The sequence below is a fragment of the Urocampus carinirostris genome, chromosome 3 (genome assembly GCF_059441175.1).
Source record: "Urocampus carinirostris isolate Australia breed hairy pipefish chromosome 3, RoL_Ucar_1.0, whole genome shotgun sequence".
NCBI classification, from domain to species: domain Eukaryota; kingdom Metazoa; phylum Chordata; class Actinopteri; order Syngnathiformes; family Syngnathidae; genus Urocampus; species Urocampus carinirostris.
The window spans coordinates 33143767-33265662 of NC_142351.1; the positions used below are offsets into that span (position 1 = coordinate 33143767).

General features: G+C 40.5%; 1 protein-coding gene and 1 pseudogene across 3 annotated transcripts; one reads left to right on the plus strand and one right to left on the minus strand.

The window, feature by feature from the left end:
• Positions 1–34667: 34667 nt before the first annotated feature.
• On the minus strand, positions 34668–111157 carry tafa5l (TAFA chemokine like family member 5, like). Of its 3 annotated transcripts, none has more exons than XM_088331539.1 (5): positions 110566–111155; positions 77437–77586; positions 63014–63141; positions 40833–40887; positions 34668–35836 (listed from the first exon to the last, which is right to left on the minus strand). In XM_088331539.1, the coding sequence occupies exons 1-4, from the start codon at positions 110660–110662 to the stop codon at positions 40864–40866; spliced, it is 399 nt and encodes a 132-aa protein (XP_088187665.1). In that variant the 5' UTR covers positions 110663–111155; the 3' UTR covers positions 34668–35836; positions 40833–40863. The 3 variants fall into 3 exon arrangements, with proteins under 3 accessions (XP_088187665.1, XP_088187664.1, XP_088187666.1); XM_088331538.1 differs by having other exon boundaries at positions 40829–40887; positions 110566–111150; XM_088331540.1 differs by lacking the exon at positions 40833–40887 and having other exon boundaries at positions 110566–111157.
• Positions 111158–121191: 10034 nt separating this feature from the next.
• Positions 121192–121466, plus strand: LOC148369504 (U2 spliceosomal RNA; annotated as a pseudogene).
• Positions 121467–121896: the final 430 nt, after the last annotated feature.

The window sequence follows — 121896 nt, forward strand, 5'->3', positions numbered from 1 at the left end:
CCCTTGCCTGCGAGAGGCAATGATGAGAGGTTTAGCAGACTAGTCTCGCTAAACCGGTGGCTGGCAAGTTTCTGCAATCAGAAGGGATTTAGGTTTGTGGATAACTGGCCTGCTTTCTGGGGCCGACCTGACCTGCTGGCGGCTGCGCATGGATACATGCTTGCGGCTAGCTCTCCAGCTAATCTTCTATTTATTGCCGTTCTCTTGTCTTTTTTGCTTTCACTTTTGGACACATGTGTGGCCAAAAACACTTACAGTAGGGACGAACTTATACGGTTGGGTGGGCGTCTAAATTTCGATTTTTCGGGCACTTTTTATACCGCCCATGATATACCGAGCAAACTTCAAAGAGACCCGGCATCCTTGTGGACAGCTATTCCTCTTAATAAACGACGCCGACGGCCCCGTAAAGAAAGGAAACAGAAGCGTGGTTGCCGTGCAGGTAGATGTGTGAAGCGTGTGAAGTCCAAGCAGCAAGATGGACGCGAGGATGTAACTAATTCCACCATTCATTCCTCGCCGGACAACCGACGCTTTAAACTCAGCGCTCACGAGCGGCCACAACGCCGGGAGCTTTTGAAGATCTCGACAAAGACTACAAAGAGTTCAGCTAAGTCAAATGATTCAGCAAAGCTGAAATTTGGTCTGTTAAATATTAGATCGCTTGCTCCAAAAGCTTTACTTGTTGATAACATTATTCGTGATTATAAACTTAACTGTATGGGTCTTTGTGAAACGTGGTTACGCCTGGATGAGCACTTAGCGCTAAATTATGCCTCTCCCCCAGACTACGAGAGTAGTCATATAGCACGCACGCTGAAAAGAGGTGGTGGTGTTGCGCTAATCTCTGAAAAATCGCTCAAATTTAATACACGTACCTCTAATAATTACAAAACGTTTGAGGCTCTTGTGATGCGGTCCCCTCAATTGTCAATTGATGTAATAACTATCTATCGTGCACCTGGGCCATACACAACTTTCTTAGACGAATTTGCTGAACTTTTGTCTGAACTAGTAACCTATGCAGACAAAATTATAATTATGGGAGACTTTAACATTCATATGAACTCCCCACACAGTTCACTTACTATTGCGTTTAGTTCTCTAATTGATGCATTTGGTTTTACTCAACTGGTTGACTTGCCAACCCATAAAAATGGGAACACGCTAGACTTGATTCTGACTCGAGGAGTTTTAACCTCAAACATTATGGTTCTACCGTGTACTACTGTTATCTCTGATCATTATTTAGTGACATTTGAGGTGCTAACTAAATGTAGACTTAATAAAGCTGAGGGATTTAGCGGACGCAATATAAGCACTGGCACAGTTTCTGAGCTCTTTGAACTCCTTCCTGGAGCAGTTGCGTCCTTTCCTAAATACAATGGCTCGATTGACTCACTCATGAATGAGTTCAATACCACCCTGACTAGTGTGCTGGATTCAATAGCGCCCATAAAACTAAAATCACGTCCTAAAAGACGCACACCTTGGTTTACTGATGAAACTAGAGCCCTTAAAAAAGAATGCAGGAAATGGGAGAGAAAATGGCGCGCTACCAAGCTTGAGGTTTTCCATCAAACCTGGTGTGACAGCTTGTTAAAGTATAAAGCGGCCCTTGCCTTTGCTAAATCGGCCTACCTTTCGAAGGTGATTGCGTCTCAAAAGAACAACCCCAAAGCCCTTTTTGACACTGTAGCATCGCTTACAAGGCAACAGGCTATCGCAGACAGTTCGACACACTCTGCTCAGGACTTAATGGTCTTCTTCACTAAGAAGATTCAATGCATACAGGAAGAAATTGCAAAAGATATTGTTAGTACCACACGTATTAAAGGACTGAAATTTACAGATGCACGACAGGGTGGCTGCCCTGGGAAAATGGCCGGTTTTAGTGAACTGTCACTTGATGATCTCAAACAAGTGGTGAATGCGGCCAAACCGACAACTTGCCAGTTCGACCCTCTCCCAGGTTCACTTATTAAAAGTCTTTTTAGCGTCCTTGGGCCTTCAGTTCTAAATATTATAAATACATCACTCTCCTCAGGTGTAGTTCCAGCAGCTTTTAAGTCCGCCGTTATTAAACCCACACTGAAACGACCCAACCTTGATCCAGAAATATTAAGTAATTACAGACCTGTGTCAAACCTACCTTTCCTCTCTAAAGTACTCGAAAGAGTAGTGGCACAGCAGCTGAATGCTTTCATATCGGAGAATAACCTTTTTGAATCCATGCAATCAGGATTCAGGGCTAACCACTCTACTGAGACAGCTCTGATCAAGGTAACAAATGATCTCCTAATGTCAATGGATTCTGGCGCTTCATCACTTTTGCTGCTGCTGGATCTTAGTGCTGCTTTTGACACAGTGCGCCACAATATCCTACTAGAACGGTTGGAAAAATGGATTGGTCTCTCAGGAGCCGTCCTCTCGTGGTTCAAATCTTACCTCTCAGATAGGACGCATTGTGTTATATATGGTGAAACGACATCTGAGCCCTTTAATGTTACCTGCGGTGTTCCGCAGGGTTCAGTGCTCGGCCCCCTACTTTTCAACATTTACATGCTTCCATTAGGTGATATTATTCGCAAGTACAATATCAGCTTCCACTGCTACGCAGACGACACTCAACTATATCTTCCGTTGGAGGAATCTTCCACACTAAACTGTGGAAATTTGGAGGCCTGTCTCACTGAGATAAAAGAGTGGATGTCACTCAATTTCTTGCGTCTTAACTCTGAAAAGACCGAAATGTTAGTCATTGGTCCTTCTAAATGCCGGGACTTATTCGCAAAAACTGCTGTGAACATTGACAAATGTCACATCACACAGAGTGACTCAGTTAAAAATTTAGGTGTCATATTTGACCCTGATCTATCCTTTGAGATGCATGTAAAGCAAATTACTAGAACTGCCTTCTTCCATCTTCGCAACATTGCTAAAATCCGTTCAATACTGTCTCAGTCTGATGCGGAAACAATAATTCATGCATTTGTTACCTCCCGTCTCGATTACTGCAATGCACTACTCTCCGGTCTCCCGAAGTCCAGAATCAAGTCTCTTCAGCTAGTACAAAATGCCGCAGCGAGGCTTTTAACTAGGACAAAAAAGTACGATCACATAACACCGATTATGGCTAACCTGCATTGGCTCCCAGTTAGCCAAAGATGTGACTTCAAAGTTCTCTTAGTATTGTACAAAATCATACATGGACTTGCTCCCTCTTATCTTTCAGATCTGATCTGCCACTATGTCCCGGTCCGAAGCCTACGATCTGAGAGTGCTGGTCTTCTGATGATCCCGAGAGCAAAGAAGTCTTCGGCTGGTTCGAGAGCGTTCTCCATCCGGGCACCGGTGCTGTGGAATGCTCTTCCCCCTGAGATTCGATCTGCAACCTCAGTGGAAATGTTTAAATCTAAACTTAAAACTCACTTCTACTCCATTGCATACGAATAACCTACTCCTCTTGTCGGTTGAAAATAGTTTGTGTAATATAGTGTAACAATCTGTGAAGCCCTTTGAGACTCTTCGTGATTTAGGGCTATACAAATAAAAATGACTTGACTTGACTTGACTTGACTTGACTGAGGAGAGACGGCCTTCACCCTAACTGGGAAGGTGCTCTCACTCTTTCTAAAAATATAGATTACTGTTTAAGCCTTCCATGACAGGGTACACTAGTGCAGGCCAGGTCACAGGTGATTAGTGAACCTGTTACCATGGGTGTGGAGTCTGTAACGCTAGAGCTAACTAGCGCTATGCTAGATTCATGCAATTCACATAGTTTTTGTAGTTTAGAGCGTTCTACTGACTGCACCATACACCCTGATTTATACTCTTCTATAGCATCTTCTTCTGCGCTTCTTACCTCTGTTTCTCCCTTGTTAGGTGAGGAGGGAGAAGAAATAACATTATTTTCTACCAATAGTCATCCTGCTACTCCACCTGTCAACAATATTCCTGTGGTATGGAATTTGGGCCGCATCTGCCGTCATGCAAGGCACAAGACCCGGGACCGGCAGTCTAATCCTGTGGTGGTTACCACTAAGGTTGCCATTAAGGTTCAAAACTCGCGAAAGGTTTCAGCTCAGTCCACAGTACGGAAGCTTGGCCTTCTTAATATTAGATCACTAGCCTCCAAAGCTTTACTTGTCAATGACCTTATTAATGAACACAATCTTAACCTTATTGGCCTTTGTGAGACCTGGTTAAAACCAAATGAGTTTGTAGTGTTAAATGAGGCTTCTCCCCCTAACTTTGTGAGTTCGCACTTGGCACGACCATGCAAAAAAGGTGGAGGTGTTGCTCTTATATCGGAAGATAGGTTGAAATTTACTTCTAATACCCCTACTAGTTTTAAAACGTTTGAAGCACTTGTTATGAGGTCCTTAATGTCAACACCAATTTATTTAGTTGTTGTGTATCGCCCACCTGGACCATACTCAAATTTTTTGGAAGAATTTTCGGAATTGTTAACAGACTTAGTAACTTATGCGGACAATGTTGTAATTATTGGTGATTTTAATGTTCACATAAACTCCCCATCAAATTCACTTGCAATTGCATTTAAGTCACTGATTGATACATTTGGTTTCAATCAAATAGTTGATGTGCCCACTAATAAAGATGGGAACACTCTAGATCTTGTCCTGACCCGTGGCGTAGTAGCCTTAAATGTTACAGTGTTACCGTATCCTAATGCCATCTCTGATCACTATTTTGTTAAATATGAGTTGCTGTTTAATGTTTACTGTGATAAGGAAAATTTAGGCTTTAGCAGTCGCAATATCCGCCCTAAAACGGTGTTAGCCTTAAAAGAATTATTACCTACGGTAACTGCAGCCTTCCCTTCGTACACTGGGTCTGTTGACTCACTTCCAAACAACTTCAATACTGCTTTGGTAAATGTTCTTGATTCTGTGGCGCCCCTAAAGTATAAATTCCGACCCAAGAAGAATACACCTTGGTTTACTGAAGAAACTAGGTTACTCAAACAAAGTTGCAGAAAAATTGAACGAAAATGGCGCACTACTAAGCTGGAGGTTTTTCGACTGGCCTGGTGTGACAGTTTGCTGAAATATAAAGTAGCTCTTGCCTCAGCTAAAGCTTCGTATTTCTCTAAGATTATTGTTGAACATGAGAATAATCCGAAATTTTTGTTTGACACAGTGGCGAAACTTACCAGACAACAACTTAACCCAAATGGTTGCACTTATTCTGCTAATGACATTATGGAATTTTTTAATAAAAAGATTCAACTAATCAGGAATGAAATTTTAAAAGAACGCTCTGTTTCCTCCTCCTATATCAAAGATGTGGAGGTGCTAGGTATGGACGGTGTCAGCGGTTGTTCAGAAACATTCTCCAGTTTCAATGATTTGTCCCTTGATAATCTAACACAGATGGTCAGTAGGGCCAAACAAACTACGTGCCTGCTTGATCCGTTTCCAGCTTCACTGGTGAAGGATCTGTTTGGGATCTTAGGACCATCAGTTTTAAATATTATTAATATATCGCTATCCTCGGGTATTGTTCCTGTAGCCTTCAAGTCTGCCGTCATTAAACCCACGCTTAAGCGACCTAACCTTGACCCAGAAAGCCTAGGTAATTATAGGCCAGTGTCAAATCTGCCATTTTTTGCGAAAGTACTTGAAAAGGTCGTTGCACAGCAGCTAAATGACTTCATGTCAGAAAATAACCTTTTTGAAACTGTCCAGTCAGCATTTAGGGCAAATCATTCTACTGAGACAGCCCTTGCTAAAGTAACCAATGATCTCCTTTTAACAATAGATTCTGGTGCCTCATCAATGTTACTGCTGCTGGATCTCAGCGCTGCTTTTGATACGGTCGACCACAACATATTATTGGTTCGTCTAGAACGCATTGGTATCTCAGGAACTGTACTCTCGTGGTTTAGGTCCTACCTGTCAGACAGGATGCAATGTGTTAACTATGGCAATCTGACCTCTAAACAATCTAATGTCCCTTGTGGTGTTCCTCAAGGCTCTGTACTTGGCCCCCTTCTTTTTAGTATTTATATGATCCCGCTTGGTGACATTATCCGCAAGTATAATATTAGTTTCCATTGCTATGCAGATGACACTCAACTGTATGTGCCACTGGATAAAACTGGACATTTAAGTTTTAGAAATCTGGAGGCCTGCCTTACTGAGATTCAAAGATGGATGTCAAATAATTTTTTATGCCTTAACCCAGAAAAAACTGAAATGTTGATTATTGGTCCAGCTCACTGTCATCAGTTGTTTTCAAACACTACCCTGAACCTAGACAAATGTAATATCACCCATAGTGACTCGGTCAAAAATCTAGGTGTTATATTTGATCCTAATCTGTCGTTTCAGTTACACGTGAAAAATATTACTAGAATAGCTTTCTACCACCTCCGTAATATTGCGAAGATTCGTTCGATGCTGTCCCAATCAGATGCAGAGATTTTAATTCATGCGTTTATTACTTCTCGGCTTTACTACTGTAATGTATTGCTTTCTGGTCTCCCGATGTCTAGCATTAAAAGTTTGCAGCTGGTTCAGAATGCGGCAGCTAGACTTTTGACTAAGACCAAAAAGTTTGAGCATATTACTCCTGTATTGGCCAACTTGCACTGGCTCCCAGTCCACTTAAGATGTGACTTTAAGGTTCTCTTATTAACATATAAATGTTTGCATGGGCTTGCACCCTCTTATCTCTCCGATTTGATTTCCCCCTATGATCCTGCACGGAGTCTGCGCTCGGAAAATGCCGGTCTACTTGTGACTCCGAGAGCCAAGAAGTCTGCGGGCTCGAGAGCGTTCTCCATCCGGGCCCCGGTGTTATGGAACGCCCTGCCTCTGGAGATAAGATCTGCAACCTCAACGGAAGTTTTTAAATCGAGGCTTAAGACACACTTCTATTCCAAAGCATATGATTGATGCCCACCTCATATTCTGTTTTGTCCTGTCTTTTTCCAACACCTGCCTGGCTGATACGAAGGAGAAGGATGATTTGGGATGGGTCAGCGGACCGGTGTCTGACCTGCAGCATGTCAACCCCTGCATTTACCAGCTGGCAGAGACGGGAGGCAGCGTCGTGGCCGTCATAGACTTTCTGGACTGGTTTGCAGGCTGGGGGCGTCGTTGATGTCATGCACTTTCCGGACATTTTCAACATCTTACCTTATGTTTACTATTATGTGTACAGTAATGCTAATTGTAATTCACCCTGGTCAATCCTGGAAGGGGGATTACCACATGTGAGGTCCTTTCTCAAGGTTTCTCTTTTCTCCTCACACTGAGGTTTTTGAGTTTTCCTTGCCTGGTTTAAGATCAGGTAATTGTGTAATTTTGTAACTGTAATCCTGTGCAGTCCTTTGAGACATTTTTGTGATTAAGGGCTATATAAATAAATTTGACTTGACTTGACTTGACATTATCAAGATCGTCACTTAATCATTTAATGCAAGAGGTATTAAAATATTTATATATATTTAAATCTGTCAATCCGTCTCCTTGTTTTAATGAAGAAAAAAACATATCTCCCAAATGTATTTTCAAGGAAAAGTTTGTTTTTTCACGCTCCTGAGAAAACTAGTTTTGCAGATGTTTTTTTTCACATGATAACATCATTTAATTATTCTGTCACTGTCTTAGCTGACTAGACAACCACAAAAGAACGCACATACCAAATAACCCACCTAGTTACCGAAGTTACGATTCAGCACAAAGTGACAAGACATCACACAAAATTAAAAAAAATACTTTATAAATCCTGATTTGTGTGTTTGCGTGCAGGGTTGGGTAGAGTTACTTTAACTTGATTACTTTCAATTACTTTTGGATTACCCCAATACCAAATATGCTAATAAAAGACAAAATAAACTAAATATGAAAAAAATTACGACTCACAACACGTGGTAAGCTTTCTCTCCTGGCTTTGATCTCTTTGATCTTCGGCAAAACTAACATAAAATGCGACAGAAACAAAATGAAAATAAATCCAAACAGCTTGCCAATATCATTTTTGCCGTTCCATGTATTCTGTTACTCCCCAAGCCTGCACAAATTTAGTAATTTTATTCATATTTAGATTATTTTGTCTTTTATTAGCATATTGAGTATTTGAGTAATCCAAAAGTAATTGAAAGTAATTAAGTTAAAGTAACCCTACCCAACCCTATTTATGTGTTCGTATGTGACTTAAAGGCTTCGAAACAGATGATTTTTGTGAAAATTTACACAGTTGCACTTTAGGCCTCCGCGAGTATCTTTTGCTAGGTTTTGTGTCAAGGCACGCCCAATAAATACCAACAAAATTAATAAAGATTTGCTTTTGAGTGTTCTGCTTAGGTTGAGTTGCTAACATCCTCTGGCGTCCGAATTGGGTATTGCAGCCACCGACCACTCCAAGCAGCCGAATCCAATCTTTTAAGGGCCCGGCAATGCCAGGCCATTTTTGCTTTTGTACACTACATTTCCTACGGTATCAACACTCGGAAGTATCTGACGTCTTTGAAAATGTGGTCTGAAGCAATTACCAATTGATAATAAGCCATACGGGCTTTCCATGGCTCAACATTTGATTCGATCATCCCCTGCAAAAATCATTTTTTTCAATAAACGTGTATTCATAAACAACTATAATTAAACTCAAATTGAACCAAGCAAAAACTCCCGTCAAGAATAGACAGTTTTTTAAATTGCAAGAATGAATTATGATGAATTTGTTCTTTTATATTATCTTCTCGCGTCCTTTTTTTCAACCTGTAACGACCAATTTCCCCGTTTACAGCATAGGATGAAAAAACCATGATTGCTTCGTATCGTTTTTGAACTTGCACCAAGATGAACAAACAATTTAGTGTCATTTATCATTTGGCGACATTGAGAACTGCTCCATTCTGAGTACAAAAACAACATGGAAAATGGATTTGCCAGCCAGCAGACTGATTCCTTTATATCAGTGCTGCCCAACTGCTGGGCCACAGACTGGTACCCTTAGACCATTTGGCACCAGGTGGCACAGAAAGAAAAATAAATTCCATTCTTTTTTGCTTACCGCTACAGTCAGAGTAATTGTAAACCGGGCTTGATTGTAAACCTGGCGTTCAAGGTTTATTCCAATATGGATTTCATTGGGTTGTGTAAGATTATGAAAATAGATTACTGAGAATGTTGTCACTATCACATGGGTTTTCTAGCTATATTAAGTTTCCTATTTAATCATCACATAATTTCTTTGGTAATCACATTATTCATTTCAGTTGTTGTAAATGCACATCATATTTATCCACATATTTAAGTGAAGTACTTACTTGCTGAATATATTCTTTCATATCAGTGACCTTTCACAGCAATGGGTTTATCGTGCTACCTTGAAGACTAATCCTGTACAGAGTTCTTGTTTTTTGCTTTGTAATGGGAGGTTGCATTCTGAGTGCCTGTAATGCTGCATGTACAACCTTTTCACTATAAAAGAGGGGCCAAAACATTCTTGCATGGCTTTTAGTGGGAGAACGGGTCTCCATCAATTGGTCCAGGGTGCACTCTGATTTTATCTTTATTTTAGAACTTTGTAATAAATGTCTTCAACTGCATTGTTTCTCACCAGATTTGCATATTTGCACATTACTGGCCACTTTACTTTAACTATTTTGCACACCCACCATTGGAAATATTCTGGTTTTTGTTTTTTACATTTTTAAATACTTGTTTAAACTGTTCATATTGTTAGTGGTTATTCATTGTCTTACTGCTGTAAAAAAATAAATTTCCCCATTGTAGGACGAATAAAGGATTATCTTATCTTTTCTTATTTTATCTTATTTTTTCAAAGTCCGAATATTTGGCCTTATCCCGGAAAAGAACATGTGGCGAGACATCCGAACGTCCTTCACCTTCATTTGCCGACCGGAAGGTAAATGCAGTTCAATGATCACGTCATAGCGACAAAGTATCGTGTAGTGTAAAGCGGATCCTGTTCTAAATCAAAACAGTTGTGCAATAAAACGGCAAGAATATTTTTAGAATTATAACTTGACCGTGCAGAAGTTATTTGAAAAAAACAACAACCATTTATTAGAGTACTTTTATTTGTTAAACAAATACTTGAGCCTGTTAATTGGGTTTGTTCCTAAGTATTTTATATATAAAGTACGGTAATAAATAAACAAACAAATAAATGAACACATGTAAATCAAGGTTTCTGCTTTGCGGGTTTTGACTATTGCGGGGCAATTTTGGAACGCAAACTGCGAAAAAGGTATTACTATACGTTATTTTACAAAGAGCAGCACTGCAGCTGGGTTCTTAGCGCGTCCGCGCCACAGTTCTGAGGTCAAGGGTTCAAATCCAGCCACCAGCCTTCCTGTGCAGAGCTTGCATGTTCTCCCCGTGCTTGCGAGAGTTTCCTCCGGGCATTCTGGTTCCCTCCCACATTCCAAAAACATGCATGTCAGGTTAACTGGCTGGTCCAAATTGTCCCTAGATGTGAATGAGCGAGTAAGTTCTCGGTCTCTGTGTGCCCTGCCACTGGCTGGCGACCAGTTCAGGTTGTCCTCTGCCCACTGCCCAAAAAAAGATGGGATGGGCTCCCCCGCGACCCTACTGAAGATAAGCTGTGCAGATGATGGATGGATTTTACAAAGATCATAAACAATCTAGTGGGCATGGAAGAATTGGCAATGATAGAAAGATCGATTGCTGCAGTTCGAGGATTAACGGAATCCCTACCTCGAGAAAATTTAAAGAAAGATATCAGTCCACAGAGACCACACAACGCCAGCAGTCCCTTAATTTGGTGGATTTGTATTTGGGATCACTTGCCACACTGCCACACTCAATTATTGCACATTATTACACAGTGGATTTACCATTATAATGTGGTTGTTCTCATTATTTAAGTTTTTTTTTTATTATTAATGTTCTCATTCTTATTACAGTTATTATTATTGTTATTCCTGTTGATATAGAAAAAGTACAAAGATGTTTACTGCTGACATTAGTCAGGCCATTAAAATCTTGTCAGACATTAAACCGGTTTGTGTAACAATAAAGGTGGAGAAGGACTGCTTTCGAGGGATGTCCGTTGTTCCTTGAAGATACAAATTGCAAATAGCCATCATTTATCAAAACTATCCAGAATATTTTGTCTGTTGTCCTCATGCTTTAAGTTTTAAGCAAGCAAATTTCATTGTTTAAAACACTCCAAAATGTTTCTTTTTAACAAAGAGGTAGAAAAGTGTCAGCGAAAGCCTGCATACATACAATAACACTGACTGTAATTCTCACTTTCATTGAACAAAAAGCTATTTGTGCTTATACTTAATGTTTAGCTTAGTCAAAAAGAGATGGGCTCCAAATGTGAGATGAGTGTATTGTACAATGGTTGATAAATGATGGTAGCTTTCTTCGTTAGGTAGTTATGGTTCTTAATTGAGTTGTTAGATCTCTATATCATATGAGGGTGCTTTGATTGCAACCCACAAACTGGGTTGGACACACCAACAAACTGACTGGTGGCCAGTCATGCACCTGCATCTCTGAGCACGAAAAAAACGTTAAATGAAAAAATGTGCTTGGCGATTGTCCAGTCAAAGTTGACTGATTTAGAATGTACAAGTAAAATTCATTCATATGAACTACAAAACTAAAGGTAGATTTAGAAATGTGACCGTCATGCCAAGCACTCATTTGTATTTGTTTATTTATTTTTTTTGCATTACCATTCTGGTTCATGGAAAAAGGAGTAAAAAGTGCAATTAGACAGATGTGACTGTACAATATGCATCACCCCTGGGGAGTTCGCGGCCTACAGTAACTCAACACATAATGTATCATATTAATTAGACGGTGCGATGTTTACTGCCTACAAAAAGGGGATAAGAAAATACACCAGTACACTCATACACAAAATTATTTGCATAAATAATTTTTACCGTTGGCAAACGCAATAGAGCTTAGTCTTTTATTCTTGCTTTTCGAAGACACAGCAAAACCGGCCCATAATCTGACAAATAAGCCTTTGCCAATAGATTCTATGAACCAGAAACAAACACACTCTTGTTAGAGGAATTCCCCAGCTAAGATCCATTGCAAAATAAGTGTTAAGCATGGAAGGATGGATGGATGAATGGATAGATGGATGGGGTGACAGATGGATGGATAGATGGATGGATTGAAGGACGGTCAGGCTGTCGATCATCTGCACACACTTGCGAAAATAAATGTGCATGATACTCATTGGAAACAATTTAGACGAAAATGGCTTCCTGGACGGCATAGCCATTTTGCATTCTGCTTTTTAAGGGGTTCTTCTTGGCATGCAAATCAATTAGTTGGCAAAGCCGCAATTGGGATTCTGCACATAGACGACTGATCAGCTTGCACCGAGATTCACGGTACGAGTCGATCAAAGGTAATTCACTATGAAATATCCAGAGTAACGCTTCAGTGGGCGCGTCTGGCCCCACACCATTCATTTTGTTTAGTTGGCCCAATGTGGCAATCAGAATGAATTAACATGACAATTTTATTTCTGAAAAGGCTTAGACCAGGCTATTTTTACTGATGAATTTCAATAAGGGCTTGACAAAAGGTCTTTTGAAAATGTCCGTCCCTCTCCAATTCCACTTGACCTTCAGGTATCTGTGTCTAGTCTGCGTAGGGATATGGGCATTGTAAATGTGCCCATCAAGCATAATCCTTTTTTATTGGCTTCCAGATCTTCATTAGCCAGGGCTTGAGTAGGTAAGCAAGAAGTCAAGCCGGTGAAAAGGTCTGAATGGATGCCCATTATGGGAATGTATTGTCAAAGCTGCTTCCACAGAACCTGATCATGATTCATCTGCAGTTCGATGTATTGACATGTGTTTATTCCCTTCAGCACCTTCTGTATATTACTGGCAATGTAAAAAATATGTATTCAATTAAATAATCCTAATAATTTAAATACATATTTAATAATAACAAAAGTAATTAGTGGAAGTGGCTTCAGGTATATTTAAATTTTTCCATTTTTGTAAATTCAAATTTTCGCCATAAAGTGACCCCTACGTTATCATAGTCAATGGGTACCAGGACCTCCCTCGAAAAGTGAAAAACAGTGAAGTAACGTCACACCTTCACCAGTCAAGCTTACCTTGATATGATGTCTTTACCGGCTGAGTGTATATTGTATGATTGTGAAAAAATAAAAACTTTAGTTTTAAAAATTAAAAGCAGAGAACACAGAATTGCAGTTGAATTAATGGTCTTTATTGTCAATATACAAAAGTACAACAAAATTGGAGGGCTTCTTCTCTCAGTGCAAGAAAATGTTTTACAGAGTGGCTGAGTAGCTGCTTGCAGGCATTGGGTATCCTCGGATTAATCGAGGTTTCTGTGATTTTTAAAGGACAAATGTAGCGTTTTCCATGAGTTTGAGCTTCAGGCCATCTGTTTCATGGGCAATGGATCTGGCGTTGGTAAGATACAGGCTTGCAGGAGTGGCTTAAGAGAGTTGTCAGTGTACCCATAGCAGTCGTCTGGACATGCATACTCGCTGCCTTCTCTCCTAACAATCTACAGAGCACCCACTGGTGATCATTTCTTTGCGCTCTTCTGACCTTCCTCAGAGTCCGATTACATTTATGCATTTCTTTTCAATATAACGAGCCGCTAGAAGCTAGCTATAGCCGTGCATTTGCAGTGTGTTTTGGGTGGAGACATTGAGTTGTGCACCCACCCGCCCCAACTGACAGAATACACCAGCCTATCACAGAGGCACAGATACAGTCACGCCGACCCAACACACAAAGCCCTCTTTCACGGGCCCCAGTGATAACATTTGCTGTGTGCTATCTGCTGCAGAACATAATGCACGATATGTTTAAATCATTGAAAATAAAGACAATTCAATTCAAAATCCGCAAAACAGTAAGCCAGAAAATAACGCAGGCGTGAAGTAGCGAAGGGTTTCTGTATATAGTTTTGTGAAATCCCTCGCTGTATTGTAGTTTACATTTTGCGGTTTTTCTACTTCGCAGATTTTCATCGTGCATGGTCTCCTGCATTTTGATTGGTCAACCAGTTGCCCTCCCCTTTCTGCCTGTGTATGCTTGTGCGTCAATATCAATGCAGTCTAAGATGTACACTACGTTAAACAGTTTAACAAACCTGCAACACAAACGCTAAAATCTTTTTCAATTTCTCCCCAAAAAACCATCATGTCAACAATATGGTGTGGACCCACAAAAGCACCAAAAGGCAGAGGAAAATTCTTTCTATCGCCAACAAAGTTGGACTACTCGACATACTAAAGGAAGGTAAAATAGTTTTACGCCTCAAATCAGAGGTAAGTAGTAACGCAGTACATTTACTAGTGTAAGTTTTGGGACGATTTGTACTAAATCCCCATAATTTTTACTTTTACTTGAGTAAATTTGTGAAGAAGAAATGGTACTCTTACTCCGCTACATAAGGCAACATTGAAGTTGTTACTTCGTCACTTAATACATCCCCTCCAATTTGCGCCTGTCTGTTTTTTGCATTTATCATGACGGGCTCTATCATGTTTCACCAATCAAACGTAGCATTCTCATCATGTGACCATATTAAACTTTAGCGGGGGGAAAAGTTGTTTACGGATGTAACAGATCGAAAATGACATTTAACAATACATATCCTAAAGACACCATCTATATTTATCTATTTTTCTTAAAAGGCAAGAAGTTACTTTATAAACTTCCCTACTCTTAGAGCTTCACTATCCACTTTTTCTCACGATCCAATCATTAAAACAAAAGAACAGAAGGCCAAAGGCCGAGAGGTCTCCAAGCTTTTCAGAAAGCGGGCTATTTTTGCTAAGCTGAATAGGTGTGAGGGCGGACTATTCAGCTTGGCATTCTTTGAACAGTCTTTACTAATTTTACCCTCCATCAAAGGTTTGCAGTGCTTGACCCCGTAGCACGCCTTTGTCGTGTTTTCATTTGACTAGCAGGGTTTCTTGAAAAGCGCTGCTGAGATTATTATATTCTTTGGAAGCCACAGTCTCTTGGCAATTTATGCAGGCACAGTTGTTTCGGATTTTAGTAAAAAAATACTCCAATTTCCAGTTGTCATGGAAGCGGAGGCCCTCACAGTCAACCTTCGTTTTTATTTACAGTTACCATGTCAAAGTAGGGTGGATCAAATTTATGCTGTACCGCGGCTATCAATACTTCGATCATGGCCATAACTGGCCTCCTGGCTGGATTTTGGATAGCCTGGCCTAAAGCGTTGCAGCTCTTCGACAGAGCCAAATTCTCCTCATGAGTATTCTGCGCAAACAATGTGTTTTCAACAACCCCGCTTGCGTCCAAGTGCCTATACTCATTTCGTGTTTGGTAGCAAAGGAAGTCATTTTAGCCTTAATCACGTGAAAGCATGTCATGTCACACCCGGGGAGGAAAGAACCTTCTTAATTAGCTTCAGGCGGTAAGAAAAACAAAGAAGAACAAGAGCAACAACGAGAGATCAGTTTTATCCTTGCGCTCCTACATCATTGCCAGTTGTGTTACATATTTGGCTCACATCCTGCAAAGCACTATATGTCGATGGCCCAAAAAGAGGGAGCGGCAAAAAGGAAGAAACAAGCGGAGTGAGACACAGAGAAGAGAGGACAAGGAAAACAGAGGACAGGTTGAAGAAGAAAGTAACTACACCATATTAAGGCATTGTTCTCCGTAGGTCAGCATTGCAGGTTGCACAGGTTAGCAAGGGCTGTCCAGTCCAAGGTCTCAAATTGGCTTATTCCACTTTAAGTCGCCCCTCCAGGCGTGACAGATCTTCATTCTCGTCCTTCAGAAGACTCAAACTATCAGCCTTGCACTTCACTCCACATTTACGCAAGCATACAACATGATTTCTTTTTTGTATGCTGGAAACTTCCACAATGGAATAGGATTTTCCCCCTTATACTTTAATTCATGACATTTTAATATCAACTAACCTGACCAATTTAAAGATGAGCTTGGTTCACAGAGTGTACTCTTTGCCAAACCTTCAAAACAGGTACTTGAGAATGCATGAATGCAGTATACAGCATGCACTGACATGGTTGCATTTCTATTAATTATCTGTTGGAACTTGCACAGCAACTATGATAAGTGTTACAAGCACTCCTCATTATTTACCAACATTATGTCAGAGTGCATAATAAAGGAGCAATACTGTCTAATTTAGGCCCATTCACAACGCATTAGAGGGATTGTATTATTTTTAGACTTAGAATTATCTATATTGTCGTTGATAACACATCAGTGAACATTATTTACAACAACATTACACGTGGCACTCCTTGATAAATACTTAATAAACACATTAAAAAGAAAAATAATATAAATAAGAATGTTGAGATGAACTGGGAAAATATTTACAAGTTAGTTATTGGAGACTGGCCTAGACTGTACAAGCATCAGAACAATCGAAAAATGACATTGAGCAGCAACATATTTCCAAAAGAAGTTGAAAAATAAGATATGAATACTCGTTTTTTTGTACTATATATATATATATATATATATATATATATATATATATATATATATATATATATATATATATATATATATATATATATATATATATATATATATATATATGTGTGTGTATATATATATATATATATATATATATATATATATATATATATATATATATATATATATATATATATATATATATATATATATGTGTGTTTTTTCACAGTCTTGTGCGCTTGTTTAGGGCGGTGATGGCAATGGGGAAAGAAACTGTCTCTGAAACTGTTAGTACTTGTCTTTAGGAACCTGAGTGTCTACGAGAAGGCAGCAGCTCAAAGAAGTGGTGGCCGGGGTGAGAGCTCTATAATGTTTTTGGCTATACAGCGGCATCACAGTTCTTCCAACTGGGTAGGAAGAAGCTAATGATTTTCGAGGTTGTGTTGATGACTCCATATAAGGATTTTTTTGTCTGCTACCAAGCTCATAGCATACCATACCATGATGCTAAATGGCAGAAACATAATGATATCTTACCCGCAATGGTGATGGCTTTTCTCATAAGCTAAGACAGTTTTTTGTAGAAAAACATGCCTCTCCTAAGCAAATCTCCCACGGGCATTCTGCGCTGGTTCAGTGGTGCATTTAAAGACCAGACACACAGTTGGAACTTTCAATAATAACAAATTCTGGAGTCTGAATTTTTGTCTGTTTTTCAGTTATGTTCCACATGTTAGACATCTACAGTAAATTCTCCTTTAAAATGATGGTTTTAAGATGAGTTTCATTTAACGAATGCTAATCTTATCATTAAAATGCAAGAAGGGTTTAAAAAGAACAATCTCACGCTTGTTTGTTCCCAGCCGTTATCCCAACACTGGAGGGTGCGCTGTTTCAAGTGCAGCATCTGAGTGCTGAAATTCTCACAGACGAATGATTGGAGCAACATACTACATTGACTTGACTGAGTCTTTAGGGAGGTATTGACATTTTAAAAGCTCCACAAATTTAATTTGGCAGGATGTGATTTCACCGAGTACATATGGTAGCAAGTGTGTATTTATGTTCATGTTTGCACTTCTTGTAAGAAGCACTTAAGAGTGGTACTACCTTTTGTGTCTTCACATTCCTCCAGTAATGGTGAGGCCTTACATGGAAGGTGCCAAGCAACTCATTATAGAAGCAGCTGATGATGACAATGACACAGTCAAGCATCATTGAATAATGTGGGTTGAGGAACTGAAATTAGGACATGCATTTGTCCCTAAAGCACTTTGCTATGCTCGCCTCCTCCTGAAATTATCATCGCCTCAGAATTAATCAATAAATAAAATCCTTTTTTTTGTTCAGAACTAAAAGTGTTGTGCACGCCTTATCAAAACTCGAGCTGGCATAACCACTAAATGTAAATCATTATCAATAAAAGTGATGCAGGTCTGACATTAAGGCTCAATCCGATTACAACCCTGTTCCCAAATCTTGCTCCTTACGCTAGCAATGCTCATTCACTAATAAACAAAGAAAGTCTTATTCCACTGCAAAGCATATATAACAAACCCCCGTTTCACAAAGTCCAGTCTGGAGCACCCCAGATTCTCTGTAGTCACGTTTCCTCAGCATTAGTGACCATCTGAAAGTAATGCACATGTTTCCCGGCATACTTATTTCTTTTGCAACACTAGTTTATTGTTTTAAGTTCCAAAAGTTACTGTTTTAAGGTGAATAACGCATCAAAAAGAAAAGCATATAAATACATAAAAAAATAGAAGGAATTGTTGAGTGGTTAGCGCGTCCGCGGCACAGTTCTGAGGTCATGGGATCAAATCCAACTACCAGCCTTCTTGTGCGGAGGTCGCATGTTCTCCCTGTGCCTGCATGGGTTTCCTTTGGGCGCTCTGGTTTCCTCCCACATGCTAAAAACCATGCATGTCAGCGTAATTGGCCGGTCCAAATTGTCCATAGATGTGATTGAGCGAGTGAGTTGTATGTCTTTCTGTGCCCTGCGACGGGCTGGCAACCAGTTCAGGGTGTCCCTGCCCACTGCCCGAAGATAGCTGGGATGGGCTCCAACACCCCCGCGACCCAACTGAGGATAAGAGGTGCAGATAATGGATGGATGGATGTTACATAGGTTCCCTCACAACAAGCGCAGGCTGAAGATGTGATGTGATAATTAGAAGGCATAATTCTTAATCCTAGAAAAATTGTTCCAATGCCCTTAGCAAAAAACAGTGAAGGGGGGATGAGAAGGAGACATTTGAATATGTTCTATATGGAGCAGTGGTCTCCAAAGTGGTGCCCGCAGGCACCAGGTGCCCCCTAAGAATAGTTGAAGTAACCGCGGACCGGTTCTGAAAATAGCTCACCAGTGCTGGGTCATTGAGATTTTCCAGTAAAATAATTTTTTATTGGTTGACTGGATCCATTTAACCCTATTTTTAATAAGGAAACTCGTAATAACATGATAAATTATTTAAGAAATTCAAATAAGTAAAGTCCATTCCAGTGGCTTCATGGACAAAAAAAAAATCAAAGTAGTGATAATTTTTCAAGCAATTAATTAAGAGAGTTAAATGAGAATCTATTTATCATTTTACTGATTTATTTAACAGGAACTAGATCAAACTAATCAAAAACATTTACATATTTTTAGTTAATTATCTGGCTAAATGTTTGCCTTTGTAGCTAGTTACCTTCCCACCCTTTTAGCTATTAAGCAAGCTATCTAACTAGCTTTTTTGCACTATTTTTTGCATGCTACCTAGCCAAAATTTCACCTTTTTTACAATTTTTTGCCAGTTATCAAGCTTTCTAGCCAGCTATCTCACTTTGTTTTTAGCTTTGTAGCTCGCTGTTTAGATGGCCTTTTACTCTTTTGGCTAACTAGCTAGCTCCCCTTCTAGTCGTTTAGCAAGCCATTTAACTAAGTTGCTATTTTAGAAACTAGGTGCCCTTTGCGCTACTTAGAAACAAAAAATAGCTAAAAGCTTGAAATATGTTGAACACCTTTGTTATAGAGCAATTTCAACTTTTACAACAACACCTGTCTGAAAAACCAACCCTCTAAAAACATGTAAATATTTTTTATATAAAAGATAATTTTGGTTGCGTTTTCCAGATATGCCATATTTATGTTGCAGCGAAACAAATGTTACATTGCGATAATGACTGAACCTTAAAAAATATTTTGCAAAGACAGATCACTTGCAAGACCTAAAGAATTTTTCTTATACTTCTGCAATGTAAAGCCTGCAGAAATCCTACGGTGAATTTTAAGGAGCTCCTATCCATCCATACATTTTCTGCACCGCTTATCCTCACTAGGGTGACGGTGGTGCTGGAGTCCATGTTTTAAATATTTTCATTCATTAAAATCCTTTTTTATTTGTAAACAGCTTCAAATCTAAAATAGGATGTCAGATGATATCTAGAGGTGGGTGGATCGATCCAAATGTAGATACAAACTTTGCCAATCTTGGCTCTACTGCGGCATCACAGTTCTTCCGACTGGGTAGAAAGTAGCCAATGATACAATCTTTTTATAAATCAGATAGTGCTTGTTCTCAGCCAATCAGAAGGTGAGGATGACGACAGCTGGTGGCTGCTGATTTAGGTCATCCATCTTTATATCAGATGTGATCCACACGCTGGTATCTCTACTTACGAATTGATAGCGTTCTGGATAAGCTTTGTAACCTCAAACATTTGTAAGTAGTGTTTTGTCTCAAAACTAGTTTGATGAGGTCTCTGGGGCACTTGTAATGTTAATCAGAGGTATGCGGTACGATTGATAACAGTGTGGTGCGTCCCTTTTCCTCAGCCAAAAACTAATTTGGCGAAGTGTTAGAAGTGAATAAAGGCATGCTGTCACCCTCACGTTCAACTCAACGTGTAGATGTCTGATGAGGACAGTTTTTGGATTTACAGGTATGTTTTCATTTCGTCAAATTCAAGTTTTTGCTGCGGTTGGGTCGGTCCTAACACAGCACCCTAAAAGCCCAATGGCATGATGTGTAGTTCCTCCCTGCCACCTTAATTGGGTGTACTACTATAAAATAAAAACCTGAGCACGCCTTAAACAATCCTGCATTCTCTGTCAGATCTATTAATTTTCCTGGAATCAATACTTCACTCCTCCACCAATCACTCCAAAGTACTGCTTCTGTATGTGCATAGCACAGCCCCTCTCTCTCTCACACAGCGCCCTCTGCAACTCTGAGTTTATGCCTTGCTGTGTGACTGACAGGCACACTTTTATTAACTCTCACCCTGCAAAGAGCATCGAGCTGCAATCATTTTTTACCATGTTGCTGTTCATGGACCAAAACCTGTAAATCCATTGTTACTATGTCAACAAAGTCAATAAGAAAAAAGTGTATTTTACAAATATTGTGAAATGGAAGGTATTTTAGTTCTCTAGTTGACATTGTTATATAGTATTTGCATTTTTGTTACATTGCTGCTTGTTTGGTTTGACTATCTTGGCTTTTTGTTCTAAAAGAGTTGGAACAGAAGCAGTTTGCAATGTAGGTAATCAAAAAATGAAAAATTTGTTGGTCCTAAAAACTTTGCCCTGTGTTTATCGTAATTATAAACCAACTCAAGTGGGAAGGTTCAATTACTCAATCATTATGACATTTCCATCGGATCCGTATTGATAATTACTACAATGTATTAGGCGGATCGTGCGATACCATAATTCCCAGTATCGCCCAACCCCAAAAGAAAGTTATTTCAACAGAACATCTACACACACCGTCAAGACAGCGAGAACGGTGAGAAGGGAAAACTTCTCAAGAAGTAGAACAAACTTTGGCTCTGTCCCCCAAACTCCCCCACAATAATACAAACACATCTCAACCCTTTCCTGGCATGGAAACATTTACAATCATGCGGCCCTGGGACGGCCACCATCATTTGGCTGGAGCCGCTCTTCCGGTCCAGTCCACTAAGGAGTGGGGTCATTCGGGTGACCACCACTTTAGAGAATAATTAAAAAAAATTAAAGTGAATCCGTTGCTTAACCGGAATCTGACTCGCTTGTGTAGGAGGAAGACAAGGAGGATGAGGAAGAGTCAGAAGAGGAGCCGCTGCTGCCTCAGGCGCAACGGCTGAGTGTCAGATTCCATGGTTGCTTTCTCCAGTTAGGATTTAGAAGTCTTCTTCCCCGGGTTCAGCTCTTCGCTGACGTCCATTAGCCTACTCTCTAGCTCAAGCTGCTTCTCCAACACCAGCTCTTTGGCGACTTCCCCGCACTTTTCTTGATGGCATGAGGTTTGCGTGGCTTCTTCCTCAGGCATGTCACAACATAGATAGATAGATAGATGGATAGATAGATAGATACTTTATTCATCCCCGTACGGAAATTCACACTTCCAGCAGTATCTTTGTGTTGAAAATACAACAATAATAAAGTAAAAGGAATATAATACATGAATACCCAATGTAACCTGTAACAGCGCTCCAGCTCCCGTAGCGTGGACGGTTTGAGCGGCTCGGAGTAGATTTCGATCTCCTCGGGATTGGTGTCCTAGTTCCCTGTCCTGGTGGCAAGGGAATGGTATTCAGTCCTTAAGGGGGAAGTTATGTTAGAGTCTGACATATCTCCTACCAACAAAGGGCAAAGTTGTGTCCAATTATTAAACATCTGTGTCCAGTAATCCTGAACCCTTTAAAACAATATTTTTGATCAGCAAAGTTTGTCGTGTCATTGACATTTCATTCCACCAGGTGTGTTTGTTTCTGGTTTCCTTTGATACTTTGCCCTGCTCACTGCAGTGTCCATCAGTTTTGGTCATTGTTTCTTATTTGGATTTTGTTTCCCAGTGCCCCATTAAGGAGCTTATGTTCAACAACATGGCGTAAACACATATACAGTGATCCGTCAGGTATCACTAGAAACCCCCGCCAAAAGTGGAAATCTGGGAAGCAGTGTCGCACCTTTATAAAAGCCCCCACCAAGGGGCATATTTACCTTAAGATGACATCCTTACCGACTGAGAGTAAGGAGTAAGTAACGAAATAATAAATATCGATCTACATATAAAAACACAGAACACAGAATTGCAGTTGAACGAATGTTCTTTATTGTCATTGTACTGAAGTACTACAAAATTGGAGGGCTTCTCCTTTCAGGGTATAAAAGTGATGTCGAAAGCAGCCGACTGACTGCACTCAAGCATCAGGGAATGCCAGTTAAGCCAGATCTCTGCAATTATTAAAATACGGCTGTTTCTGTCTCCGAGCCAGATATACTCATGAAAAGAGCCATATCTGGCTTGCGAGCCATAAGTCCCCGACCCCTGTGCTAGACAATTGCTCCTAGCTGGTCAGTAATCCAGACTGGCTGACAACCAGTTCAGGGTGTCCCTTGACCACTGCCCGAAGATAGCTGGGATGGGCTTCAGCACCCCCGCAACCCAACTGAGGATAAGCGGTGCAGATAATGGATAGATGGATGGATGGTCAGTAATCCAGAGGGAGCGGGACTAGGGAGAAGCTAGGGTGCTTCTGACTTAACTTATTTAAAGGGGGCTTGTGTCCCTTACTCTGCCCCTTCCCCTTATGCATTGTGGAGGATCGGAATATAATTTTTGTCTTCTTAAACGTTCTTTGCTTGAGTAGGGGGCAAAATGGCGGGAAAAGAGGAGTAATGAGATTGAGATTTATTGTATAGGGGATTTCAGAGCTGCAGACAGAGCTTCCCTTCAAGGACTGCAGCATGTGACTGTTTTTGAGATCAAGGCTTAAGGCGATTTGAAGAGACTTTACGATTTCCTGCTAGGCTACTTGAAACATGAACATCGTTGCTTGGCCGCGCCCTGCAGTTTTGTGTACACCTCTGTCTCGAACTAATGTTTTTTTTCCACTAGCTAACTAGAAATATGCTGGGCCCATTTTGCAGATTTTAGAAACCCTTGTTGATTTAAAAATAACATCATACTTTAAAAAGAATTGTTTTGTTTTATGACCTCCCAGAGGCGCAGCCTTGTGGCTTCTGCTGCGTATGAGTGAATCAGGATTTACATATGAATCTGAACGACTTCTATCCTGTGTCTAATGACCTCAATATTTCACTTCACTACATTCAATAATACAGTACGACATAGTTCTGTCGGCTAAATTTGGCTTCCTCTCTTTGAGTCACTAAGTAAGCTGAATGAAGTATGCTGTGCTTTTCCGTGTAAGCGCCCACAGCAAAATGGAGTTTATTAAGAGCCATAAAAAACAACATTAAAATTCACAACCAAGGGAGCGTCGCCTGACCTCTAGAGAATGATAAATTAGCTTCTGTTGCTCTAGCAAAACGAACATTTTACACCTTCATCTTCTTTCTCGAGCTCACTCCCATTTAGTGTTGAAGTATCGCAACGGGACGAATGTATAGTATATGCTGAAACAACATTCATCCATCCATTTTCTGCACCGCTTATCCTTACACCCTGAACTGGTTGCCAGCCAGTCGCAGGGCACACAGAGACAGACAACTCACTTACACCTCTGGGGACAATTTGAACCAGCCAACTACCTGACATGCATGTTTTTGGAATATAGGAGGAATCTGGAGTACCCAGAGGAAACTCACGCAGTCACGGGGATAAGATGCCAACTCCACGCGGGCAGGAAGCTGGAATTGAACACTTGAGCTGCTGAAACAACAAATTCGTAAAAGAAAAAGATTGAAAGTCAAAATTAAAGGATGTGATGTGGACTTCATCAATTCAATATTTCATCATGTATTTTCATTGACTATGACTTCAGGGATCAGCTTGATGACCAATCTTTATGCCATAGTTTAGATTTTTTTGCAGTGCAATTCATATTTTTAAGCAGCCTCAAATCATTAAACATGCTTTATATCTGGGGTGTCCCACCGACGATACGGGGGCCATTTTATAGCGGCCCACAGCACACATTGAAAATAAAATTTGTAGCTGAAGAAAATGTTTTATACACTGTGTATAGACTTTTTAAATATGCAAACTTTATCATAATACAATATTTCTCATGGTTAATCAGATACTTTTTTACAGACAAAAAAGTATTTCTCCACTTCTGCTCTTAGTCAAGGATCTAAATCCAACCATATACTATTAATAGTTCTCAAGTAGGCTTTTTGGGGAGGAAAATGCTCCCATTCCCAGACTCTTCTGATGGAATTTAGGTTCTTGTGTCAATGGGTAAACATTTTCTTATCTTTGATCAACTCACAATATTGTTAAATGCTGGAGTCAACTGTCTGTTTAAAAAATAATAATGTGTTTTGTAAAGTACAAAAAATTAAAAAAAAAAATCCAATTAGACTTTGTATCGATTAATTTTTCTTCATTTTGACACATGTCAAGTCAAGTCATGTTTATTTGTATAGCCCTTAATCACAAGGAGTCTCAAAGGGCTGCACAGACCACAGATTATTGCAAACCACAGACTATTATGACACCATCCCCTGATCTAAAACCTACATGAGGGCAGGGAAAAACTCAAAGATCTCAACATGAGGAAAATGAAGAAACCTTGAGAAGGGACTGCACATGGGGTAATCCCCCATCCAGGATGGCCAGGCTGCAATGAATGTTGTAATAACAATTCATACACAGATATCGTCAACAGGAAATATAGGTCATTCATAAGCTATAGAATAGAAGTGTGTTTTGAGCCTAGATTCAAATAGTTCCACTGAGGTTCCAGATCGAATCACAGGGGGCAGAGCATTCCACAACAGGTTTTATTGCATCAGTCATTGTCTTACCCTGTAAGAAGCTGTTTAAAAAGATCTCTTTTCATATAAAAATCTTATAAGTTGATTCACTCAGCACTTATGAAGCAACATGACTGCAGCCTGTGCTGCTTTGCTTATCTGGACCAGGCTGTAATTGTTGTTTGCAGCTGTTAGTTTGAAGGATGACACAAAAGATTTCATGTGACAGCATACTTGCATTTTCGGCAAATACGCTAGTGTCAGGGCTCGTAAAAAACACCTGCTTGGAATGAAAATCGTTTAAAAAAACACACTAATTATCATTTGAGGGAGAAAGTACGACTTCCGTAACTCAATAGCGCTGGACTACAATGTAATTTGAAGAACGAGTAATCTTAAAGGGATAGGCAGTCTGTAATATTTACTGCAACCTAGTAGTAAAAAAAAAAACAGTGAAAAAAACAACAAAAATGTGTGCGTATGTGTGTGCGTGTGCGCGTACAAGTGTGCGTGTGTGTTTGTGTGCGCTTGTCTCTGTGTATGTGTAAAAAAACGTGTGTGCGTGTATTTGTGCTCTTCAGTAAAACTCACTATAATAATCTCCTAGTTGACTCAAGTAGTCAGGAAACCCGTCGAGGTGAATAGTAGATGTAGCAGTGTGATACCTTACTCCATCCTCGTCAGATCTACATTCTAAAAAACGAAACGTAAAATATTTTTGGTACCATTCGAGTTCCATTTCTTTTATATGCTACTGCTGCTTCTTCTGTTCTTTGCATATTTAAAAAAAACAAGATATAATTTTAATCTACACTAATTTTAAATTGTAAATTTTAAACTTCTCAAACTAAAAATAAGTTCTATAGTATCTTATGAAGTTAGTAAATTGATAAACCAAAAATGAACTATGATGACTAAGCAAAACGTTAAAAAACTATTTAAATGAACAACAGTCTTATTAAAAAGTACAAATAAATAGGGTCATTAGAATGGGATGGAATTTCTATTAGGAAGTCTCACTCTCCTCTTTGCAAGTTTAAAACCCATAGATGTCTCCTTTTATTTTAAGTATCTACTAAAAGTATTACCTTCTCAAAAGCTTCTTTTAATCTGTGTAACAATGACTAGGTGGCCACACAAGCAATGGTAAGAAACGCATTTTACCAGTTTTGTCTTCAAAGTAAAAAGCCAAGTTATGGTCACAAGTCCATCAGTTCCACGTTAAACTGCAGCTTGGTTTTCTTTTACTTACATTAGATTCCATTTGCGTCGTCAATTTAAGAACCAAATTAGAGTAAATAAGGCTCGTGATGAAGGTTGGCTGGCCTCCGTCATGCACATTTCAGTCACGTCTGAAAAGATAAATGTGTTCACATATTGTATCTGGTCAATCTAATATCATAAATTCATATTTTACCTTTTTATGGAGCTTGGTAGGGACCACTGACTTGTTAGATAAAACTAGCTAGTTGGGCAGAGCCTGAACTAGAATTACAATGACTGTAGAAAATATAATATCAATAAAAAAAATGTGTACTCCAAATCAATTATGCAAGTAAAATTATGCTAAAGGCCCTACTGAACAGACTGAAACCACAGGCTGAAAACATCCCAGCCGAAGAACAGGCTGGATTAAGGAAGGGAAGAAGAACCACAGAACAGATTTTTAATCTGTGCACCCTATGTAAGAAGTTTCAACAAGAACAGAGGAACTTCTATCTCGTTTTCGATAAGGCGTCCGACAGATGGCATGTCTAGGTACAACATGAGCCAGGAACTAGTTCAGACCATTGAACAGCTGTATGCCAATGCCAACAGTGCAGTAATGGTACCATTGAAGCGTGGTTTCGAATCACAGTCGGTGTGAAACAAGATTGCATTCTGTCTATAACTTTATTTCCCACCTTCCTGGAGAGGATCACGTCTGAGTGTCTGAAGCAACATTAAGGTACAGTCAGTATTGAGGGACACAAGATCACTAACTTCCGTTTTGCTGATGATATTGCCGGATTGGCAGGAAACGAAAAGAATCTCAGAAATCTGGTCAATCACCTGGGCAAAGTGTCAACCCACTATGGGATGGAAATCAGCACAGAAATAAACAAAAGTAATGACCAACAATCCCCAGAGTATCACCACAAAAATCACCATCAACCACAGAGAGCTAGAATCTTTCACAAAATCTAAATATATTGGAGCTCTCATATCAGAAGAGGGATCAGCATCATAAATCAAGGCCGAAAAAGAACTGGGGGGACAACATTAAGAATTGGACTGGTGCCAACTTTTCCACAACCCAGGAACAGGGCATGGACCGTTAAGAGTGGAGAAGGCTGTCCAGAGTTGCGTCTTCATTAGTGCCCCGCCTACCCATGCGCTCAAGAAATCCGTGAACTCAGAAAAAAAAATAACTCCCTCTGCATAAAATACTTCTCTTTAAACATTTGAGTTCAATTTTGGTTCCTCTGGTGATAGAAACAAGCCTCCCTGAGTAGTTTGCAAGATTCAGTGAAGCTTGAAACACAACAAACTTTTTGCTCCCCCTTTCAGTAACATATTACTGGAATATTCATGATGCAGCATGTCGGTATGAAAAAAGTCTGGCTTTGAGCGGAGCAATAACTGCGCCCCCTCACTGTGGATTATCTCCTGCACAACAGCTGACGGCAATTGTTGTAATGCAGCCATTGTCATGAATTATGTAGCAGACTGCATTATCATCTGCTATATTCTCGTCATTTGTGTTCCAGTTCAATTTCAATGGCAAAAAAGCAGACTTTTGTTTGATGTTTTCATAGCAATTGTATTAGATTGGTTTTTTTCCCAGCAAAATGTTGAAAAGAGGACTATAGACACTCCCCTACTTACGAACATTCGAGTTACGAACAACGGTATATAGAAACATTTTTTTCGGGATGTCGAAAAGTACCCGGACATTGCTGTAAGTTAGATTTTGTATTGTGTGTACCTTTATCCGATGAGAGGACATGCTGTAGTGCTTATTTCCGCTGCATTGCGCTGTGAGAGGTCACCCAGCATCCACCCCGAAGAAGAAATCCGGCTTCTACTTCCAGATTTGTGTTTATACACGCTGCACTGTGTCTCCAGCACACTAAGAACTTCGACGTTATTATTGTTTAATATCTCGTGCATCTATTCGATATGGTTGGTGTGAAGCTTAAAGAACAGGCAAGCCGTTTCATTTCAACTGAAAGTGGAATATGGAAGCTTGATGCATTTGAGAAAATGGTTGGATCGCTTTTTTTCGTCCACTTTTTACCAGGGTGGAGGAAGTCGCCTCAATCTTTCAAAAGTAAGTTCAACTTAACTTTATTTATCTTTATAGTCAAGTCAAGTCATGTTTATTGTGACGCCCTTAATCACAAGGAGTCTCAAAGGGCTTCACAGACCACAGAATGAAAACGCTTAATGTGTAGTTTTGTTTTTCCGTACTATGCTTTATCATTCGGCCTGCTTTGTAATGTTATAGAGCATAGTATTATTTTAACTGTTTATTTTTCAGTTTCAAAACAATACAGGTTACTTATACAAGCCTTAAACCTACTTATATAAACCTTAAACATACTTTCCATACAAAATATAGCACTGGAGCAACTAACGAACAAATTCAACTTACGAACGATCGTCTGGAAGCTATCTCGTTTGTAAGTAGGGCAGCGTATGTACCTCATAAGATGGGACCATTTTAGATTATAGTAAAAATAATAATAAATGCATTGTTACAGTAAAAAAACATACAATCATCCGTCTAACTAGCCATATTCTTTATACAGTTTCATATATTAGTCATTTATTTTGATATGTAGTACCTACCTACATTAAGACTTTCCTTTTTCTACCTTAACACAGAACTGGAGAAATCTGCTTACTGTATGCATAATGCAAACCATCTATTCATTTGATACAATATGTTTCTAACCTGTACCGAGAATTGATTTGTCATGTTCTGTTTTCTTGTTCCCGTCTCGTAACCCTGTGTCTCATTCCTCTCTCAAACAGCAACATCAGTGTCGGTTATCCATTTGTGTGTCTTGTTTAGGTATAAAATGTCTATTTATTTTCCAGTTTTTATTTAAGTTTCATTGAAATTACCCATTTTGATTAATCTTTTTTTTTTGAGTCTAACCGCCGCCTCCTATCCCTACTTTCCATCTGTCACACTACTAATGTTTACTTAGTTCAAAAAGAAGTTCCCAAGTGTGTGAAACAAAAAAATCATTGGTTTGGGATCAACCCAGTAATACCCAGATAGAAAATATGGAGTAAACATTTAGGCAATTAGATTGTGATATATGAGGTGTAGAGCAAATAAGCCCAGCACAAAATTGTTTTGCACCTTGTTTGTTTCGGTAGCTCGCTTTGGAATAGAGGGAACGACGGCGTCCCCTTTTGGACAGTTCCTGAATGTACCAATTCACCATGTACCATAATGAAATCTGATAACATGAAGTTTTGAATGTAATTAAAACATCCAAAGTTATGTATTGATACAAAAAGTGTTCTCACCATACGTAATTATCTCGATTGGAGGGGCATTCTCAAGTACAGAACATTACGCACATTTCTCACTTCTTTAGCTTTCTAAAAATTTTAGCAACTTCAAACACCGTCATCCGATCCAAAGAGGCATGATCTGGTCAAGTGCCCCTGGTCCATATATAAAGAGGAGCTGATCGATAGCTCATCCTCTTTTTCTCCTCCCCGCCTCATCTCAAGTCAACCGCTTGACGCGATTGTGCGGGTCTGCACTGCGGCCTTGAAATCCGCACGTGCGCCATATATTGCAACCATACAGAGCATGAGACCAAATCTCTCCGCATCAACAAATAATAGGACAGTTTCAGATTCAACACTATGTTTGCTTGTTCTTAGGAATGAACATTTTTTTCTGTAAGAGGTAATCTCCCCAAAATGACTAGCATTATAGCTGGATACTTTCTTTTGGTGCTACTAACTTCACGACTTCAGAGGTTGAAAACTCCCATACTCTTAGGCACCTTCCTTTCCCCATTTTTTCCTATTATTAATTCTCTGTGTTAATAATTTTTTTGTGCTATTTCAATCGGCCTGGTTCATTGAGTCAATTTTCTTGGGATTGGTAATTTATATCAGAACTCAAAGCAATAACGTATTTTAAATTTGTATTAGTTTAGGAAATTTTAGCATCCTTCAGCGAAAGAAAAAAGATTTATGGTGGAGCACAAGCAACACAGAGAAGCAAATTGGTTTACTGATTGCAAAAAAATTGTTTCAATCCAATAAACCATTTTCAAAATTAAAGCTACAAAAATCCCAACACAGACTTTTGGAAATTAAAAATGTGTTTGAAAAAAAAACATATTTTTTGCTAAGTTTTATGAGAGCGTTGTGATATTACGACATTGGGTCAATAGTGTAGCATGATTTTACACTTACTACTTGAATTCATCCTCAGAACAGAAACCAGCAAACATTTATACATCAGTTAAAAACAACACTTGCATTGACTCCTTGTAACAGTAGATTAAACGAAAAATATCTCTAAAAGTGTTGCGTAGGCAAAGTTTCGCAGATTGTAGAAGTTAAACACTTGTAGGTGCCCTTTATACACAAATGTCACACCCAGAATCATTTTGAATGTGAACAATAGCACCCAATGATTCTGTTAATTTGAAGAACATCAACAACAACGAAAAATTACTCCCGGTTTTTAGAAAAAAAAAAGGTGTAATTTTATAACTCTGGGTCTTAAAGGGTCTATCAAAAGTAGTTCACGGTCGACATTGAGTTAAGAAAACAAACAACAAAAATTTACAGGCAAAAACAGTACACATTTTAAATATGAAACAGCTAGTTTAGGGCCCGGTCACACAGCCGTTTGCGTCTGTATCGCGGGTAAAATTTAGCGAATTTTTTTTTGCCCGTGGTTGCCCGCGATGGAAAATACACAAAATTGGCCAAGCCGCTATTCATCGGTGGTATGCCCGCAAAACAGACGCCGGCGACTGTTCCGCTTCCTCATCGCGTCATTTCCGCGTGTGGACAACGGGTATAAAAGCTGCCGAGCCGGTGTTATGCCGAGAAATGCATCCTTGCCGAGATTTGCATCCCCTCGCTACTACAACCACTTTTACCTCGTTTTATCTCACTTTTATATCACTTTTAGGGAATTTAATGGCGAACATATAACCAAAACCACTTCGTCTTCCATTTGTTGGGAATGTAATACAACTTAAACCATTCCGTCTTTGTTTTTGTTGTGAACGTAATCGAACGGTAATGCACACCGTATATAAATCACTTTTGTGAACTGTTATGCACTCTACCGTGAAGCTTATTATGCAGAAATAAGCTTTATGGTAGAGTGCATAATAGTTTCAATACGAGCGATTTGAATAGAAAAAGGCAAAATAAACATGTTACCTGCTCAAAAGTGATTTGTATACGGCGTGCATTACCGTTCGATTACTTTCACAACAAATACAAAGACGGAATGGTTTAAGTTGTATTACATTCCCAACAAATGCAAGACGAAGTGGTTTTTGTTAGATGTTCGCCATTAAATTCCCTAAAAGTGATATAAAAGTGAGATAAAACGAGGTAAAAGTGGTTGTAGTAGCGAGGGGATGCAAATCTCGGCAAGGATGCATTTCTCGGCATAACACCGGCTCGGCAGCTTTTATATCCGTTGTCCACACGCGGAAATGACGCGGAAATGACGCGATGCGGAAATGACGCGATGAGGAAGCGGAACAGTCGCCGGCGTCTGTTTTGCGGGCATACCACCGATGAACAGCGGGTCGGCCAATTTTGCGCATTTTCCATCGCGGGCAACCACGAGCAAAAAAAAAATCGCAACATTTTACCCGCGATACAGACGCAAACGGCTGTGTGACCGGGCCCTAATATAACAAAACAAAAATTGATGGATCTAATAGTTATTTCATAGTGGAGTATCGTTTATTCTTTATCAACTATCAATAATTCCTTTCCCTGAATCTGACTGCCGCTAATTTGCATGGATTTGTTAAACTCTTCTTGGAGTAGCATTGACAACAACGGAAATGAAAATAACTCTGTGAAGCGGGTCCATTGCACATTTGCTGCGTTCTGACGAGTTTTTCGTTGATATCCATTGAATAGAAAACACATCATAAAGACAAAGTATATTATGTAAAGTGTACCAAGCATCTTGTCAGCATTTTTAGATGAGGAAAACATTTCATATGAAAATAGAATTGATTCACGTGTGCATCACGCAAGAAATGTTGCTTGACAGCAGAATTCTTACTTTACTTTTGGTTCCTTATGCTCTGCTTCTGCAATATAAATTCATACAATGCATCAAATTAGGACAAATTGAGAAAATAAAAGCTTGCAAAGTTAATTTCAAAGTCAATTAAGTGTGAGAGGGTGTGTAATTGAGCAATAGAGTCTCAAAGAAAAAGAGAAAAATTATGAGCACAATGGACAAAGTTATAAGCACACAACCTCATCTCATCTCATCTCATTATCCGTACCGCTTATCCTCATTAGGGTCGCGGGGGGCTGGAGCCCATCCCAGCCATCTCCGGGCAGTGGGCAGGGGACACCCTGAACTGGTTGCCAGCCAATCGCAGGGCACACACGGACAGACAACTCATTCGCTCATTCACACCTATGGACAATTTGGACCGACCAATTCACCTGAAATGCATGTTTTTGGAACGTGGGAGGAAACCGGAGTGCCCGGAGGAAACCCACGCAAGCACGGGGAGAACATACAAACTCCGCATGGATTTGAACCCACGACAGGTTCCCATGACATGAACTGTGCCGCACAAGCGCTAACCACTGCGCCGCCGTGCTGCAAGCACACAACCATTTATGTAAAAAAAAACGTATTATTTAAAAAATAAAAAAAATATTAAATAATTTCCCCCAGACGAGGGATGTCAAACTCAGTTTGTCTTAGGGGCCAGATCCAGACTTTCTGTTCGAAAGCAGGTCGGAATAGTAAAAGACTCTAATTTTTTATATTTTGAAAAAATATTTTCTTAACTCATCATTCAGGTTACATTAGTGACCTATCTGTACTCTACATATTATATTTATGGATTAAAGGGGTCTTTTATTTCTTTTTTATTCACAGACAATGGGGGAAAAGCATTTTCATGTTTGACATTGAATGTGTTAACTGGTTTATTTCAACAGTTGAGTGAATGGAGTTTTACACCTAAACTAACGCACCATGCTATACAAACTCAGCATTGCCCTTTGGTGGCCGCAGAGAGCATTGAGATGGAAATCATTAAAAAAAAAAAACATCACTGTTGATAGAAATGACCCAGAGACTCACTTCTTATTTTGACAAACTCAGAAAGAATAGGCGGGCGGTTTGTAACCCACGAACTGTATGTTTGACATCCGTGCCCTTGACACTTTGTGGTCATTTTGGGACATGGCTGCCAGGTTTCGAGACATGTATTTATCGGCTAAAATGTTTTACTTGCTGAAGAACATTCCATCTCAATGTTTGAAAAAATAAAACACACTAACAGAAGTTTATATTTTCAATCAGTGACGAGCGGAGCATTTCACACCTAGTCCTGCAGATTCAGTCTAAATTACCAATGTGTCATTGGCAAATGAACCTGCTCAATGAGGTTGCTTTTGGAAATGAAATTTCCAATTTGATTTGTAAGGACTCGGGTGGAGGAGAGGTGATTTGGGCCAAACCTGGCCCAAGCAGAATTCCCGGTTCTCTGGGTCTGATGGTGCTGGCCGATGCTGCTGCCTGGCGCAGTACGCTTGGAAAGCCGGCAATGCGGACTGCGCAAGAGGTGAAGGGTGGGAATGCGAAGGGCCCAACGCTGCAGAGATGCACGACATGTAAAGCATGTCTTTTGTAATGAAACCAAAGTTAAATGAGACTGTATAAACAGAGACAAAGAAGAACAATTACAGGTAGATAATAGAAAAGAGTGAGCTAGAGTGAAGCCCGGCCGGACACAAATGTAATGATTGTCCGACCTGACCCCAATTTTCTGGCTTAATATCCTACCTTTCGGCTGTAAATGGCGGACAAAACCTTTTCTTGCTTGCTAAAGGCTTGCTCGTTTGGAAGTTGTTCGACCGCTCTCATTAATATTGAGCCTTTCTTGAAAAGTCCGTCTTGAAAATAGCGTTGACAATAAATCTGCAATCCAATTCCAATTTTTCTCCTCCTTCAGCCATTCAGGGTTGACAAAAAAGTTTTTAAATCAACACAAGATTATATTTCCTTGTGCATCCCATTCTCTTCAAGTTTAACGGCCGTTAGTGTGATTGCTTTGCTGGATTATCGTCCCATGGACACCTATGCCTCTAAGGGTCTTTTTTTTTTTAGTTGTTTTTAGATTTCTGAGCTTAGCAACAACATGAAAAGACTGATTGGTTAAATGTGAAAGCACACATCTAGAAGCAGCACAACCAGGGAGTAGCAATGGAAGGAAGCTGAGAGACAATTTGAAATTATTTAATAAGTAATGATGGACAAAATATAATGAACATCACATGATTCAGATATTGTTTTAGGACAGCAGGGAAGGCTTTGTAGGCCCGCCGCTGCTTTCAACATTTCCACATTTAGTGATTATAACGCGGCTGGTTTTGAGGTGCAAAGTATTTTTTCATTGCTCGTCAAGTTTATACGAAAAAAACTCGACACCCTCATCAGTCCTTGTTTTAATGAGGGCACGATATTGCCACCCACAACTAAAATATTATCATTTTCTTGCTGACATATTCACGCAGTAAGTTGCGGAACAATAAATATGCAATGTAACTTTGTTATTAAAAAAACAACAAAGAAACATTAAAAAAAGAGTTTTTTTCCTTCGCAAATTCAGGCCTTTCACCAGCATCGTAGAGTTGAATTGTTTTCTTTACAGTGAGGCCATAATCTTTTTCCCTGTCTGATGCGTTCCCATCTGGGCGTGGCACAAATTACAGTACAACACAATATGAATAATGCAATACGATGTGATTACGTTCACAGTGTGTCTCTAGAGGTGCGCAAACACAGGCGCTGAAACATTCATACTAAGCCAGCGCTGTTATCATAAATGCTCCCTAGGATGTGAGCTCCATTGACAAAGTATGTTCCACCACTATGTAAAAAAAAAAAAAAAAAAAAAGAAAACCCCATGTTGTATGATGAGTCTTTCAATAGGAACGGTAGATGTCCATGCTCCAAATTTGTCTTGTCAAAAATGACATCTGTTTGCTTTCACGCTGAGTTTGTGTGTGGTGGCAACGTCCTTGTCGGGGCCAGTCTGATGTTAGAGGTGGACCAAGGTATTGCAGTATTTAGAAAATATCCTTAGAGGGCCAGAAAGTGACAAAACAAGAAGATGAAGGGGCTAATTTGGGTGAATATCTTACTGGGTGTGAGACCTCAGGACGGAATTGGGAATCCATTGAAAACTGTTTTTCTTCTGGGGTTTATATCAATGTTTGGCGACAAATGTAACCCCAAAAAAGAGTCAAGGAGGTGATGGGAATTTGCAGAGACGGGGAAAAAAGCCCCAAGTAGAGATACTTGGGGCATTTGTGAAACTTTTGGTTGCGTAGATGTAATCTTTTGAAGTGATTGGCCACAGCTCGTCTCACATCGTGGATCAGTGAGCCTGTTGAGGAACAAACGATTAGAAAATAGAGGAACACGCTTGACAATCGTCAAACTGGTCATCTCTTGCTTCGTTAACTGGTTATATCCCTTTCATTTCTTTTGAATACAATTTTTATCATACACTTTTTTCTTAGCTCAAAGTAAGCACTGTAAGTGACAAACATTGATAAATGTATGTGGCAATGCATTTATTTATATATTTCAGGATGAGTGGATTACTTCCCACAATGCCTTTCTGTTGTTTCAGTTCAGAATTTCATGCGCTTTATAAAGACTTTGCGGATCAAAAATACAATGATCATGTCAAGTCATATTTATTTGCATAGCCCTTAATCACAGGAAGCCTCGAAGGCCTGTACAATACTGTATTTCACTGGTCCCCAACCTTTTCTATACCACGGAAGGGTTTAATGTCTGAAAATATTCTTGTGGCCCAGACCAATAATAACATGGGGGACTAAAGATAGTGTGATGATGACATAACAACATAAACAACTAGTGCCTTTTCATTTGTATTTGTATCCATTGTAGTTTAGTGGGTAGGATCCAGCCTTATTCCTGCCATGATCCGGGTTTGATTCCCCTTGCATCCAACTTTTGCAATTGTGATTAGCGATATATTTTGACTGATCAATCAATGCACAAATGTGGTATAATCAGGTGCATCTAATAGTGTGGAAAATTTGGTTATTAAATAATGATTTACAGTAGCAAATATAGTGCAAGCTATATATGTTAAATATGCTATATAAAACAGTAGAATAATGAGAGAAAAAGGATTGTTATAAATACAGTAATCCCTCGCTGTATCGCGGTTTACGTTTCGCTGTTTCAAAGCTCCAAGTATTTTCGAGGATTGTGTTCTGCATTCTGATTGGTCAACAATCGCCAAGATCTTTTTCTGTCTGTGACTACCTGTTCGTCAATAACGTTGAGTCTGAGTTGTAAAAGTACTAAAAACAGCTTAACGATACCAGCAAATCTTTTTCAATTTGGACTTTCTATAAAAGCCATGTAAGACAGGAGCACCAAAAGGCAGAGGAAGATATTCTCTATCGCCGACAAATTTGGAAGTCATAACGTACTAAAAGAAGGTAAAAGTATTTTTACACTACATTTATGTTTTCAAATAATGTCCACATGATGACAACACTATATCACCTGGAGTAAAAAAGTGGATTCACAGTAGTGCAATATAGCGGAAAGATTGTTTTTAAAATTATATTTTGACAATACAGATGTCATTTATAAGAATAATATTTATAAAGTACAGTACTTTTGTTTGTTAAACAACACATTGAGCCTATGAATTGGATGTGTTCTTTGTCCTTAAAGCATAATACTGTTTTAAATAAACAAATAGATAAAGGTTTTTACTTCGTGGTCTATCGCGAGCTGCGAAAGATGTGAAATTACTGTAACTGAAAAAAGAGATAGTTCCAATAAACAAATTGTTGAATTCCAAATGTAATCAATTTGATCTTCTCTGAAAGTGGTTATGTAAAGTCTTTTTCTCAGCCAATCTTCCAAACAAGAACTCGTTTGAATAAAAATAGAATTCGACGATGTCTGGATATATCGGTAAATGCTAACAAGAAAGACACAATTGACATCCAGAAATGTGTATATAAATCATTCTGACACCGGAATGTGATTCAGTAAATCCATAAAGTATCAAACAAATTCTCAGGATGAGGAAATACATATTTATGGTGCCCCCAGTCCGCCTTTTCTCAATGTCCTTGGTAATTGTGCGTGATTCATTTTGTTTTCTCAGCGGAAGCAAAAAAATCAATCTTGCAGTAAAGCTCACACATTCAAAAAGCCTATGGATTTGCAAGTATGTTTTTATTTTGTGAAAAAGAAAATCCATATCAACCAGCAAAGTCAGGCAGAGTGAATGACATGAATTGTGTGTAACAGTATAAAGAATGTAAGATGGACAGGGCGTCTTCAAATACTTTCACGTAGTATAAGAAAAACAAAAAAAACTTGATGAAACCAAAACATTTGAACCAAAAAAAAAAAACAGAAATAAATGGAAGGAGACGAAGAGGAAGGCCGCGATTGACGTGGATGGATGGTGTTATGAGTGCACTGCAGGAAAGAGGTCTAAATAAAGGAAAGAGGTCTAAATAAAGCTAGAGCTCTTGTTGGTGATAGGAATGAGTGGAGAGGTGTAGTAAAAGGATAGTGGGATGTTTAGACGTGTTCCAAGGGGTGGGCAGGGAACCTGTTTGATGCGGCAGGGGTAAACCAGTGAAGGCTGTCGGGCCCTGCTGTTGAACAGAAGAATGTGTTGTGTCATCCTGACCTGAGTGACATGGCCGCTTTCTTGTGTCCCGTTTCTTGTGTCCCCACTATGGGTGCCGAGGTGCTTATCTTGTTTGGGTGCTTGGGCATTTGGCTTGGCCATGGCCCTAAAATATTTTTGTGTGTGGTTTTTGCTACTTTTTCCCTTTTTTTATTTTCTTTGTTTTTGTGAATGTGTTTGTCTTGTTGTCGGTCACCCCTCTCGAGGGATATGACCAGGGTAGATAGATAGATAGATAGATAGATAGATAGATAGATAGATAGATAGATAGATAGATAGATAGATAGATAGATAGATAGATAGATAGATAGATAGATAGATAGATAGATAGATAGATAGATAGATAGATAGATGGATAGATAGATAGATAGATAGATAGATAGATAGATAGATAGATAGATAGATAGATAGATAGATAGATAGCATATAATTGGATAGATAGATAGATAGATAGATAGATAGCATATAATTGGATAGCTAGATAGATAGATAGATAGATAGATAGATAGATAGATAGATAGATAGATAGATAGATAGATAGCATATAATTGGATAGAGTTGAATCCTTCCCCTTTGAAATATGTCCTCCTAATTATGAAGAAATACTATATATTTTGAGCGTTCAAGCTAAATTTACAGTAACATACAGTTTTTTCAAATGTATGTAAAAATTGTAAACTGAGCAGCACCATATTTAATTGGATTCTAGTTCCAATCAAACCTTCCCTATATTCTTTGAAAGCTACTTATTGAAAATTGTGTCAAATGTTTTTTTGCTCAATGTAAATTTTCCTAAACAAATGAGGGATGCCTAAGGCAACACATCAAATCATTTATGATTCTTGGTTAACAAAGTCTACTGAACACTGAAATACTACAATAGAAAAATGTATATATTTTTGTAGTCATTAGTTATTAACATTTGGGAGTTTCTTCCTGCATTTTAATTTCCATCACAGGTCACTTATTTTATCACAAACTGAAATACAGAGACACCTCGCTACTTCACGCTTTGGTTATTGCTGGTTCCCTACTTTGCGGATTTTCAGTTGAATTGTCTATGTGGTCATTGATATCAACATATTGTGCATTCTGTTTTGGCTCTGAGCAGACAGCACACAGCTAATGCTATCACGGGGCAGGTTAGGGAGGGTTTTGTGGGTTTGTAGGGGTGGTATTGAGAGTGGGACTTTAATAGGCTAGTGGATGTTGTCAGTCAAACGGCAGGCCGGGCGTACATGTCAATGTGTCCCCCCCCAACAATAAACAATCAGCGGAGTACGGCTGCGGCTAAGCTAGTTTATTAGCAGCTCGTTACATTGAAAATAAATTCATCAATTTAAAAACAAATCTTAAGGAAAGTAGGAAGAGTGCAAAGAAATGGTGATTACCAGCAGGTGCTCCGGGGATTGTTATTGGGTTCGGGAAGTGACTGAGGCGGCGTCAGGAGACAAGGCAAGAGTGAGGCTGCCGGTCTGGCCCTTTTCTACGGCTAGGCTAACAACTCTCTAAAGCCATCCTTGCCGAGCCTCTATCTCAAAACGCCAGATCCATTACCCATGAAACGGATGACCTAGAGCTACAATTCATAGGGAAACCGTTAGATTTGAGACAGTTATATTTTAATCATCGCGGATACCTGGCTTAATTCGAAAGTACACAAAATCGCCGTGCTGTTAGCCAGCCGCTCTCTTAATCACATTCTTACTCTGAAAGGAGAAGCCCTCTGATTTTGTCGTAAATGTGTATAATGACAATAAAGACCTTCATTCAACTGCTACTCTGTGTTCTGTGTTTTCTCTTGTAAATCTATAGTTGTTATTTTGATGCAGTTGTAGAGTAAATTGCTTTAAATTTAATTGTCTAATTGATCTAATTTAGAATCTAATTTGGATGACACTGAATGGGCCAGCAGGTAGGGGTCATGGTTTCCCACCCGAATTAGTTTGACAGCCTCATATTGTCCTTAGCAGTTTTCATGAAGGAAGCAATACTATTACCATATCTTAGTTTTAACTTTATATTATCGATTTTTCAGTTAATTGATATGGATAATGATTGATCAGTCCAGAAGGAAAATAGTAGATAACACACAAATAAATAATGCACGTGTTTGATACTGATAAACTACATTTATTTACATGACAAATATGGAACCATGGCTTGGTTTTGCCATGTTTCCTGGCTGGGGAGACGAAGCGGGGGCTTTTGGCCTTTTTGGTCACCACTGTCCTCGGGCGGCCTAGGTCGGCGAGCCCTTTGAACAGAACTTCCCCCATCCCTCTCCGAGCATGTGTGGAGGCAGCATGATCAAAAAATAGTGTTCAGGGCTTGCGTTTGGGTTTTTATTGGTGTGGGAAGTCCTGGTAGGAGGGGCGTCTTAGTCGCCGCCCTGTAAGTGGAGTCAACTGTCATCCTTTCTCCTTCACAGTGGTATACTCTCAATTGGTAAGGATGTCATCTTGAGGTAAGTTTGCCCCTTTTGGAGTTTTTTTTTTATGAAGGTGCGACGCTGCTTTACAGATTTTCACTTTTCGCTAGGGGTTCTGGTCCCCATTAACTGCGATAATACAGTGATTTCTGTATTTGATCTCAATAAATTGTGTAATATTTTATGGATACTATAAAATAGGTAAAAACGTGATAATACCTCTGGTGATTAAATGTAATACTCACATACTCGCAGGTTGTCTTTTTCCCACTGTCACACCCTATGATGGCTCCTTGGGCAAAGGCTGCAAACAAATAATAGATCAACGTGAATGAACGTTTGATTGACCCTGCCCTTCAACACGCTAGCTCTGGTGCCGAACATATGTTCATTTAAAAGCACAGATGCAATTATATCCAAGTTGAATGGACTTCTTTTGGTAAGGTTCTTTGCTAACAACAGCTCAACGTAGACATGTATTTTTCTCCTCGACTGGTTGGACAAAGCAGCCTCCTTGTCATCCTAATATTGGTAAATGAGCCGCTTTTGTATGGATAATGACTCGGCTAATCATAATCAAGGAGCTAATGGTGTGTTTAACCAATCTGAGAAGCAGAAGCGGGGAGAATGTTGGAGTGCCGCATTGGCATTCCGCAGCTCTCCCATTGGCTGTTCCAGGAGTTGTGTTTCACTCATGTCCGCCCGACTTGGTATTCCGCAGCCTGCATGGCTTGTCATCCTGCTAGTTGTCACAGGCTTCGTCCGTCCGAAGGGCCTGTCCGGCACCGGTTACGGAATATAGCCAACAGAAGAGCTGTTGATCCGTCAAACATCTCGCCGGCATGTCATCTAAATGCTAAGTACTTCTTTAAATCAAAACAAGGAACCAAATACGTCCGCCCGCAGGGATCAAAGCCACGACAGCCCAATGGAATCAGAAAAGCAAACCTCAGGCTTTCTTTCAGATTCAAGGAGCAACTTAGAAAGGCATTGTACGAAAGCTACGGATACGATGGATCTTAAGACATTGTTACCGATACTGATGGGCTTGAATAAAACAAGAGCACGGGGTTTTCAAAGGCAACCACTCTGTTTTGACGAGAAAATTTAGTTAAAATAAATGTAAAGGTAATAAAATGGGAAAAATACTAAAATTATCGCATAATTTTGCTAAAATTACTGAATAAGAAAAACAAAACAAAAATAATACTTTATAACATTAGATTATACTTTTAATACTTTATAACAAGTTCCATATTTACGTAACAAATAATTAAAATACATATAAGCTAATAAATGAAAAAACATGCTCCTTTAAATCACTAACTTCAGGACCCACCATTCCACCCTCAAGACAATCTTCGACCCAAATCAAGAATGAAAAATGTCCACTTCTCAAATATATCCAACAAAATAATTTTGAAATGTTTTTCTCCCCTTAGGGAAATTTATTTTCACCGACTGTAGGGATGTACAGTCAGAGCTGTCGCAGCAGAGTGTGCGCCACATGACCGATTTACAGCACCTGGTATTCCCAGGCAGTATCCCATCTGAGTACTTACCCAGCCTAACCCTCCTTAGCTACCCGAGAATGGGTGTTCTTTGGGTGGCATGGCCCTAAACAGAACATTAATGCCATGTACTGTTAATGGGTGTAATTGAAACTTCGTTTTTTTCTTAGTATTATTTTGCCAAGGCAAAGGCCCATGACCCTCTTTTGGTTCCTGACCCACCAGTTGAGAAATGCTGCTGTAAATGAGCAAAGTTCTCTTGCAATAATTTGTTTCTATCATTAGAAAAACCTGAAAATATACACTAGTTAAATTAGAAAAAAAGATACACAAAATGAGAAAAAAATATTCCCCCGATGGGTATAGTGTGATTGAGCATTGATGCAAAAATCCAAGATATATTTTAAAACCTCAAGAACCTCTTCAAGTATTTTTAGGTACTCCCTGGGGTACTGGTACCCAAATTTAAGTAAGTCAGACACATGAAACTAAAACCACAGTACGGTAAGGGTTGCACGAGGAATAAAAAGTAATGTTTTTGTGCAATGATTGATCAGTCAAAATAAGAGGTAAAATGGGGCGTTAAAAATCAAGCCCGACCCGACCTGGGCCCGCAGGTATTAAAACCCAACTCAGCCCGACACGACCCGGGCCCATGGGTATTAAAGACGAACCCAGCCTGTGCATGACCAATGAATTTGATTTGAGGAACTAAGCCCGAAGCAAACACGAAATTTCTCATTTTATTTGTGAGACTCTTGGGGGGGAGGGGTCAGTTGGGCACCACTGAAAATACAGTATTGTGTCGCAAAATTGCAAAGTCAATACGAAGCGCATGAGATTCTGAAATTAATAAAGAGAAAAGCCTTGTGAGAAGTAATCAAGTCAACATGAAAAATATAAATAAATGTATGGTTGCATGTATTCTAAACGTTTGGCACGTTCAAAGCTTAGCTTGAGCTGAGAAAAAGTGAAACAACATTTCAGACCAAATTTTATGCACTTTCCTCTTATCTAACATATCTGGTAACTGAGTATGATGATGGGATAAACGCTCATGTCTTTTAATGTGTCATCTGTATCCCTTGTGGGCTAGTGGATAGGATCCAGCGCTCTACTCGCCAAGATCGTGTTTGATTTCCGTGGCATCCAATGTTATGCGATTGTGAATAAACTAGGTACCAGGTAAGGCTTTAATATTCAGTCATGTCTCACTCGTGTTCCAGCCAAGATGCTCATGCTACACTCATCTGGCATTTCATGCGAGGATAAAAACCTTCTATATCTGTGTGTTTCAACTTAAATTACTCAGTGTTAGTAGAGCTTTCAGTAATAATTTTAGTCCGGCACAAAACTTTAGTGTGATACCTTTCGAAATTAGACTAAAACCATCCATATTCTCCAAACGGTTCAAGAACAGCATTCAATTTACATTGGGTACGTCTTGGATTGGGATTTTGGTCAAATTTTACAGGAGCTTTAAGGGGTTAAAATAGCCACATACTAAAATAAATTCAAAATATTAATAAAGCGTGTACCTAGATTTCGATAAGTATTTATGAATGTAGATAATTAATACATCCATAATATGTAGTTATTTCAGGGATTACGATCAGACTGGGAGGGAAGACACTTAAACATTATTTTCTTATTTGGCAATTGCATATTTGATATCGATCGTTGTTGTGTTTGTTTTCCACTTTTCCTTACCCTTATTGCCAACTTTCTTGTGACCTATTGTTATTGTCACGGTCGCCTTGGTGACCAGTCTGCCCCGCCCCCTGGGCAACAGCTGAAAGCAGTTCCACTAATGGTGGGTCTGTATTTAAGGCTGCATGGTGGGCTCTGCGGTTGCGGTTTTAGGGGCGGCAGTAGCTCAGGAGGTAGAGCGCTCGTCTTGGGATCAAGGGATCCCAGTTCGAATCCCGGCTTGTCCGTGTTACATGCCGAAGTGTCCTTGGGTAAGACACTGAACCCCTAAGACCCCCAATAAGCAGGTTAGCGCCTTACATGGCTGCACGGCCGCTATTGGGAAATGTGAAGCACATTGTAAAGCGCTTTGGGAAGTCATTGACTTGAAAAGCGCTATAGAAATGCAGATCATTTCATTTCATTTCATTTCATTAATACTCATTCTTCACAATCCCGGTCTGTTATGCCTTGTCCTGTTTAGTCTGTTATGCCTTGTCCTGTTTTAGTCTGTTATGCCATGTCCCGTTGAGTTCGTGCCGGAGGAACTCTGTATTGTTCTGTTTTGCCCCGGAGTATTGGGCGACTTTTATTTTATTAAATAAAACTTATGGATCGTCAACGCATTTGAGTTCTCCCTTCATGCCTCCTGCCTCTGTTCTGGTCCGGTCCCCTTCCACGCCACCACGTCTCGTGACAGAATGAACCCGCCAACAATTGAACTCAGCGAACGATCCCAGCGCGACTTGGGGAGAGCTGGAGTGCGCAGTTTGGCAGGCGCCTACTGAGTTGGCCTTCCCTGCCCGTTCGAACCACGGCCCCGCCCGTCGTGGCCCTTGCTGTGCCTCGAATGGGGTCCCAGGAAGAATTGACGCCTGCCTGCCCGACTCCCGTGCCGATTGCCTGCTATTCCCTCTCCCCTGCGTGCAAGTCCGACTCCGACTCCGCTGCCCGTCGGGCCAACTCCGACTCCGCTGCCCGTCGGGCCGACTCCGACTCCCAAGCCTGCCTGTTCGACTCCCAAGCCTGCCTGTTCGACTCCCAAGCCTGCCTCTTCGACTCCCAAGCCTGCCTGTTCGACTCCCAAGCCTGCCTGTTCGACTCCCAAGCCTGCCTGTTCGACTCCCAAGCCTGCCTGTTCGACTCCCAAGCCTGCCTGTTCGACTCCCAAGCCTGCCTGTTCGACTCCCAAGCCTGCCTGTTCGACTCCCATGCCTGCCTGTTCGACTCCCATGCCTGCCTGTTCGACTCCCATGCCTGCCTGTTCGACTCCCATGCCTGCCTGTTCGACTCCCATGCCTGCCTGTTCGACTCCCATGCCTGCCTGTTCGACTCCCATGCCTGCCTTGAGTCTCCCTGTACTGATTTTGTTCAGTCTTCCCTGTCCTGTCTTGTCTGTTCTGAATCTGTTACCCCCTGAGTCTGACTCTTCTGAACCTGAACCCCCTGAGTCTGACTCTTCTGAACCTGAACCCCCTGAGTCTGACTCTTCTGAACCTGAACCCCCTGAGTCTGACTCTTCTGAACCTGAACCCCCTGAGTCCGACTCTTCTGAACCTGAACCCCCTGAGTGCGACTCTTCTGAACCTGAACCCCCTGAGTGCGACTCTTCTGAACCTGAACCCCCTGAGTGCGACTCTTCTGCATCTGATCCCCCCCTGAGTCTGACTCTTCTGAATCTGATCCCCCCCTGAGTCTGACTCTTCTGAATCTGATCCCCCCCTGAGTCTGACTCTTCTGCATCTGATCCCCCCCTGAGTCTGACTCTTCTGCATCTGATCCCCCCCTGAGTCTGACTCTTCTGCATCTGATCCCCCCCTGAGTCTGACTCTTCTGCATCTGATCCCCCCCTGAGTGCGACTCTTCTGCATCTGAACCCCCTGAGTGCGACTCTTCTGCATCTGAACCCCCTGAGTGCGACTCTTCTGCATCGGCCTGACCTGAGTGCGACTCTTCTGCATCGGCCTGACCTGAGTGCGACTCTTCTGCATCGGCCTGACCTGAGTGCGACTCTTCTGCATCGGCCTGACCTGAGTGCGACTCTTCTGCATCGGCCTGACCTGAGTGCGACTCTTCTGCATCGGCCTGACCTGAGTGCGACTCTTCTGCATCGGCCTGACCTGAGTGCGACTCTTCTGTAGAGGCCTGTCCTGTTTACCTGTTCTGATTTTGCCTGTCCTGTTTACCTGTTCTGATTTTGCCTGTCCTGTTTACCTGTTCTGATTCTGCTCTGATTTTGCCTGTCCTGTTCTCCTCGGTTCTGCCTGTCTGTTATCCCCTGTCCAGCTTGCCCGCCGGACCCCCCCCTGCCGAGCGCCGATTCCGATCCGCCCGACGCAGATGGCGCCTGCCTCTCCCCGTTCCTGCGTGTTCGGAGGAGGGAGCGGCGTTGCCCCAATCGTGAGCGTCGAACCATTCCGGGGCGTGAGGTTGTAATTTTTTCTTTTTTGGGACCTCGGGAGCTGTCCCTTAAGAGGGGGGCTCTGTCACGGTCGCCTTGGTGACCAGTCTGCCCCGCCCCCTGGGCAACAGCTGAAAGCAGTTCCACTAATGGTGGGTCTGTATTTAAGGATGCATGGTGGGCTCTGCGGTTGCGGGTTCATTAATACTCATTCTTCACAATCCCGGTCTGTTATGCCTTGTCCTGTTTAGTCTGTTATGCCTTGTCCTGTTTTAGTCTGTTATGCCATGTCCCGTTGAGTTCGTGCCAGAGGAACTCTGTATTGTTCTGTTTTGCCCCGGAGTATTGGGCGACTTTTATTTTATTAAATAAAACTTATGGATCGTCAACGCATTTGAGTTCTCCCTTCATGCCTCCTGCCTCTGTTCTGGTCCGGTCCCCTTCCACGCCACCACGTCTCGTGACAGTTATGGGCAGAAAAGGGGAATAAACCAATGAAATCACAATAAAACGAGATGTGGTCCCTCGCAAATACACCAATTAACCGAAAAAAGTAAAAGAGATCCAGCAAGGAATTACTGCCATTTACTATAAGGAGTGTAATGGACCCTCCGTTTTTTCTTCTTTTTAGAATTATTTTGCCATGTGAAAGGGCCATTCAAAACGAGTTAGCGACCTACTTTTGGGTCCCGACCCACTAGTTGAAAAACACTTCTCTTCAGAATCTCAAATTCCTGAATCAAGCTAAAAGTGATTTGGGTAAGGACGAGTGATTGGTTAGCGGCTTGGAAATACAGTAATGGTTTCATGGTATCTGGCCTCTCCGTGGAGCAACCTTGTCTCTCTGCAGGTCTAGGCTATCGACTGGGGACCTTCTTAAAGTCGAAGCGGAGTGCTGAGGCGGCAGAAGAGGGCAGCACGATGGACTGCTTCTACTAATTAAAAGGGTAACAAGGTGAATGTGGCCCCGCAGGACTACACAGTGCCAGAAACAGGCCAAGGCAACCAGTGCTTATCGTCCATGGCCGCTAACAAGACAGGAACTTGGAAAACATTGATTTCCTCTCGGTGCCTAGGATGAGGGGGAATCACTCACAGGGACTTTGCACGATAATGTAACGTACATTTTCAGGCCTCCTCTCGGAGATGGAGGTGCCCCCGTTTCAACATGACTTGTAAACATCAAGTGCTTAAATAAATGATTACTTCTTGCAGTTCAAATGAGGTGTGCTGCCTGGCTTTCGGAGGAGTGAGTGAAAATCGTCACTGACATAGTAAAAGGGAATAAACTAGCATCACATCTTAATCAACATGGAATATTTCAGGATCAAAGTATTCTTTTACAAGATTATTGTGCTTCACAAATCCACCGAGGCAGAGTGACACTTCAAAGAGGCCATGTTTGGCTTCTTGTTAAAATTTCAAAAAGTTTAGAACCCAAAGAAAATTGTGACAAACAAATATGTAAACTGTGTCATGCTGAAGAAAGATCTCTATTGGATGCATGACAATGAAAATATTGTATCCTAGGGTGATTAAACAAAATGAAATTAAGAAACTGGTAGTCCGATTCAAACTGTAAACATAAATGCTAATCTTCCTTGTTTTCTGTTTCTTTGAGCTTTTGCATATAATTTTAACAGCAAAAGTCACGTTCGTTTGTATAGCCCATAATCACAAGGAGTCTCAAAAGGCTGCACAGACCGCAGATTATTGCAAACTACAGACTAGTATTACACCATCCCCTGATCTAAAGCCTACATGAGGCAAGGAAAATCTCAAAAACCTCAACAAAAGGATAATGAAGAAACCTTGAGAAGGGACCGCACATGAGGTAATCCCCCTTCCAGGATGACCAAACTGCAACGAATGTTGCAATAATAAATAATACACAGATAACAGAACACACACTCATTATATAAGGGGAATCCATAACTTAAATGTCCAGTATTCTCGCACAACATTGAAAAAACATTGTGCTACTCAAAAAGCAATTTATTTATGGAATGAGTTAGATGATGACCTTTAAAATGTCCCTTATTTATGTAAATAATAAAATTGATACCTATACTACAAAAATTGATCTACATTTTGTTTGGTTATCATATGCTATGCTAGTAACACGCGATATTATCATAAGTTTGAAATGTTTTACAAGATGATTTTCAGAAGGTCTATTTTTTGGTATCACGTCACTAGCAACACAATTGGAAGTTTGAAATGCCATTTCCTGGCTTTCTCATTTTCCTCCGTAGGATGAGTTTTGTTTTCTTGTTTTGGTTTGGAATATATCTCCCCTGCAAGGAAAAAAAACAAAGAAATTGGGGTTTGCACTTAAAAGCTTTATTTATTGGTTTATTTATTGTTCAGCTGTTTTCTGTGCAGCTATGCGTTTGTTCCCTTTTTTAACTAGTGGTTGATGTTATTTTTATTTATTGTGTTCCGCGCCTAAATAAATGATATTCATTGAAAATGGGAATTATGATAAAATGATAGAATATGATCTAATTAAGGATAAAAAATGATAATCTGTATTTAATTCAATTTTTGTGTAATTTACTAACGTTTGTATTTAGGTATCACCTGGTGACGTGCAGTCGAGGGAGGCAAGTGAGGTTGTTCCTTTTCTGTCATCATGGAACTATAAAATTAAAAATATATCAAATTATAAAACCAATTCTGTGTTCGCTATTTCTCATTCAACTTGGCAATTTTTTGATTTTCTTTTTTAGATTTACTGTTTGAATTTTAAGAGTGAGCATCCACCGAGAATTGTTTGTCTCACTACCGTCACCTCGAGGTGCAATATCAAAACTGAGTGCCTATTGTCAAACTGAAAAAAACGCAAGGTGGATTTTATTTTTAATGTATCCTAGCTTTAAATGTCTTTTATTGACATTCTCTCCGGGGTTGCAAGAAAATTTCATTGGCATTTTTATGTTAATGACAGTAATGAAAGCGTCGCATCCTCCTCGACAGGGACCTCCTCAGGGCCTTCTACCATGCCTATACAGTCAAGCCTGGTCAGTCGTCGGGAGGCGCATGTTGAAGAGGGATGGGAGTACTGCTAGGGTCCAGCTAGAGGGCGCTGTAGTGCTAATTGAGCACACTGGTTGCTCATTAACTCGAGTGGATGAAGTGGCGAGCACTGAGATTTCCGTGTCAGATCATCTGCTCTGATCAGTAGATTGTCAAACGACCAATCATTCAATTGATCGATCGGCTGAACCAACTAACCGACCCACGAACCAACCTAACCAACCAACCAACCCACCCACGAACCAACCTAAGGGGCCGGTCACACAGCCGTTTGCGGCTGAATCACGGCTAAGATTTTGCATTTTTTTTTTGCCCGTGGTTGCCCGCGATGGAAAATGCGCAAAATTGGCCAACCCGCTGTTCATCGGTGGTATGCCCGCAAAACAGACGCCGGCGACTGTTCCGCTTCCTCATCGCGTCATTTCCGCGTCATTTTCTCGTGTGGACCACGGGTATAAAAGCTCCCAAGCCGGTGTTGTGGCCAAATCCGACTCCTCATTTTTATTTTATTATCTTGTTATGAAATGAAAAGAAATGTCAAGAAATAAAAATGGATTAAGACGAGGTCACTACGGTGACGGGGATGCATGTTCACCCCTTGACGTCTCGAGCACAACTGACGTGCTGTATACACGCGGAGAAAGGCGTTTGACCGTCACACGCGTAACACGCTAATTTCACGTAATAACACCGCGATACAGGCGCAGAACATGCTATTAACATGCTCCACCCACGATTACCCGCTGAAATTTCCCGTCCTACCCATGTGTAACCACGCCCTGGCCGCGGCCAGAGCACGTCGTTCCGCGTCATTTCCGCGTCATTACCTCGTGTGCCGCCCGCGGTTAACACATGCTCAAAGTTTTGAGCAGCTCAAAACTTTTTCGCGCGGCCAACCGCGTGTGAATTTCCGACCGCAAGTAAAGCACTGCTGTATCTCGTCTATATGGCGGTCTCAAAGCGTCTAACAGCGCCCAACAGTGTCTGCTTCACGGTCAGAAATTTCTGGCCGTGGTTCAGCCTCGATACGCCCGTGAAAGGCTGTGTACCTGGGCTCTAAAGAATTGAGCAGCGCAAAACTTTTTCGCGCTGCCACCCGTGCGCGAATTTCCGACCGCGTGTTAAGCACTGCTGTATCTCGTCTGTATGGCGATCTCAAAGCGTCCAATAGCGTCCGCCTCACAGGCAGAAATTTCTGGCCGTGATTCAGCCGCAAACGGCTGTGTGACCGGCCCCTAACCAACAGACCAACCGACCAAACCAACCAACCAACCAACCGACCAACTGACCAAACCGAATTCGTAAGACTTTACCTTTCTACCAGCCGCCTATTTTCAGACTGTGATTTTCTGTTTTTGACTTGATCCTTCCTTCATCGGAGCGCTTGTTTCATATCCCATGCCCAATTAAAAACTCTCAAATCCCTGCATCACATTACAACATGTGGATCAGCGTTGAGATTTAAACCTCAGAATTCAAAATTCTGAGACTGATATGGTAACCAGTCAGCCATTGTCCTGTCTTAATGCTGTGTAAAATATAGGGGTGGGAGGGAGAGGTAGGGGGGATTAGTCGCTGAACAACATTTCTGAGAGTGTTAGCATGTCTCACTCAGTGAAAGGCTTTTCTATGCCTGAAGTGATATCAAGAGTCAGCGTTGAAACGTGGCCTTTGCCTCCAACAATTTCACACCAGATGAAACTGCGGAGATGAGCTGGAACACAGATAGCAGTTCAAAGGCTGTCTATGACAGAACTTCAAAAAGGGCAGAACGATAAAGTTAGCTGAATGCGACAACACAAGGAGAGAATACAGCAAATCTCACACATGGGAAAGAACAAAATACCTTTTGACAACAACACAAGAAAGAAAAAAAGCAAGTCTAAATAAAAAAAGGTACGAGATAAAACAAAAGCTTATGTATAGATTCTTCATGACAAATAATGTGAAAGTGCATGCAAAGTTCGACTTTTGTCTGACATGCTTGTAAACAAAAGTCTCGCTTGAGTTTATTTGAATTAAATTTTTGCATTACTTCACACATAATCTCTCAGAGACAGATGGCGACAACGCCACTTCCAGCAGACGAATGTAAATAAACATATAAGTGGATTTTTCCTCTGCACTTGAATAATACCACAAGATCCTAATGTGAACCTTTAAAAAATGCTCACGTTTATCTTGTTGCATTCACTTCACGGTTCATTTATTGTGTTCTAATACTGTAATAATATTTTTTTTCTATATTAGTTTAGAATTTATTTTATTAACATTGATTTGCAAAAAAAAAAAAAAAGGCATTTTTATAATATTGTCAATAAAGACAATCGTGAATATTTTGTCTGTGTGTGCCCTGTGATTGGCTGTCCCTTGTCCATTGCCTGAAGACAGCTAGGATTGGCTCCTTTCCCCCCGCAACCACAGTGGGCATAACCGATTTGGAAAATGAAGAATGAACTATGTTAACATGTAGTTTTGATTTAGGATATTATTGGTTTTTGCAAGCTTGCATTTTCCTTCGTAGTGCACATTCAGTTTTTCCATCCCAACGACTTTATTATCTAAAAACTGAACAGAACAGTGTGCCAATTTAATTTGAGATGGACAAAAAAACTGCAATGTGGATATTTGAGAATACGAGTAGTCATCCCACCTATACGGGTGGTAATTACATTTCACTTCCTACGTTGTGTTTCTTAAATTTTAGTTGGTCAATTGTCCTACATGGGCTACAATTTCTACATTTCTATCAGTATCAACTGAAACACAGATAAACACTAACTGTCGTCACACCTTTGATAGCAGTCTTGCTTGGCCGGCAGCAGTGTGTATCACTGCCAAGTTGGCTGGCAAAAATAATAAGCTCACATTGTGTAGTGCATGAAGAAGTCGAACAGAATGCTCACCAAACCCCAAGCCAGCAAACACATAAGATGAACACATGGTCATTTGTATAATTTCCGAGCCACTCTTTAAAAAAGCATATTTTGGCAACCAGGGCAGTGCATTAGTTCCAAAACAAACATTTTTAAAATGTAAAAAATAGTTCTTGTTTAACTTCATCACATTTAATGGTGATAAATGCACATTAGTCGGCATTACTCGCTGTGCCCAAAAAAACTAACAAATTAATTTACGAATGGAACTGAGAAGACAATTTAGAGGACGCAGTACTTATTGCTTTGCATTCATATTTAATGCTAGAAATCCACGTTTTTTTATATTGAATTTTAACGACGTAAACACTGCTCTAATGACTTTGAGTTCTGATATCCCTTGCCGACACTTTCCGGCTGAATGGAAATAAGACCATTTAAAATACATTCATTTTTCTCCGAGCGGATTATTTCAGTACAAGGAGATGTGGGTCAGCAGGCAACTTTATGCTTTTCTCCTCTTACTGTCTCAAGATCTGTAGTCAATGAACAGAACGAATCGTGGCATAATGAGTCATTTCATCACAATAGATGTCATTTATGTTGAGAGATATTCTTTTTGCTAGAAGAGCAGAAAGCACATTTCATCCAAGTCCCTTATGAAGGCAATACATCACCAAAAACTCATGCAAATTGCGAAAAGTCATTGAGATGCTTTTTTGGAAGGGGAGTCTGATCGTTTGCTGTGTTTGTTTGTTCGGTTGGAAACAATGAAAATAATAATCTTAAATTGATACGGTTTATTTTTCAGCAATTGTTTTTATTCGTTAACATGCTTTTATGATAATAAAGAGTCAGTAACATTGTGGTGGTTCACTTGTTATCAGATTCCATTCCCAATCAGTGGTGGTGTAAATGTAAAGATAAACACTTTATCTTTACGTTCCTGATTGATTAGCCAATTCAGGACATACATTTGTCTTTTTGGTATTTTCACTTTCAATGCGTCTTCCCTGATCCCACAAATAAAATTCACTTCTCAGTCTCAGCTCAATCTTTGGTCTCATTGTAGTGCATCATAAACTGTGTTTAATCACAGAAGACTGACACTTTAATTGGCTCACAAAACTTTAAATCATCCTCTGAGGGCTCATGTCAGCATCCATTTAAATGCTTGCTATACTAAGCATGAATAAGATCAGAAACATTAGCAGCGCTCATAAATTGTCGTTGTCCTCTTTAAGATCGCCATGTCTTTTGATCAGGTTCATGTGGGGAGACGGTCTGAGCTTCTGAGCGTAAGGACACAGCTCAATGCCAATACAGGGCAGTTGCACTTGGTTTTAGAAACTCTTGCATTGTAATTTATGTTCTGTATTTGTCAATTTTACAAATCAGCACTATGCTGATCATTTGAAAAACCATGCATGTGTATGGGCGTGTTATAGCTCACTCAACTAAACAACATACAGAAGAAATGAAATTGCTTCCTCTTCTCCGCGTGCAAACATGCAATAGATAAGGCACAATACAAATAACTAATAACAGCAAGAACAAACTTTGGCAGCCCGCTGGAATCAAGTTCTTTGGAAAATCGCCTCGAAGCGTGCCGCCACCAGCTTCTTGGATCACTCTTCCTCTGGACTGTACCCTTCGACCTGTTCGGCTTGGGTGAGTCCAGCCAACATAGCTCTAAGGATCATAGAGACGTGCAAAGTACCCCACAACAATAAGATAATACCGCCAATGGTTAAAGTTAGAATTTTGATGAAAAACCTTTGGAACACAACACTCCAGCAAGGAAAATAGTCTGTAACTTATCTGACAGCAAAACTAAATTTCGTTTAAAAATATTGTCATTACAGTTGTTGTTAATTTGACAAATCCAACAGTTCTGTAAAATAAAAACTTCACTATCTCTAACTTGACTACATTAATAAGGCATTCATTACTAATAGGCTTTTTGCAAGTGCAGTTGTAGGTCACTGTAAAAACATGAGTAAACACAGCTGATGATTTACATATTGGCAGTTTGAGGACTGGAATAGCTATCAATTTTGTCAACTGGCATTCATGACCATTTTTTGTCAGGTGACAGCCAACACAGCAATGCCTAAGCCCAGGTATAGTTGAACGAGGATTTATTGATGTAGGTCAGCTTCCCTGTAATATACCTTTGTGACAAAAGATGGGCTGATGATTCTTCATCTGTATGTACGTGTGCACATAGGATGTCACTTCTGTTTAACAGGTGACAGAAGGATGAAAATTAGCTTGCAGACGAAGCTCAGAAATGAAGATGCAAAGTGAATTTGAGTTTTGATCATAGGTTTGTATTTCTAGCATCATAAAGTGAAGTAAAGTATATTTGACAAATAATTTAAATTGACATGTCTCATTTTTTGTATGGCATATCAATGTATTATTGTATCAAGTGGCTATTCTGACACATATAGTGGAAGAGTCACGGTCCAAGGTGAGGCCAAGTAACTCATTCAATGCCATAATAAAAAAATACATTTTCAGAAGCATTGTCACTGATGGCCGAAACATAAAAATACGTTTTTTTGTTTTATTTCCAATAAATAAAAAATAAATAAATAAATAAATGAAATATAATAAAGGGTTTGGCGCTATTCATCTGTAAGTATCAAGCCTCTGGGAATGATTTCTATTCGTATTCAGTATGATTTCAGTATGATAAATCACTGATGACAGGAGTGGCATTGATCATATCTTTGTCCACACATCGAAGAAGCTCAGCTTCCTAGCGTTGCTTCCTGTATCCGGCAAATGAGTGTATATAGGTTGCCCCATACGCATAGGAAATGCATAAGTTCAGTGTTGTTGCAATAAAATCTTGTGCCCTTGTGTTTATGGAAAGTATTCTTTAGATAGTGGAGGTATTACAAATGCCTCCAATATCTAAAGAAAGGAAAAAAAAAAAAACGTAAGTGAAAGTTCTGCTTGAAATGCACCCTATGACAAAAAACGCATTTACAAGCAGCAGTTTTTGTTTTGGGGGGAAACAAGTACAGTATTTTCAAGAAACTTGGCAATGTTCTTTACGAAACAGTAGTACAAGCTAGAATTTTTTTTTTCTATTTAAAGATGAGGATTGACCCGTTCTTTAGATATGTCTCATGCCAATATACCTATAAAACAAATTTTCTGTAATCCTTCAAAAGTTCCAAAATAGCCTCCAAAAAATTGTTTAGCGCTGGCTCTCCCGAATAGAAAAAAAAACAAAACGTCTGCTGTTGAATAAGTTAAGAATAATCATGATTTTGATGTAAGGATTAAAAGTATGCTATCAAAATGCGTGTTGTGATCTTACAAGGTCACATATTTATTCCCACATAGTTTTACGAAATGGCCAATTGTATTATACGGTCTATTTTTAGGAAAATGGTAATCTTTGAACAAGACTTGAAAGCAGTGAGTTTGACAGCTAAGAAAAGTGTAGGATTGGAGATAATAGGGAGATTGAAAATCAGCCATACCACCCTAATCCAAAAATCCATACCATTTCAAACAATGTTCAGTCCCAAATTCTCAAGAAAAGCGGCACAAAGAGTAACCAAGGCTTCATGATAGTGCTACTGAGAAGGGAATTCTCAGTTTCTACTGTGCGAATACATATATTATAAAGAAAAGCTCTATGTCCAACAGAGCAGACCTTACATTCTCCTTAAAAGGGTTTAAAAACTGGAAGGATGCTCTTAAAAGATTTGTACAGAATCAAAATTCGCAATCCAATCATAAAGCAGTCGTAGTTCTTGCTCAACAAACAGCCCCAATAGCTTAAAGACTCTTAAGTTCCTGATCAAAACAATAAGAAAACAAAAGGCACAGCTTTAAAAAGCATTGTTGGTGAAATTAATTCCTTAGCAGGCAGAGATTGGCACTGTGAGGCCATGGAAAGAAATATGGTAATTTGCTTCAACATTGAAAAAAATACAGCCAAGTGTGAAGCTGTCTTTCTGATTGGCTGTCCCATTTTCATGACTGCACCTCTCCACAAGTGCAAAATGGGTTCTGCAATTGTTTGGAAACTGTATTCTAAGTCATGTTCCTAAACTTTCCAATCTCTATCTGTATTTCAGTATTCCATCATTATAGATGGTACTCAAGAAATCTCAGGCACCAAGCAAGAATCCATTTGTTTAGATATGTGGATGATGACCTAGTACCACATGAGGTTGTTGTAAGCTTATATGAGGTCTCAAGGACTAGTGAAGTGGAGATAGCTAGAGTATCTGTGGATATGCTTTTGAAGCTGAGTATTTCAATGACATATTTAAGTGGTCAGGCAAATAAATGCTGCTGCAAATATGTTCAGAGCTTGTTCAGGTGCTCAGGCAGAAGTGAAGAAACAGACACTGGTATTGTGTGTGCACTGTGGGCCTCACTGCTTAAACATATTACCCAGGCTGCATATCAGGCTAGTCCAGTATTTTGTGGTACTTTGGAATGAGTGCACTATCCAGGACCAATAGGCATTCGGTCCGCACAATTCAAAACTATCTTTACAGCTGTTTCAGTGGATTTAGGAGACCATCAGTGTCACTCAGTCACTGTGCCCTACCAGGTGGACAGTAAGGAGAAATCAAATCAATGTTGTGTCAGTATGAAAGTGTGGTGATTAGCTTAGAAGAGATGGCAACAATTGGATCTTGCGCAGCCGAAAAGGCAAATGGATTGCATGAGAGGTTTTTAAAGGGCAAAAAAGTGCTTGGTCTTCTTGTGGCATTGGAAGTTTTTGAAGAATTAGAATGTTCCAACCAGTCTCTAGAGAAAAATTACAGCGACTATTACAGGAATGAGAAAAGCAACAGTGTGTCAAATCCACTCTACAGTTGAAAAGAAATTAAGGAAAGTGTCATGTGACTTTTGATCAAGTTTTGTGAATGGTGGATTCTCTTGGTATTGAACCATTCCTCACCAGAGACAGCCACCAAAACGATACACTGGCGAGGCCAGTCAACATCATTTGTGGCAGTTGTGTTGACGGGGGTCTGTGGGTTAGGATTTTTGTTGTTGTTGAAATATGTTGCTGACAAAAAGAACTAAAATATTTGCACAAAAACAGCTTCGTAATCATGTGCCCAATAATGTGTCTATTTGTATTGTGGCATCTGTGCGTTGTTACTTCAATGGGAAAATTTCAACAATGGGAATAATTTTTCCACTCATGTATGTAAACTGGTTATTCAGATTCACCTCATGTGTGTTCTCTGTTAGTTAATCACCAATTAAATATGATTAAGGAAGTCAGACAGTCAGTAACCTATAAATATTGCTTTTCTGTTTGAATTAAGTTTGACTATAGATCGTATTTCCCATTCAGCTACAAACTAGTGCTTACATAACCTGTGTTATAATTCAATAACCTTGCTTATCATAGCATGCTAATTGAAAATCTGCAGGGAAACATATTTGTGTATATGTAGAACACTCACTCAGACACACATGCAGTATACATACACAAACATGAACCTAAGTATGCTGTCAAAAACGATTAGGGCACAAGTGCAAAGCATGCATGAAATCTGCCACGGATGCCCGAGGCCGTCGGACAGAGGAGGCGGATGAGCGCCAGACAAGAAGGGAAAGCAAGTAAGAAAGATAAAAGAAAGCGAGAGCAAAGATCAACAAAAACCGGCTGCAGTTTAGCTCCTGACATTGTGTACCTGAACAGAATGACAGAAGACAAATCTCATGAAGGACATTGATTTTTCAAGTGTTTCATGGCTTTCATGTGATCCACCTAGACTTGTATTTCCTGAAAGTATAAGATAATAATAAATAAATATATATATAATATTCTACAGACTTTGTATCACAAATAGCATTCAAGGATGTCCTCATGATTCCCAGGTATTTGCAAATTTTAATCCAGTACATATCCTTGGCAAGGCGAAGACGCAGGAGGCTCAGTTGTTGCATAACAGTGCAGCAACGATGCCACCAGCAAGATTGCTTGTGGCACCGTCTTGTGCTCGACTCTACAAACTATTGAGGATGAAAATTATTTTACTGCAAAATCTTCTCCTTTAGGACTGCCAGCAACAAGTGGGGATGTATGTTTTTAGCCATCTAATAACTAAAGTTGGGTGGATAGATCAAAATATCAATATTATCGAAAGTAAGCTAGTACTTGGATAGGACCGATGCTATTGTCTAGGGATTGATACTATGATCCCATACAACTATCACTATGTTATTTTTGTCAGTCGAAAGGTCATGCATACAGTAAATTATGACTTTCAATTTTCATCCAATTGCGTTTACTTTTTATTTGCACTACTGAATTTAGTTGCAAGATATTGTGCAAAAGAAGGTATTCTAATGAAGACAATTAGTATACATTGTTACAACATTGTTAACATTGTTATACAGTATTTGTATTTTTCTCACATGACTGCTTTTTAGGTTTGACTTTTCTCTTTTGTTCTGAAATAGTTGTTGTATTTTATTTTCATAGTGTTAAACATTTTCAAAATATTGTGCAATGGAGTCAAGTCAAGTCAAATTTATTTATATAGCCCTTAATCACAAAAATGTCTCAAAGGACTGTACAGGATTACAGTTACAAAATTACACAATTACCTGATCTTGAACCAGCATGCGGGCAAGGAAAAACTGAAAAACCTCAGTGTGAGGAGAAAAGAGAAACCTTGAGAAAGGACCTCACATGTGGTAATCCCCCTTCCAGGATTGACCAGGGTGAATTACAATTAGCATTACTGTACACATAATAGTAAACATTAGGTAAGATGTTGAAAATGTCCGGAAAGTGCATGACATCAACAATGGATGGTATTAGAGTGTTGACTATAAATTGTATTACATTGCTGCATGATTTTGGTTTGCCTCTGCTGACTTTTGCTCTGAAACAGATGTAATGGAAATATTTACATTTATTTTTTTATGCTGTTTGTATTTATTTAATAAAGAAAACAGAACTTTTTGGTGTTTTTATCGTATTTCTAAACTAATTTTAAGACGGGGAGGGTTCAGTTAATGATCATGACATTTCTGAGCAAAAAGTACCAGATCGGAACTAATCAATACTACCCCGTATTTACTTGGATGGATCGATAACAATAATCACAGTATAGCCCGCCCCTTCTTTGAAACGTAAGGGCTAATTTTAAATTCCTGCTAAACAAATTAAACAAAATTTGCCTTTTTTATTCTTTATTGTTTTTCACTGGAACTGGAAGCAAAACTGCGTTATATGCATCATTATGTTTTCTCTTTCCATCTTTGTATTTCATCTTCACCCTGCTAAACATAGATATAATAAAACATTGTGGGCACATTGAATTCACATCCGTTTAAATACAATAAAGAATGTTTTTATAACGTTTTCAAGTAGTAATACACAATTTTAACCTCAAATAACTAATAAGAACTAAGAAAAGCCGCATATTGACCATTATTATACAGTGATACAAAGTCCACATGAAATCATTTATAAATTGCTTTTGACACTTTCTTATCTTCACAAATACCTAAATAGCTGAAGAAGGATCGATGTGTTCCTGTTAATATAAAAAAAAAGTTCTGGCTATTTATTGGAGATACTAAATGCAGGAGCACCTTCATTACAAGCTGCAGTGTTGACAATAGGGTGACCTGATGGCACAGTTTAATAAAGTCTTGTGTTTCAGTTGTTTTCCCCAAGTCCTGGTGTACTTTCCCAGCTGGATTGTTTTGTTTCGAGATCCCAAAAGTAAGAGTCAAGTGCCATCTTCATGATTTATTTGTTTGTTTGGAAATGTCTTTTTGGTATTCAAACAGTATCTTATCCCTAGCTAGCTTGAGGGACCAAAACAACAGGGATACAAAAATCTTCAAAGGCATGCAAAGTTAGTCTTAAAGTGATCCTGATGTAAGAGATGTAAGGGGCCGGTCACACAGACATTTGCGGCTGAATCACGGCCAGAAATTTCTGCCTTTTAGGCGGACGCTATTAGACGCATTGAGTTCGCCATTCAGACGAGATACAGCGGTGCTTAACACGAGGTCGGAAATACGCGAGCAGGTGGCAGCGAGAAGGGTTTTGCGCTGCTCAATTCTTCACAGCGCGGGTACATGGCCTTTCACGAGCGTATTGAGGCAGAAATTTCTGGCCGTGGAGCAGATGCCGTTGAGCGCTGTTGGACGTTTTGAGACCGCCATATACACGAGATAGAGCAGTGCTTTACTCGCGGTCGGAAATTTTCACGTGGTTGGCCGCGTTCAAAACTTTTGAGCTGCTCAAAAGTTTGAGCACGTGTTAAACCGCGTGCCGCACACGTGGTCAACACGAGGTAATGACGCGGAAATGACGCGGAACAACGTGCTCTGGCCACGGCCAGGGCGTACTTACTCATGGGTAGGACGGGAAATTTCAGCGGGTAATCGTGGGTGGAGCATGGTAATAGCATGTTCTGCGCCTGTATCGCGGTGTTATTACGTGAAATTAGCATGTTACGCGTGTGACGGTCAAACGCCTTTCTCCGCGTATAAACAGCGCGAATGCTGAGCACTCGTCAGTTGTGCTCGTGACGTCAAGGGGGTGAACATGGATCCCCGTCAGCGTAGTTTCTCTTCATTTCGAATAAATCTTTCAGTGCATTCTAAATGGTTGCAGCAAGGCTTTAACGTTAGGACATTAGCTTTGCCTTTTGGCCAAGAGTAAAAGTCCCGGCTCCTAAGCTCTGAAGCGTATTGTGAGCTGATCGATAATGGATAATGAATAAAGAAGGTAGACCAATAACCCTTAAACCACACCCCCCCCGTCAGCGTAGTGACCTCGTCTCAATCCATTTTTATATCTTGACATTTCTTTTCAAGATAATAAAACAAAAATGATGCCATAGCTTGAAATCTTGATCTTCACGGCACTGTGTCTTGTGCGGTTATGACATCTACAGCCCGGTGCCGAGATTTGCATCCCCTCGCTACTACAACCACTTTAACCTCGATTTATCTCACTTTTAGGGAATGTAATGGCGAATATATAACCAAAACCACTTCGTCTTGCATTTGTTGGAAATGTAATACAATTTAAACCATTCCGTCTTTGTTATTGTTGTGAATGTTATCGAACGGTAAAATCCTCCCCCCCTCGCGTGAACGCGCATTTCTGCTGCACTTTCAACGAAAGCGATCGTATTCTATATAAAACGCTTATTAAAACTATAAAGCGAGCTAATTATAACAATTGGGAGATCCTAGTCTATATAACGCGTTCATTTAAACAATAAAGTGCGATCGTATTCTACAAAATGCGTTTGTTAACGTGGATGAAAAAGTCACGCGAGGGGGTGGGGCGGTGTGGGTGTTGCGTAGGAGTCGGATTTGGGCACAACACCGGCTCGGGAGCTTTTATACCCATGGTCCACACGAGAAAATGACGCAGAAATGACGCGATGAGGAAGCGGAACAGTCGTCGGCGTCTGTTTTGCGGGCATACCACCGATAAACAGCGGGTTGGCCGATTTTGCGCATTTTCCATCCCGGGCAACCACGGGCAAAAAAACCCCGCAAAATTTTAGCCGTGATTCAGCCGCAAACTGCTGTGTGACCGGCCCCTAAGAGATGACCAGCGAACTCTCTTCATCATAAAAGTTTGGGCACGAGCCGGCCCCCAAAATTCTGGTAGGGCCTAAAATGTCAATCATTACTTTCGGGCTCTGGTTTACTCTCGCTGCCTTTTTTTTTTTTTTTTTGATAAGCGGGCGGAGGTTGCGCTGCAGGGAGAGGGATCTCGGTAGTGGGGGCGGAGTCCCAGTCGGTCAAAAACGCCCCTTGTCCTCCTTCCTTTTCACAAATAAAATATGAAAATTTGGGTTTGCTTCAGGCTCTGTCCCTCAAATCAAGTTAGGTGGTCGGGCTCAGGCTGGCTTGGGCTTTGATAGCCGCAGTCATGGATTCTTTTTTTTTGGGTGGTTTTTATATCAGGTAGGGAAACACAATAGCTAGGCTGCTTGCTGACAAAATATCAAAAGCATGCAACACATTTCAACATAAAAAGGATGAATCTTTTAATCTGTGTAACAGAAAAGTCAAACCAAAGCCATCGCTGCTGTCTTAGGCAGATAACAATGACAATAGATAGCATATCACCCTGTATGTAAAGAGGATCAGTGGAGAGGGGAAATATGCTAAATGTTTAGCTAGATTTATTTAACAATTGGGCCTGTAAAATCCATTGTGAGTAAGGTTTGAATTTCCACCTCTTTTGCTTTTCATAAATCAGCATAACAATTACAACTCAACAAATGGCTTATTTTTGACTATTGTCTGTTTTCTCACCTGATGGTAAAGAAACAATGAAAGTTTTCTCCCCTACTGGATGCCACAAGTAAGGCATCCGTATGACATTCTAAAACAGAGGTCCCCAACCTTTTTCAACCTGAGAGCTTTTTTTGGTACTGATCGGCGCAAAGGTTAATTTGTAATGCATTAATGAAATAGCAATTCAATTTATAACTATGTTGTTACACTGTTATTACCAAGTTGCACTTATTGAAAGTATGGTTAAGATTAGCACACTCGACCAATAAACATTGTTTTTTAAGACACGGATCATGTCAATGATTTTTCATGCCAGTAAGAAATCAAATAAGACCCACTACTGGTGAGATATTTTCAGAACCAGTCTGCAATCTACTCTGGTGCTCGTAGGGAGCTACCTGGTGCCTGTGGGAACCACGTTGGAGACCTCTGTTTTAAAATGTTTCATGCTGACCTCAAAATAAGGACAAAAGCTTGTGTTTGAGGGATATTTTGTGACACTTTTTATACTAGCATCAGAGGAGCAGTTCCACTCCCTCTTGACGGAAATGAAACAGCTGAGATCAAGAAGGTACAGTAGATTGAATTCATGAATCTGTTTCATGAGTTGACATAAATTACCGTGACGGTCTTTATGCGTCCGCTGTTCCTGGTGCAGGTCCATCCTGAGCGGTTGAAAAGGAGGCTGCAAACTTCGCCCTCCATGCAGGGGGTCATCTCACACCACTGACGACTCCGTACAATTCTAGCTGGGGGTGGGAATGGGACATGGGTTAAGTAATGCTTGATTGAAGGAGCTACTTACACATCATTTCTTTACAGATAGAGCGGGACCTATTTATACAAGTACTTCTAAACACAAGAACTTTGGTATACGGGTTATTTTTAAAAAACAATCTTGTTAACTATACGTAGGAAAATCCAGTTCTCAAGTATTTCCAGAGGATACTGTTAGACTGGTTTCGTTTGCATCTGTCCAGTTTGCGCATGCAAACTACGAAAGGCAAAAAAATACAAATATTGCTTTTAAAATGTTTTGTGTGTGTATATTAATTTAAAGTTAATGTAACTTTCATTTTAAATAAGTGCTTTCGTATCATCAACAGTCCTTTGATCTCATACCATTCTCCGCCAATTACTCTTTATATTGAAGTTTGAAAATCTTCCTTATCAAGCGATAATAAACCTTTCAAATACAAAGCAACAACTACTCACAGTGAGACAGATGATGTAGAATATCAATCTACAATGACGTTGTTATACAACGTACAAAATGTGAAATGATCAAATAACGGGAAACATGTTTAAGACCGTATGCGGTATCTCTGACTCCTCCTGGCAATGTCCCCCTGCACTGCCCTTTTCTCCGCAACACGCCCTTGTATTTGTTAGGGCGCTCTAATAAACTCGCATTTCATCTTATTTATTTCGTTACTGTCTTTTTTTTGGTTTAATTTGAATGTGGAATCAGATAGATGTGTTTTCTCACCATTTAGGGATCACTTGGATGCTGCTCAAGGAAATAATATGGTTGTGTTGATTTAATATTGGGCAGCACGGCGGCTGAGTGGTTAGCGCGTGTGCGGCACAGTTCTGTGGTCATGAGATCGAACCCCCTGTGTGGACTTTGCATGTTCTCCCCGTGCTTGCGTGGGTTTCCTCCGGGCACGCCGGTTTCGTCCCACATTCCAAAAACATGCATGTCAGGTTAATTGGCTGGTCCAAATTGTCCCTAGGTGTGAATGAGCGAGCAAATTGTTTGTCCCTGTGTGCCCTGCGACTGGCTGGCAACCAGTTTGGGGTGTGCCCTGCCCACTGCCCGAAGATAGCTGGGATGGGATCCGGCACCCCCGCGACCCTACTGAGAATAAGCGGTGCAGATAATGGATGGATGGATGATTTAATATTGAAAGGCCGGACAACTTTAAAGCCTTTTGCAAGTGGTAAAGGGTTTTTCCACCACTTTTAGTCTAGAGGTAAAATCTTTTGCCTAAGCCCAAGACCATCACATGCCCGACCTGATTTGAAATTTGGGCCAGTTGGGCCTAAAATGTCAATCACTTTGTTTGGGTCGGGCCCAGCTTCTTTCTCACTGACTTTTTTTTTCTTTATTCACCTGTGTTTTTTTTTACTTTGTCTCAGTTTATACATTCTCTTTTAACTCAGAGTTCGTTACAAAAGTCGGGCTTCAAGTGTCGTGCGTCTGCACACTGCAGGGCTATTTGCATCCCTACCCCACTATGCTCTTTCCCATCTTGCGCATTATTGTTGTCCGCTCCGCGAGGGGACCACACTTGTCGTCGACAACGTCTGGGGCCCTGGGAACCAGAGGATCGGGCGTGCGGAGGAGGCAGGGTTCATCACAAATCACCTTTACTTTACCAAAGTCTAAAATGGGATATTTCACCAGGAGCTGGCTCATATAGCCGGCTCATAGAACCGGTTTATCCGTTAATGAAACCATTCACACTGGAGCTTAAGGCCAAGGTGTAAACATCATGGCCCTGCACAATGTTGCAAAAAAGTAACAACTTGTAGCCTGAAATTTTCTCTAGTTACTAATGAATGTTTTTCTCAAACATTTGCTAGTGTCATACTAATATCCTTTTTATTACTGATCAACACAAAATCAAAAGTTCACATATGTGCAATGTTGGACGATGTATAGAGCGGACCTTGAATGTGTTGATTCACTTTATTCTGAAAAGTCCTTTACTGGAAATCAACCTTCATATTAGTTTTGAGCACAGAAAGAGGAGCAGATTCGTAAATGTGAATGTAAATCCGACCCATCAGAGCTATTGGCCTGCCACAGAAAAGGAGAGTTTCGGTGTCTCGAGAGCCGAACTCTTGTCGGCCCTGCGAGCTGCGCCTGCGTGACATTGAATTAGCATGCGCCCGTGGTACACCATGATAAGAGCTGATTGTTCTTTACACTGTGTGCTAAAAAAACACGCAAAGGTTATCAGCTCTCAGTGGACATGGTCTGGTCCGGCGCTTTTGCCTCAGTGCCTCCACTTTCCCTATCACGGGCTGCCTTTTGTAAAAATGGGAATATGGATGGCAAATCAAAAGAAAATATGACGATTTGTCCAATGTCAACTAGAATAGAATAGAATAGAATAGAATATACCTTTATTGTCATTGTTACAAAATGGGTTAACATATTGTGACAACGAAATTGGGCATGACACTCCAGTTTTACACATTCACAATGAGGTATGAGCCAAGAAGATAAAGGAACAGAGAAGATAAGGTTATAAAACAAGGGGGATAAGGCTATAGTTATAATTTACATGGTATTTACACAAGAAATGTCGGCATGTGGGATGTTACATACAGTGTTGTCGTGATACCGTTGGTATCGTAAGGGTTGTGCAATATTGCATTTGGTGCAAAGTCATCATAGTGCAAAAAATAGTCAGCATATGCATTGGTGCAAACATAGACAACATAGTGCAGAAAAAAGGAAATGGTCAGACATTGTGCAAGGTGAGCAGTAAACGTAGTGCAGTCGACATGTGCAAGAACATAGACATTAGTACCATTATATTCGTATGAGGTAGTGTTGGCACAAGTTTTCAGGTTTTTGTGCTGTGTCTGTTTTGAGCAGTGAACAAACATAGTGCAGACAGCATGTACGTGAGTACCATTTTACATTCGTGTGAGGTAGTTTTTTGCAACAGTTTTCAGTTTTTTTGTGCGGTGTCTGTTTAGGGTGGTAATGGCTGTGGGGAAGAAGCTGTCTCTGAGTCTGTTTGTTTTTGCTTTGTGTGACCTGTAGCGCTTGCCGGAAGGCAGCAGGTCGAAGAGGTGGTGGCCGGGGTGAGAAAAGTCCATGATGATGTTTTCTGCTCTGCTGAGGTAGCGAGAGCAGGCAATGTCCTCCAGACTGGGCAGAGAGCAGCCGACGATTCTCTGGGCTGTTTTGATGATCCTCTGGAGCTTTTTCCTGTCTGCTGCTGTGCACCCAGCATACCACACCGTGATGCAGTATGTTAGGATGCTCTCCACTGTGGCTTTGTAGAAGGACACCTGCAGCTGCTGTTTTAGGTTATTTTTCCTGAGCAATCTCAGGAAGTGCAGTCGCTGCTGGGCCTTCCCTACCACCGCTCTGGTGTTTGCAGACCAGGAGAGGTCGTCGGATATGTGCACACCCAGAAATTTGAAAGAGTGGACTCTCTCTACACAGTCTCCTTTTATGGTGAGTGGTGCTGGATTCCTGCCATTCCTTCTGAAATCCAGAATCAGTTCTTTTGTTTTTGTGGTGTTCAATATGAGGTGGTTTTCCGAACACCACGTTGAAAGTGACTCCACCTCATCCCTGTATGCCGCCTCGTCCCCTTCAGAGATGAGGCCGATCAAGGTGGTATCGTCAGCGAACTTAATTATAGTGTTTGTGGGGTGGGTCGGTGAGCAGTCGGAGCTGTAGAGGGTGAAAAGCAGGGGGCTCAGTGCACAACCTTGGGGGGAGCCAGTGTTCAGTGTTAGGGTGGGAGAGACGTGGGTACCGAGTTTCACCGACTAAAAGTATTGGGTGACGGGGTCTGGGGTGATACAAAAAGATTTGTTTTTTTTTTCTAGCTTGAATATACATAATGTTCTGGGCTCTTTTTACAAGTGGTTGTCAATGTGCACACATTCCTATGTAGAACAGGGTTCTGTTTGCAGCCCGCGTGATAATAGTTCAAGGCTCCCGCCTTAACATGAAAGTCTAATATCAGTGCAACCCACAATATGGATGCTTACTCCTTGTTAATTAGTTGAGCAGGGCTCCAAATTGTGATCAATTCACTAGCAAATGCAAGCGCAATTACAGTGCGGGTGGGATTACAAAAAAACATTAGCTCGTAAAACGTGAGTTCCGTTTGAAGGGTTTTAAATGCAGTATTTGAAAGTCAGTGTATTTGGCTGGTCGCTCCTGCTGAAAGCATGAGACGAAGCGAAATAGACAAGAGAGATACAAACGGAGAGAGTAAGACAATTGAAAAGATTGATAGGGATAGAAAGAAAGAGAGATACAGAGAAAGTGGGAGAAACAGAGAGGTAGACAGAGGACCAAAAAAGACAGCCGAATACAATCTTCTATGGGCTTAGCAAATCCGGGCCCATGCTTATTAGTAGTTTATTCATATTTGTTATTAATTCTTAATACAGTTATTTGTTTTCCTCTTCAAATTTTATTTTGTGCAGGAAAAAAGATACTTAAGAATAGCGGAATGTTTGATGGAATGCGGCACCAATTTGCCTGGAACTTACTCCGGCAGTCCTCGAATCAATTGAGTTTGAGACCCCCTGATGTAGAGGAAAATCATTGGAAAAAGTCATGGTCGGATAAAGTATAATAAATAACATTTATCATTTTTGTAAATTCGATGTCTCCCAAAAGCAGTGTAAAAAAAACAAAAGACAAGTAATCGGACAGAATTTGTTTTTCTTAGAGACACGCACCAGTGACCTTGACCTATCACTTCCTTCCAAGATAAATTTATCATTTAGTTGCACATGTAGTTCAGAATACATGACTGAGCCGGCAAAACTCAATTTTCAGAGATAAGGACATAAAAAAGGGCTGGGTCGGCAAAGCAGAGGGAGTGCTGACTAACAAAGAGTACGTACGTAAGTCTGAGAACAGCAGAGGTCAGTTTAAATAAATGTGGCTTCGGGCTTCCGCGCTGTGCCGTGACCTAGTTACTCCTTCAATGCTACCCTGTAACTTGTTCCAGACATGATGCCGTCCAAGTACTTCACATGAATGTTTTAACACGTCAGTCCCCATAGAGCCAAAACATTTTGATAAGGCAAATAGAGTACGATTTCTCCCAATTTCACTATTTTTGCCAGTGACCGCTTTTTTTCCACGCCTACTATTTTTTCAGTATTCCTTTAATAGACCAGGAGTGAAGAAATGCAATACTGACATGCAAAAGGAGAGCGATAATTTATTTGGTTTATACAATGAGTTAAACAGCCAAGGCACATTTCGCGTTCTGTTAGTGTAAATGTTAAAAGGGATTTTAGGGCTTTCACAAACATGATAAAACAGAAAAAAAAATTCAAAACACAATTTAATAAAGACCATGTCCATATACAGCTTTTAAATACAAAATATTTTATTAGAAATATATATATATATATATATATATATATATATATATATATATCATATATATATCATATTTATATATATCATATTATATATATATATATATATATATATATATATATATATATATATATATATATATATATATATATATATATATATATATATATATATATATATCATCTCATCTCATTAGCTACACCGCTTATCCTCAGTAGGGTCGCAGGGGTGCTGGAGCCCATCCCAGAAATCATCGGGCAGTGGGCAGGGGACACCCTGAACTGGTTGCCAGTCAATCATAGGGCACACAGGGACAGACACCTCATGCGCTCATTCACACCTAGGGACAATTTGGACCAGCCAAGTCACCTGAAATGCATGTCTTTGGAATGTGGGAGGAAACCGGAGTGCCCGGAGGAAACCCACGCAAGCACGTGGAGAACATACAAACTCCGCACAGGAAGTCTGGAGCTGGATTTGAACCCACGCAGGAGGTTCCCATGACTTGAACTGTGCCGCACATGCGCTAACCACTGCGCCGCCGTGCTGCCATATATATTTATATATATATTTATATATATATATATATATATATATATATATATATATATATATATATATATATATATATATATATATATATATATGTTATATATATATATATTTATATATGTTATCTATATATTTATATATGATATATATATATATTTATATATGTTATATATATATTTATATATGATATATATATATGTTATATATATATATTTATATATGTTATATATATATATTTGAATATATATATATATTTGAATATATATATATATATATATATATATATATATATATATATATATATATATATATATATATATATATATATATATATATATATATATATATATATATATATATATATATATATATATATAAATATATATGGCAGCACGGCGGCGCAGTGGTTAGCGCATGTGCGGCACAGTTCAAGTCATGGGAACCTCCTGCGTGGGTTCAAATCCAGCTCCAGACTTCCTGTGCGGAGTTTGTATGTTCTCCACGTGCTTGCGTGGATTTCCTCCGGGCACTCCGGTTTCCTCCCACATTCCAAAAACATGCATTTCATGTGAATTGGCCGGTGCAAATTGTCCCTAGGTGTGAATGAGCAAGTGAGTTGTCCGTCCCTGTGTGCCTTGCGATTGGCTGGCAACCAGTTCAGGGTGTCCCCTGCCCACTGCCCAATGATTGCTGGGATGGGCTCCAGCACCCCTGCGACCCTACTGAGGATAAGCGGTGTAGCTAATGAGATGATATATATATATATATATATATATATATATATATATATATATATATATATATATATATATATATATATATATATATATATATATATATATATATATATATATATATATGTATATATATATATATATATATATATATATATATATATATATATATATCACATTTAAACATGTATTCATCACCAAAATATCATGATCAGTCTGAAACAAGATACCCAAAAACTATAAAGAAGGGATCGCTCATCAAAATCTCCATTGGTAGTCATCTCACGTGACCATTCTTTGCAAACATGGAATCATTACATCCTGGATCGTCCAATGAAAGCAACGGTGTGAAATAATTACTCCAAAACACACAATAATGCCGACAGATAAAAAAAAAAAGAGTATATCCACCTAAAGGCATATCTGCATCGTTGGGTGTTCCTTGTTGCAATTCATCTTTTTCACCACACCATTTCCGTTTGCAAAAAACACTCACTCACTCACACTAGTAAAATTATTTCCAATATGGCCGTTTGATTGACACCACTCTCGGCCAATAACAGGCTTTTTCACGGTCCACAGCCCGCATTTGCCTATAATAATAATAATAATAATAATAATTTCCTTTGTATTGTCATTCTTTGTAACAATGTACACAGAACGAAATGTCGATACACCTGACCCGTTGTAGCGAGCCGATGCAGCCGCAGCCAACAGAGGGCACCGCCATTTTACCAATGTTATAAGTCTTAGGTATGACTCGGCCGAGGCGCGAACCAGCGACCTCTATAATGGTCTGTACTAATAGAAATGTGATCGCCTCCTTTAGCTCCGAATATATTTACCAAGTATTAACCGACTTAGGGCAGCACGGCGGCGCAGTGGTTAGCGCTTGTGCGGCACAGTTCATGTCATGGGAACCTGTCGTGGGTTCAAATCCAGCTCCAGACTTTCTGTGCGGAGTTTGTATGTTCTCCCCGTGCTTGCGTGGGTTTCCTCCGGGCACTCCGGTTTCCTCCCACATTCCAAAAACATGCATTTCAGGTGAATTGGCCGGTCCAAATTGTCCCTAGGTGTGAATGAGCGAATGAGTTGTCTGTCCCCGTGTGCCCTGCGATTGGCTGGCAACCAGTTCAGGGTGTCCCCTGCCCACTGCCCGAAGATGGCTGGGATGGGCTCCAGCCCCCCCCGCGACCCTAATGAGGATAAGCGGTACGGCTAATGAGATGAGATGAGATGAGATTAACCGACTTACATCATGATTGACACATTGTTTATCCAATGAAATTCTGGAAAAATATATGCAGGTATTCATTGTGTATTAAAATTAGACTCCAAAATAAAAGTGTGTAACACCAATCGGAAATTATTTCTATGCACCAGCGTGCATGATAATCGATATACTTCTGGAAAGAAAAGTCAAACAGTTACAACTAAAAAATTGGTTAAAGTAAAATACACAGTTGCAGAGGTTTTAGAGTTATAAACTGGGTGTCTCCAAATAGCCACTTTTGGAAACACCTTAGAAAAATGTGTGAAATTAAATGTTTAGTTTTTCAGATTATAATCAAATTTGATAACGTACGAGGCTTCCAGCTTTCCTCTCATTTGTTTTCCAGCTGAGATGCGCAATGGTACACTCTTCTGCTGGCATTCGATTGGAAAAAAATTTAGACCACAGGTAACCGCGGGCGGCACAGCGATGCAGCCGCGGCTACCCGCGATAAGGACGCAAAAGGCTGTGTGACCGGGCCTTAAGAGGCACTTTCAGTGATTCTTTGGGACAAAACTTCAGAGCGTTACCTATCAAAAGAGACCAAAAACTGTCCATATCCGTTTCAAGAACAGCATTCAATTTACTTAGATTGCGTCTTCGATTGGGATTTTAGGCGAATTTACAGGAATATTTGTCGAAGGTGTTCCAACTGTTAATCCTCACAACCCATTAAACCCCTTGGGCTCTGATCATAGTCTAACTTCTACAAACGCTCCCTCATAGCTTGATGCGACCTTTAGCTTTACATTTTCGGTTCTAAAAAAGAAGAGTTTCCTCATGCACTTGTCATAAAACGGCCAACTAAACCTCATGGATTTGAAACTCTAACTTTGTCTGCTGTAATGAACCAAAAGAAAAATCCAGAGCTTACTTCCTCAAAGGAGCCTTCTGGACATTTACAATGTTCTCATTTACAACAAAGTGCAGCTGGCGACTTAATGAAAGAGAACCGTGCTTATACTTTCAATCTCTCCCTGCTTCCTGTTTGAATTTACACTTGCACAAGCTCGACAATGTGTTTGTTCGATGTGAGCCGCATAGTAGTTGTTGCATTCGTTGTGCTTCAAAATTGTGTTCTCCTGCAAAGCAGGAGGTGGATAAAAAGTCACTCATTTGTATGAAAGAGCCCCAAAACAGCATAAAATTAAATGTCAAGGTTGCTCGTATTCTTTATCCTTTCCATAATTTGGAGAAGCGGTGTGAAGTTTTTTTAATTATAAAATAACATTTCAACCTTGAACCTTTGAGGTTGCCCTGTATTAAAATAGAAAATAATAGCCTTCGCTCGGGAAATGCTGGTCTGCGAGCCATCCCAAAGGCCAAGAAGAGATCCGCAGGTTCGAGAACGTTTTCTATTTGAGCCCCGGTGCTGTAGTATGCTCTGCCCTCTGAGATTCGATCCGCAAGCTCAGTGGAATTGTTTAAATTTAGGCTGAAAACAAACTTATATTCTATAGCTTATGAATGACCTAGGTTTCATGTTGACAATGTCTGTGTATTGCAACATCTATTGCAGCCTGGTCACCCTGAAAGGGGATTACCTCATTTACCGTCTCAGGGTTTCTTCAGTTTTCTCATGCTGAGGTTTTGAGTTTTTCCTTGCCCTCGTGTAGGTTTTAGATCAAGGGATGGTGTAATAATAGTATGTAGTCTGTGCAGTCTTTGAGGCTTCTTGTGATTAAAGGCTATACAATTAAACATGACTTGAATTTTCATCACTATAAAGGCACACATAAAAGTTTTAGATTGTTTTCAAAATATGTGGTGCATACTCTGTCTGTGTTGATGTAGTAAGGCGAATATGGTCAAGGACACCACGAGAACATTAAAGGGGGAGTGTGAGCTTTGAATATACCTATTAAAAAAGGAGTATGTGCGTTGTGCAAAACATCATGGTTTCTTCCACGCGTCACCGTTGAACTGTGCCTCCATGCATAGCAAATATTGTCCCTCGCACAACTGACACTATCTGCAAGTATCGTCACTGACCATCTGCAGTTTGCTTTTGTCGGCTAGTGCAACGTTCCTTAGCGCCATTTTTGTAATGGTGACAGTACTTTTCCATCAGCATGCTGTCTTTTTTTAAGGTCTATCACTTCAATAAAATTTTAATGAAGCAGTGAGATTGCAAAAATACGCTACTTTTTCGACGTCGCTTGATCACAAATGTGTTATCAGCTCAAGCATCTCTAAAAATGGCATCCGGTGTCCGGGGACAGCGCTATTGTATAATGCCGCTGTTTGCCAAAGACATTTGGCTAATGGCCCCTTCCCTCCTCGGGGCATCTCCGTCGATGTGAAAAAAAACAGGTAAAACAAATAAACTGGGAGTCTACTGTCGTTTCGGGAGGCCTGACAAAGGAACTACGACCACTGGACCTCAGTGTGAACCGGACGTTCAAATTGAGGCTGCAGTGACATGGGAGCGATTAATGACTGATGGAGACCATAGTTTCACTAAAAGTGGAAAGCAGCTTCGGGTGAAATACGCCGCAATTTGAGAGTGGATTGTATAGGGTTTAGGCCAATGTGACTGCTCATGTCTTTGTCATTGCTCCCTCTCTATTTTTGAATATGCGCACTTGTGTTCCTCCTGGAATATTTCAAGCGGGCACGCTCATGTGTGTTGATGGTGTATGATGAACGTAGTGGACGACACCATCAAAATGTTAAAGGGTAAGTGTTGGCGTGCAAACTGAATATTAAGCCCACTCATTATTATCAAGTGCACCTTGTGTGTGTGTGTGTTAAATACAACAACTACACAAGTAACTGGGACTAAACATACACTGCGCCTTATGCGCCTGAAAATACATAAGTTGTTTGAGGTTGAATTGATTGAGTGATGCTGGCAGTTTTAGAATGTAAGTATTCCTTTCCCTTTCCTCCAACTTCTATATCGTATAATGTAGCAGAGTATACACTCACATTTTAAATCATTAAATTATTTAATTGTTTAGACTAGTTTGGGGGTCTAACACACAGAGTAACACACTAACCTATTCTCAAATGTAACTTCATAAGGTAGGTTGGAGGGGCAGGCTTTATCTGTCAAATATTTGGGCTGCTTGTTACCCTCAAAGTTGCCCGTTGACAAAGTAAATCTCTAAAAAGTATACCGCACATTGAAGCTGCTTCTTATTTGTTAAAAAGAAATAAACTCTTTGCAGCTCACCAATTTCTTCTTAGGAGCCAGCTATTCCCAAGACAAAAAAAAAACATTTTCCAAGGGTCAGTGAAGAATATCAACGAATAAACAAGGTTAAGGCAGAAAAGCTAAATACACACAGGGGCACCAGCCAATCTGTGGCAATCCACATTAGAGGCCAATGTAAGTGAGTATACTTTACACAAAAGGGTCAAAGAGGATATTGATAGCAATTCCACCAATTTCCTTCTCACACAAAAAGCAGAACTCCACTTAAAAGCTTTGCAACGTTCAGTCCCATCCACTGTTCGCAGGGAGCATTTCAATGAAGTCGATTCAGTCTTTAATGCACTGGCCGCTAATGGAGCGCCGGGTGCAGTGCAGCGGGAAACCAATGAAAATCAATTTCCCAGTGCTTTAATCATAGATCTCTCTAAGTCAATTAGTATCTGTTGAGTGTTTAGCGGCGGCAGAAAGGGGGTGTCTGCAGTGCGTCACAGGCGGTTAAGCAGAAACGACGTCTGGAAACGTGACGGAGTCCATGGGATCGCGTGTGGCGTTGAGACTATTAGATACCGAGAGTAATCGGAAGTAATGGACCTTGCTGTGCATGTCGTTGTGATATCAGGAGATCCAATCAGCACCACAGTGTCGACCATCGTTAAATTCCATCTTTCATGTCCCACCAGATACCGCCTGAAAAGCCAGACAAGACTATGCGCATTAAACCTCAGCCAGCTTCATTCCGCGGCGCGGACAGCGGCGTTATTAAACAGATGTGGATGAGGTGATTAAACAGCTATTACAAGACAATGAAACAGAATGGAAAAAATGGAACAAACGTGTTGCAACCAGAGACACCGACACGGCAACAGTTTAACTGCAATCCAGAGTCCCAAATGATTCAAACTTTCAAAAAATTTTCGAGATAATAAGGATGACAAACAACTCTGATGATGTAGCTCACCATATGCCACCTGATGTAAGATAGTGGTCAAAAAGGCAGCGATTAGTATGCGTAAATTCAGGACTCGTACAGTCTGAATGAAGTCACTGTTTTCCAGGTAATTGCAAATTTTTCTGGCTATCGACCTGAAATAAGCTACAGCATTATTGCAAAAGTCAATGGAAAGTTAGTTGGGGTCTTCGATCAGTCATGGCTTCCTTTTTATGTTCGGGTTTGTTGTTCATTTTGTACAAGAATGATTTTTTTCCTGATTTGGGTCACGGCTTATAATATGGTGTGTCCTTAAGTCAGAACAGTTGAGAAACACTATTTTGAGAAGTTCATTTATCGTTGTAGGAATCATCTGTAGAATTAAACAGGATACAAGAATAATTTTAATGACTGCAAGCTTAAATATAAAACACGCTTCTTCTTTTTTTAATATCGCTTGTCTGGCGCTAATGTGAGTCAATGGAACAGGCCATTGAAACACCAGCAGGAAAGTAGCATTTTCTATGTGAGTGAACACGAATCCTAAAAGAAAGACTGAGGTAAGAAAAACTGTTCATATTTTGCCCAGACTATTTTAATAAAATTGAACAGCTGCTTTTTGTTTTCATTTGAAGTTTGTACATCAGGTTGTACAAAACCACAATGCCCATTTCGAATGAGAATCACACAAAAACACCCACTGGCCAACTAGTTTTTCTTTTGTAGGCTGCTTTGCTGCATTTTTAATTGTTTTATTTCTAATTGTAGTTTAGGTTGGTGTCAACATAAATTTTCTGCAATGGTGTTACACTATTATGACAATCCTGAGGAGTTTTTTCGAAGGTTTTCTAGTTTGCCCCTCAAAAAAACCCACAATTTTCACATTGGCCTCTGGGCATAATGCATTGTTTATTATTTTAAAATTACTGATTACATGATCTTTGTTGGTCTTCAGTCTTTGTATTAACATGTTTTTTTAAAATTGGTATTTATTTTAACAACGCTTTTGCAGTTTACCTACTTCCATGTACTGTATAGACAATTGTTGTTCTGTGACACTGACAATTAAAATCTAAATCTGAGTTGCACTGGGATGTAAAACAAATGTAAAACATTGGGTGAGAGATCAATCATTATCGCAATAATAAAATTAGAGGTTAGTGTTTTATATTACAGCCACCACCATTGTCTATAACACTACAATACACTAGAAAAGAATTAAAGGGATGCAATAGGAATGGAGATTTTCAGTTTCTCCTGATGAAAAATTGCGCTTCATTATAATTTTTTGTCAAGTAATCTTACCATGAAACAAGGAATGTTCAAATATCAATAAACGCATTAATCCAATCACAGTGAAAAACAATTATATTTTAGCCAATAAGTGTTTGGTAAATGACAAGACAGGTGAACCAACTAAAACCATATTCAAAGGCGGTTTTAAGGCATACTATCCATCCATCCATCCATCCATTCATCCATCCATCCATCCATCCATCCATCCATCCATCCATCCATCCATCCATCCATCCATCCATCCATCCATCCATCCATCCATCCATCCATCCATTCCATCCATCCATCCATCCATCCATCCATCCATTGTCTGCACCGCTTATCCTCAGTAGGGTCGCAGGGGTGCTGGAGCCCATCCCAGCCGTCTTCGGGCAGTGGGCAGGGGACATCCCGAACTGGTTGCCAGCTCGTCGCAGAGCACACAGAGACAGAGTAGTCACTCATTCACACCTAGGGACAATTTGGACCGACCAATTAACCTGACATGCATGTTTTTGGAAGGTGGAGGAAACCCACGCAAGCACGAGGAGAACATGCAAACTCCACACAGGAAGGCTCGATCTCATGACCTCAGAACTGTGCTGCAGACGCGCTAACTACTCAGCCGCCGTGGTGCTAAGGCATACTATATAAATAATAATTAATATTTGTAATGCCCAGGCCCCTGAATTTTTTTTATGTTTTTAGTATTGTTCCTTTTTTTGACTTTAATTGCAAACTTTTCTTCCTTGTTTTGACTATTATATAATTGTTGCAATTGGACAATCATGTTGCTATTCCTTGATTTATATACCTCCTAGACCTGATCTGTTTTCTTGTAACCTTAAAGAGGGGGCTCAGGAGAAAGGTGAGAATGTGGAATGGAATTGTTTTATCTGAGTTCCAAAATCTATTAATATCTTCTCTCCTGATTTTGAGTGTTTACTAAAGCTGAAACTAAACACATATCTTTACTGTACTGGTGGTCAACATTTAGCAGAGGTTTCTTCACTTACCATCGACGCATGCCGGCTTGGCCCGCGTGGTCCCTGCGATCTGGCCTCTTCGGCAGGCGCAGCGGGCCGTTTGCCTGGCAATAGTACGCCTAGGAATGCTGCTGTCTCTGTTGAGCATGACAATCTCGCAGGTCCCCACCGCCAACTGGCCTGCAAAGCACAGCGCTGAACCTTAGCATAAAGAATTTGGTAATGTACACAACACAGAAGAACAAGTTCCATTGAAAAGTGGCACGAGCACATCAAGAAAAGCCTCCAAACGGTAGGCTCAATCTCATCATTCAACGTGCTCTATAAAACGCTTTACGTTTTCCCTTTCCAATATCACCTAAAGTGCAATAAACAAAAACAAAGAATCACAAATGCTTTAACTATCTTAAAGGCTTCTAACCACAAAAAGAGCCACTATCTTGAAATCTCAAAATAGGTTACACTTCTGAAGTGCTTCTTGCAATATGAATGTAGATTGAAAAACCTGTAATAAAACTTAACATAAAAGCTCTCTTTTCCAGGGTTTAGTTGACATTCAAGCTAGATTTTTTTTTTTCTAAAGCGGTAGATTGCCATTTATATTTTTATGTAATACAGCATTTTTTCTAATTAATTTTCTGATCTTGGATATACATACACACATATATATATATATATATATATATATATATATATATATATATATATATATATATATATATATATATATATATATATATATATATATATATATATATATATATATATATACATACATACATACACGCACACACACTCACACACACACACACACACACAAACACACACAGGGTGGTTCCCCAACAACACTGGTGGTTAAGGGATCCGTGAACTATTTTAGTATGAACAGACAATTTAAAAAAGTAAATTGATAAATAAAAACATAGATATACTGTATAACAACAAAAACAAAACAAAAACCATTAGGACCATTACATCAACTTTGAAATGGACATGTATTTGTTATAGCCCAAATAGAATGTTAAATGAAATGGAGTAATAACATAGCTTTTTTTACACAACTTAAAATGCCATCAGTAGAGTTTTAATTTCTTCTTCTAATGATCCCAGTTAGAATCTTGCCAGTTAAAAGACAACAGTGTTTTAAATGTTTGCTCAATGGTATCTCGATTACACACTTAGTAGACAGACATGGAAAAAGAAAAGACATGTTTTCCAATGATGACTTTGCCAAACGGCCCCACAAAAGAAACGAGGCAACAATCAATTTCCCTCCCTTCCTTGTGGCCTTTTCAAGCTTGGCTCAAGAAGCAATAAATATTAAGCCGGTTGTCCTGTCGATGAAATGGTTCAAAACCAAAGGGAAGTGTTTAATTGCCTCTCAGGAAGCGATGGCGGTGCATTTAAGAGAACAATTAACTGTTAAAGGTTGTTGTGTTCTATGAATGAACACGACGTGACAGTAAGTGACATTTCGGAGAGGAGATTTCTCAGTGCTCACTTTCGAGATTACCCACAACGCAGATTCCGCCATGATGATGTTATGTTTATATTTATCCTACAGAGGTTTAGAACTGCTGTCACAAATGCAAACAAGAGAAATAGTAACAGTTTTTTTGTATCCTTCATCAAAACATGGTTCTCATTGTGTCTTTAAAAAAAAAATCCTGATGTTTCCATTGAACTTGGGTGGGTGGCCAGGAAGTGTCAGATGCTTAAAGCGTTGTCAAGAAGTTACAACTTCTTCTTCCACATCTGCAGTTTGTTTTCACAACACTAACAATGACCCAATTTTTATTTTTTTTATAATTTTAGAATAACCCTTTGAAATTAAAAATGATTAGATAATAATTAAGAGTTTGACAAAACACAAAAATACAAGTTAAAGTTTGAAAAAAGGATATGGTAAAAATAGAAAATTAAGGTATTATTCTGTCCTGTTGATATTATTACTTATATCAAAAGTTATTTTACCATTTCTTAATTAATTAATAATGACTGGGTACATATGAATAGTAGTTTGACAGAGCACGAAAGACATTTTAAAGTATGAAAAATTATACGGTAAAAATAAAAAATGAAGGTTTCATTCTGTTGACCAACAATAATTTTGCTTATATCAAAGGTTATTTTCCTTTTTTTTCTTAATTGCCGCAGATTCATTTTGCAAAATTTATGAAAAAGTAATTATGGATTGAAAAGAAGAGTAACTATATTTTCCAATATTGTAATATAAGGAAATTATACTTCTATCCACCTTCTATCTACCCTGGTCAAATCCCTCAAGAAGGGTGACTAACAGCAAGACAAACACATACAAAAAAACAAAGAAAACAAAAAAGGGAAAAAGTAGCAAAAAACACACATACATTTATTTTTTTTTTACCTCTGTGGGAATTTTGTAATGAGGCATTTAGAGCCAATACAAACTGGTTCGACATACAGTGCATCCGGAAAGTATTCACAGTGCTTCACTTTTTCCACATTTTGTTATGTTACAGCCTCATTCCAAATTGTATTAATTTAATCTCTTATCTCAAAATTCTACACAAAATACTCCATTATGACAATGTGAAAAAGTTTTTTTTTTTTTTACTTTTTTTGAATTTATTAAAAATAGAAAACTAAGAAAACACATTTACATAAGTATTCACAGCATTTGGATAATACTTTGTTGATCCACCTTTGGCAGCAAATACAGCCTCAAGTCTTTTTGAATATGATCCCACAAGTTTAGCACACCTATCTTTAGGCAGTTTTGCCCATTCTTCTTTGCAATAAGTCTCAAGCTCAATCAGGTTGGATGGGAGACGTTTGTGCACAGCCATTTTCAGATCTCTCCAGGGATGTTCGATCAGATTCAAGTCTGGACTCTGGCTGGGCCACTCCAGGACATTCACGGAGTGGTTCTGAAGCCAATCTTTTGAGATCTTGGCTGTGTGCTTTGGGTCGTTGTCCTGCTGAAAAATGAACCTTCGCCCCAGCCTGAGGTCAAGAGCGCTCTGGAGCAGGTTTTCATCCAGGATATCTCTATATATTGCTGCATTCATTTTTCCCTCTATCCTGACTAGTCTGCCAGTTCCTGCTGCTGAAAAACATCCCCACAGCATGATGCTGCCACCACCATGCTTCACTGTAGGGATGGTTTTGGCCTGGTGATGAGCAGTGCCTGGTTTCTCCAAACATGGCGCCTGGCATTCACACCAAAGAGTTCAATCTTTGTCTCATCAGACCAGAGAATATCGTTTCTCATGGTCTGAGAGTCATTCAGGTGCTTTTTGGCAAATTCCAGACGGGCTTCTAGGCTCCTTTTACTAAGGAGTGGCTTTTGTCTGGCCACTCTACCATACAGGCCTGATTGGTGGAGAGATGGTTGTCCTTCTGGAAGGCTCTCCTCTCTCCACAGAGGAACGCTGGAGCTCTGACAGAGTGACCATCGGGTTCTTGGTGACCTCCCTGACTAAGGCCCTTCTTCCCGGATCGCTCAGCTTAAAACGCCGGCCAGCTCTAGAAAGAGTCCTGGTGGTTCCAAATGTCTTCCATTTACGAATAATGGAGGCCACTGTGCTCATTGGGACCTTCAAAGCAGCAGAAATGTTTCTGTAATCTTCCCCAGATTTGTGCCTCAAAGACAATCCTGTCTCGCAGGTCTACAAACAGTTCTTTTGACTTCATGCTTGGTGTTTGTGCTCTGACATGCACACTCGACCGTGGGACCTTTTATAGACACTTGTGTGCCTTTCCAAATAATGTCCAATCAACTGAATTTACTGCAGGTGGACTCCAATTAAGCTGTAGAAAGATCTCAAGGATGATCAGTGGAAAAAAGATGCACCTGAGCTCAGTTTTGAGCTTCATGGCAAAGGCAAAGTAAAAAAAAAAACTTTTCACATTGTCATAATGGAGTATTTTGTGTAGAATTTTGAGATAAGAGATTTAATTCACACAATTTGGAATGAGGCTGTAACATAACAAAATGTGGAAAAAGTGAAGCGCTGTGAATACTTTCCAGATGCACTGTATTTTGAAGTAAAAAGCCATGTTTCTCACGTTGAGAAAGGTAATCTTTTACCTGTGGAGTATTCTGTCAACAGATCATTTAACTCATTTTAAGGCTTATTTTTCCTTTGCTTGCATTTCCACACTGTAAAAAATCTATTCTATCCAACTACGCTGGTCATATCCCTCAACGGGGGTTACAAACACATACAAAAACAAAGAAAATTAAAATAAGGGAAAAAGTAGCTAAAAACACAAACAAAATTTTTGGACCATGGCCCACCCCAATGCCCAAACACCCGAACAAGTTAAGCACCTCGGCACCCAAGTTGGTCATGCTTTCGTCCCTCCTCATGAAAACGGGACACAAGAAAGCGGCCATGTTACTGGGGTCAGGGTGACACAACACACTCTTCTGTTCAACAGCAGGGCCCAACAGCATACACTGGTTCACCCCTGCCGCATCATACAGGTGCCCTGTCTATCCCTTAGAACACGTCCAAACATCCCACTATCCTTTCACAACACCTCTCCACTCATTCCTAAAATGCGCAAAACTATCTGCCAAGAGAATATGTTATACTTCTACAGGGAGTGCAGAATTATTAGGCAAATGAGTATTTTGACCACATCATCCTCTTTATGCATGTTGTCTTACTCCAAGCTGTATAGGCTCGAAAGCCTACTACCAATTAAGCATATCAGGTGATGTGCATCTCTGTAATGAGAAGGGGTGTGGTCTAATGACATCAACACCCTATATCAGGTGTGCATAATTATTAGGCAACTTCCTTTCCTTTGGCAAAATGGGTCAGAAGAGGGACTTGACAGGCTCTGAAAAGTCAAAAATAGTGAGATATCTTGCAGAGGGATGCAGCACTCTTAAAATTGCCAAGCTTCTGAAGCGTGATCATCGAACAATCAAGCGTTACATTCAAAATAGTCAACAGGGTCGCAAGAAGCGTGTAGAAAATCCAAGGCGCAAAATAACTGCCCGTGAACTGAGAAAAGTCAAGCGTACAGCTGCCAAGATGCCACTTGCCACCAGTTTTGCCATATTTCAGAGCTGCAACATCACTGGAGTGCCCAAAAGCACAAGGTGTGCAATACTCAGAGACATGGCCAAGGTAAGAAAGGCTGAAAAACGACCACCACTGAACAAGACACACAAGCTGAAACGTCAAGACTGGGCCAAGAAAAATCTCAAGACGGATTTTTCTAAGGTTTTATGGACTGATGAAATGAGAGTGAGTCTTGATGGGCCAGATGGATGGGCCCGTGGCTGGATCGGTAAAGGGCAGAGAGCTCCAGTCCGCCTCAGACGCCAGCAAGGTGGAGGTGGGGTACTGGTATGGGATGGTATCATCAAAGATGAGCTTGTGGGGCCTTTTCGGGTTGAGGATGGACTCAAGCTCAACTCCCAGTCCTACTGCCAGTTTCTGGAAGACACTTTCTTCAAGCAGTGGTACAGGAAGAAGTCCGCATCCTTCAAGAAAAACATGATTTTCATGCAGGACAACGCTCCATCACACGCATCCAAGTACTCCACAGCGTGGCTGGCAAGAAAGGGTCTAAAAGAAGAAAAACTAATGACATGGCCTCCTTGTTCACCTGATCTGAACCCCATAGAGAACCTGTGGTCCCTCATCAAATGTGAGATTTACAAGGAGGGAAAACAGTACACCTCTCTGAACAGTGTCTGGGAGGCTGTGGTTGCTGCTGCACGCAATGTTGATCGTGAACAGATCAAAGCACTGACAGAATCCATGGATGGCAGGCTTTTGAGTGTCCTTGCAAAGAAAGGTGGCTATATTGGTCACTGATTTGTTTTTGTTTTGTTTTTGAATGTCAGAAATGTATATTTGTGAATGTTGAGCTGTTATATTGGTTTCCCTGATGAAAATAAATAATTGAAATGGGTATACATTTGTTTTTTGTTAAGTTGCCTAATAATTATGCACAGTAATAGTCACCTGCACACACAGATATCCTCCTAAAATAGCTAAAACTAAAAAAGCCCCACTCCAACTTCCAAAATATTCAGCTTTGATATTAATGAGACTTTTGGGTTCATTAAGAACATGGTTGTTTTTCAATAATAAAATTAATCCTCAAAAATACAACTTGCCTAATAATTCTGCACTCCCTGTATATTTGCAGTGTGAATTTGTCAGCCCTGATTAATCATGTCCCATGCATCATTTCTTTTACACTGAAACTGAATCTCAACTCTTGAGTAATCATAGATACTTATATCAGATACACAAACTGCCCTTCTCTCCAAAAGTCACATTTGTTCAAACAAGTATCTTTCAATGGCAAAATACTTCTTCATTTAATCTTTTCACTTGAATAAATTAACTATTCCTCTAATGTCATGATTGGCAATTCAGAGAACCTGCGACAGTTTATTTGATTGGCTGATTACTCATTTTAAACCTCCGACTTCCAAGAGATCCCCGTCAGATCGTTATAGGAACCGTTGCTTCCAGCTTGGCAAGCTCTTACATCAGACTCTGTTCCTGCCCTGTTTATCTCTGCCTGATCCTCGTTGCCAACCTGTTTCCGGACCTGAATCTGCCCCGTTCTGCCTGCCCATTATCCGATCTATTTTGCCCCGCTACCTGCCTGCCTCCTGTTGCCGACCACGTTTCCGAACTTGACACGCCCTTGCTCTCCAGTCCCGGCTAACGACTTGTAATTCCCGCCTGTCTTCGACCCTCCTCGCTAGACACGGAAGTGCCACTTCCGTATCTCCTTCTCCCCTTGTCCGTCAACCATCGGATCATGGAAGCCCTGCTCTCCCTCTTTAGTAATAAAAACTGAGAAAACGAGCGCTATTGGGTCCTGTGTCTGTTTGTGGTATGTGACATCTAATTTAAAGTACCTGGTTGTTACAAATTGCCGTGAGCAGCTAATGCTGGTCTTGGGCACCGTCACGAGTACAGAAACAGGACAAGTATCACCAAGAATACCAATATAGTATGGTATGGTTTTGTTATTCACCCATCACCAGTACTAATAAATACCCTGGGCTTCTGTTTTAATCAAGAAAATTCATAAGGATGCGTCATTTTTAATAGTATAAATATTTTGAAATATTGTGTTTTTAAATGTTTTTTATTTTTTTGAATTCATTAAGTTCAGGGTGTCCCCTGACCAAAGATGGCTGGGATTGGCTCCAGCATCCCGCGACCCTACTCACGATAAGCGGTGCAGATAATGGAATTTTATTAACAAGTATACCCCTTGATTAAAAAATAAATCGTGAAAACAACAATATATAAAAACTTATATGAAGTCTACAGGTATCATTTTCCTGGATTCATTTTTTGGGTTTCAATGGAGAGAAGGGTGTGGATATTTTGCAAGGGCACTCAATGAGCCTGTTAATGAGGTACAAATAGTCTACTTGGATTTAGGAAGAACAGCAGACAGATTCCTTAGGACGTCTGCTGAAGAATCTTGTCAAAGGTTTTTCTCCCATTTACCCTCTAAGTGCTGTCTTCAAAAAGAAAAAGGAAATAAAGCATCCTTGGGAAACGACCTTGCACTCTCCACAAAGTCAAAGCTGGCATTGTTCTTGAATTCCGACTGCAAATCTTCTTTTGGAGCTGTTCAAGCTACTCCATAGAGTGAAATGGGGAAGGAGTTTTTTAACAGAAATGGTGTGTTAGATTCCTTATGCAGAAATGGTTTTTGAGATTCCTCGTGCAGATATATACGTATCCATTTTTGACATACGACAGGATCCGTCCTCCATAGGATACAACCAGGATTTATTATCACGCAACCTCATAAGGATAAGTGCTTCAAATAATGCATGCATGCATTAAAAACATAATCAGCTTTTGAGTTGATTTCAGTAAGACAATTATTTTCCCTGAAATCAAATACCATGCAAGCATTTCTGTAAATAAAGTTATCCTCTTATGTTAACAAAAGCTGAACAGACATTGGTGCAAACAGTGCTTCTTGGAGAAAGAAAAGAAAATCATAATTGCTTTTGGATCTGATACCTTCAGCAAAACAAATACAATCAGCGGTAGGGTCTCTCTCTATGGAAATGCACATTTAATGTTATGCTCACTCACTATAGACCGCTTCCTGTGTAAACAAGATTGACGAAGCCAAGCTGGTCACACATTGTTGAGGCAGACTCATGGAATTCATGTCAGTTTTTACCCATTTACAGAAAAAGATCGTGGATTGCAGATAGCAGCATTTCAAATAAGCACAAAGTATGAACACGCAAGATAGCAGCCTTATTTTAGTAAGTCAACAACAACAAAAAACCTTATTTTAATCGGCGCAACACAAAGATCATGCGGACCTTTGTGATTGAATACACAGATCCTCCACCACGCAACACAAAGAAAGAGAAACAAAAAACAATGATGGATGGATTTTTTTTTTTTTAAGTCGGAGAAAGGGAAGCCCAGCCCAGTTTTACACTTGAACCAACACACCAACTCAACACTGCCTTCTATTGAGTGGAGAGAGCATTTTGTTTTGATTAATTTAAAAACGTATACATTTTAGAAGAAATTACCTAAAGCAGGGGTCCCTAATGTTGTGCCCGTCCGCAGCAGTGAGCCCACTGAGGACATCTGAGGTGTTCGCCGACCTGTTCTGAAAATTGCTCACCAGTACTGGGTCATTGTGATTTTCTAGTTAAATATTATTTTTTGTGGTTGACTGAGTCTATCCAGCCCTACTTCAAATAGTGAATCTGGTACTAATGTAATAAGAACCTAGTAATAATGTGATAAGTTGTTATTTTAGAGATGCATATCAAACTGGTTGCCCTTTGTGCTAATTATAACATAAAGAAGCTCTCAGCTTAAAAAGGTTAAAGACCTCTGACCTAGAGACTCGCTACTTTTTGACATACTTGGGAATTTATGGCGGGCAGAATAAAATCATTCAACGTGCTGGATCTGGCCCGCAAGTTGTATGTTTTGCATGACTTATCTACTAGCTGGCACCAGTCGTAGCAAAGTTCATTGTAGGTATTGGTAGCAAAGACTTTTCCCGGACACTGATGACTTACTAAGGCATTCAGCAATTATCTAAACCGGATCGCCACAATTACATACCATATATGAAATGGACACCGTAAACGAGGGTATTCCTAATGCTGTCCTTGGTCCAGTCAGTTATTGTAATGGCTTGTAGTCGCTCCTTTGGTCTTTTGGAAAAGCAAAAATATTGTGTTTTTTAAAATTTAGATTTTTGCACTCGCAAACACAACAACTGGAAATATTGTTTTTGTAAATTGCGATTCTAAAAATAACTCAACATACAAATCTTTTTCCCTCCATTCAAACTCATATGGCTACCACTGATGTTTTGGGTCAACATTGCACATGCAACCTGTTGGTGATCCCTTGATAATGTATCACCCCTAGCAAAAAGTATGGAATCACCAGTCTCCGGCAAGCCCTCACTCAGACATTTTATTCTGTAGAAAAAACTCACAAACACGAAACAATTGTAATGTCATTCCAAAGTGCCACATATTGTCATTCACAAACACTAAAATAAATTAATAAAAAACATTTCAATGGTCAGCAAATGTTACATTTCTAGAGCAAGTGCAGGGAAATAAATATGGAATCACTAAATTCTGAGGAAAATAATATGGAATCAGTGCATTTTGAGTAGAAAATAAGGACACACCCAGTCAATTTCCTTTTTTTAATTGGGCACCTGGCTTAGATTAAGTCTGCTCAAGTCAGCAATTAAATACAGTGCAGTTATCACAACTTGGAAGGCTCCTGGACTAAGTGGATTGGCAAGAATCATGGCTACAACAAGAGAGACCAAAGACAGTATCGTCAAACTTCTTGAAGAAGTTAACTCGACTCGTATGGTTGATAAAGATGAGGGCTGTTCACAGTCAGCAGTATCGAATATTTGGACCAAGTACAAACAGCATGGAAAGGTTGTTGAAGTCAAGCGTACTGGTAGACCAAGGAAGAAATGTAGGCGTCAAGACAAACAAAGAAGGCCATATGTCTTGAAAACACAAAAGGCACAACATGACAAATGAAGAGGAAATGGGAGGAAGTTAGAGTCAATGTATGTGACAGAACTGTGCAAAATCAAAGGAAACTTGATCTTAATATGAGAAAGCTGAAAGGAAACCATCGTTGACGCTTAAACACAAAAGAACAAGACTGCAATGGGCTAAGGAAGGGCAATCGTGGACTGTTCAGTGATGAGTCACGAATCTGCATTGGGACAAGATGATGCCGGGACTTTTGTTTGGTACCGTTCCGGTTAGATTTACAAAGTGACTGCCAAAAGAAAACATCCAAATTTCCACAGTCCTTAATGATATGGGGCTGCATAGTTTACATTGACATTTTGGACAGCTTACTTGTTCCTTCAATTGAAAAAAATGTTTGGTGATAATGAACTTGTTTTCCAAGATGCATCATGCCACAGAGCAAAAATTGTGAAAGCATTCCTCGGAGAAAGACGCATCCAGTCAATGTTATGGCCTGCCATGATTCTTCCCAATCCACTTAGTTCAGGAGCCCACCAAGTTGTGATAACTGCACTGTTTTAACTGCTGACTAACAAGCAGACTAAATCCAAGCTAGGTGTCCAATTAAGGAAAGGAAATTGATTGGGTCTGTCCTTCTTTTCTAGTCAAAATGCATCTATTCCATTTTTTCTTCAGAGTGGAGTGATTCCATATTCATTTCCCTGCACTTGCTCTATAAAAGTAATTTACTGACCGGCGCAATGTTTTTTTCTTAATTTCCTTTAGTGTTTGTGAATTTTAATATGTCGCACTTTGGAATGACTCACGACTTTTTCATCTTTGTGATCTGAGTTCTTTCTACAGAATAAAATGTCCGAGTGAGGGCTTGCCCAAGACTGGTGATTCCATACGCTTTGCTAGGGGTTGTAGGTAGGAATGGGGTCTCTACAGGCGCCACTCAGCTCAGCCAGTGTTGCTTTTGCTGAAGTCAGCTATTTTCTGCACGAGGGTGCCTGGAGGGCGGAGGTGATGTGACATATCGGCGCTGTCTGCTGTGCTTCCCCATTCAACAGATGAACGGCTTCGTGAGACAAGCTTGATGGCAGTGTCTAGTGAAGGCGGTGCCTGGCTTTTGCAGTGAGTGGGCCAGAGGGATGCAGGAGGTTGTAAATCGCTTTGTAAAGTGTCCCGTCGCTGCGCGTTCCATCATTGTGACCCCGCTGCATTCATGTGACAGGAAGGTCATGTCATTCAACAACAAGAATGGCAAACGTGACGAAATGAATGCAACTTTCAGAGACGTGTCCAGAGACTGCCGTAAGTCTTAGTTGTATCTGAAAGAGTTTTGCCAATGGCTGAAAGTGAAGATAGGAGATCAAATTTTGTTTTTATGGCATAAAACATTTGGTAATATCATATTGGTAGGCGGGCAGCACGGCGGCGCAGTGGTTAGCGCGTGTGCGGCACAGTTCTGAGGTCGTGGGAACCTCCTGCGTGGGTTCAAATTCAGCTCCCGGCCTTACTGTGCGGAGTTTGTATGTTCTCCCCGTGCTTGCGTGGGTTTCCTCCAGGCACTCCGGTTTCCTCCCACATTCCAAAGACATGCATTTCAGGTGAATTGGCCAGTCCAAATTGTCCCTAAGTGTCACTGAGCGAGTGAGTTGTCTGTCCCCGTGTGCCCTGCGATTGGCGGCCAACCAGTTCAGGGTGTCCCCTGCCCACTGCCCGATGATTGCTGGGATGGGCTCCAGCACCCCCGCGACCCTACTGAGGATAAGCGGTGCAGCTGATGAGATGAGATGATGAGATATTGGTAGGCGCTACAGGCCCCTTAACACAATTACAAAAAGGCTCAAAAACATTATCTTTGCCCGGTCCATAACCACCCTAAGTGTGCAAAACTGTGCAACATATTTGGTTGCTGCATATGTTATTGCAGGACTTTTCATTGCACTACTTTTAGGACACACTCTATTTTAATTGCACTATAATTATAACTTGGGCCAGTCTTTAAGAACTACATTGTAAATAGTTTTTCCTTTGTATTACGACAGTGTTTTATGTTGAAAAGTCTTGTTTACCTTGAAATGCTATGTTTAATCTTGTTGCATACAATGTGTTTAACCACATTGATATTAATGACAAAAAAGAAGATTTGTATTCTCTTCTCTTCTTTTCTATTCAATTCTATTCTATTCTATTCTATTCTATTCTATTCTATTCTATTCTATTCTATTCTATTCTATTCTATTCTATTCTATCCTAATGAGTGACTACTTATTAAAACGAATGACAACAATGTTTGTTGGAAAAACAAGACAAGCTCCCTGCTTACGAATTTGCTAAGGAGTTTTTACTTTTTATATTGCAATGCAATATTCGTGTTCTGTAAATGCTTGATTGAATCAAATGTGGGAATGCCATCTTCCACACAAAAATGACTCCAAACTTTCTTTTACATTTACAATAAGTAGCCTGCCTACATTTAAAAAAATAAAATGCTGTGTATTCAATCACTGTTATTTTTTATAATTAAGTGCGGACAAAGGAAACTATGTTTTGGATTTTAATTTCCTATTAAATTTCAAATTGAAAGGCCTCATTATTTTCTTACATGGTTCATCACAACTTTCTTTTTGTAATTAACTATTCAGTATCTTTGTCATTTATACACTTAACGGGGCACTGTAAACGGGGCACTGTAAATGTTGCTGTACTATAAATAGTGCAATCGAAAACGAGTGCTACAGAGGAAAAGGAAGAATACAAACTACAGAGACTCAAAATTACCAAACCGCACCATTCTTCTTCTATTTATTTCCCCTTCTCTTTAACAACGTTTTTGGTCTTCAGAGGTACCTGAAACAGCAAGATGGCAGATGATCATGTCAGCTCTTTTGAGTTGAGCATCATGTTATGGGAAATTTTCGACCGATGAGTATTTCATAAGGGCAGCACGGCGGCACAGTGGTTAGCGCGTGTGCGGCACAGTTCTAAGGTCTTGGGAACCTCCTGTGTGGGTTCAAATCCAGCTACCGGACTTACTGTGCGGAGTTTGTATGTTCTCCCCGTGCTTGCGTGGGTTTCCTCCCACATTCCAAAGACATGCATTTCAGGTGGATTGGCCGGTCCAAATTGTCCCTAGGTGTGAATGAGCGAGCGAGTTGTCTGTCCCTGTGCAGCTAATGAGATGAGATGAGATGAGATGAGTATTTCATAAAAATCCTGCTTATGCTTATGATTCAAATTTGTTTTGTTCATGAATACCACTAGGACTCCCTCTAACTGTGGAATGACTTCTGCTTTAATCAATATACCATGTTTTAATTGTGCTTTTAAATTGCTGAAATCAGTATTTACTAAACCAGACAGGACAGTCGAAAATCTTTTCTTGGTGTTGCGGAAGACGCAAAGCGAGTGAAGGCACTCGTTCATTTGCGCCGTTTCCTTTGAAAATGGAGCGGAATCACATCAATCGCATCACTGACAGCCAATCAGTAACAAGAATATACTCAACATCTCAGACACGATACGCACAGTAGTTCGAACACACAGCTCGGGGCAAACGTGTCTGAGTTCAGCGTATCAGCACTGTGATCATTAGCAGTCTGGCACAAGGAGTTTCAAATCTGGGCCTGAAAAAGGCTGCTGCCGCCAACCGCAGCGGCTGCCTGCTGATTTGAGTTGAAGCATTGAGAACTAGTGATGAGGTCATTAAAGGAACAACATGAGGTCTTTACCAGTGCTGGGACCGACCCATTCCTGGAGCGCAATTACTTTGTGCTGTATTGAGTACTGGAAAGCGTTACTGGTAAAATGTTGTAACTCAACTGCATTACAATATTGCGAGTTACTCGGCTACTTACTAACCGAGGATCATTAGTGACAGGCTGACAGCATCCCCTTATCAGTAGGTGTCACTCCGTCGCACATGATGTAACGGCACATTATCATCATCGACATGTTGTTTAAATATTCTAAGTGCCGTATTTTCCGCACTATAAGGCGCACCTAAAAGTCTTAATTTTTTTCAAAAGCTGACCATGCGCCTTATAATACCGTGCGCCTTATATATGGCTCAATATTAAATTCGCAAGGTCTCGCAACTTACGCATCAGCCGCCGACTCGATTTTCCCCCGAACGTGGAGTAGTCCGCGGTGTATGCTGGGATTTATATACCGGCGTTTCATTGGCTAACCAATGTGTCAATCATCATTTGAATCGATCGCTATTGGCTAAAGTTATTCAGAGCCTCGGATTGGCTAGAGGGCCAAAACAAACCCTGCAATTGGCCGAAAAAGATGTGTCAATCATCCGTTAAATCGATCGCTATTGGCTGAAGTTATTCGGAGCCTTGGATACGCTAGAGGGCCAAAACAAACCCTGCAATTGGCCGAAAAAGATGTGTCAATCATCCGTTAAATCGATCGCTATTGGCTGAAGTTATTCGGAGCCTCGGATACGCTAGAGGGCCAAAACAAACCCTGCAATTGGCCAAAAAAGATGTGGCAATCATCCGTTACATCGATCGCTATTGGCTGAAGTTATTCGGAGCCTCGGATACGCTAGAGGGCCAAAACAAACCCTGCAATTGGCTGAAAAAGATGACTGAATAGAAAGCTTGCTAAAGTACGCCATAAAGAAACATGTTTCATTAGTCTGTATTTGTACATATTTTACTCTCCTGGATTTACTTACATTCACGGTTGTAAGAAGACCATGATTGCGTATCATTATTGAACGTGAGAACTTAGGTGAGTTATGCGGCTTTATATTTTCCCGGTATCTTGTTTTAGAACGATCTTGATGTTGCTGTGATGAGTTGAGTGAATTAAACTCAATTCCAAGTGTTTATTGTCATATGCACAGTAAAGTTGCGAGCGAAAAAGAAAATAGAAATTAAGGAATGGTTGGCATTTCTTGAATTCCAAGACTTTAACCTTCCGAATGATATTTGAAATGACGGATTTAAGTGACATCGTACGGACACCGCATCCGCACGTGTCCTCGACACGTATTTGCTTCTTTGCAAGCTTTGGGAATGTTAAGGGGGTAATCAGTTTGACTGAATCATCTGACTGTTTTGTCGACGTTTCCATTGTAGCACCTTATAATCCGGTGCGCCTTATCTATGGAAGATATAGGACCAAAAACTATTTTTTGGGGGTGCGCCCTATAACCCGGTGCGCCCTATAGTGCGGAAAATACGGTACATTCAATTACTGTTATGGTGACGCTGTCTCAAGCACAGAATATGAGGACACTGAATTTTTTGTCACAATGATACTTTCTTCTCAGCCTTGTTTACAACTGTAAGACAAAATTCTCAAATCGGATGTCAGTTTATATGAGAAATGGATTGTGTCTTCAGTAACAAATGGTAGGCAATGTGTTGGAATGGGGCGTGGTTCATACAGGAAGAACAACAATTCAATTAATGGGGCTCAAAATTTACAGTAAAAGTGTGCTGAATTTTAGCCAGTTTATTTATAAAATCATTTTTGCAATACACCGCGGCTGGAGAAAAAAAATTCTTGAGCAGGACCTAGAAATGAAGAAGTAAATATGTGAATCGTCTGAAGGCAAAATCAATACAGATAGGGAGTGTCTCTGCAAAGTTAATTCTAGAACTCAAGATTGCTGAAGCCCGAATAAATGAAGGCTTTACTGCATCTACAGAATGGTGTACATGTTTCTTTCAATATATTTTGAAGCAGTCTTAGGTGGTAAACACGCTACTTTTGGGTTTCCAGCCCATGTTTGAAGAGCAGGATGACTCTTTACAATGAAAAACAACGGCGACCAGATGATGAAGGTTCTGAATCTGAGTCAGATCATGAGACTTCTCCTGCTACATGTAACCATGAAAACCAGTACTACCTATTTCATTTGGGGGAGCAAACCCCAACCCCCGAAAAATCGGCCCGGGGATTGATGGGCGCCACAAGGCTCTACTTGCCCAAGACACACCAGACGACGTGGCACCCTGACACCCTGGTGGAAAAGGGAAATCTGAGGTTAACCTAATTACATTTTGAAAGGAGTAACTAGTAGCTGTCTTATAACTTTCTTTCAGTATTGCGCCAAAAACTAGTTATTACACCTTGAAATAGCAATTGGGCATCACTTATGCAGGCTCATGAGGGGATTATCGACAGTGATCTTATATCAACAATTTAAGAAGTGGAATCTAGTTCATCCTAACCATTATAAAAGCCAAGGCTCGCATTAAAAGTAAAAAGATCCCCCAGCATCGGTGTCGAGGGGGCCATTTGCAGGAAATAAAAATCAGTTATCCGCACTGCCTGCATTGAAGCCTTTTGGTGCTTGTTTTAATCAACGTGTACATCCATTTATTGATATAATGATCAGAGAGATGGCAGTAAGAGCAGCAATAAAAATAATGAATGTATTGACCATTTACGACTAACCACATTGCATTCTATCAAAATGCTGCTTCCGACGCTGAGTAAACAATTTTAAAAATTAAGCATAGCATTTAGTGCTGCCTTGAAAATGTGGAATATTTAATTCTCTACTCTGAGAAACCCTTTTCAGACCATGGATGAGGACTGCGGTACGGTGGAGTTAAGGGTTGAAGGCAGAGGTTGGATCAAAAAAAAAAAAAAAGATTTAATGAATAAAATGGGCAACAAACTCACTTCAACAGAACATGACTAGGACAGAAACATGGGGGGGATGCCCACAGAAACATTAGCAGAAAGCAAAGCGGTGAATTAAATTCAATGACCCATAAATAAATCGTAATAATTCAGTCTATTGAATCCATCCGTCCATTATCTGTACTGCTTATCCTCACTAGGGTCACGGGAGTGCTGGTGCACATCCCAGCTGTCCCTGGGCAGTGGGCAGGGGACACCCTGAACTAGTTGCCAGACGGTTGCGGGTTACCTAGTGACAATTTGGATCAACAAATTAACCTGACATGCATGTTTTGGGAATGTGGGAGGAAACCAGAGTAAACCCACGCAAGCACGGGGAGGACATGCAAACTCTGCACAGGAAGGATGGCAACTGGATTTGCTCTGTTTATCAAAATAATAAAAGCCATATTTATAACTTGTCTTTCTAATTAGTAAAGAATAACACTTAATAAGAGCCAGTGGGGTCGGCATTGGTTAGCGCGTCCGCAGCACAGTTCTGAGGTCATGGGATCAAAATCAGCAACCAACCTTCTGCATGGAGTTTGCATGTTATCCCCGTGCTTGCCTTCTCAAGGTTTCTCTTTTTCCTCACGCTGAGGTTTTTGAGTTGTTCCTTGTCCGCATGCTGGTTTAAGATCAGGTAATTGTGTCATTGTAATCCGGTGCAGTCCTTTGAGACATTTTTGTGAGTAAGGGCTGTATAAATAAATTTGACTTGACTTGACTTGACTATAAGGTTTTAAAATTCGCTCAATCAGAAACATGTTGGTATTTTGATTCAAACCATATCAAAGAAGTATCCAAGTGCAAAAAAAGGGAAGAATGAGGAAAGAAAACACTGAACAATAAATAAATAAATTAATTCATTTGCTCACCCACCTGTTCATTCATTCATTCATTCATTCCCAATTAAAATCAGTTCATAAAATTTTCATAGTATAATCTAATTTTTAGATCAATGCTGATACTGCTATTTAGAGTATTAGTGGCTTGTGCTTGTATCCAAAACTGCTCATCTCTTAAGCTAATAATTCCTGTAAAGCAATTAAATACGCGAACATCCAGGTTCACTCGAAATAGCTATAAAAACATCTTTCTGCCCACTGAAAGCACGTTTAAATAGTAATTGAACTTAAAGTACAGTAATAATATAAATAAAATAATTATAAAATTCCTTTAAAGCTTCCCCGCCGCGTATCCTGTGAGCATGTGAGACGCTATCTATCTACCCGGATCATATACCTCGAAAGGGGTGACCTGCAGCAAGACAAGCACATTCACAAAAACGAAGAAAAGAAAAAAGGAAAAAGTCGCAAAAAACATGAAAAATCTGACAATGGCCAACCCAATTGCCAAAACACCCAAACTAGTTAAACACCTGGCCGCCCAAGTTGGTCATGCTTTCATCCTTCCAGATGAAACGGGACGCAAAAAAAGCGTCCATGTCACTTGGGTCAGGGTGACACAAGACACTCGACAGCTTTCACTGGTTTACCCCTGCCGCATCATTCAGGTGTCCTGCCCATCCCTTAGAACACGTGCAAACATCCCACTATCCTTTTACAACATCTCCCCACTCATTCCTATCAACAACAAGATCTATAGCTTCCACTACATTTAGACCTCTTTCCTCCAGTGCACTCATAACACAATCCATCCACGTCAATAACGAGAGATGCAATGCGATTAAAACAACAACACAAGAACACAGGATCAGGTCTGTATGCTGATTAAAATTAGCTGTCGTAACATGTTTTTTCTCCCCTCATATGTCGGGCAGGATTTTTGTTTAATACTCTCTCAAAGGTTGCTTAAAATTCTCCCGGAATTACACGTGTAAGGAAAAAAAGGGGGGAAAAAGTTCAAAATATTTGAAAAAGAAGGAGGCTCGGTACAAGATAGAATCCCTAGAGGATTTTTCTTTCCCCAATGAACAAAACATAAAAGTCCATAAAAGAAAAAAGGAAAAAAATGATGTTATGTTTGGTGTGAGCGAACAAGGCCATCAACACCTGTGAAATGAACTGGAAGGCGAGCTTGCTCACAGCTCCAAAGCCTTTGACTGGATGTTTTTCTTAGTGGGGAGAAAAACAATTCCCTCAGACACAAACCCATGTCTTTCTGCCAGGTAGTTGCGAAAAGGAACAGATGCATTACAAAAAATAAAATAACTTCTACTTCCTTAAAGTGAAATAGGCAAATGATTTCCTTTCCGGTTGAGTGTGTGTCACGTATTATCATAGCCATCTCTCCAAGGCTGAATTCAGCATCACCTCACAGACTCGCTCTCGTTTCTGTCTGCTCCTCACGACTCTGCATGACATCAAATGGTGGAGCATATGCTCATGGCGGCGGCCAAGTGCTTCTCATTACCTAGACGCCTTTTGACGCGCTAGCAGCGTGCCAGACGAGAAGCGAGATGGAGGGCAGCAGGTGAACGGGGCAGATGTTTTTGTTGCGTCTTTTGCTGAAGGCGCAGTCATCCCCTGCTTGCTAAACAAGTCGGACGGCAGACAACTGGCACGAAAACAAGCACTCTTAAAGATGCATGTGCCCACTTTGAAGGGTACGCCGCTGCTGAAGCCCAGATGTGATTTTTACAATTCCACAGCCACTTGTTTATCAAACTGGGAGTCACTCGACGAAACAAGAGGAGACGAGATTTTAACCGAATTAGAGTGTAGCAGACAATATCTGTGTGTCAGTTTTTGCTTCAATGGTTTTTGATAAAAATAAAAAGTGTTGTTTTAAATTTTGATTTTCATCATTTGTATTTTTGTGCACTGTTTTTTTGTAATTGTAACTTTTCTGGATTTTTAAAAACGAGTGTTCCCCAAACCATATAAATACCCTGGCGTGTCGCTGAGAAGAGAAAGGAAAGGTTGGGTGGGTGGGGGGGCTGGTGCAGCAGAACAGTGAGCACAAGAAGGGTTCAAGAGGTATCGCAACACAGAGGACAAAAAGATCCTTATTCGGACTTATTTTAATTATATGAATGCCTCCAAAAATCGTGCATTTTCTTTCACTGGCAGAGGAATCTGAATCAGTCCTTTAAAGCTTAGTATTTTAGTTTCCTAAATGCCAATATTTAGAAGGGACTAGAGACGTTATTTTTCTGTGTTTTTCAGAGGTTGTGTGTTTTTTCTGTCAACATTGTTTAGAAGTAGAACTGTAAAAAATTAAAAGTTCTTGTTTATAAACGTATTTCATAGCACTGAAGAGTTAATGTTTCTGATTTTTATTTATTGTTTTTCAGGGACGCCATGTTGCTTGGTATAAAAAAGGCTAGTATAATATAGCAAGATAATAGATTCTTTATTCATTAGTTTCATGCATAATGATACATAATAATTGATAATATATCGGTTAAAGCAACAATTAAACATTAAGAGACGTTTGGGAGCTGAGGTTAAAGAGCCGGTTCTCCAAAAAGAACCGGAATATCCATCACCAATAGGTTGCACTGTACAATAACATACCTGTCAACTTATACCTTTTTTCCCATACCTTATGTATTTTTTGTAATTTCAAATTGTGAAAGTCGTATAACAATCTTTATATGCGAAAAAAAAGAAAAAAAATGTTGTCCCATTCTTGGGGCACGCCCCGGGCATACCCCCAGACAGGCCCCTGGGTAAGTCCCTGGACCCACCAAGACTGTCCACCCACCGCAGTCCCACAATTTTCAATGGGAGACACTAAAAACATTATACCCAAAAAGAGTGATGATTAAGCAGAATGACACACACCATTCACAAGTTCCCTACTTCCCTGATTGCACAGATTTGACAAGTAAAATTCGTGTAATCCTGCCTTCTGGAAGAGTTTTAAGCTGTTTGATCAGATTCTATTTGAAGTTTACTGTAAAACTAAATACACAGCAAGAAAAACTATATTCTTCCCATATTTAAACAAAAAACATGCCTTGTTATCGAAAAAAATGTTAGCCTAGCGCTAATGGTAGTTCATGGAGCAGAACGTTTAATTAACAATAAAAAAATAACCTCTACTTTTTCAAAGATTTTAACATGGATTACCGTTTGCAGATTAAATTATCCTGACGAATAAAATAAGAAAATGTGGGTTTGCTTCTGGCTTGGTCTCTCAAATCAAGTTAATTGGTTGGGCTCAGGCTGAGTCAGGCTCTCACACCCATGGTCCGGGTCAGGCTGGACTTTTTAAAGGCCCAGTCTCACCCCTACTCGCCAGCAGTTTCCCACGTCCCTCTCTTCAGACCTAATGTGTTCCTCCCCGAACAGCTTTGATAAAAGTGAGAAAAAAACAGGTAAGGGTAATGAAAAATAAAGGATTTTTTTAACACAGTTGGGCATGGACAGCATTCTAAAAAGGATATTAGAGACACCTTAATCAACGCACCCCACCTTTAAGTTTAAAATATGTGTATCGAGAGAACAATGAAGAGGTCAACTTACATAACAGGATGGACTTTGTTTGTCTGGAGAGGCTCACCAAATGACTTATTCAGGATAGGATTTTTTTTCTTGAGTAAATGCGCTGATGAAATGTTGGTCTGTAGAATGTGATTGACCCTACCACCTAATCTATGAATGATGATCACAGTTTTTTTTATGTTATTGTGACACAACAGCGCATTCTAAGCAACAGTGTTATTGTCAAGTCAGACAATTCCCTGTTGGAAAATACATGCTGTTCGCACTCTCTGAAAGCGTGAATGTACATTACAGTGAGGCAAAAAAATATTTAGTCAACGGCCAATTGTGCAAGTTCTCCTACTTGGAAATATTGGAGGGGCCTGGGATTGACAACATGGGAAAAACCTCAAACATAGCAGAAATAATAATAATAATAATAATAATAATAATAATGATTGTTTGATTTTCAAAGATTTTATTTCCAAATAAGTATTTGGCCATCTACAAACAAGCAATATTTCTGGCTGTCAAAGATGTCTAACTTCTGACGAGGTCGAATGAGACGCCACTTGTTATCTGCATTCAGGGACTACAAGACACCTGTCCACAACATTAGTCAGTCAGACTTGCAGCTCTATTATGGCTAAGACCAAAGAGCTGTCAATGAACACAAAAGACAAAATTGTAGACCTGCACCAGGCAGGGAAGACTGAATCTGCAATAGGTAAAATGCTTGGTGAAATCTAAATCAACGGTAGAACCAATTATATGGAAGACGTACAAGACCAGCGATAATAACACAAACAGTGAGCAAAAATTACAGGACCACATGGGGGGACCTAGGGAATGACCTAGAGAAGGTTGGGACCACAGTGTCAAAGGCTACTATCAGTAACACAATGTCCCACCATGGACTCAAATCCTGCACTGCTATACATGTCTTCCTGCTGAAGAAAGTCTACGTTTATGTCCGCCTCCGGTTCGCTAGAGAACATTTGGAGGAATGGAAGAATGTGTTATGGTAAGATAAAACCAAAATATCACTTTTTGGGTGAACCGCAGGGCGGCACGACCGCTGAGTTATTAACACGTGCGTGGCTCATTTCTGAGGTCATGGGTTCAAATTCAGCTACGAGCGTTCATGTGTAGAGTGCGTGGGTTTCCTATGGGCATGCCGGTATCCTTCTATGCATGTCAGGTTAATTGGCCGGTTCAAATTCTCCCTAGGTGTGAATGAACGAGTGATTTGTCTGTCACTGTGTGCCCTGCAACTGGCTGGCAACCAGTTCAGAGTGTCCCCTTCCCACTGCCCGAGGACAGCTGGGATAGGCTCCACCACCCCCGTGACCCTACTGAGGATAAGCAGATAATGGATAGGTGGAGGGGTGAAACACAGGTTCTCATCTTTGGAGGAGAAAGAACACTGAATTAGTTTTGAAGAACATCATACCCACCGTGAAGCATGGGGTTGGAAACCTCATGCTTTGGGGCTGTTTTTGTGCAAAGGGGATCAAGAAGAGCCATGTATCGAGAACCTTTCCTTCCAGCAGCAAAGACATTGAAGACCAGACTGGGCTAAATCGTTCAGCATAACAATGAGCCCAAACACAGCCAAGGCAACAAAGGAGTGGTGTGGTTAGAATTATTTGAAGGTCCTGGGGTGGCCTAGCCAGTCTCCAGGTGCCCACCCTATTGCAAATCTGTGGAGGGAGTTGCAAGTCCGTGTTGCCCAACGACAGACCCAAAACAACACTTCTCTAGAGTAAATCTGCGTTGAAGAATGGGCCAAAATACCAGCAACAGTGTCTAAAAAGCTTGTGAAGAGTTACAGAAAGCATCCGTTATTGCCAACAAAGTGTACATGGAAAAGTATTGAGGTGAACTTTTAATATTGATCAAAAACGTATTTTGCACCATGATTTGCAAATAAAAACTCTAAAAAAAAACTATGTCATTTTCTTTCCCCTCCTACATTCTGTCTCTGGTTGAGGTTTACTTATGTTGACAATTACAGGCCTCTCATATATTTTCAAGTGGGAGAACTGTGGTAGCTGGACTTCTGTAGAGCGGACCAGATACTTATATGCCCCACTGTATGTCAGGCAACAAACTTCACCATGATACAGCAAAGAATGCCCAGACAATGAATGAATTCAAATTTCACTCAGTGAGCCCTCCAAGATGCCTTTGTCCTCATTCAATGCATAGACGAAGAGAACAATACAAGGTTAATAAACCCCCAAACTACAATATGGTAAGGCGTTATTGTCTGACGTGCAGATTTAATAGAAAAAAACGGCTTTCTAAAACAATATAATCAGCACACCAAGTGGATGTATAGCAGTAAAACCAAGGAACATAACTAATCATATGCATTACCCAGGTTAGGATCTAGCTGTAACTGACTCAGTGTGTTCATCCCTGATTATTACGTTGCAGGAATGGACTATACTCAAACCACTAGGGAGGTCAACATTAAAAGCGATAGAGAATTCATATACAAGGGCAGTGAAATATGAGCGTTGTGTGCTACCAAAATGATTCAGCAATAAAAATGATTTTCATTTTGTTTCATAAAGATACTCATACTTTAATAGCTCATTCGCCCGTAGCAGTGGGCCTTAGTGATTTGTTTAAAATTTATAGCTCTGGTCATAATCAGACACTGCTCACGCTGCATATGGAATGCCACTTTTATGGTCAATTTGAGAAAAATCGCCCATTTTTCTTGGAAAAGTCAGCAATTCTGACTGGCCTGCTCTGTTAGGCACGCCCCAAAATCGAGGTTTCAAGTCATTCAATATGCTTAATAGGGCTTGTTGGGAATATAATTACCAGAATTGGGTCGGTCTTACTGAATTCTTAACTATTAACTAAATTAGGAATATGTATGAGCCTACAATTTTTGATCAAAATGTAAGATAGTGTCCTTTCAGAGGCAGCACTTCTGGTAATGTAGTGGTACCCAAATTAATTACGGGAAATTGTCACACTCAAAACACAGAACTGATCTTTTGCATAAACTCTGCAATTTCTTGTTTTTCTGGAAAGCTTCAAAATGACAGTGTGTATTATTCTGTGTCTCTATTTGGTTAAAAAAAAGAATCATTAAATTAACATTATTCATTTGACATAATAAACAAAATACATGAACTATCATAAAAACATCATTTTCTTTTTCCACATTTTTCACTCGTAAGACAAGAAAAAATGTTTTATTTATCTCACTGCTCCACTACCCAAAAACCTCAAAAAGGCTGGGCAAAAAAAAGAAAAGTAAAATGATGCGTTTTGGTCACTTTGAATCTACGTAGTTTTTATTTTTCCTATTTGCCTTTTAGCACTCATTTTCACTTGCAAGACACCATACAGGGACTTTGGAAGGTCAAAAATACAAACTGTCCCTTTCAACAGCAACCGACAAATTATGCTTCGTGATTGGCTGGAGAGAGACAAGACAGTCATGCTTTTTCAAGACTAGTAACATGATGGTTTAGTGATGACAGCAGATCATAATCACTTGTTCTGAAATGAAAAGTAAGTTCAAAGTTGGACTAGCTTCTTCCAATTGTTCAACTAAAGCTGAGTAATAATGTACTTCGTTCCTCAAACTTGTTACGAAAACAGACAACCAAGTCTCTCAAGAAAAGAAAGGTTTTAGTTCCGCGTCACATGTGGCGTCTTTAAAGTAAAAACCTTAAAATTCAATCCAATTCATATAACAATGTTTACCCATTAGTACCTACCCTTTAGTTGAACATCAACAAAATGTATCTTAACTACTCTGTGCTGACAGAGTGAATGGAGAGACTGTAATGCTCCATGAAGCGTCAGCACCCCTTATCGCAGAAAAAGCACACAGGTTAATTCCCCGTGATAAAATCTGCCAAGTCACTTGGTGTCATTCGATGAGGAGAAGAAAGAGACACAGTGGTGTCCATAAAGTACAGAGAAGCATGTTGGCTATTCATCAATGGAGCAGCTTACTTTTGATTGTTGCGGGCTCATTGATTCACTACGGAATTTAGTGAGACGGCCTGCAGTCATATCTCACAAGATATGTTGTGTCAGTCCCATCGACAGGCCAGAACGCCAACGCAAGATAACCCCATACATTTTCATTCTCTCCGGCATTGTGTTGTTTATTTCAAACGCCTTGAAGCGAACAAATCGTAAAATGTGTTGGGTTGTGTAATGACACGAATGATGGGAGGAGCGAACTTACTGTACTGATCCGACACATTTCACTGTGAAAGGCTAGAAAAAAACTCCAATTAAGTCATATTGTCTAGAACGTAATTTAAAAAAAGAATTCTGACTGAACTACCAACCTACCTGCCTACACACCTACCTACCTATACACCCACCTACGTACATACCCACTCAACCGAAATACCACACACCCACCTACCTACATACCCATTCAAACAAAATACCATCCATCCACCTACCTACCCACTCAACCGAAATACCTACCTACCCAACCCATAACCCACATACCTGAACCTAGCTTCCTACTATATAGCTACCCTCCAAACCTTAAAACCCACCCACCCCTTTGATTTGTAAGTCCATCTGTCCATCAGTCTATTTTGTCACTCAGCCCCAAAGCATGAGGTTTCCAACCCAAAGTTAAAAAAAAAAAGTCAAAACGTCAGCGTAAATTAATAACTACAGTCAGTGATGTACAGTGTAAAGATTAGACGGACAAACAAACACACATATATATATATATATATATATATATATATATATATATATATATATATATATATATATATATATATATATATATATATATATATATAGAGAGAGAGAGAGAGAGAGAGAGAGAGAGAGAGAGAGAGAGAGAGAGAGAGAGAGAGAGAGAGAGATATTTTATTTTTTTTATTTTTTTGCAACACACCAACATTTTTCATTTCTAATGATTGTTTTTAGGCATTTCTAGGGGATTTTCTTTAAAAATTGTGATTACTTCATCAATCTTGAATATTTTTTTCCACATTTTAATAGTGTTAAAAAGGCATTAATAACTCGCCGATGTAACCTATAAGCATCTCGGACCGTAACTCTTGCAATAGGAGCGTGTGTCAGTGGGAGAATCCAGATATTTCCAAATTTATTGTTGAATAAATGGTTAGTGTAGAGAGCAGCTGACAGTATATTCATCGTGGTGGGCGCTGGCTTTATGCCGTGCAGAGACAGGGCGGCTGCACTTTGATTTCCTGTCCTGGTTGCCCTGACAGATGAACTACAGAGTTGGCTAGGGCAAAACAGCATCTTGTTGCTGTATGGCCTCACTTCTATCCGCAAAGACGGCCTCCCTCTTCTATTCATGAAGATATAGAGACTTTTGTTGCAGGTTTTGACAGTAATTACATTCCTGCACTCAAGCAAGCTGTAGACAATCACACACGGACCAATATTTCCAATAATGCTTTTTTTCTATGATGCCCTTGTTGGATAGCAGACTTTTGCAATTTTAGAGACTGAAATGGGCCAGCCTTCTCCCTCATCTGGCACAGGTATGGAGGAATTCCTTTAGTAAATCAGTGCATCCTGTGCTTTGACTACTTGTACTACTAGTACTAGAGGTAAATAAGTTGCAAAATAAATTTGTACTCAAACAAAGTAGCCAACATAATTTACATATAAATGTATGTATTGGGGTCTTCAGAAGTAATTTTGCGCAAGTTGACGGTCTTCTCACTTGCAAGCTGAAAATTACTTTGTCTTCTTACCTTATTTTGGGTGACTACTAATAAACGACAACTCCATAGAAATCAGTAGGGTCAGTGGGTGCTGGAACCCATCCCAGCCATCTTCGGGCAGTGGGCAGGGGACACCCTGAACTGGTTGCCAGCACACAGAGACATACAACCATCCACTTGCTCATTCACTCCTAGGGACAATTTGGACCAGCAAATAAACCGTGGGTATGTGGGAAGAAACCGGATGGCCCAAGGGAAACCCATGCAATCATGTGGAAAACATGCAAACTCCACACGGGGAGGCTGTGGTAGCTGGACTTGAACCCTAAACATCTGCAACTTGGGGCTGCGCGCTAACCACCCGTCCGCCGTGCTGCCCCGCAAGAAAAAGATTGCTTCACTTTTTCAGAATTTTATTCCAAAACGGGATTTTGCCAAAACCAACTTGTTTTTAATTGAATGGCAAATTACTGAAAAACTAAATAAGTTTAAAACTACCTTTTTTTCTGGTTATATCTAATTTTATTCTTTAATTGGGTAGTCTATGTGTTTATACAGCCTTAACACAAAATCTTATGTTGGCCTGGAAAGATAGATCAAAATAATCAAATTTGGTTAGCACTGCAAAATCCTTTTCAGAAAATATCTAGCATTCTCAAAGTAAATACTCACAATCTTATCTTGACAATAAAGTGGTAAGTGTAAAATTGTGATTTTGTAATTATCGTTATATCATAAGCCATGGCTCACTCAAGGTTTGGAAACACAGCTCAATAGGATATCGAGTGCTCGCACTCAGTGTCCCACCAGGTTTGATTCTATCCTTCTCTTTATGTCCATAATGCAGCCAATAGAGCTCACGGAAAATTGATATTACCTTAAATAAGAATCAACAGACCCAAGCACTCTTGATCTGTAAATAGGATGCTCTTTAAGCCTAGACTCGGATACAATGAGGGCTAATCCATGCTAAAATCAAGCTCTATTTACTGTAGGTTGAGTAAAGTTTGCAGAAATTGATTAAACAATTTTTCACTGTAAGACAGTAATGAGATGATTGTGCACTATAAATGGCTAAGGGGAACACTAGATCTTAACTGAAGGAGTTTGAGAGGCCGGTGACGGAAGCGAATTAGTGCAAACGCGTAAATTACAGGTAAGGGGAGCACATTTCAACTCTCATCCCGCTCATTTTTTACATCATTGTCAACTTGGGCTGTCAGGACGCAGCCGGATACGTCAGCGTAGGCGCTCTGCTTCCTCCCAGGTGGTAATTACGCTTCTGGCTAAAGCTTGATTAAAAGATCTAATCTCCAATTTGGGTGTTCTACATCTCCCAACGAGATCCAGTTTTTTCCCCAAGCCTTAGGACAGCGATATCAGAGTGGTGTTGTCATTGACAACAAGCGATAAAGTGCAGAAAAAACATCCTTTTGCTTTCTGCTCTGTGTCAGGGTGAGAGTGTAATTGCACCAGACAATGTTTTATTCAAGAAGGGAAGCGCTACGGGATTACAGATTTATACAGTCGGAAATTATAACGCTGGGAAGGCACTGCAGGGCCCTTCCGCACCCTGAATTGAAATAAGATGCGTCGCTCCCTCTCACCTGAAGCCTCGTCAGGCCCTTACTCTAGACAATAATAACAGAGTGCCGCTTGTGTCAGAGACACACAATTGGCACAAACCTCAGCTTGCAGGTGAAAATGTCAACTATTGTTAAAGTTACAAGAATAATAATAGACTTCTAACCCGTGACACCGGTCCATTTTGCGAAGGTTTGTGTCAGGGGAATAAAAGGAAATGAAATGATCTGCATTTATATAGCGCTTTTCAGGTCAAGACTTCCCAAAGCGCCTTACAATGTGCTTCACATTTCCCAATAGCGGCCCTGCAGCCATGTAAGGCACTAACCTGCTTATTGGGGCATTAGGGATTCAGTGTCTTACCCAAGGACACTTCTACATGTAACACGGAGGAGCCAGGATTTGAACTGCAATATCTTGATCCCAAGACGAGCGCTCTACCTCCTGAACCACTGCCACTTTTTTTGGAAAAATCGAGTGATTGCATGAATATCTTAATCTTTTTATCAGGTATCCTTGTTTTTATTTTATTACAGTGATCTCTCGTTTATCATAGGGTTAGGTTCCAAAATGAACCTGTGATAGACGAAATCCATGTCGTAGAAACTTTTTTTTTAAACTATTACTCCATCAAATTCTCTAGTATACCCTGAAACAAGAGAACAGTCCCTTTTTACAGGCTCAAATTTGTTTAACAGAAAAAAGTACTTTACAAACATTTTGTTTTTGTTTTTCACAAGTAACCACTCTTCCGTGAAACAATAACTAGGCAAACTGTATAGCTGATCAGACTGCAGAACACAATGCAAATCCATGAAATGGCAAAACCGTCAAATGTAAACCGCAATATTGTTTACGATTTTCTGCAGCAGATTTCTCCAAACTAAGGCCCGAGGGCCCTTTGCTGCACACCAACTGTTTTTTCAGTGGACCATAGCAAACACTTTCCAGGATACTTTGTCCTTAAACATTTACTCCTGACAAATTTGTATGAACACCGAGGTTTCCTTTCAGAATCTTGATTTTCTTTTTTGTGGTGCAGTACTAATAAATACTCACACAAATGCCATTCGATGTGAGACAAGATTTGTTAGAAGATAAAGAGTTTGTTTTTTGTTTTTTCGTTGTCCACAAACCGATGACAAAATAACAACATAAAATAGTTTTTTGAGAGTTTTGCAGCACACATTTATTAATAAAAAAAATAGAAAAATAGCAAGTATCCTCTGTCTTTGGTTGGTACTTTCTTGATGTACCTTTGCCAGAATCTCAAGACTTTTTGATTATGATGCCATAAGCTTGGCACACTAATCTTTTTTGCAGCACCTTTTGAGCTCAGTCAAGTTGGATGGGAAGCATAGGTAAACAGCTATTTTCAGATTCTTCCAGAGATGTTTAATCAGATTCAGGTCTGGGGTCTGGTTGGGCCACTCAAGGACATTGACTGAATCTTCCTGAACTAATTATTTTTATATCTTGGCTGTCTGTTCACGGCCGCCCCAGTCTGGGGTCAAGAGGGAGCTGGAGCAGGTTTTAATTCAGGTTTTCTCTGTACATTCCTGCAATGTTTTTCCTTCAATTAGAACTAGTCTCTCATTTCCTGTCGTTGAAAAAGATCACCACAGCATGAGGCTGCCACCACAATGCTTCACTGTATTGATGGTATTTGCCTTGTGATGAACAGTCAGTTTCCTCCAAACAAGACGCAGGTCATTCATGCTAAAGAGCTCCATCTTTGTCTCATTAGATCAGATAATTTTGTTGGTCATGGTCTGAAAGTCCTTGAGGTGCCTTTTGGCAGACTGCAAGACATACTTCAATGTTCCTTTTACTAAGAGATGGCTCTGTATGGCCCCACTGCCATACAAGCCTGATGGGTGGATTGTTGCAGAGATGTCCTTTTGCAAGGCTCCCCTCTCTCCGTAGAGTAATGCTGAGCTTCTAAGAGCGACCATTGGGTTCTTAGTCACTTCCTTGAATAAGGACCCTCTCCCAAGATTGTAAATTTAGATGACCTGCCAGCTTCTTCCATTTATAGATAAAAGAATCCACGGTGCCCATTGGGACCTTCAAAGTAGCAATTATTTTTCTGTAGCCTTACTCAGATTTTTGCCTCAAGGCAATCCAGTGTCGGAGGTCTACTGACAGTTCCTTTGACTTCATGCTTGGTTAATGCTCTGTAGAGGTAAGATCAGGCCTAAAAAAATCTGCCCCGTCCCGGCCCGCAGGTGTTAAGGCCCGTCCAAGCCTGGGCCCGAAAAATGACCTTGATTTGAGAGACCAAGCCCAAAAACAAACACAAATTTGCATATTTACTTGCAAGGACGAGGGAGAGGACAAAGGAGGAAAAATTATGTGACGTTTGCCACCGAGTACACGTGGCGCGCATACGCAGGCGTACGACCTTTTTCGTAGTACGGCGTTGTGTTTAAAATGTTCATCATTTTTTAATATCACTGTAAGATACCAAAATGCGTGAAAAGTGAGGCACTGTGAATACTTTTCAAATGCATTACAACTATATATTTTTAAATGACGACATTTACATGGTTGAAAAACAAATAATTGAAAAAAAAAAGAAATAATACTCAATCACCTTGACTCGAGGTTTACCTTCGTCCATTAAAGTGTTTTCACTCTCTGATGAAAAGCGAAATGTTGGAAGTTTTTCATCTCCATCGACAATTCATAAGTCACTTTTAGTGTTAGTCATATAGCACGCATTCATAAAATGGTGTCAAGCTTTTCAATAGACACCGGAGACCATAAAATGTTTGTTGGGTACATAGCGGTCTTCGTCAAACTGGAAAATGTAGCTCATTAAAAGCTGGGCTTTTCTGCTGCAATAACCTATTGCTTTACATGTTGAACACACAATTAAGAAAACAATTGCAGACTTGGAGAGACTTGTAAGTTAAAATTTGGTGCAAAGAAAGTGCACTTACAAAAAGTTTACAATATCAGGATATGTCGTATAAGGGTAGCCTTCCTCAAAGTCACTAAAGGTGCTTTGTAAGTATTTAAAGGGAAAAGATCTCTTTGAATTTCCTTTAATTTTTCCAAATAACAAGCGTTACTCAACACATCCATATGTTTGTTTTCACTATGTTTCCGTTGCATGACGCCATCACTCTCTCTATGACCAGATACATTTCCATAAAAATATAAAATCCACATCATGGCTCGCTGTACTTTTTACCCATTTACGCATAATGAGTAACTGGAAACTCATTGTCTCTAGGACTGATTTATTACATGGTTGAACATAAAACCCTAAACACCTTTAGGACTGTTAATGCATGAAGAAATTAACGTTCGCCTTCTAAACACACACAAAAAAAAGCACTTGAGTAGAAAAAAATGTGTTTTACCTCTGGTCAGAGCTTAACTTGCTGTCAAAAAGTCTCTGTTTTTGTATGATTATGCATTTTTTTTTCACTAAATCAGGTGTTTGTTCTTTAACTCTCTCTTGTCTCCCAAAACACAGAGTGGTGGTCTAAAATACAATCCTCATAACGAGACAGTCAGGCAGCGTAGGCTGGCTTCCCACTCAGCAACCGCGTGGATGTTACTCTGGATGTTCTTTTTCTATTTCTCTCTGATGATTAACATGGCGACCAGCCCAAGCTTTAGTCTGTATTTCGCCTAAAGTCATCTGGGATGGGCTCCAACTACTTGAAGGATTCAGAAATGATTATCCGCCGCCATATTTTTTCCCCAGCTGCTAGCGGTGGACAGATCGATCCAAATATCAATATAATGAATACTAAGCAAGTACTTGGATTGTATTAATATTATTACTTGGGATCGATACTTTGTTCCTCAACCAATTTAGTGAAAGCGCGAATTTCAATGCAGATAGCGCACCACTTATCTCTCTCTTGCCAAACTTCTTTTGTAAGTCTATAAGTCCATGCCTCATTGTGTGACTGACAGACACACTTTTGGCGCCTCTCACTACCTGACCTGCTACTGCATCCTACCGACCTTTGCGACTCCGACAACCAGTAGCAAAAAAATGCAGGCAAATAGAAAGCGTTTGGTGACGCTGACTTTTAACTATGGAAAAGGACAATGCCAGGTGTAATTTTTATGGTAAAGTGGTCTACAACAAATGCATATAAACACATGAAAAAAGCTTACACTATAGAGAAAAAGGTGCAAGAAAAATGTAAACATGTTACTTCTCCAAAAAAAGAGATAGTGAGGGAGAGACAGAGAGCGAGAGACTCTTGATTTGCATTAACTGACTTCGTTTTGAAAATGTTGTGCAATTAAATGTATTTAAGTTCTCTTGTTAGGAGTTGTGTATTTGTTACATTGATGTCTTTTGGTTATACTTTCTAAGCTTTTGTTCTGAAACAGTTGTAATAAAATCTTTTTTATACTGTTAAAGTTTGCAATGTAGTTATTTGATAAAAGAAAACGTTTTTAGAGCCTAAAGTCTTGGTGACTTGTTTATTTTATTTATAAACAAACTCAGGGGGGTGTTCATTTATTCAATAATCATGACATTTCCAAGCAAAAGGTTTTGGTACTGGAATGGTATGGTTTGATAGTACTTGGATCAGATACCGAAATTGCTATTATCGCCCACCCCCACTAACTGCAAGCATAATGAATGAAGAAACATTTCCATGCAAGCCAGCATGCCCATCACCTCAACAAGGTGACAACATTCTATTGCAGACACATATAATGCCACTTTTTAAAAGACAGCTCTGCTGTGAAGTGTGGTCTGTGGCATGGACGTATATCCGATTATTCAACGAAACTGGTTCCAGGAGGCAAAGAAAGACTAAAGACTCACCCTCTCGCAGCAGATGGGAATAGATGAGCCAGAGGAGGAGCAAGCAACAGAGGGACGCACCTCCGCCTGCAGAGACAGCCTTTACTCTGGACTGCATCCTGCACCCTTTTCCGTCCTGCCTGGATGACCCAAACTTTGTGTCTCCCTTCAACTGTCAATCAGCAGCTAATCCGGGGGCGCCTCCGAATACCCTCGACGGCATCCATTTGGGGCAAAGAAAGGGAGGAGGGGAAAGTAAACATAAAAAATGAACCAACAGCAACAAAATATTTCCTGCCCCTGCTGTTCAAGTACATGTCCCCCAGTCGGACGCAAATCCAAAATTATGTTTACAAACACATCAACAGGCACTGTCCAAGATCACGCAGCTGACGGTTTGAAATCGAGTGGTTGCAATCAAAGCTGTGCTCTGTATGAGGAAGAGAGAATGTGCACTTCTGATCCAAGCGCAGGCTTGATGATGATGACGATGAAGATTCGGAGGAGGAGGAAGCGGAGGAACAGGAGGAGGCGGAAGAGAAGGAGGATATATCCTTCCCTCGCAGGCTACTTCCACGCAAGTGCTTTAATCCCTAAGCAAGCTAGATGACTGGGAAACCGGTGTGTAAACTTGTGGGCAATCAGGCTGGTTTGTGAGGCTGTTCCAATCGCAGTAGTGCGTCACAGGTTCGCAAATTCTCACTGGTACTGTGCACGGAGCCGTGAGTGGAGCGCCAGCACCGTTTTGTCATAAATCCAGCGATGGAGCAAGGAGGAGACGTCAGCGGACTGGTATCGGGTCACCACTTTCTTACAAGGGAAAATAATATTAAGTATTTTTTTTTACACTTGTTTTACGCAAAATCTGCTGGTAAACACGGAAAGTACAATCGGAAAAAAATATGGTTCTCTTCAGACATCAATCTCAAAGAGGGTATATCAAATGAATAGAGCAGAATTGCTTTGCCCACAAATACATAAATAAACAGATTGTGCTTTAAGTGAAGTCACAAGTACTTTTTGGGAGGTTCAGGCCTCATATGGCCCAGCCATAGGGACAGGTGTGGTTCTGTTAAAAGCTTTTAAGGGAGAGTGTGTGCTCTAGAAGTTAATGTATGGTGTAGTGCAGGGGTGGCCAACCCGGTCTTCAAGAGCCGCATGTCCTGCATGTTTTGGAGGTTTCTCAGGTGATGCAAATTTTAAGATTGTTTGCAAGCTGTGCGGGAGCTTAATAATGACCCAGGTGTTTAGGATCACCTTATTTGAACAGAGAAACTCCAAAAACATGCAGGACATGCGGCTCTTGAGGACCGGGTTGGCCACCCCTGTAGTGCAACTGAAAACAAGTGCTAAAAAGACCAATGAGGGGCTACCAAAACTAAAACACAAGGACAAATGCTGACCCAGAGTGACGTAACTGCCCCATTTTTCTTCTTTTTTTGATCAGCCTTTTGCAAAGTTTTATGGGTTCGAGTAGCACCAAGATGGTGAGTCTCAGGTTAAAAAAAATGAACACAAATGTCTCAACCTAGGAATATGTTTTAAAAATGTAAGTTTTCGTGGAAGTTTACGCATTTTGCTAAATCGGTTCCTATCTGTTTTTTAATTGAATACATATATTTTTTTCCAATAGGAGAAGCTAAATATTACACACTGTCCCTTTAAAGCAGAGGTAACTATAACGAAACACAAAATTGATTTCATTTAATGTAATTGTTTATTAAACACACCTATATCTTTGTTTGGTTTACATTCAAGAATAAAGTTGTATGTTTCGATTTAAAAGTAAAGTCCTTCAGTACAAATAGGGGGATCAAATAGAAAAAAAAATCGACTGTGCACCGACATTTGAGAATCACCAATTTATGATAATGTTGGTAATTAGCAGCTGTGATGCACTTAACGTCAAATAAGTGTTAAACAAGTGTTAATGACACCCAAGATCGGTCCACATTGGTAGTATTTATCAAGCTTTTAAATCAGTTGTGCTTTTTGTTGATGAAATAAATCACACGCCTGTCACCTTTTGAGCAAACGCAAGCCTAATAAACCCCCTGTTTTAAATAAAGCAACATAGCTTCGCTTAGTCAAATGAGGTGAATTTCACGGCTACATTTTTCCAGTATTTTCTAAATGTGTTTTAAACGTTGTATTTATCAAAATATAAAACAACAGTGAACACACAAAAATCATATGTGATTAAAAAAACAACTTCTGAGCTTGCTTTATTACAGGGGCCTCAAACAGGCGTCTCACAAACAAAATGCCCATGGACAAACCAAAATAAAATTCATGCCATAGTTTTAAAAACTCCTGGGTGACTCTGAGCAGACACACACTACCCTGATTTCCTTTACCAAGTGTGAAACATTTCTCCATTGCTATAAATCCCAAACTAAAGATAATGCTGATTTATGCAAACCAAATGTCCTATCTCAGCTCAGACGACTACAACAGCACACTTTTAGTACTGGACTGGGAAGATTTCATGACAATGGTGACAAGCTCCTTTGCTTTTATGACACATTTTCTTGTTTTGCAATGTTATTAGTTTTGGGCTTCCTCTCATTGAATGAAGACTATCACTTGTCCAAGGGTGTAACCCTGTAACTGGGGAATTCTTGTTTGGTGTTAAGCACACTGCAATGTATTTGCAAACATTCAAGGGCAGGAATTGGCTCGGGCTCAGGATGACAAAATATATTAAATGGATGTCTAATAACATGGCAACAGAATGCAACCTCCAAAATCCAAAGAGTCTGAGGCCCTACAATTTTGCACAACTTGGTAATTGTATTCGATTTTAAAGGAGCCATAACAGCTGAATACACTATTCAACTATGTTGGTCTTTTATAATTCCTCCCTGATAACAAAGTCAATGTGGAATTTCCCTCCAATCACTCATCTGTGATGATTCCACCGCATCTTGAGCTCCAACAAGCATCCTCTTCCATCTTGTGAAAAAAGTTGGGTATGTGCAATAGTAAAGAGCTTAAACTGTGAATTGGTTTTCTTGGTTATGCTTGTGATAGTAATACTATTAGAGGGAAGCTCATTCGTAAAACGTAACTTTAAAGAAGTTGTTATACTAAAGATATCTGAAATCCCCCCGAAAAGACATAAAGACTGTGTATCTGGTCTTTGAATGCACCGCAATTCCAGTACAGAACAAAATGTTTGTTTGCTTAGGAGAGGTTTGATTTTGTCAATCTCGCTTATTTTCAGGTGAGAATTGCATCAAAAGTGTGATAAAATCATTTTAATACTTAAATTTACAAGAAAAACGTTTGTTATGTTTTAAGATTTTTTTTGTGTATTGTACTTCTCTTAGTTATCCTGTGGTCTGTTGTAAGGGGTGGGGCTGGCTACGGCTGTGATGAGACACGCCTGCCTCTCATCAGGTCATCAACTGATTATATAAGCTCGGCCATCGCAGCAGCATGTCGCGAGCGGTATTTTGAATCACAATAACCACGGCTCTGACCAAGATTTTCTACCCGTGAGTCTTTTAATCACCTGTCGCTTCTTATCTTCCCAGATATCTTTTCTGGTTCCAGCCAGCTAGCTCTCGGCCTTCACTACCTGCTCTGGTGTTGTGAATACACCCATGCTGCTCCTGCTTGCCACCAAACTTGTAAATAAGCTCTATAAAACTGCTTCCGTCTCATGCCTCTGCATTTGGGGTCCAGCGTACCATTTGGTCTACTTCAGAGAGGGAGATGAATAGAAAATCGCATTCAATACCTTGCTGGGACATTTTGAGTACCTGGTCATGCCCTTCGGTTTAACTAATGCCCCTGCTGTATTCCTGTGTCTTATTGATGACGTCTTGTGGGAAATGTTAGGTCGTTTTGTGTTTGTATATGTAACCCTTTTTGCTGCACCGGCCGCCTGCAAACTTGGAAAGTCTGTGCTGTGTTTTTGATTCTTAATATTGGTGTAGAGAGAACAAGCACAGAGGCCGAAATGTGGCTGAGACGTTCACTTGTAATACATGTGATAGGCGAAAAAGAGCATCAGCATTCGAGTTACTCTTCTTGTACATGATATCAAAATCAAAACTGGACAGGAATGACACCAATCCATGGACAGTGACATCCAATCTTGCAGAGGACATCACATATTTGAGGGGGTCATTATCTGTTAGGACAAAAAAATTTCAGTCATTGCCCACTTTAACGCAAGGAACTCGAGTTTGTGCGCCGAATAGCCTGTCTCGAGTGGGCTCAACCCCTGTTCGCATAGGCAATGACCTTCTCAGCCCCATCTTGTACTTGCACCAGAACAGCTCCAAATCCTCCCCTTGCGCTGTCACTAACTTCTCTTTTAGGGACAAGAAAGCCTTCTTCCACTCATCAGTCCACAGAAAAGGTGTTTTAGGTTCCTGAGTCGTTTCTCGGTGATCCTTATCTATCCCCGTCAACATCAGGGAGTGTCTAGGCCTGTTCTGTCCACCTGCCGGTCTGCTGAGGACTCTTCCCATTCCTCACCGTCCTTGTTCCTATGTCGCCATGAACTTTGTCACCGGCCTCCCCCTTGTCAGGGGAACACAGTGGTCCTCACCATTAATCGATCTATCTGCGAACTTGCTTGTGCAGCATGTTTTCAAGCTTCGCGGCCTCCCCATGAACATTGTCTCTGACCATAGACCAAAGTTTACCTCCTGGTCGTGGAGAGCCTTCTGCCCAGCTGTGTCATTAAATGGTAAAAGAAGGAAATAGTCCAAATACCAAACTAAACGACCAAAAAAGATTGAGAGAAGGGTCACTCCAGCAGTCTAAGAAATGATTGTACTTGCACGCAAGTTATGAACAGGCTGCAATAATGACTTAATGCCAGGGGATGGCGACAGAGAGTAATGCACGTTTTAATCCCGCACCACCTAGCAATTAACAATGTATTTCTGATCAGTTTAATGTTATATTCATTGAAAAAAAACCATTGCTTTTCCGTCAAAATAAGATAAGCGACCCCAAATTCATGAACAGTAGTGTACGTTATACTGTTTTAAGCTCAATGACCTTACAGTGAGGCATGCAAATTTCATTTGAAAAGATCCACTAAGACTTCAGAAAAAGTGGTTGTGCCTGAACAAGGAAGGTACACTAAGATGTACTCAGTTTACTGCGTGCTGCCATGAGTGTGTGTTGCACATGCAAAAACAGTCTATCTTGTAAAAGAGCACCATTTAAGACTCCCTTGCCACTCGAGGATCATTACAATAACTCGCAGTATCCCCCATCCCAACACACACACATACACACACACACACACACGCACACACACACACAGAGAGTATTTTCCATGACTAAAGACGCTGCAGTTTATTAGCAAATGAAGATGCCCCCCAGTGTGTGGGTTCACCATTAACGGGTCTCTAAATGGATTTTATGATGACTTATCGGGCCGGCCTCGTCCCTGCTGATAAACGTCCACATTTTTTCCCTGTCAGAGGATTTTTAGGTTGTTATGCTTTAAATGTAGCCAGCCCAAGTGCAGCCTAGGACTCAAGTCACAGGTAGGGGTGGGTGGATCGTACTAAATATTGATATTATCAATACTAAGCAAATATTTGGACTATATAGATACTATTGTCCCAATTCCAAGCGCCGCTTTTCTATGTAGATAGCGCAGTCCTTCTCTCTCTCTCACCAGCACCCACGGCAACTTTCTAAGTTTATGACTGAGTGTGTGACTGACATGCACACTTTTAGCAAGTCTCCCTGCTTGGCCTAATGCTGCACCCTGCCTGTCAGGCAGAAGAGAGGGCCAATCTATGCATCCAACCCGACCAGAAGGTAAAAATTACATAGGCAAAAAGAAAACGCAGCCCGTTGTGGACTTTTTTCAACAACAGTAAAGGACAATGGCACTTGTAATTTGTGCTATAGTCAGCTACTGTGGCAACACCAGGAATTTACATGAACACATGAATGAAATCTCACTGGCAGAAAGGCCAACAAGTAAAACATGTAAACATGTTAATTTTCCTGAACAAAAATATGGAAATCTGTTGTCACTTTGGCAATTGACACTTTACTCAATGAGACAATTGAAACTTGAATTGCATTGCGGACTGCTTTTGAAGACAATGCGCAATGGAACATATTTTTGTTCTGTAGATTACGTTTTTATACAGTAATTGTATACAATGCTGCTTTTTGGTATTACTGTCTTGGTTTTTATTCTGAAACTGATGGAATATAAAACATTTTATTGATTTTCTTTTTACTGTTTAAGTTTGCAATGCAGCTATTTAATAAAACAAACGAAACATTTTTAGTGCTTAAAATCTTTGTGCTCTGTTTATCGCAATTACACATTAACTCAAGAGAAGGGTTCAATTATTCAAGGATTTTGACATTTCCAAACGAACTAGCAAATTTGCCAAGAAACAGGAGTGCTTAAATAATAAGTAGGAGAGGTGACAAGGGTGCAGTCAGGGCAAGTGACACGAGGTGTGAGTGGAAATCAGAGCCAAGGAGGAAGGGACCAAAAAAGGCAAGGGAAAGCAAGGGGAGAGAGAGGGAGAGAGAGAGAGAGAGAGAGAGAGAGAGAGAGAGAGAGAGAGAGAGAGAGAGAGAGAGAGAGAGAAAGAGAAAGCGAGAGAGAGAGAGAGAGAGAGAGAGAGAAAGAGACCTGTAACTTCTAGCCTTAAGTTGAAAGATTGTTTAATAAGTTACATTTTGCTTCCGTTATTTTTTTCAAATTATTAAAGGGTTGTAATAGTTATTCCGAAATTAAATAACACATCACCAATGACAACAGGGAAGATGGAAATGGAACATTGGTGAATTTTGGCCGTTTTTAGTAGATTTCCATGTCATGTCGTTGTCCATTGTCCATACTCCATTCCTCCAATAATAGTTAATAGAAATAACACCTCACCCGAGACCGCAATTACAAAAAGTGTTTGACACACGTCTATCACATGCAGAACATAAAATTGTATTATTAATGAGGCTTCAAAACTAAAAACCTGAAACAGACTTCCACCCAGATGTATCTTAAAATCAAATTATTGCAATTTTCCAAGTCAGGATGTAAACTGGGTTGTATAGCATAGACACATTTATCATGTGCTTATATATTTATTCATTTGTTTGTTTTTTTACCGTTATCACTATATTCTGAACTAGCTTGGCACACTGGGCAGGTACTAGAAATATCCGTATTGTTTTGGCTCGGATTAAATTGTCAATCAAAAGGGGCAATGTCGAGTCAATTTGATACGATGCGGTGAAAAAGAATATTTTGTTTCCTTAGGTTAAGATTATGAAGGGGATCTCTTAAAGTGTGTTCGAAATTCTTCCATTCTCTTTTGCAAGCCCCTGAGGGTTAGTACAGACTTACAGCAGACTTTCATGGGTACAAACATAACGCTATTGTTGTCGCTTCATATCACAATGAAAAAACTGGTTTTGAAATATTTGTTTTTGATCAGGAATGTTTAACGGCCTCTACACATTCAATTATCAGGCGCAGACTCCACCAGTCGATAGTCATCCCCTCGTTAATGGCCCAGAACTGATTACCTAGGACAGAGAGAGAACCGGGTGAAACGTTATTTATTCCGAGCGTTAATTAAATCCTCCTAGGTGGGACTTTCAATCCCATTAGAGGCTCTGCCGGCATTTTTCTAAACACCACTTAATGTCATTGTATGGCTAAAATAATAGGGGTTGCTGTTTCTGCAGGTTGCTGTTTTTGGGGCGCAGTTTTAAAACCCCAATTTTGCAGAAATACAGGTACAAAATATATTATTTAAGGGCTTCCTATTTCTGACACACAAGCTAAGACATATTAATGTAGGTGATATAAAAAAAATTGATTTGACACAAAGCTAATGCGGGGAAGTCACAACGGCGACATTATTATAAGCGTGATTATCACCTGTTATCAAAGCAGGGGTGGAGATAATGTTTTTGTCTGGGATATATATATATATATATATATATATATATATATATATATATATATATATATATATATATGTGTGTGTGCAAATGTTGTCTTTTTGTGTCTGCCTGTTTGTTTGTGTGTCTGTCCACCCAATAAAAGAGGGAAGGAGTTTAGATATGACCACAATCTTTTCACAGGCAGTCAGGTCGCCATAGATGTTAAAAATGGCCCAAAAACTGACTCTTTGCACTTTTGGTCTTGTTGACTCAGGATTTTTTTCCTCAGAAAGACATTCCACTTCAAGCTGAAGAAGGAGTCTTATCGGGCCTTCCTGGCCTGTGGGACTCTGGAAGCAGCTGGCAGGTATCGGCTGGCCAAGCGGAATGCGGCTTTGGCGGTTGCCGAGGCAAAAACTCGGGCATGGGAGGAGTTTGGCGAGGCCATGGAAGCCGACTTCCGAACGGCTTCGAGGAAATTCTGGTCCACCATCCGACGTCTTAGGGGGGGAAGCGGTGTGCCATCGACACTGTGTATAGTGCCGATGGGGCGCTGCTGACCTCGACCCGGGACGTTGTGAATCGGTGGGCGGAGTACTTCGAAGACCTCCTCAATCCCCCCGGCACGTCTTCCTCTGGGGAAGCAGAGCCTGAGGACTCTGGGTTGGGCTCTCGTATCACTGGGGTTGAAGTCACCGAGGTTGTCAAAAAACTCCTCGGTGGCAGGGCCCCGGGGGTCGATGAGATCCGCCCGGACTTCATTAAGGCTCTGGATGTTGTGGGCGTGTCATGGTTGACGCGCCTCTGCAACATCGCGTGGACATCGGGGACAGTGCTTCTGGACTGGCAGACTGGGGTGGTGGTTCCCGTCTTTAAGAAGGGGGACCGGAGAGTGTGTTCCAACTACAGGGGAATCACACTTCTCAGCCTCCCTGGTAAGGTCTATTCAGGGGTACTGGAGAGGAGGGTCTGTCAGGAAGTCGAATCTCGGATTCAGGAGGAACAGTGTGGTTTTCGTCCTGGCCGTGGAACACTGGACCAGCTCTATACACTCTTCAGGGTCTTTGAGGGTGCATGGGAGTTTGCCTGTCCGGTCTACATGTGTTTTGTGGACTTGGAGAAGGCATTCGACCGTGTTCCTCGGGAGGCCCTGTGGGGGGTGCTTCGGGAGTATGGGGTACCGCACAGTCTTATCCGGGCTGTGCCGTCCCTGTATGCCCGGTGCCAGAGTCTGGTCCGCATTGCCGGCAGTAAGTCGGATTCGTTCCCGGTGAGGGTTGGGCTCCGCCAGGGCTGCCCTTTGTCACCGATTCTGTTCATAACTTTTATGGACAGAATTTCTAGGCGCAGCCTTAGCGGGGATGGAGTCCGGTTTGGGGGCCTCAGCATTGCGTCACTGCTTTTTGCAGATGACGTGGTGCTGTTGGCTTCCTCAAGCCGTGATCTTCAGCTCTCGCTGGAGCGATTCGCAGCCGAGTGTGAAGCGGCCGGGATGAGGATCAGCACCTCCAAGTCCGAGGCCATGGTTCTCAGTCGGAAAAGCGTGGTATGCTCCCTCCGGGTCGGGGAGGAGGTCTTGCCCCAAGTGGAGGAGTTCAAGTATCTTGGGGTCTTGTTCACGAGTGAGGGTAGGATGGAACGGGAGATCGACAGACGGGTCGGTGCAGCGTCTGCCGTCATTCGGACCCTGTACCGGTCTGTCGTGGTGAAGAGGGAGCTGAGCCGAAAGGCAAAGCTCTCGATCTACCGGTCGATCTACGTTCCTACCCTCACCTATGGTCATGAACTTTGGGTCATGACCGAAAGAACTCGATCCCGGATACAAGTGGCCGAAATGAGTTTCCTCCGCAGGGTGGCTGGGTTCTCCCTAAGGGGCCGGTCACACAGACATTTGCGGCTGAATCACGGCCAGAAATTTCTGCCTTTGAGGCGGACGCCATTGGACGCACTAAGATCGCCATTCAGACGAGATACAGCGGTGCTCAACACGCAGTCGAAAATTCGCGCGCAGGTGGCAGCGCGAAATAATTTGGCACTGCTCAAATCTTCAGAGCGCGGGCACACAGCCTTTCACGAGCGTACTGAGGCTGAACCACGGCCAGAATTTCCTGGCCGTGAAGCAGATGCTGTTGAGCGCTGTTGGACGTTTAGAGACCGCCATATAGACGAGATAGAGCAGTGCTTTACTCGCGGTCGGAAATTTTCACGTGGTTGGCCGCGTTCAAAACTTTTGAGCTGCTCAAAAGTTTGAGCACGTGTTAAACCGCGTGCCGCACACGTGGTCAACAGGAGGAAATGACGCGGAAATGACGCGCAAACGACGTGCTCTGGCCGCGGCCAAGGCGTGCTTACACATGGGTAGGACGGGAAATTTCAGCGGGTAATCGTGGGTGGAGCATGGTAATAGCATGTTTTGCGCCTGTATCGCGTTGTTATTACGTGAAATTAGCGTGTTACGCGTGTGACAGTCAAACGCCTTTCTCCGCGTATAAACAGCGCGAATGCCGAGCATCAGTTGTGCTCGTGACGTCAAGGGGGTGAACATGGATCCCCGTCAGCGTAGTTTCTCTTCATTTCGAATAAATCTTTCGGTGCATTCGCAATGGTCGCAACAAGGCTTTAAAGTCAGGACCTTAACTTGGCCCTTTGATGCTATGGCAAGCGTGGGTTACGGCGCATCGGCCCGGTATTGCAGTACCTCCGGGAACTGTGCATTTGCAATGATCGCAGCAATGCTATAGGGCTAGGACCTTAGCTTGGCCTTTTGGCTGAGAGTAAGTGTCCCGGCTCCTAGGCTTTGTAGCGTATTAAGAACTGACCGATAACGGATAATGGATAATGAATAACGAAGATGGATCAATAACCCTTAAAAACCCCAAACCCCTTTGATGTTATGTCAGTCCTTAGCTTGGCCTTTGCCATGATCTTTGATTTTTGCAATCCGGAGATGGAATAAGAGCTTGCTCTGTCCACTCCACGCATCGGCCCGGTATTGCAGTACCTCCGGGAACGGTGCATTCGCAATGATCGCAGCAAGGCTTTACGGCTAGGACCTTAGCTTGGCCTTTTGGCTGAGAGTAAGTGTCCTGGCTCCTAGGCTTTGTAGCGTATTATGAACTGACCGATAACGGATAATGGATAATGAATAACGAAGATAGAACAATAACCCTTAAAAACCCCAAAAACCCCTTTTGGCCGAGAGTAAGAATCCCGGTTCCTAAGCTTTGTAGCGTATTATGAAATGATCGATAATAGATAGTGATTAAAGAAGATAGACCAACAACTCTTAATGCTTCGAAGGACGATTGGGATAATTGCATCAACACGGTGCCGTCCAATCAGACAGAGGCTTGGTCATGGGGCGTAAACATTCCATCGGCATGAACTATAACAGAGGAGCCCCCGGACTCTCGTCGCTCTGTCTCCTGCACACGATTGGCACAGGCAGAGACC

Bases quoted from the DNA above. Each gene is read 5' to 3' on its own strand.
- tafa5l (XM_088331539.1), bottom strand. From the start codon at position 110,662: ATGCAGTCCAGAGTAAAGGCTGTCTCTGCAGGCGGAGGTGCGTCCCTC. The intron at 77,587-110,565 runs GTGAGTCTTTAG...TGTGCTTTGCAG, and splicing joins TTCCCATCTGCTGCGAGAGG to GCCAGTTGGCGGTGGGGACC. The intron at 40,888-63,013 runs GTAATTTATGTC...ATTTGTTTGCAG, and splicing joins GACGCATAAAGACCGTCACG to CCTTTGCCCAAGGAGCCATC.